At 44.8% G+C, this 144179-nt stretch overlaps 1 protein-coding gene across 2 annotated transcripts; it reads right to left on the reverse strand.

The window, feature by feature from the left end:
* Positions 1–14421: 14421 nt before the first annotated feature.
* On the reverse strand, positions 14422–119020 carry EPC2 (enhancer of polycomb homolog 2). Of its 2 annotated transcripts, none has more exons than XM_068245851.1 (14): positions 118599–119020; positions 60582–60741; positions 54243–54388; positions 51290–51496; positions 49568–49716; positions 43700–43832; positions 39520–39711; positions 39335–39424; positions 36139–36284; positions 33718–34046; positions 26418–26554; positions 23612–23774; positions 19984–20317; positions 14422–14691 (listed from the first exon to the last, which is right to left on the reverse strand). In XM_068245851.1, the coding sequence occupies exons 1-14, from the start codon at positions 118749–118751 to the stop codon at positions 14619–14621; spliced, it is 2412 nt and encodes an 803-aa protein (XP_068101952.1). In that variant the 5' UTR covers positions 118752–119020; the 3' UTR covers positions 14422–14618. The 2 variants fall into 2 exon arrangements, with proteins under 2 accessions (XP_068101952.1, XP_068101953.1); XM_068245852.1 differs by lacking the exon at positions 118599–119020 and adding an exon at positions 69810–69898.
* Positions 119021–144179: the final 25159 nt, after the last annotated feature.

A 144179-nucleotide genomic window follows, 5' to 3' on the forward strand; every position in this document is an offset into this window, starting at 1 on the left:
CCATAGAACATGGAGCAAGTTTGTGGAATTTTGGAAACAAGGAGGAACCTCGTTGGAGCAGGTTACTGTTACAACCATACTCGATTTCCTGCAGAGAGGCGTCAAGATAGGATTGAGTCTTCTTAGTACAATTAAGATGCAGATATCTGCAATATCAGCAATAACACACAAGAGGTGGGCAATTGAACCACTAGTTATGCAGTTCATTCAAGCAGTGACCAAGATCCGACCACCAAAAAGAAACTGGTATCCCCAGTGGGACTTACCTTTAGTCCTTAAAGCAATTTCAAGGGGGCCATTTGAACCTACTGCAAGCTGTACGTTAACTAATCTAACTCTAAAGGTAGTTTTCCTCACTGCGATAACATCGGCTAGAAGAATATCTGAGTTACAGGCTCTGGGATGCGACCCTCCGTATAGTCAATTCTTTCCAGATAGAGTATCCCTCAGACTAATAGATCAATTTATCCCTAAGGTCGCAACGAGCTACCATTTCAATCAGGAGTGGAGCCTTCCGTCTTTTCATGACCCATCAGCAGAGACTCCTAATTCTTGGAATTTACCACAATTACTCAAGATATACATAGAGAGAACCAGTGACATTCGCAAGTCCAGGAGACTATTTCTTATCCCAGAGGGATACAGAAAGGAAGAGTCGGCCACGACCAAAACAATAGGATCATGGTTGGTGAGAACTATAAAGATGGCATACACCGTTATGGGCAAGGAGCCACCGAGTGAAGTTTCGGCACATTCAACCAGATCGATTTCAGCATCTTGGGCGGCTTTCAATAAAGTTTTCCCTGAGACGATATGTAGAGCGGCTAATTGGGCCTCGGTTAATACGTTTATCACGCACTACAAAGTGGACCCAGGAGCGCTGTCCACTCTGCAGTTTGGGAAGGAAGTGTTGTCTACAGTGAAGTCAACTGTGACATACAGTATAGCTTGTGATGACTTATAAAGATATACATTAAAACTCAGTAATAATCATATGCTGTGTCCCTCCCTTTTTTTACTGTTTGAGTATATTTAAAATCCCCGTAGTGTGCTGACATGGATATTGGAAGGAAAACGGAAAATTGTATACTTACCTGACGGTAATTTTCTTTTCCTTTCGATGTCCATGTCAGCATACGGAGTTCCCACCCAGCATGTCAGTCTGTATGTTGGGACTATCAAAAAAAGCACCAGCTAAGGGAGGGCTCAAGATTTATATAGACACGTCCTGGAGGTGTTAGAGGGCGGGATTAACCCCGTAGTGTGCTGACATGGACATCGAAAGGAAAGGAAAATTATCGTCAGGTAAGTATACAATTTTCCGTTATCCAATGTCAGCAGGTTCTCTAGCCACAGTAATGCTCAAATCATCGTGTCCTCCTCAGTGCCTTGCTAGTGATTTAATTGTTTATTCCATAATCCGTTCCGGCTTAGTACAAATATTTTGCAGCGTGCTGCTGTTAGATAGCAGCATGTCACTTATCCTTAAAGTGCATTATGATCTGACTTAGATTAATTTCCTAAAATAAAACAGCAGCACAGAGGCAAGCTGAGTCCTGGTCAATAATCAGCAGCCTGCAGAGTTAAAGGGGCCGCTTATGTTGCATTTATGCTGAAAATGGACGTCATTATATAACCCGTTTATTGTAGGGAAATTCCAGTTTTGTTGTGAGCCCTTTGACATGACAGTAAGAGGGTGAACTGCACACTTGTCTGGGGTGGAGTCACACGACATGACAGTGAGAGGGTGAACTGCACACTTGTCGGGGGTGGAGTCACACGACATGACAGTGAGAGGGTGAACTGCATACTTGCTGGGGTTGGAGTCACACGACATGACAGTGAGAGGCTGAACTGCACACCTGCTAGGGGTGGAGTCACACAACGTGACAGTGAGAGGCTGAACTGCACACTTGTCTGGGGTGGAGTCACATAGCATGACAGTGAGAGGCTGAACCGCACACTTGTGTAGGGCGGAGTCACACGACATGACAGTAAGAGGTTGAACTGCACATTTGCTGGGGGTGAAGTCACACGAGTAAGATGCTGAACTGCACACTTGTCTGGGGTGGAGTCACATGATGACATGACAGTGAGAGGCTGAACTGCACACTTGCTGGGGGTGGAGTCACACGAGTGAGATGCTGAACTGCACACTTGTCTGGGGTGGAGTCACATGATGACATGACAGTGAGAGGCTGAACTGCACACTTGCTGGGGGTGGAGTCACACGAGTGAGATGCTGAACTGCACACTTGTCTGGGGTGGAGTCACATGATGACATGACAGTGAGAGGCTGAACTGCACACTTGCTGGGGGTGGAGTCACACGAGTGAGATGCTGAACTGCACACTTGTCTGGGGTGGAGTCACATGATGACATGACAGTGAGAGGCTGAACTGCACACTTGCTGGGGGTGCAGTCACACGAGTGAGATGCTGAACTGCACACTTGTCTGGGGTGGAGTCACATGACATGACAGTGAGAGGCTGAACTGCACACTTGCTGGGGGTGAAGTCACACGAGTGAGATGCTGAACTGCACACTTGTCTGGGGTGGAGTCACATGACATGACAGTGAGAGGCTGAACTGCACACTTGCTGGGGATGGAGTCACACGACATTGATTTATTTTTTAAACTACCATGTTTTACCACTGCCATTGGCCTGCATTAAATTTCATCCATAGACCACACTGATGGGCACACTGAACAGCTCTCACAATGCATTGCTAATTGCATTTTGAGCGCAACGCAGAGCTGTCTGTTTCAGCATTAGGGGTGATCGGAAAGAGCAAATTCCGTTCCGCCGGAATTCAACGGATTCCGTCAGCGTTAAATTCCATCACTATGAAAATTTCGCCGGATTTTTACGAAATTCCGCGGAATTCTGAATTCCGCCGGAAAAATTTAAGTAATCGCAAAAGTAACCTTGTTTATCCTACATGCTAGCCCATAGACCCTATTACCTGTTCCCTTAGTCCTTTTCTCTCTCCTCTTCCAGGGAATTGTAGTATTTCAAAAGCCAGCTTACATACCGTGGCTGGGAATTGAACCCAGGTCTGAGTGCGTGGTAGGTAGCTCTCTTCACCACTATACCACCACTACATGCTGAAGCCAGCCTAGCATGTACCATTATGATATAGCCAAGAGAAAAATTAGCTTGCTTAAGGATTTGTAGCATGTCAAAAGCTAACTCACATTGGCTGGGAATAGAACCCAGGCCTACCGCACAGTAGGCTGCTATCCTAACCATTATACCACCAACACAACACACTACAATGCTACATGCTGAAGCCAGCCTAGCATGTACCATTATGATATATCCAAGAGAAAAATTAGCTTGCTTAAGGATTTGTAGCATGTCAAAAGCTAACTCACATTGGCTGGGAATAGAACCCAGGCCTACCGCTCTGTAGGCTGCTATCCTAACCATTATACCACCAACACTACATGCTGAAACTTCTTGGAGCAGACTTACTTCCTCCCTCCAAAAGACACACATACATCCCCATAAAATCATTCAACAGCAACTGCGTGCACAGTCTTTGTGGTCTCAGTCTCTGTGGCACAATTGGTTAGCGCGTTTGGCTGTTAATTGCAAGGTTGGTGGTTCAAGCCCACCCAGGCATGGCCTTGCCTTTTGTGTTCAACAGTTGTCTGAAGAGAACCCCAAATAGCCAGGTAGATTCATATTTCTCTATCTTTTAGGTGGATATTGGTCGTTCCGTTCGGTCGGAACGGAATTACTTTTTCAATCTGGTGGCATTCCGAAGCTGCCTGTGAAATTCTGCCGGTATCCGTTGCTCGTTTTAAGCTGAAAATTCAGTTCAATGGCATCAAGTCCTAGAGAGAGAGAGAGCTCATTTTTCTCTTGGATATATCACAATAGTACATGCTAGGCTGGCTTCAGCATGTAGCATTGTAGTGTAGTGTGTTGTGTTGGTGGCATAATAGTTAGGATAGCTGCCTACCGAGCACTAGACCTGGGTTCAATTCCCGGCCAATGTGAGTTGGCTTTTGACATGCTACAATTCCTTAAACAAGCTCATTTTTCTCTTGGATATATCACAATGGTACATGCTAGGCTGGCTTCAGCATGTAGCATTGTAGTGTGTTGTGTTGGTGGTATAATGGTTAGGATAGCAGCCTACAGAGCGGTAGGCCTGGGTTCTATTCCCAGCCAATGTGAGTTGGCTTTTGACATGCTACAAATCCTTAAAGGGAACCAGAGAGGAATAAAATGTAAAAATACAAAAAGGCTTTTATACATACCTGGGGTTTCTTCCAGCCCCATAAGCCTGGATCGCTCCCACGCCACCATTCTCCACTTCCTCTATCGCCGCTACCGGGTCCCATCACTTCCGGCGGATGCCGCCAATTGTCCGCATCACAGGGGCTTCCTCCATACCCTTACGCATGCCGCTGCGCAGTAGGCAGCCGCAAGCATAAGTGTATGGAGGGAGCCCCTGTAATGCGGAGAATTGACCACGTCCGCCAGCCGACTGGCGGTAATGACTGGACCCGGTACCAGCGGATCCAGGCAGCGGAGGATGGCGGCGTGGGAGCGATCCGTGCGTATGGAGGAAGTCCCAGGTATGTATTAAAGCTTTTTTTTTAATCCTCTCTGGTTCTCTTTAAGCAAGCTCATTTTTCTCTTGGATATATCCTAATGGTACATGCTAGGCTGGCTTCAGCATGTAGTGTTGGTGGTGGTATAGTGGTGAAGTGAGCTACCTACCAAGCACTCAGACCTGGGTTCAATTCCCAGCTAAGGTATGTAAGCTGGCTTTTGAAATACTACAATTCCCTGGAAGACGAGACCCTCCTCCCTCCGGGAGGAAGGAAAAATACAGGGTATCAGGTAGAAATCAGTTAGGTGGGGAAATAAATTTGAATTCCGTAAAATTCCGCAGAATTTTAAAGTTTTCAGCGGAATTCCGTTCTAGAGCTATAGAAATTCTGTTCCGTCATATCGGAACCGGAATCACCAAATTCCGTTCGGAATTGTATCCAGCGCCCATCCCTATTCAGCATAGTTACATGGGGTCAGATGTGCAACAGATAGCAAAGCAGAGGCGTAACTACAACTCATGGGGCACCCCCAAGAAAACTTTGATAGCCCCCCCCAATGTTCACACTACTTCCCTGCAAGGGGAATTTGGTGCGCTTCATAGCCTTGAGTCCCATCTTACAAGGGTCATAAAATGAGTGGCCATCATGAGCTTCATGCTTGCAAGGGAAAAACCAAAAACAACTGATCTGGAGGATGGGCCCAGGGGCGTTACTAAAAAATAATTGATCTTACCTGGGGCTTCCTCCAGCCCCCATAGCAAGGTCCCTCGGCGTCCTCTGAATCCCCTCCGTTCTCCCACTCGCAGTTGCTCAAGACTCCAAACAAAGTCGAGCACTACCGGAGCTGCCAGTGGGAGAACGTAGGGGACCCAGAGGACGTCGCAGTACCTCGCAGGCTACAGAGGCTGGAGGAAGCCCCAGGTAAGTTAAAATTCTATTTTTAGCCTTTGCTCAGGGCCAGGGATGATCTCAGAGCTTAATCACGCACGAGTAATTATTTGTGATTCAAATTAGGATTAATTACAGCAGTTGAGCGTCGGAGAATGAAAGAGTTATTTACCCATAAATCCACATCCTCCCCGTGCTGCATATAGGTCCATGCGTCCTCATAGTAGCGTTCCAAGCCTCCCTGCCGTCACTTCCTCTTCCCGGCTTGAAGGAGGAAGTGACAGCAGCGAGGCTTGGATCACTACTATGAGGACGCATGAACCGATATGGAGTGCAGGGAGGCGGATTTATGGGTAAATAACCCTTTCATTCCCTGCTGCTCAACTGCTGTGATTAATCCTCATTTGAATCACGAGTAATCATTCATGATTAAAGGGAACCTAAACTGAGAATGATGTGAATTTTTCCTTTTAAAATAATACCAGTTGTCTGACTCTCCTGTTGATCCTGTGTCTCTAACACTTTTAGCCACAGCCCCTGAACAAGCATGCAGATCAGGTGCTCTGACTGAAGTCAGACTGGATTAGCTGCATGCTTGTTTCAGCTGTGTGATTCAGCCACTACTCCAGCCAAAGAGATCAGCAGGACTGCCAGGCAGCTGGTATTGTTTAAAAGGAAACAGCCATAGGTTCCCTTTAAGCTAGATCATACCTGCTCAGGGTCCCTTCAAAGGACATCCGAAGTGAAAAGAATATGGAGGCTGCCATATTTATTTCATATTAAACCAGTTGCCGGGCAGACCTGTTGATCTATTTAGCTGCGCAGTGAGATACTGCTTGCTTGGCAGTTTTAAACAGCTATCATTTCCCACAATGCAACAAGGTTTCCAGAGAGGAAACTGTCAGGACCATGGTCATGACATCACACCGTGGGAGGGTTTTCACCACAATATCAGCCACACAGACTCCCCGATTATTTATTAGAGAATGTAGAGGGGAAAAAATTATATCGGCTACTGATTGGGATGAAGTTCAATCCTGGGTTAAAGTTCCTCTTTAATATGAAAATTTGGTTAATTGTTCAGCAGTTAAATGTTACCTCAGGGAGAACACACAACTAGATTCTCATTCAGAATTAGGTAAATTCCTGCATTTTATTGCTCACATCAAAGTAAAAGCAATAGTCCACAGTCAAATGATTCGAAAATTGCCATCACATCTGAGATGGATTTGAAATTTTCCATCAACACCCACTGAGTCAATCAGAAGTGATTGATTGAAACATTAAAATTATGCTTCTGAATCAATCTACTGAATCTGCCTAAAAAACAGACAGTTTTCCCCCCAGGCCTATGATGGTACTCAGTGGCACAGCCTGTTTTTAAGTGTAAGCTGGTTGAAAATTTCAGTCACAAATTAATTTTTAAAAATCCAGGAAGCCTTCCACCAGCTACTTCCACTCCCCAGACACTCTGGCTGCACTCTTCTGGCGGCTGTCTAAGCTCCACCCCCCCTGCAATGTGAACAAAATAATGACACCAATTTCTAGCAAACCAAGAGGCTAAGGTTGGTATTAGCCAATTGGAGCTTCTAGCAGCTGATCCAGTTACCAGCAACTCTGAATTCCTCAGCAATTTTCTGGCACCAGCTCAGGTGAAGTTTATTTCTGTTCATGCTCATCATACTCAGTGTATGGGTCTGGTCATCAAGTGACTGATATGAATCAAGCATGGGACCAACAGAGACAAATGCCTTACCTGCAGGTCAATAAATAATGAAGCAAGGATAAAGGGGATTGGTGTAGGCCCCTTTAATTTGCACCTTTCCAAAAATCCTGCAATGGCAGCTTCTATGTGTCAATCTTTCCAGGTTCCTTTTAAAGGGAAGGTCCAAGCAAAATTAAAAAATGAGTTTCACTTACCTGGGGCTTCTACCAGCCCCATGCAGCCATCCTGTGCCCTCGTAGTCACTCACTGCTGCTCCAGTCCCCCGCTGGCAGCTTGCCGACCTCGGAGGTTGGCGGGCCGCATTGCGTCCATTTTTACGCATTGCCGCTAGTGCAGGAACATCAACACATACATTTTTACGCGTTAGTGGTTCAATGCGTAAATTTTTACGCGTTGCACCACTAACGCGTAAAAATGTATGTGTTGATGTTCCTGCACTAGCGGGAATGCGTAAAAATGGACGCAATGCGGCCCGCCGACCTCCGAGGTCGGCAAGCTGCCAGCGGGGGACTGGAGTAGCAGTGAGTGACTACAAGGGCACAGGGTGGCTGCATGGGGCTGGTAGAAGCCACAGGTAAGTGAAACTCATTTTTTTATTTTGCTTGGACCTTCCCTTTAATGCAGTCTGGATGGTTTATTTGCGGTCCAGAAGAGGACAGCAGCAATGTGCTGAGGAGGCGTAGCCCCACAGCAGCAAGGTGCTGAGGCGTGGCCCCACAGCAGCCGGGTGCTGAGGAGGCGTGGCCCCACAGCAGCAAGGTGCCGAGGAGGCGTGGCCCCACAGCAGCAAGGTGCCGAGGAGGCGTAGCCCCACAGCAGCAGGGTGCCGAGGAGGCGTAGCCCCACAGCAGCAGGGTGCCGAGGAGGCGCAGTCCCACAGCAGCAGGGTGCCGAGGAGGCGCGTAGCCCCACAGCAGCAGGGTGCCGAGGAGGCGCGTAGCCCCACAGCAGCAGGGTGCCGAGGAGGCGTGGCCACACAGCAGCAGGGTGCCGAGGAGGCGTGGCCACACAGCAGCAAGATGCTGAGGAGGCGTGGCCACACAGCAGCAAGATGCTGAGGAGGCATGGCCACACAGCAGCAAGAAATCAAGTCACTGGAAAAATAAATGGGAGTTACAGACATTGGAATCCCAGAAATTTGCTTTACTAATACAACAGCTATTATTGGATGGTGCCACTCTAGACACATTGCCAACTAGAACTCTTTAATAGGAGAACTCCATTAAGTATCATTGGATTTGGGCAATAAATAGGGATATAATGTGTTAGCAGAAAAAACAAAACAACCCCTCCTCCCCATAGTTAACCAACCAACCCCAGTTACCTGAATAAGGGCTGGTGCACATCAGAGTGGTTCTGAAGCGTTTTTTAAATGCTTGCAGGGGGAAAACCGCTTGGATAATGAAAGTGAATGGGATGGTGCACACCAGAGCGGCTCGTTTTTTCCACAAAAGCAAACTCAGGGGCTGCAGTACTCTTGAAATTTCTGAGGCGTTTCTGCCTCAATGTTAAAGTATAGGAAAGTGGAAAACGGCTCTGAAAAACATTAGGGCCCTTTCACACCAGAGGGATTTTTCGGGTGTTTTAACGCCACGGCCGAAGTTGGCGTTTTGCTAGGTAAAAGAAAGTCCATAGACTTTCATTTTACCTTCCACATCTAACTCGGCGTTTTGGAGCGTTGCGTTTCAACGCTCCCAGGAGCTTTTTCAGGGCTGTTTACAGCCGAAGTTGGCTGTTGGCGTTTCAATGATAGTCAATAGAAAACGCCAACTTCAGCGTTTTCAAAGCGTTTTACAGCTAACTTGTTCACTTATTTTTATAGAAGAAAAAAAAAGGACGTTTTCATATGAGCTGCAAAACTCTTTGAAAACGCTATGTATTGGCGTTAGGCAAAAGGCTGACTTTCAGCCTTTTCTACCGCAGCCTCTAGTGTGAAAGAGCCCTTAGATCAGAGCGTTTTTTGTTACAGAAGCTGTTCAGTTACAGCTTTACTGTAACAATATTTGTAATCTGCTACACAGAAACGCTGCAAAACCACTAGGATCGCTTTGTAATCTGCTTCAAAAACCTCTAGCGTTTTGCAGATCTGCTAGAGGTTTTTGGTGTGCACTGACCCCTAGTCTGAGATAAGTAGAAGACGAATTGCTTGGCTGAAAGCAGACACAGACCGGTCTACAGTGGCTCAATCATGCAATTCTGTCTTCCCACTGAAAGTTACCATGGCTACCAATGATCTCTTTGAACATAAAACTGTCCGAGATTGATTGGAAGCTTATAAACTGGGGTTAATAGATTACTAGCAGATGTGAGCAAGGTGACAAGCTCTGCCCTAAACACTAAAAAGCAAGTATGGGTGTATTTGGAGGACCTATAGGCACGGTTTATGGTGGACCTATGGGTGCTAAGTGATGTGTCTGACACAGCTGAGGCAATGTGTATGTCCCCCCAAAAAAACAACAACTCTTATGCTGGGAATACACGTTTCGTTTTTGCCTTCGTTTAAACCTTCGTTTCGATTGTGCCTTTTGTCCTTTTCGATCCCGAAATAATCGACCGTACGGTTAATATCACCACCCACGGTTTCGTTTTTTTTTCGATTCTGATGGTTTCGTTTTTCCAATGATCGAAGGCTGCAAAGAAACGAAACGTAGTACAGGGACGGACGGCATAAACGAATATATAATCGATCTGAACAGCCATCAAGCCTACCAATGGCTCGATTAGATGGATAAAGAGAGATAATATCAAACATGTTCGATCACTAGTCGTTCGTTTTTGGGGTCTATTAATCAAAACTATAATGAGATTATGACTATTTTCACATACGTTTTCAACACTCGATTCGTTTACCGCACGAATCGAAGGCTAAAACGAAACGTGTATTCCCAGCATTATGTACCTGGTCAAAGTGACATTTCCTCCAGGATCTGCCCTATTATCTTATGGCCATATACATGTAATTTAGGCGCCAGGAAATATGGGAGCAGGGCAACATCAAGAAACGGCTCGCCCTGCTCCTGAAAAAGTCCTTGCAGCGTTAATTACTATTCCCCCTCCAGACCGCCATGGATTCGGGGTAAGGTGCAATTCAGCTGCCAGCTAGCCATTACTGGCGGACATATTAGGCTGATTTTATAATAAATTGGGCTCTGTCTTTTGACATCGCCCAAATTACTCTCTGAGCACCGCTATAGTCCTAATTCACCTTACAGCCTATGGCGGCACATGGTGCGCCCAAGTTCCCATGCCTTGTCACCTTACGTGTGCTCACAGATCACAGGAGACCTGATGGGACTTAGCCATGGAGCCACCCTCCCAGAAGCCTACTTTAGAGTTGCTATAGACTTGTTCTTCAGTCTACATATAGACTAGTAAGCAACAACCATCTGTAGACTTGCTCATGGACACAAAAGCAATTAGGGGAGATTTATCAAGACGTGTAAAGAAAATAGTTGTAAGTGAGGCTGTTGCCCTTGGAAGAGACTGAGCTTTTACAATGTGAAATGAAACAATGGTCTGATAGGCTACTTTCGATAAATGCTCCGTTACTGCTCTAGAATTCTTTGCACTGGTTTCCATCAGGTCTCCAGAAATTCAGCAATGTCTGCTGTTGCGTAGGGAGGAATGTGGGAATGTATGAAAACATGAAATCCTGGCTTATAGTTTTTCGACAAGAAGAATCTTTCATTTGAAGATACAAGTTGCGCGATCTTTTGTTCAGATACCTAAATATCTTTCATGCAGCACAAGCATGTCTAGAGGTTCCTTCTATTTTGCCTAAGCTCTGTCTATAGAAACTATCATGGTGTTGAAAGCAGGATTCATAAAAATGCAACTTGTGAGGAGGAAGTGGGCGGGGTATGACATCACACTGTGGGTGGAAATGATCGGAGGCGGGCTCTGCATCTACGTTAAAGTCTAAGCAACTACTCCAACAGTTGGATTTACTGAAGCTTACCAATGGAGATTTGTAGGAGGAAAAAAGGGATGTGATCACTGCGAAGTATACACACCCCAGTGCATGTGCTCAGTGTAAGAACTTGTTGCCCACTTCAGGTATGCTTTAAGGGCCCTTTTCCACCAGCGCGTTTGCGCTGGCTGAATCGCAAAACCGCAAACCGCTAGCAATTTTACAATCGCTACGGTTTGCTTTTTAACATAGGAATCGCGGTAGGTCATTTCCACTACCGCGATTCGCTTTTGTCGGGAACGCGAAGCGGAGCGATAATTGCCGCGATTTTGCTATGCAGTGCATAGCAAAATCGCGGCGGCGAACGTCGGGGAATCGCCGGTAATTGCGATTCAGCAATCGCTAGCGTTCAGCGTGAACGCTAGCGATTGCAAGTGGAAAAGGGCCCTAAAGCAGTGTTCCCCAACCCTGTCCTCAAGGCCCACCAACAGTGCATGTTTTGTAGAAATCCACACAGGTAGTTAATCAGCTCTGCTGAGACACTAATTACCCCATCTGTGCATGTTTGTGGTTTTCTGCAAAACATGCACTGTTGGTGGGCCTTGAGGACAGGGTTGGGGAGCTCTGCTTTAAAGAACATCTGAAAAGGATATGGAGGCTGCCATATTTATTTCCTTTTAAGTAATAGCAGTTGCCTGGCAGCCCTGCTGATCCTCTGCCTCTAATACTTGTAGCCATAGACCCTGAACAAGCATGCAGCAAGATCTGGGGTTTCCATGGGCGGCGCCAGGGAGGTGCTGAAGCACCCCTGTGTCACCGCTTTCCACGCCACTCTGTAATTAGAGCAGTGCTACAAGAAAATTGCTGCCGATGTCCACAAATGCAGACATCAGTGGCCATTTTGTTGTAGCGAACTACAGAGGGAGAGGAGGCGGGGAGTGCCTGTGACGCAGGAGAGGAGGTGGCAGCAGCGGGAACATTCATAAATGTAGTGGCCGCCAGCTCAGAAGGATAGACGAGTGGTGGCTGCGGGAACGGAGGGGGGAGCTTGGGGCAGCTCTACTACCTATACTGAGGCAGCTCTACTACCCACACTGGGGCAGCTCTACTACCCACACTGGGGCAGCTCTACTACCCACACTGGGGCAGCTCTACTACCCACACTGGGGCAGCTCTACTACCCACACTGGGGCAGCTCTACTACCCACACTGGGGCAGCTCTACTACCCACACTGGGGCAGCTCTACTACCCACACTGGGGCAGCTCTACTACCCACACTGGGGCAGCTCTACTACCCACACTGGGGCAGCTCTACTACCCACACTGGGGCAGCTCTACTACCCATACTGGGGCAGCTCTACTACCCATACTGGGGCAGCTCTACTACCCATACTGGGGCAGCTATACTCAGTGGCGTAGCTAAGGAGCTATGAGCTTCGGTGCAAGTTTTACATGGGCCCCCCAAAGCACTCCATACGTAACAACTGATATGGTGCGTTTGTTAATGAATACTACTATTTTAAGCATCTATAGAAATGATTATTACCAACACAGGACCAATAAAGAGCTAATATTGTGCTTGAGGGAAGGTCCTTCAGGGCCCCTATGACTCAAGGGCCCGATGTGGTCGCTACCTCTGCAACCCCTATTGATACGTCACTGGCTATACTACCCATGCTGGGGCAGCTATACTACCCATGCTGGGGCAGCTATACTACCCATGCTGGGGCAGCTATACTACCCATGCTGGGGCAGCTATACTACCCATGCTGGGGCAGCTATACTACCCATACTGGGGCAGCTATACTACCCATACTGGGGCAGCTATACTACCCATACACGCCCACTTTCCAGTGCATAGACAAGCCCTTTTTGGTCACGCTCCCTGGGTTTGACCATGCCCCTGCGCCACAAGTTTGCAGCTACCCCTAGAAGAGATCCAGCACCTGCATAGCACCCTCTAAAAAAATAAAAATAAAAAAAAATTCCTGGAGCCGCCCCTGGGTGTTTCTGACATTGTCAGATCTGACAAGATTAGCTTCACCTATAGGCGGTCACAGAGTGGTTAAAAATGAATTTTTTTTTTTGGTTTTCGCAAAAACTGCAAGGCCTTTTTGAAAAAAATTGTTCTCTGACTTATGGCCTCTATTCTCCTTAACATATCTAGCAATTGGTGACAATAGCATGTATGGGGGCGTAAATAAAGATTGCAGCCTGCGAGTGCTGATCACTGTGCCCCCACTGTGTTGTCTGATGGGAGAGCGCGCTCTTGCGAGCTCCCGTCTAATCTCGTTCCTTGCGAGATCGATCGAGGAATGAGAGCCACTCTGCAGCCGCCATCCTTCTCAATTCAGTTGCCCTTTAGAGCAAAGAATAAGCAAAGGGAGGGGGGGGGGGGAGAGCATTAAATACATAGCTGAAATAACTTATATAAACCACAAGGATACTTTTATTTGACTCATCTGGAGTTCTCCTTTAAAGATATGAAACCTGATTACAACTGATTCTTTTTTTTTCAGGATAAAAATGGGAATATCTGAACAGCTCAGGTGCCAAATGCATCTCAACTCTTTTCTCTCATAGACTTTATGTTACTCTTATAAACTGGAATCATAAATAGAAATATACATTCAAAATATATGGAAAAAAAAGTGAGTTTCTACATTAAATTTTGTATGTATTTTTATCCATCCCTCCCCCCCTTGCATGGTCATAGAAAATATTTTCGCCTCAATCTCTGTAGGTGACAATGAAATGCCACTATGACCTAATACAAAAAAAAGTTCAGAGATTCAGACAGCGAACCAAATAAAAAAAAGGAAGAGTACAAAAAAAAAAAAAAGTTACATTTCCTTTTTTGAGGGAAAAAAAACCAAAACAAGTTTTACTTCCTAGCTCTCATGAAGGTTTAAGCTGGGCCGGTTAGCTATACACAGTGAATAAGTGGCCATCTTGTGGGCTGAGTCAGCAAGTAGCCAATCCGTTCACTTGGGAGTGGTGACATCACCAGCGCATGACTTCCTTACCCAACCAACAACATGGCTGCACTTCTGCATACAGGAAATTGGCCCACTTGAACTTTTTGCTTCAGACACAAAGTCGGATTTATTTGTACAAGATACAAAATGTAAACATGGCAAAAATAAATAGTTAAAACAAGTGATGAAGGACCCCATTTCATGCTCATGATCCCATTTAAAGATTTGTTTTTCTTTGTTTTGTTTTTTTTTTATATCCATTCAGTTGCAAATTCAAGTGCAAAAGCATGATGATGAATATCAACTATTCAAGTAACAGAAATAATATGGATGATACAAATAAACTATTTTACAAGGTAGTGATTTTATCCAATTTTACAAAATGTACACAGAGTGGAATGGGAGGGTGTCCCATACGCCTACAGTCCGTGGTTAGGTCCATGTGAGCGCGCTCTGATCCGCAGAGCTCTGCGCTTTGCATTTTTCAGGGTGGAAAAAAAAAGGTAACGCCTGAAGCGCCAGGCAGAGTCCGTGCTTTGAAGTTATGTCACCTCCATGGCTACTGTCGTGTCTGCGATTCCATTCAAGCCCAACCTTTCTGGCTCATGATTCTCTCTGGAAAGTGGAAGGGAAAAAAGATGGATGTTAGTTACCATGGTGATATCTCTAGAACACTCCCGGCCAGACAACCTGTTGTGTTGCTCTGACAGAGATGAGCAATTTCACTCCCTCCTTCTGCTTCGGCGAGCATCAAAGCAGGAGGAGAGAAGTGCACTGATCAGCCAAGCAATTTTTTTTAAAGAGAAACAAAACATCACATTTCAGCTTTTAATTCACACAACCCTAAAGCAGTACGGAAGTAAGCAAAATACATTAATCTGCAGCAGTGAGGTGTCTCCTCCCCCTAAACCTCCAGCACAGCCCAGGACCTGGGGAAATGCAGACTGCACCGTCCCACTAGATACCTGCAAAACGAGCCTCTGGACAATCTGGAGGCTTCTCATGTCATCCTGGACCCTCTTCTAATTCCTGGCAATGTCCCCATCTGTGTGCTAGTGTAGCCGTGCAAGACCTGTCTGCAGTGCAGTAGCATGAGGCTGCTCGTGCGCAGAGGAAGAACGCTCTTGTCGAATTTGCTTACATGGTCCCAGCGCTGGATCTGTGAGATCAAGAATGATTGGAGAAGGCTCTGGACTATAGAGAGGCTTCCCTCTACTAAGACAAACAAAAGTTTGCAATAATTATCGCAAATACTTTGTTTTAAGAAAGCAAACTTTTGTTTTCCATGGATTTTAGTAAGAGGGCTTTTAGGTCCATTGTAGCCCCTTACACACTCCTAGAAGTTCTGGTTCACTATGAGCTTGCTGGGTACTCTAACGCCGGGCCTTTCAAGTCCTACCCAATAGAGCCACATTAACCCATGCCATGCACTGAAGAGGATCAATCAAGCTGAAACAGTGTGTATGCATGTTGGATTATTGGTACAATTCACAAGCTGACACATCATTGCATTCCAGCGGCCCTGGTGGTGTGGCTATTTTACAGGGACAACCATGGATAATCTGCATATTCAGCAGTGATGCATTGTGGGAGACATCATATGCTCACTCCAACTAGAATTATTGCAAATACTTTCTGTTTTAAAGCGGAATATAACCCTGCATTTCAACTTTGCTCTAAAACATTATTTACAGCATATTATATGCAACCAGCATTTTTTTTTTACTAGACCAGCATTGGAAGGGTTACACAGAGCTTTAACCTGCCTGGCGTTCTATTAAGATCGCTAGGCTGGCGACCGGACGTTTGAGCGGTGATGAGCGGCCCTTCTTGTTTTGCTTGAGCAGAGTGACGTCATGGACGTCAGCCGACGTCCTGACGTCAGCCGCCTCCGATCCAGCCCTTAGCGCTGGCCGGAACTGTTTGGTCCGGCTGAGCTGGGCTCGGGCGGCTGGGGGGACCATCTTTCGCCGCTGCACGCGGCGCATCGCCGCGTTGCGGCGGCGATCAGGTAGCACACGCGGCTGGCAAAGTGCCGGCTGCGTGTGCTCCTTTTTATTTCGTTTAAATCGGCCCAGCAGGGCCTGAGCGGCACCCTCCAGCGTCTCTGGACGAGCTCAGCTCGTCCAGAACGCTCAGTAGGTTAAAATTCCTGGAGATTTCTGCAGACTCATCAGAAGCGGACATAGATACATTTTGTTTACATAAATGTATCTAAAGTGTTGAATGTGACTCACTCTCTCTCACTGAGAAGGAGCTGGAGGACAGCCAAAGAGTGTGTAACATTTCTCAATAGATACATTTGACTAAATAGAATGTATCTATCTGAACTTCTGCATATCTCTCCACGGAACTTTAAACCTCCGTGTTTAACCCTTCCAATGCTGGTCTAGTAAAAAAAATGCTTTTTGCATATAATATGCTGTAAAAATAATGTTTTAGAGCAAAGTTGAAATGCAGGGTTATATTCCGCTTTTACTAAAATGCATGGAAAACAAAAGCTTCCTTTTCTTTAGAGGGCTTTTAGGTCCATTGTAGTCCCTTACACACTCCTAAAAGCTCTAGTTCACTATGAGCTTGGTAGGTACTTTGTACTACTAAGACAAGTGCAACTTTCCTTCAAAATTTCACTTAAGGTTCACCTTAAAAAGAACCTGTAAGGGAAATAAAGAAAAAAAAGGGAGGGGCTGTGGGGGGCTTCCACCTTTTTTCTGTGGTGCAGCACAGATCCAGCTCTGGGACCCCCAGACAGCAGCAGATGGCGCTATTTTCCCTTACTATCCAGCGCAGGCACAGTACCACCCCCCCACCCCCCCAGGCTCTGGCGGAAATAGTGGAGACCCTTCAGGTCCACTCTACTGCACAGGCATCTCTCTGTCCTGCGCGGTTGAGCGCACGTGATCGGGCTTGGCCATTTCCACTGTAGCCCGAGGGGGAGAACCGGTACTGTGCCTGCCCTGGATTGCAAAGGTACTGCGGGCGATATCCCCCAAGTGCTACGGGAGATACTGCGGTAGCGCATCAGCTGACAAGCTTGTCGGAAGTTTTTCCAGGGGAGCCAATGCTGGATCGGGGTAGCAGAAGAGGACAGGGGAAGCCTCTTTAAGATTAGGAGGCTTCCCCCTCCCAAGGAGAGTACCCCATAGGGGTATTTTATTCCTTACAGATTCTCTTTAAAGAGACTCTGTAACATCAAAAAGATCCCCTGGGGGGTACTTACCTCGGGTGGGGGAAGCCTCCGGATCCTAATGAGGCTTCCCACGCCGTCCTCTGTCCCACGGGGGTCTCGCTGCAGCCCTCCGAACAGCCGGGCGACAGACCCGACTGTCAGTTCAATATTTACCTTTGCAGGCTCCAGTGGGGGCGCTGTGGCTGCACTCGGCTCCGAACTACACAGAAATACCAGATCTCAGTCGGGTCCGCTCTACTGCGCAGGCGCCGGAAACTAAACTAAAAAAAAGCAAGCAGCATCTCCTTCCACTGACATCACCTGCCAGCAGTAAAAATGTCACCAAGTGATAAATGTCAGAATGTAAATCAGGGAGATTTAACAATTGGCAAACACTGACTAAATCATTTATACATAATTATTGTAAAAATGAAGCACTTTTTTATTACATTTTCACTGGAGTTCCTCTTTAAGTTGAATTTGTATATAGAACAGGTGCATTTACTTATTACAGTGCCTCCTTTTGCGCCTTCTGTGCCTCAGAGGTTTGCAACGTTGGGACTCCCTGTACACTATCCCAAGTGTATTTGAACACTAGTCACCTTAGCCCGTTTAAAAAAACGGGCTAGGTTTATCATTACTTCGCCGCGCGCATGTGTGCATACGAAGCCCCGCCGCGCGCGCACACACACACAGCCGCGCCCCCGTGACGCCCGCCGTGCCCTTCTGGTCTCGTCCTCTGGCTTTCGGCACCGTCGGCAGTGTCTCTGCGTCTTGTCCCTGCACATGCGCAGTGCTAAAAAGCACTGACACAGGGACAAAAAAAAAAAAAAAAAAGACGCAAACACACTTGCCAATTATATATAGAGATTAAAGGGAATATTTTCCAATTCTCTGGTTCTGGCTCCCATTCACTTATATTTGGAGCTGGAACACCCTGCAGCCGAGCGGAAGTAATCTAGGCGGAGTAATCAGCTGTGAAGTGACCTCCCCTTTAACCTTTTGGGGATCGCCTCTATTAGATCCTTGGCCGCACTAGTTGCTGTTCTAGCCTGATGCCGCGTAGGATCTACACCACCTGCCGTTTCCGCTCCCAACGCGATCATGCGCACCAGAGAGAGGAGATTAAGCTGTCATAAGACAGCTGACATCTCCCCTCAGTGATCAGAAGCCATCGCGTATGACTTCTGATCACCGGTGGATTTTAGTGACCACTGCAACAGCCGCGGGGGAGTGAGGAGGGAGCGATCACACGCCTTCCTGCCGTTCCCCCGACGATCGGCACTCCCCCCTCCGCTCTGGCCGGCATCTGCGCTCGTTCTGACGTCAGTGCCGGGTCCCAGCTTGATGACGTCATCAAGCCGCGACCCGAAACTGAGAGGCAGTACGAGCGGGGATGCTGGCGAGAGTGGAGGGGGATACTGCGGCTCATCACTGGAGCCTGGGAGGTGAGTAAAGGCTTCTGGCAAAAGGGGTGACATCTGGCTGCCTGACTCCCCCAAACGCAAGTTAGGCAGCCGGTCCCGAATAGGTTAATGCAAGTGCCTCTGTTGTAGTGGTGGCAATAAAATGCCACTTTTTTTTCCTTTATAGCATGTCTTCTATGGCTGGATTCAACACTGGGAGCCAAAACAACCCATGAAAGTGTACCCGAGGCGATATGTGACATGATGAGATAAACTTGTATCTACAGTACAAAACATAATAACCAGGCTGTTTTAATTGCTTTATTTTGCTTCCTTAAATAGTTAATTTCTAGGCATGGTAGTGACAGCTTCTGTCTTGTCAGTACCTTGTCAGGAATATAGTAAGCATCACTGATAAGCAAATTACAGCTATAAAAAGTTTTCCTGGCAGAATACGCCTGAGTTCAGGGAGAGATAAAATACATGAACTACTGACCTTTTTCTAACTCTGGGACACTTAATAGGTTGCCACTGATAAGAGACCTTATAACATTCAACATTCTTTGTACATATTTAGATATAAAATAAAACTGTGGAATACTTAAAACACGTCAGATAGTGTCTTAAAGTGGATCTGAACTCAAATCTCCTCTCTGCTCTAAAGGCCTCGTTCAGATCATTCAGCGTAGATGGCTGTGCAATCGGAACGCAACGCGTACGATCGCACGCCATCCGCGCTACTATGCGCTGCAGATCACATTCACTGCACTACTTGTGCCCTGCGAGTCCCGAAAATGCATGCAGCATGCGATAGCGCATCGTACTGCTGCGCAGCGCGTATGATGGGAACGCTAGAAGGGCTGTCTATGCTCTTCTACCGTTCTTGCGCATCGCACACTATGCGCGCTGCCAAAATGCGCACGGCAGGGTGCATAGTCTGAACGAGCACTTAACCAGAACAGCATAATATTTAAACAAAAAAACATTTCTTTGTTACAGCGGATACAAATCCTAAAATAAATCTGCACAGTTTCTACTTCTTGATTCATGGAAGCAAATATTTTTTACAGCCTGTGCTTTCAAATGAGCTTATCTGCCTTAGGTAGTCATGTGACAAAGGGGGGGGGGGTCAAATTACAACTAGTGATTAGACACAAATGAGGGGGAATTAAACAGGCTAAACTCTTTAAATACATTCAGGGTGCATTTCTGTTATATTTTCCATGTGACCTGTGCAAAGAGCTCACTTTAATGTGGAGCTTACAATCTACCCCCAGAACATACACAGAAAGGCATAGAACTCTAATAACAGGTGTAATAGTGTGTTCTCACCTGGCTATGCTGCTGATGGCACTGCTTGGAGTCACCTTTGGCACTCTGTCCATGCTAGCAGCGACTGTGGCGAGTTTTAAGGCTGTGGGAGATGGAGCAGAAGTCCGTGTATTGATATGCACATTGACAGGTGACACAACACTGACGTTGTTGAGGTGAACTGTGTTCGGTAGGCAGGAATTGCTCATAGGAAGGGTCTGGGGTGTACTTGTGCACAAGGTTGGGATTAAGTGGTTAGTGGTTGGGTGTCCGACTGTCCGTACAAGCTGAACGGTGGAGATGCCGGGGCCGGAGGACAGCGCCACGTTGGTAGAGTACAGCGTTTTCGTGTTAACTGGGGAGAAAACACACAAAGGTTTCACATCTCTGAGATAGACAGGAATGCAGAGTGCTTACATTGGCTACACACAAACACAAATATTTTATTCTAATCATTGGAAATACACATATATAAGTAGATAAATACTACTTCTACTTACATAACAGATGTATTGTGCTATCCACGTAATAATTCCTGTGAATTTTATAAAGTAAAAGCAAAAAATCCTATTCTAGGCAGTAGCCATCTTGCCAAGCTAATGCTGACATCATATCCTCCCTGACTCTTGTTCCCCCTCCCTTTTCTTGCTCATTGTGTATTCATTAGCTGCCCTCCTTCCAGAGTCTTCAGACACTCCCACTGAGATGTATACTAGGAACTGCACTGTCTTATCCACCTATCACTGAGTCATCTCAACCTTGCTTGTAAACACAAGTGAGAAGAGGGTGTTTCAGATAAGCAGCTAGGCAGGGAAATAAATGGAAGAGGAGGAATATAGTATGGATAAAAAGAACTCCCAGCATTCAACTCTTTGGCACTGTTTGGCACTAGGGCCAGTGCTCCTAAAGTATGTGATAACTCCAAACCATAACAGCAGAAAAAGTTTTGCAAGTTTTGAATGCAGGATTAGCATCTTTATCACTTAATACACTCAGACCAGTTGCTGTTGAAATTTGATTTTTATGGTGACAATACCGCTTTAAAGGACACCTGAAGTGAGGGGGATATGGAGGATGCCATATTCATTTCTTTTTAGTCAATGCAGAAAGCCTAGCTGTTCTGCTGATTCACTTTTAGCCATAGCCCTGAAACAAGCATGCAGATCAGAGGTTTCTGAATGAAGTCTGACTAGATTACCCGCATAGGCTTGTGTCAGGTGTGTGATTTAGACACCACTGCAGCCAAAGAGATCAGTAGGACTGCCAGGCAACTGGTTTTGTTTAAAAGGTTATAAATATGGCAGCCTCCATATACCTCTCACTTCAGGTTCCCTTTACAACTAAATACAGTTATCTGTCTGCAGAGATGGAATGTTTAGGCTCTTTTCTGTCAGGCAGCGAATCTTCCTGGAGGATCTCATTTTGCACAAGGATATGCCAGATCGGCCATTTGGTTTAAATGGTTAAAGAGTGAGAGGAATATGGAGACTGCCATTTTTATTTCCTTTTAAGCAATACCAGTTGCCTGGCAGTCCTGCTCATCCTCTGCCTCTAATACTGTTAGCCATAGACCCAGAACAAGCATGCAGCAGATCAGGTGTTTCTGACATAGTCAGATCCGAGAGGATTAGCTGCATGCTTGTTTCTACTGCTGCCAAATACATCAGCAGGGCTGCCAGGCAACTGGTATTTTTAAGAGGAAATAAATAAGGCGGCCTCCATATTCTCACTTCCGTTGTCCTTTAAAGTAACACAAGCTGGGCGGGTGTACTGTATGCAGCTGGACTGTGGCAAGAAGCAACAATGCACAAGTTATGGAGGTGGTTTCTCATTAATCTATGGAGATTCAGCCACATTTGTGATGCTACAGAGATCCAACCAAGCGTTTCTTTATATTGTAAGCATTTTTTGCAGACCGCTTTCAAGTTGTGGTCTTGCAAGCTGTTCGCAAGCCTGCGTACAATATAAATACATTTTTTTAAAAACACGAAATAAAAATAAATAAATATATATATATTACATTTTAGGATGGAGGGAAGTCCATTTCCTTCACACAAAGGTCTGCACTGCATACTACAGATGGGCTTCTGTTAGTAGCACCAATCCACGCTCAGATATCTGAAAGCAAATGTACTCTTAACCTGCCTGGCGTTCTATTAAGATCGCCAGGGAGGCTGCGGGAGGGTTTTTTTTTAATAAAAAAAAACAAAACTATTTCATGCAGCCAACTGAAAGTTGGCTGCATGAAAGCCCACTAGAGGGCGCTCCGGAGGCGTTCTTCCGATCGCCTCCGGCGGCCAGAAGTAACACGGAAGGCCGCAATGAGCGGCCTTCCGTGTTTCGCTTACCTCGTCGCCATGGCGACGAGCGGAGTGACGTCATGGACGTCAGCCGACGTCCTGACGTCAGCCGCCTCCGATCCAGCCCTTAGCGCTGGCCGGAACTTTTTGTTCCAGCTACGCTGGGCTCAGGCGGCTGGGGGGACCCTCTTTCGCCGCTGCATGCGGCGGATCGCCGCGCTGCAGCGGTGTTCAGGCAGCACACGCGGCTGGCAAAGTGCCGGCTGCGTGTGCTGCTTTTTATATGAGCCAAATCGGCCCAGCAGGGCCTGAGCGGCAGGCTCCGGCGGTACTGGACGAGCTGAGCTCGTCCAGACCGCCCAGCAGGTTAAGCTAAGAGATCCCTTCCCTTCACTCGTTCTGGTCACGCCTACTCGGCCCCAAGACTCTCCTCCAGGCAAGTGGATCCTTAAAGTGATCTTTTACTGATCAGAAAATATAGATACCTCAGTAGAAGGAAGCCTCTGTATAATCCAGAGGCTCTCTGGATCCTCCTGGCGCCCACCATTTCCATGCAGGGTCCCTCTGAACATATCCTCCAACACGCTCCTGTAGCTGGGAGCTTTGCACACAGTAATCAAAAATTGCTACTCCGCAGAACCCTCCAGGCCTCAGAAAGCGATAGAGGCTGTGCATGCAAGCCAACTCCTCAGGGGGATAGTTCAGGAATGGCTGAGGGTGGAGTCACAACAAGGAAGCAGGAGGACTTCAGGAGGCTGGAAGAAGCCCCAAGTAAGTGGATGGGCATTTTTTTTTTTTACACTTTAGGTTCACTTTAAGTCCTGCTTTAACCTCCTGAACGTTCCGCCGCTCAGGAGGTTTTGCAGCCTCTGAGTCCCCCAGTATAATTTCAACAGATCGCACATTTGTAAAACCTTTAGCTGGCACTAGCCTAGCTAGTACATGTGGCCGGCATCCCCCCCGCTAACACATTACCCAGCCTGAATTCAGCGATCAGTGCAGCCTCCCCAGACAGCTCCGCTCTTCTCTATGGGGAGGATCGTACATGACGTCACAGACGTCATGCGCAGAACCGATCCTCCCCATAGAGAGGACCGGAGATGTGCCGGGAGGCTGCACTGATCACTAAATCCAGGCTGGGTAATGTTTTAGCAGGGGATCAGCAGCAGTCGGGGGGATGCCGGCCACATGTACTAGCTAGTCTAGTGCTAGCTAAAGGTTTTACAAGCACACAATCTGTTAAAATTATATTGGGAGACTCCTGGGGCAAGCGAGCGGCATGCCCAACAGAGTGTCGCACATACCGCTAAGGAGGTTAACTGAACAGGTTGGTGTGAATGAACACTCACCTCCTGAAGGTTGTACAACTCCGTTCAGGTTGCTGTGGCCCGTACTCTGATCCTTGGTTGCTTCGCTGCGGCCTGGTGCGGGTGAATGGACCACTGCAGATGCAGCAAACTGGGCACTAGCTGAGTCCAGTGTCTTGGACATGCAGTCAGAATTTACAGAGCCCTAGAAAAAGAAAATACACTGTTAAAAGACAACTCCACTTTAGTATACACACAAAAAAAGTGAAAGGTCCTATGACAGCCCATCAGCCTGATGGGAGTCGATTGAAGAAGCTGTGGTCTGGGTGTGGGGAGTATTTGGCAATCCTCAACGCTCTGGAGTACTGTCTACAGTTGTAATATCTCATATCCAGCAATTACTTCAATAGTAATTGGCAGCAGCACCAGGAGGTTATTGCAGTAGAGCACATGCATTGTTTTAGAACAGTCTCCAGCGAAAAAACACAGGTAAAGGTGTGCAATTAAGGGATACGCAAGTACATTTTGTTTATTAACCACTTCCCAACTGAGGGGTTTTACCCCTTGACCACCAGAGCAATTTTCACCTTTCAGCGCTCCTTCCATTCATTTGTCTATAACTTTATCATTACTTATCGCAATGAAATGAACTATATCTTGTTTTTTCCGCCACCAATTAGGCTTTCTTTAGGTGGGACATTATGCCAAGAATTATTTTATTCTAGATGTGTTTTAATAGGAAAAAGTGTGGGAAATTTTTTTTTCAGTTTTCGGCCTTTACAGTAGCATGCATTATTTAAAAACTATAATTAAAACCCATTAAATGTATTTGCCTATTTGTCCCGGTTATAAAACCGTTTAGATTATGTCCCTATCACAATGTTTGGCGCCAATATTTTATTTGGAAATAAAAGGTGCATTTTTTTCAGTTTTGCGTCCATCCCTAATTACAAGCCCATAGTTTATAAAGTAACAGTGTTATACCCTTTTGACATAAATATTTAAAAAAGTTCAGTCCCTAAGGTAACTATTTATGTATTTTTTTTAATTGTAAATTTTTTTATTTTTTTTTAATGTGTGGGAGGTAAGGAGTTAATTTTTTGTGTAACACTAATTTATTTGTATGTAAAAAATGTTTAGGGTGTAGTTTTACTATTTGGCCACAAGATGGCAAAAGTAACTTTTTGTTTAATACAACCTGCAAGCGTCCTTCCGGACCCTTGCAGGAAGTACTAGGAGGCTGAGAGGTTTTTTTTTTTTTCACAATGATCGCGCTGCTCAGCGGAGAAGCAGCGTATCATTGCGGGGCCTAGATCAACGAACGGGAATGGATTTTCCCGTTCATTGATCTCCGGGCGAGCGGCGGGCGGCGTTTACCGGCGGGAGTGCGCGCTAGAGCGAGCGGGAGCGCGGGCAGCGGCGGGAGCGCGGAAAGTACGGATTTCTCTGTCCCTGGGGGTTAAAGGATGGAAAAAGGGACGGTGAACTTCGTATGGGCGGGGGTAAAGTGGTTAAGGAATTGATAAACAGACCTCATGACAAGGGAAACTCACTGGTCTCAAATAACCCAAGCTTGGGTGCAATGCCACAGACGACCAGCAGAAGGTGCTATGGTAGAATGGACAGAGTGCTATATTTGTAATTGCTATTACAAGCCAGTATTAGGGCTGGTGTACACCAAGAGCGCTTTTTAAAACGTTTGCGCTTCAAAAAGCGATCGGCTAATGTATTAGAATAGGATGGAGCATACCAGAGCGATGTGATTTTCTCCCAAACGCAAATGTGGGTCCTGCAGCATTTTAGCTGATTTCTGAGGTGATTCAGCCTCTATGTTAAGTATAGGAAAGTGGAAAATGGCTCTGAAAAGCGCAAGATCAGAGCGTTCTCCAAGCGTTTTTGTTACAGAAGCTGCTCAGTTACAGCCCTACTGTAACAAAAAATAAACGCTACACCAAAACGCTCCAAAAATCATCAGGCATGATTAGAAAATTGCTAGACTCATGCCTAGAATCGCCTTAAAAAAAAACAACCATTTGCTTTTACGCTAGAGCTTTTTGGTGTGCACTGGCCCTTACTGACAAAAGGGAATCAGACATGAGGAATGCACAGGCTGCCAGTTGCCTGGCAGGTGCTCTGCCTCAGTCAATGGCCCAGAAAGAGCTCCAGATAAGATGCGGTGGACTCCACTGGCTGCATGCTTGTTGCAGGCGTGTGACTCAAATACAGCTAAAGCCAAAAGCCCAGCATGACAGCCAGGCAACTGGCATTGTTTACAGGGAATAAAGATGGCAGCCCCTATATGCTTCAAGACTGAGTGCATACATTTCTCATCTCTTACTACAGTAACTGGTGGGGTAACAAGAGCCCCAGATTATGATAATGTAATTATAGTGTACAATCAGCGAAAACTGTATGACAAATAGCGGTCTTGGAGTATATTGGAGAGAAAAATGTGCAAATTAGTACAGTTACTAAGACCGTCTGGAGAAAATCTCTCCCTTTAAATCAAAAAAACGGAGGAAAAAAAACCGCCTTGGGGCTATAAATCAAGAAATCTTACATCATTACATTTTTCTGAAAAATAGATCCGAACTTTCCATCACTCTCAATTGACTTATTTTAAGGGGGCAATATTTCCCGAATCCTGAATGGCTCGACAATTACAAACCACTGAGCTGCTAAGACAGATCACACATCCTGCATTTCTGTTCTGGATTCACCAGCTTACCTTGAGTTTAGCTTTCAGCAGAAACAGAGCTGTAATAGACAGTAGCTCTTGAATGCTGCCTCTACTCTACCTTACTATCATCCACACGGTTATCAGACCAGCAAGGTCTCTGGCACGTACCTGTGCTTTAGGATGTGTCTGTTGCGACGTCTGCTGGGACTGCTGCTTCTGCTGTAGCTGAGCCAACTGCTGTCTCTGCATTTGCACCAACTGCTGCTGATGAGTCTGGAATTGTTCCTCAGTGATGCCTCCTGTGACTGCAGGGGGGATGGAGAGACGTGTGACCGAGGGGTACAGACAACAGCACATGGCTAAATGATGGAGCACAGAATGGTTCATACCCTCTATGGGGTAACGGGTCCATAATCTGTAATGGGGCTTCAGCAAGGCTGCATACTGTGCCCATAACAAGAGTCTGCAGCCCAGTATACTCAAGATAAAACATCAAACAACCTGCATGAATCTGGGCTCTTGACGTTTGTAAAGCTAGACACAATGATCTGTTTCCATCATCATTTGACCAATCAATAGGAGACATACAATGTACAGAAAAGTGCCGTCCAATAGGCATCAACAGCCAGATTTGAACTGTAATAAGCAGCACAAAGCTGACAAGTAGAGCAGAAATGTAATCAGTATTTGAGAGATGTAGCAATCGCTACACCCCCCCCCCCCTAATTTATCAGGGGACAGATGATCATTTGCATAATCAGGCACCAATCAATCATTGATGGGATGGCTTAACGGGCCACTACGGCGTAAAACGTAAAATATAGGTGTATGCATACCTGTAAGATGTATGTGTCCTTGAGTAAAATGCATATTCCCCCCCAAGTCACTGTTATTTACAGTAGGTAGTAAAAGCTGATGGACTATTCCATCTCCTCATGGGGGTTCTCAGTTTTTTTTTTCTGCAAAAGCACTTACTGGATAGCAATTACTCAGTCCTATTGCCAATAGTATGCAAATGGGTACAGAAACTGGCTGACATCTATGTACAGTACAGATCATTTACAGGGAGTGCTTTAGCAAAGAATTATGAAAATACTGAGAATTCGCCATGAGGAGATGGACTAATCCAAAACGTCAGATTTTTAGTACCTAGTGTAAGTGACTGAGACTTAGGAAAAATGTCATTTGTGGCGCATTTCACTCTGGGACAAAACTACATCTAATTTGTATGCGTATACATGTATTTTAAAAGATATAATTTTTTACGATGGTTGTTATTTAAACCCCTAGATAAAAGGACACCTGAAATGAGAAGAATATGCAGGCTGACATATTGAATTACTTTTAAACAATGCACATAGCCTGGCTGTCCAGATGATCCCCTAAGGGCCTGTTACCACTAGCTACAGATTTACCGTGTTTCCCCGCGTGTGAGATACAGGGGGAAACTATGCCGATCTGTAACATGACTTGCCGTCCAGGTAGCACTTCAGTGTGAATCTGGACGGCATGATGCAGATTTCTAAGGCCCGCGCCAATATCCCTATAGCTGTGCATGGCTTAGCCATCCGGGCTGTGCTGCAGCAGAATAGGAGCCACAGGCAAATCAGAAACAGCCATGGCTACCAGTGGAAATAAGCCCGAATACTTATAGCCATAGACCTTGAACAAGCATGCAGAGCAGGTGTATCTGACTGAAGTTTGAATGGATTAGCTGCATTCTAGTTTCAGAAGTGTGATTCAGAAACTACTGCAGCCAAAAAGATCAGCAGCACTGCCAGGCAACTGGTTGGTATTGCTTAAAAGGACATAAATATGGCAGCCTCCATATGCCTCTAACTTCAAGTTCTGCGTTGTTTTTTTTTTGTTTTTTTACCCATAATTAGCAATGCACATAATCAATTTCCCTTTTTTGCATTATTTTCTTCTTACCTGGCTGGCTGAGTTTGCAAAGCTGTCTTCCTATGCCAATGTTTCTGTCTGCCATCCAAACTCCTCAACCTATCCAATGATCACCCACATGAGGAAGTCTGAGAGGAACTTCCTTCTCTGAGCAGTGACCTGACCCCGCCCACCTCTTCTCTCTGCTGCTAAGAAATTAACTCTGGGGCAGCACCTCAGCTAAAGTTTACAAGTCTATACCTTCCTATTCCTCCCTGCTCTGAGTGTTACAGGAAACCAGAGATGGAGATACCTAAAGATTTGATAATTGCTCAGAGCTTCCTCCAGCCCCATAAGCACATCTCTCGCCGTCCTCCCGCGGTCTGCCGTTCAGCCGCAATAAGCCCCGGTAACTGGCTCAGTTGCGTCAGTCTGGGTTTTCTGCCCACTGACACAACTGAGCCGGTTACCAGGGATGATTGCGGCTGAACGGCAGACTGTGGGAGGATGGGGAGGGACCCTAAGACAGGCTTATAGGGCTGGAGAAAGCCCCGGGTAAGTATTACATATTTAAGTATCGCCGTCTCTGATACACTTTAAATAACAGCAGTTGTTACTGAGAGTGGGATGTTAATAATTTAGACTTGATGCAGATTGTATGCAAATGGACCAGTCAAAGTAGCAGTGATGTAGTGGTTAGCGCTCTTGCCTTGCAGTGCTGGGTCCCCGGATAGAATCCCAGCCAGGTCAACATCTGCAAGGAGTTTGTATGTTCTCCCCGTGTCAGTGTGGGTTTCCTCCAGGCACTCCGGTTTCCTCCCATATCCCTCCCAAAAAACCATACAGATAAGTTAATTGGCTTCCCCCTAAAATCAGCCCTAGGCTATGATACATGCACTACACAATACATACATAGACATATGACTATGGTGGGGACTAGATTATGAGCCCCCCTGAGGGACAGCTAGTGACAAAACAATATACTCTGTACAGCGCTGCATAATAATATATCGGCACTATATAAATACTTACATAAATAAATGAAATAAAAAGAAGATTCTGACTGGGCCAATTCCAAGCTGTGTAAGTTAACATTTAATCTGCATCAACTCAAAATTGTTAGCATCTTATTAGGCAACTATATTAGAAACGGTTCTCATTGCAGGCATGGCAGGGGGGTTGTAGGAAGGCTCATATCTGTATTACATAATGAGTGTTGCGGAGCTCTGCAGCATAGCAGATGACAGAGTTCACTTCTGAGCAGCAGAGGAAGGAGGTGGGTGGAGTCAGATGACGGCTCTGTGCTGGGGAAACTACACCGACTGCTGGCAGCTCCATGCTTTGTGCACAGATCTCTAAGTCCCGACTGACTTTTCCAAAGGAAATTTGTCTGGAATAGCTGCATCAAATACAAAAAATAAAAATGGTGTAATTAATGGCAGAGTCCCCTGTTCAAACTATGAAGATTCCGGGAGTGTCAACTAGGGCTTTCTAACAGGGGGCAGAAATAAAGACTTCTATATCACTTGTGAAAAAGGAACTTCTAAAATATTTCTCCAATCACAGAGCTGTTCAAGCTGTTACGCTTTCAGCATGCCCAATCTAAAAGCCACTAACCTTTAATTCCATGTAATTGTAATTAAAAGAATGTAATTGTTTTAAAAAAAGACAATGTAATTATAGTCTGAGTAATCCTGCAGACAGATCCTGTATTGTGCTCTCTGATGCCAAATGGGACAGGAACCCCCTTCACCCTCCTCTTCTCTAGGCTTAACCCAGCAGAGGGAGGAGCCAGAGTTGGCTGCCCCTCCCCTCACAGACAGCAGCAGACAATACTTTGGAGGAGATCATAAAAAGGACACCCCCAGTGACCTGACCTGAAGAATACGGGAAACTGGCACAAACATTTTGAGGTCTGTAAATATGTACTTGAATATTATGTACTGTAGTTCTGAAAATGTGGCAACTTGACTTGTGGAAGAGGTGGGGAAGCAATACCCTGGAAACTGTCCATACATGTATACTATCATGAAATCTTGTACAATGTAAAATACGCACACAAGAAGTACGTTTGCGCCAGGGTAATATGCATTCCTAGGTCTTTGTCACTTGCTGTAGGTAGTAAAAACCTGACAGGTTTTGGACTAATCCATCTTCTCACGGGAGTGTGCAAGAGTAAGGAGGCTGGTTGGCATCTTTATGTAGATCCTTTGCAGGGAGTGCTTTTGTAAAGAATAAAAAGGAAATATTGAGAATCCCCCATGAGATAGACTAGTGCGGTGATCTGCAAACTTGGCTTCCCAGCTGTTAAAGAACTTCAAAGTCCCACAATGCATTTGCCTTTATGAATCATGACTGTGGCTGTCAGACTCATGCAATGCATTGTGGGACTTGTAGTTCCTGGAGAGCCAAGTTTGCAGATCACTGGACTAGTGCAATATCCAAAGAGAGGGAGGAAGCACGTAAAAAAAAAAAGGTCCTGTGGTGTGCCACTGCCTAAACCACAGTGCCATGTGTCCTATCAGCAACAGAGTCCACGGAGGCCATGACCACCTGGTGGTACGCCTGCTTCCGTAGACTTTGTTATAGACTAGTCCAAAACAGACTACCAACTATAAATTACAGTGAGACAGGGAAAATGTAGTTTATAGTGCATTTTAGTCCGGGAGGAAGCCATGTCTTATGCTGGATACACACAGTGCGTTCCCGCAGTCGATGTGCCGCTCGATTCCCAGCCACTCGATTATTTCCGACATGTCCGATTCGCGTTTCGATGGATCGTTAGGTCGATTTGGCATACTTTACATGTGAATCGACCTAACAATCATCGAAATGCGCTCTGAAATGCTCGGAAATAATAGAGCGGCCGGAAATAGAGCGGCACATCGAGTGCGGGAACGCACCGTGTGTACCAAGCATCATACAGTACGTATGTGTTTACAAATATTTTACACTTTTTCACAACAGCGGTCCTAAGCAAACTTGCCACTCTCCTCCCCAAGAGAAATGAAAGTCTGCACTGGACAGAATACACTTATGCTGTACACACACCATGCAATGTATCTACCAGATCCACAGATCTATCAATTTCCAGCATATCCGATCTGCTTCAGATCAAGAAAGGGACAGATTTTGAATTCAGCACAAAATTGATCCCTTTCTTGAACGAAAGCAAATCGGACTTCCTGAAAATTATTAATTGATCAAACAATCTCACAGGAAAATTGCATGTGTGTATACAGCATTAAAGATAGCACAGATGTGCATTTTCTGCAAGGATAAGATTGGGCAATTTCTATAAATGCCCAACCAATCAGTTTCTGCTTTCACATCAAAAAAGGCCTTTTTTCTTTCCCAGCTACCTGCTTCCAATGAGTAGATCAGATTAAAATTTTCCTCAGAGCTTAAAGGGGAACTGAAGTAAGAGGTATACGGAGGCTGCCATATTTATTTCCTTTTAATCAATACCAGTTGCCTGGCAGCCCTGCTGATTCTCTGCCTCTAATACTATTAACCATAGCCCCTGAACAAGCATGCAGCAGATCAGGTGTTTCAGACTTTAAAGTCAGATCTGACAAGACTAGCTGCATGCTTGTTTCTGGTGTTATTCAGATACTACTACAGAGAAAGGACCAGCGGGGCTGCCAGGCAACTGGTACTGATTAAAAGGAAATAAGGCAGCCTCCGTATACCTCTTACTTCAGTTCCCCTTTAAAGAGAACCCGAGGTGGGGTTCTGACAATGCAATCCATGTACAGAGGCTGGGTCTGCCTATACAGCCCAGCCTCAGTTGCTATTTCAATCCCCCCTAAGTTCCCCCTGCGCTCTGCAATCCCCCATAAATCACAGCCGCACTGCCAACACGCAGTGTGTCACAGCGGGCTGTGTTTATCTCTGTACTGTCAGTCTGCCGCTCCCTCCGCCTCCTGCATAGCTCCGGTCCCCGCCCGCGTCCCTTCCCTCCCCGCTGATTGGAGGGAAGGGACACGGGAGGGACCGGAGCTATGCAGGAGGCGGGGGAGCACGCAGTGTGACAGTACAAATGTAAACACAGCCCGCACAGCGCGGCTGATGATTTATGGGGGATTGTAGAGCGCAAGGGGAACTTAGGGGGGATTGAAATAGCAACAGAGGCTGGGCTGTATAGGCAGACCCAGCCTCTGTACATGGATTGCATTGTCACAACCCCGCCTCGGGTTCTCTTTAAAATGTCAACAAGATTCCCTCACTGTACAGACCTACTATAAGGGCTTGTTCACACTAGGAGCGCTTTTATTTATTTTTTTAAAAGCGCTTGAGCAATGTTTCTTATTGCAAGTATTCTCACATGAGCGATGAGCTTTCTTTCCAAACGCAAACGCGGCTCATGCACTATTTCCTGAGCGTTCGTGCTTCAATACAAAGTATAGGGAAATCACAAAGCGCTTAAAAAAGCACTTTTAAAAAAAAATACATTGTATTTGTTTTCCAGGTCAAAAATTTCACTTCCTGATTGTTCCTGATTTAATTGCTCTCGTTTTGAGCCCTAGCACACACAGTTATTTGGTTGACGTGTTGCAGACACTGCCCAGAAACTATCCACTTCCTGATGGTCGTCAGGAAAAAAAATAAAATAAAAGTGAATAAAAGCGCCAAACAAAAGCACAAATCGCTCTGAAAGCACAGGGAAAAGCGCTTAGAAAAGCGCTCAGAGATTTCTAATGTGAGCTAGGCCTAAAGTATGGATTTGTTTCCAGTTTAAGATACTGTAGAATGTCACTCCCATTCTTTACCAGGAAGTACAAACCTGCTCTTGAAAGGCTTGTACTCCATATGCAGTGTTTATTGAATGAGCTGCACAGGAAAGATTAGAAATAGAATGACAATATACAGCCAGGGAAGCATGCCCCCCCCCCCCCCCCAGATAGGGCTCAGCAAATGTTGTATGCAAATTTATGAAGCCTGCAAATGGACCAATCAAATTTTACCACAGCAGGATTTGATTGGTTCATGTCCAAGCTGCAGGAATTAGCATACCACATTTGCATAATCCTGCAGCAATTCGAAATTATTTGCATCTCATCGACAATCCCTATTCAGCACTCCTAGTAACTAGTTTACTAGCATAAAGAAAGAAAAATCTTACTGAACACAGTGGAGGTAACATTCCAGTATTTCATCAATACTGCAATTAAACTGAATTGATTATTTACCTGCTGCCTCACAATTGGTCGAGCTGCATATATTTAAATACAATTATTAACTCAGAATGATTTGTGCCTGACTGACCAACCATAACAGCTATCATAACAGAGGATGACAAGCTTTTGTATGTTGCCCAATCCTTTGTAGATCCTGTGTGTTCATCTCCTGCTCACTGGTGGCTGGAGGGGGGACCACTAAAGCAGGCCACAGGTGTGACCTCCATGACCCAACCCTGTCACTGGCCTGTTCTAGGTTGAAAGTCAAAATTAAACATAAACCGTGTTAAACCAATAAAAAAAAATGCAATTATGAAGGAAGTGCAGTGTCCTGCGCTCATAAGCGCCCCCCCATTTCATATTATGGGCTTCTCAGGCGCTGATAAACATGAGGGAGAGTGCTGTACCTGTCAGTCCGTTCTTGCTGGTGTTCAGTAAAGTGGCTCGTTTAATGCTCACAGCCGGCCCTAATATCCTTGAGGTACATTCTTCGCTATCGTTGTCTGGAGAAGGTATTCGCCTTGGCTGGAAACACTGCAGTCGACACGACCTAATATTGCTTAGGATCTCTGATAGAGACAGTCTGTTTTCACAATGTCTATCGGAAGCATTGGTCCGTGAGTTATCGGGAGGGGGGTGTGCAATGTGGGAAGAGCTTGAGGAACTAGACAACAGTTCAGGGTCCAGCTGCCTGAGCAGGGGGTCGTGGGGTGTGGATAGTCGGTCCATTATAACCCTAGAAGCAAGGAAACAAAACAGAGATTACCACACGTATCATTAAGCAAAAATGTATATAGGAATTAGTCCACAAGGGCAGTGGCAACACGTGACCCTCTCTACAGCATGTGTAACATATGTGAACTCTGGAATTCTAATACGAAGATTCTATAAACATGGCAGCTAACCCCATGGGATACTTTAGTTGCACTCAGGGCATACATGACATTGTCACAGTACATTATAGTAAAAATATGCTACATACACTCTTGAATAAGTATTATTAGTTAAAAGTATCAAGGGATATTTGAAAAGCATTTATGCAGTTACGGAAGTTATGGAGTACTGCTAGCAAATATAGGAGTCCAGGGGTACTTGAGAGGATGTTACTTATTGTAAGTGGTAATTGGCCACAACAGCCATTAATAAAGGGGTACAGGCTATTAAAATGTGGATAAACAACACGGTTCTAAAAACAAACCAAAACCAAACACAAATGATTGTAAGTGCAGTGAAATATCCCTATAGTAAACTTCAAGGGATGCGGCCAAGCAGTTTGCTATATCAGAAGTTCACTTTATCAGAATTGGTCATACATTGTATACAGGCAAATGGTCAGGACCATGGACAGAGTTTACTAAATACAGATGTTTACTATATCAGAATTGGTTATACATTGTATATTTATACAAGTGCATGGTCGGCCCAGAGGACTAAATTTACTATAGCCATAGCTTTTACTTTATCAGAGATTACTATAACAAGATTAATGTAGTGATGAAAGAGTCCGGCTGACCGATGAGCTGTCAGGATACTGAAAATAGACATTAGCAAAGTACATTTTATTCTGCTGCTATTAGATAACTTTTTTTTCCCCAATAAAATTTGTGTAAGGCTCCCAGCACACTGCAAATCCAATATCAAAACAGAAAGAAAAATGCAGAAGAAACGTAGCATGCAGTACAGATTCAAAACTGCAATCGCATGTAAAATCACGTAACAAAAAAAAGAAAACGCAAATCGGAATCGCATGCAGTGTGCAAGAGGCCAAATGCCATCTGAAACACACAGTCTGTGGTTGATAGGATGGCTGGATCTAGGCAACAGCTATTCAGTACAAGATCTGAGTGGGATAGCGGTGATGACCACACCCCCACTACCTTTGGAAACAGTGGGGAGCAATAAAGGGCAGTGCTGAACTACTTCTTCAAAAGGGCAATTTTCAACTTTTTTTCCTTTAGATTAATCTTTTCTTCTGGCTGATTTGGATTCTTAAAAAAAATAAAGAAAGAAATGATATAGAGCTGATGCTCAGACTACTACTAGCTACATGCCTCTTCCAGTTGTGTGACTCAAAACATTCTGAAGTCAAACAACTGGCATTTATAAAGCACACCTGAGAGGGATATGGAGGCTGCCATATTTATTTCCTTTTAAACAATGCAAATTGCCTGGCTGTGCTGCTGATCCTCTGCCTCTAATTCTTTAAGCCATAGATTCTGAACAAGCATGCAGATGTTTCTGATTGAAAGTCAGACTCCATTTTTGCCACATGCATTTTTCAGGTGAGCGGGTCAGACACTACCGCAGCCAAAGAGATCAGCAGGACTTTGTATGGTTTACAAGGAAAGAAATATGGCAGCCTCCATATCCCTCTCACTTCATGCATCCTTTAACGAGAACCTTAACTGTAAAAAGAAAAAAAAAAGTTTTACTTACCTGGGGCATCTACCAGCCCCCTGCAGCCATCCTGTGCCCTCGCTGTCACTCATGGCTCCTCTGGTCCCCCAGCTGCAAGCAAGTTTCATTTTTGCCGACTGGAAGTTGGCCGGCCGCCATGTGTACGTTTTTATGGGAAAAATTTTACGCATTACACCCATAACGTGTAAAAAAGTTACTTGTTCATGTCTGCAATAGCTTCCTGCACCAGCGGGGATGCGTAAAAATGTACGCATGGCGGCCGGCTGGTAAATGCCCCAGGTAGGTAAAACTTTTTTTTTTTTTTTTTTTTTTACAGTTAAGGTTCCCTTCAAGAGAAAAAGAAAACTGCCTCAATATACCTTACAATTCAGCATCTTTATAATAAAAACATAACAATATTTTTTCTTTACCTTCCGCCTCGGCCAAGCCGCCTCCTTGCAAAGCCTATGCACTGCCGGGGCACCGTGAGAGTGGTGAGGCAATGCTTATACCGGAGTCTAGCCACTGCCGACAAATCTGTGTTTTCTGAAGAATCCTCCATTTGGTCCAAACGTGGCTACAAATACAAATACGGAACGGTTATTGCACTTTCTAGAAGTAATGAGCCTGTGCTGCAATGATAAAAATAAAAAAGTATTTTTACCCTTCCTCCAGCATAATTTTTTGACAAAATAACCATCTAGATGAAAGTGGGTGGTTAATGAGTGAAACACCACCAGGATTATCTTATTTTAACAGACTAATGATGGTGATGCAGCCAGAATGGGAAAGAGGCATATTGCGGCCCCTTTACACTCGGGACATGAATACTTTGAAAAAAAAATATATATATATATATATAAAGTCATAAATAGTAAAAATACTAAGCAAGTAATTCACCACTGACAGTCCTGCACACTGGTATCCCTGGGCCTGTACTTTCGAGTGTCTAAACCCTGTGCCTGAAACGTGCTTTAATGTATTTAACAGGACACTTTCTGTTGCTCCGATCATTTGTGATCAGTGTGAGGTAACAGGTTAGGGACAATCGCTTTTTAGAAAAGCTGCTCAGCTGCTAAACACCCTCTTCTGCCGCAGGAACTTAAAGAGAAACCGTGACCAAGAATTGAACTGCATCCCATCATCAGTAGCCGATACCCCCTTTTACATGAGAAATCTGTTCCTTTTCACAAATGGACCATCAGGGGGCTCTGTATGGCTGATATTGTGGTGAAACCCCTCCCACAAGAAACTGAGTACGTACTCCTGGCAGTTTCCTGTCTGTGAACCTTGTTGCATTGTAGGAAATAGCTGTTTACAGCGGTTTCTAACTGCCAAAAAAGCAAGCAGCAGCTACATCACCTACCAGCAGTAAAAATGTCACCATGTGATAAATGTCAGGATGTAAATCAGGGATTTAAAAGATTTTACAATGAGCAAACACTGACAACCATTTATACATAATTATTGTAAAAATTAAGCACTTTATTACATTATTTTCACTGGAGTTCCTCTTTAACCTCCTTAGCAGTATGCCTGACACTGTGTCGGGCATACCGCTCTGTGGCCCCAGGAGACCCCCATAAATAATGTGCCTAATAGCTGTAAATCCTTTAGCTAGCACTAGGCTAGTTATTAAGAGCCTCCGGCACCCCTGGATCCCTGCCGATCCCCCGCTTTATACGTTACCCCCCCCCCGGATCCAGCGATCGGGCAGCCTCCCAGCACAGCTCCGGTCTCTCTATGGGGAGGATCAGGTTTGCGCATGACGTCATCTGCGATCCTCTCCATAGTGAAGAGCGGAGCTGTCCGGGGAGGCTGCGCCGATCGCTGGATCCAGGCTGGGTAATGTATAAACGGGGGAGCAGCGGCGGGTGGAGGCAGAGACTTCTTCTAGCTAGCCTAGTGCTAGCTAGAGGGTTTATAGCCATTTAGCACAAATATAAAAAAACACGGGCAAAAAATAACAAAACCTCCTGAGCGCGTAACACTCAGGAGGTTAAGTAAAAGTTACCATAAAAATAATGCGCCCTAATCTGTGATTTCTAATCGTCACTTCTTCCATTGCTTGAAGCATGGCTGAACGTATAACAGCCTTGTTGTATCCGTTTGTGTGGAATCACGCATTTCTAAGGAGAGCCAAGCCTACTTTCACCTGCGCAACCCGCAACACCCAGACAAATGGAATGAAAATGATATATTACACAGAAGGAAGAAATTAGATTCATTCTATCGCCGTTTTCAGCACTGTTTTAGAAAAAAAAAACACCATTAGCGGTATATAGTAAAATAAATACTTTGGCTTCATTTAAGTTGGCAAATATGAACACATCATAATTTGTACATGTAGTAAAGGCCCGTACACACGCTCGCTCACTGTCGTAATAAAAAGAGAGATCCGACAGTGATGAGAGAATGACGTCAAAGCGCATTTGAATTAAAGGACAGCATGACTACAGCCTGAAGAATGGTCATTAGCAGAAACGCAAAAACGAGGACCTTGAAGTGTGAAAATCGCCACAGAAGTACCCTGAATGGACTAATTGTTCAAATGGATTCGCCAGTAGGACACACGTCTTTTACCATTGTTTACTTTTTTATTTACTGATTCTTGCCCTGACAGCGGTGGAAAGTGTGCATGGAGCTTAAAGGACCTCTGTCGCGAAAATCTTAAAATTTAAAATACATGTAAACATATACAAATAAAAAGCATGTTTCTTCCACAGTAAAATGAGCCATAAATTACTTTTCTCCTGTCACAGCAAGTAGTAGAAATATGACAGACAGTGTACCAGTGACAGGAAATAGTAAAAATGTATACATACCTGGGGCTTCCTCCAGCCTGCTCACTCCCATGCCGCCAACCTCCGTCTTCTGGGTCCTTGGTAACGGGTCCCATAAGTTCGGCCAGTCGGCACATACGCAGTGCGGCTGTGCGCTCCCCCGTGCGCAGTAGTACTGCGCAGGAACAGAACGCTCCAGTCGCAGGAGCGCACACGCGGCCGGGCCACGCATGTGCAGTAAGCCCCGACTGGCAAAACTTACAGTACCCGTTACTGAGGATCCAGAAGGCGGAGGACAGCCGCGTGGGAGTGATCAGGCCAGAGGAAGCCCCAGGTATGTGTAAGTTTCTTCTATCCCACCATCTCTGGTACACTTTAAAGAGAAGAGATGTGCAAACAATCTTGGAAATGGTTCCGGACCAATAACACATTAAGGCTAGATAAAATTTTTTTAAAAAAAGCATAAGGGTTAGTAACAGCGTGAGGACTAGTTCAAGGATTAAGGCTTGTGTAGATACTTTTCTCTTTCTTGTGTTCTCTCTGGTGCTGAAAGCCCCAAGCTTGAGATATGAAGGTCTGGGCTGCTGGGACAGAAAATCAAAGTACCACAAGCTGGCAACTAGGTGTACCACATAAATAGGCTAAATGTAGGCTGTTCCATTTATAGACATAATGCTGCAGCTCTCAGAAACCCAACCGTACCATAGGATGACGGCACAAAGATGTCGGCGCCACAGAGGTTAAACGCTAAAGATCTATTTGATGTCTCCCTTTATCTGTAACTGACATATCTGTTACATTGTTCCAGACAGAAAGGAATGAGACCCAGCAAAATATATCTTACGGCATAATACTGGCATCCAGTTCTTCTCCTGAAGGCAAAGGGGCCGTCAGGATCATTGTCTTCCTCCAGCTCAGACAGCGGAGAGGGTACCTGTATAGAATGGAGAATGTGAGTTAGAAGGATGCTGGTCTCCTGATCCCGTTCTCTCAACCCCACAAGGGTAACACCACAGCCAGGAGACCAACCTGTGGGAACTCTTCATCGTCCGAGCTGTGGAAGTCGTATTGTTTGATATCACTCTTGTTAATTACTGGCAATGGCTCTAAGGAGGGGAGGGGCTGAGGGGTAACAACAGGTTCCGCTTTTGGCTTCTTTGGGTACTTCTTCTTTAGCCGGATATCCAACGTGTCTTCTTTAACCAATGCGTGGTGAATAGTCTGCAAAGAATGGCAGAACAAAAATTATAAGACAGGATTTTTTTATTTTGTAAGGGTTAGGAATTCACTTCCTGTCCTGCTAGTCTGAAGCTGCACTTTATGGATGTCACTTAAATATTGACAACTGTTTTTCTGCCTTCACAGTTATCTTCAGCAGTTATGGGTTTAGGAACCTGTCCCACTCCTACACGTCTAAAGGGGGCCATGCACGTTCAGATTTTTGCTGCAATTGATCGACATTACGATCAATGTGGCTCATTGCATCATAGATAGCTGGCAGATTCAACCAGGGTAATCAAATAAAATCAATGCGTGTATGGCCAGCTTAAAGAGAACCAGAGATTAACCACTTAAGGACTAGGGCTTTCTGCAGTGATCGGTGCTGCGTGGGCTCTCCAGCCCACAGCACCGATCAGGATTGAGCCTTGGCGATCAGACTTTCCCCCCCCCCCCCTTTTTTCCCACTAGGGGGATGTCCTGCTGGGGGGTTCTGATCGCCGCCGGCTGTTTGTGATCAGCAGGGGGGGGGGGCTCTTCAAAGCCCCCTTCCGCAGCGTTTTCGGCGCTCCCTCCTTCCCATTACCTTCCTCTCCCTTCATGGGCTGCGCAGGACCTATTTCCATCCTGCGCATTGAAGGATAGGCTTCAGCCTATCATATGCTGCGCAGCAGCGCCGTGTGATGTAAACAGCGGGGATTTCTTCCCCGCCTGTTTACAGTTCGCTGGCGAGCCGCGATCGGCGGCTCTCCGGCTGTTCACGGAGACAGCCTCCGTGAACTGGCATGGAAAGGCCGCTCGATCGAGCGGCCGATTTCATGCTATACCACTAACGACCCACCGACGCCTATCGGCGTTAGGCGGTCGTTAAGTGGTTAAGCACCCTCTTGTATTTTACCTTATAAATCAGTGGGAACATGACAGTAAATACCTAATCTGCTCTTTGTTTCATTGTTCTCTGTTTAATCTGACTGTTATCACCTCTGATAAGAATCCGGGACTGAGCATTCAGTCTGACTTTGCTACGGAATGATTATAGCTAAGTCTGTCTTCTCTGGTGTCTTTTTAAGCCCAAGCCTGCCTCCTTGTGGCTCTGCTATAATGACTCAGCTATAATTATCCCCTGCAAAGCCAGACTGAATGCTCAGTCCAGGATTCTTATCACAGCTGATAACAGACACTTTTAGCAGTGTGGATGAAACAGAGAGCATGGTAAGTGTTTTCTCTAATGTTCTTACTGATATATATGGTAAAATACACAAGGGTGCTTCATCTCTGGTTCCCTTTAAGGCTCCCAGTATCTTGATCATCATCTAAATAGCATATAAATAAAGCCATTAAAGTAAAAAAAAAAGAGCACATCTATTTATCTGGTTCGAGAAACGGTGCCTCATGTTTTCTGGCAGCACAATTTGGGGAACATTGCAGCAAGGAGATCATGAGAGACTGCACTCCCCTCTTATTTGTATTGCTCATAATCCTCTGATCAGAGAGCTGACATTACTGAGTCAGGGCCTACTCACACTGGGGCACTTTGTACAGGTTTTCCAGTGCCCTGCTGATCACCAGCTTGACATTAAAGATCAGCAAATGTATGCTTTATATTATCTTCATACTGTGTTCTGAAGAATCTTGGTTTGTACTTTGGATTACACTTTAAATTGACAATTTAGCTAAAATAAGCATAATAAAAAATAAAAATTATTTGTGGCCTTCTGGCTAGTGAATTAACAAAATTACTGGATTTGTGTGGTTGCAAGAGTCTCGGTATGGTTTCCTTAGTGAACCTGTTTCGGACCTGTGATTTCTTTTCACTGCTCGCATTAATTAAAAAAAAAAATATTTATCTCTCCCAAAGGACGAGAGTGTTCTCTCCTCCCCGCCACAAATGGGAGCAGGGATCACTGTGGTTGGCTCACAGTGATCACTGGTCAGGAGCCAATGAAATTGGCATGACAGCAGAGCAAGCGAGTTACAGGCGATGATGCGGATGGCGGGAGTGTACACGCGCAAATGCGGAAATTGAATTCTGCGCCCTGGCATGGATAAACGGAGATACACAGTATAGATTTCAAATAGCCCGGTCTGGGAGTGGTTAAACTGTAGGTTCCCCTGAAATGTTCACCTTTCTTCCAGCTATCCTTTTACAGTGCAGGCTTAAAATACAGTAAGTAATACAGTATGTCTGGTTGCCAAGGGCAACGATCCCAAAATACTTTTCACACAGGAAGTTCTGGTTTACAGTTTCTTTCCCTTGCAAGTCTATAACAAGAATGACACAAGAACAAAGTTCCGCAGCACCACGTCAGTGTATTTAATAGCTCATTATTGAGATAAAAACAGAGGGGTTGCCAAACAGCGACAGAGAGAGAGTCTACACAGCTTGAGAAAGGACAGAGTGCGAAACAGTGTGTCGCTGTATGGCAACCTCTGTTTTTATCCCAATAAAGAGCCATTATATACAATGACGTGGTGCTGCAGAGCTTTGTTCTTGCTATATTAGACCCTGGTGGGCTACAGGGTTCCTCTGCTTTAGCACACATCTCTTCCCATTGGGTGCTGATCCACTTCACTGCTATAACTAGAATGACTAGGCTCACTGCAGATCTGATTGAAGCTGTAGAAAGATCTTTAAATTCAATGTGCCACTCTACCCAATCATGGAAGACTAGCTGTGACCAATGGAAACACAAAGGGGTGGGGCAGCAGGCATGTGCATGAAGCCACAGATTCAAATAGTTACTGTACTGATGAAGGAACACTGATGGGAGGCCAGGAAGAGAAGTCCATCAAGAACTTAAGAAAATGTGATTATGTCCATTAGTACTGAAGGTGCCCACTAATTCAGTCACCAATATCACACCCAGAGATAATGACAGCTGACCAATGGGAGGAGTTTACACAATGAGTCAAAGTAAAGAAACTGCCTGACTCAACCAACTGAAGTGGAGTATCACTATGTGCAAAAAAAAAAAAAGGCATGGAAGATAAAAAATAAATAAATAAAAAATAGAGTAGTACATTGAAACCAAACTTGGAAGCATCATCATGCCTGTTGCTCTTGTTCATTTGTTTTAAATTTGAATTTTGATTAAGAGAACCCTTTGGCCTAATTCAGTGAAAGAACAAAAAGACATTTAGGGAGGGTTCACACTTATTGCGTGAAACTAAACTGTTTTTGCATGTGTTCTTTCAAAAGGGCTAATGAGGCTCCTTTTCCACACGCTAATGCATTTGCAAAAGCTTCTTTTTCCACTCTACGCGATTGCGACGTGAACAGTCAGGAGCGAAAAGCAATCACGGCATTGATCGTGCAGCACTAAGATTGCGCTTGGGGAAAACCCAAACGCGCTAATGGAAAAAGTGCACCGCGATTTCCATGTAAATCACTGTGCACTAGCAAACCGCTGGCGATGCGCTTGTTTAAGCGGATCGTGGCTAGTGAAAAAGGGCCCTGAAAGTCAATGGGAAATTGCATGCAATTTGTGAATTTATGCTTCAAGAAGTAATGTTTTTTTTACGCATGCGAAAACGCGAACGTAAATTTTAGCAAAAGTGGGATTTTCCATTGACTTATTAGATGTGTGGCAAATGTGTTTTTCAAACATTTGGAAAATGCACATAATTTATAGTAAGTGTACACTTACTAACTTAATAGAACTTCGAGTTCTATCTGCAAAGGAGAGAACTGAACCGATGTTGCCCGTGGCAACAAATCAGAAATACTTTCTTCCTGAAAGGAAATATAACTGATTGCAAATGGGATGCTAGGTCTGTTTCTCAGGTTGGCATGGCAACCCCTCAACCCTTTAGCTCTTTGACATCATTATAAATAGACCATTCCACTTCCTCTGTGATCCCCTGACAAAGCTTAATAATCTGACAGCTAATTTTGCTGTCTGCCAAATTACAGGGAAATGAAGGTCCCAGAAGAAATAATTGCTGCAGATGGAATTGTCAGCCAGACGTGAGTCATCAGTCGGCGCCGTACCTTTGTTTTGCATTCGGGGACCTTGTGATGGTTGCCGTTGTGTAAGGATGTCGGGATGGGATGAACTTCCTTCTCGATTTTCGGAATTTTAATTTCATTCAATATCTCCCCGCCAAAGTCGCCCAAATTATACCTACATGTAAAAGAGATGGACAAATACAACAAAAGTGATCACAATAAGCTAGAGAATTCATAGAATTATAATATACTTTTCCAAGTTTTCCAAAAGAAACGATCCATTATCCAGAAAAACTAAATGATTTTTCCCCCCCAAGCAAGAGATGTGATTGAATTAACAGGTTTGTTTTTTTTCTATAAGTTGATTCGGAGTGGTGGAAACTTCTGATCAATTTTTCAGAACACTGAACAGCTTAGGAAAGATTGTCAATTTCTTGTTTTAGAGACCCAATCCATTTTCAAGGAATTTCCAATCATTTTTGTCACAATTAGGGAAAAGTCTAAACACACATACGATACGTTTGTCAGGTGTTCAAAAGTTCCAACTACGGTAATCAGAAAAATCCAAAGAGGAACTGTAGTGGAAATAATGAGTACAATTGCTTATTTTTACAATTTAATTTATTGATTATTTAGTCAGTGTTTGTCCATTGTAAAATCTTTCCACTCCCTGATTTACATTCTGAAATGCATCACTGGCGGCAACATCTTTAGTTCTGCCAGGTGAGCTGTAAAGAAAGTTCGTTACTGAGAGCTCTATGCACAGAGGGAGATATTACTTGCTTGGCAGTTGGAAAAATCCATAATTTCCCACAATTCAACAAGGTTCAAAACAAAGGTGTACAGCAAAGTGTTAGGACCATGGTCATGACATCACACTGTGGGAGGAGTTTCCCCACAACATCAGATATACAGACCCCCTGATGATCTGTTCGAGATAAGGTAAAGATTTCTCATGGAAAGGGGGTATCAGTTACGGATTGGAACGAAGTTCAATCCTTGGTTAAAGTTCCTCTTCAAGAGTAGGTTCACACTTGTTTTAAAAAACGGATCCATGGCTCAGTTTTTTGGCATGGATCAAAAACGGAGCCACGGAATCCAATGCTAAAAATAGCAGCAGTCTTCACATAATAAAAACAAAACAAAAAACTGATCCATCTGCGTTCAGGGGATCCGTGCTAAAAAACTGAACGGAGGGTCCGGATTTGTCAGGACTTCACAGAGCCCGGATACACGGCGGGGTAGTGGCAGCAGGCACTGTAAACAACAGATCTCCCTTTACACAGACACAGAAATGAATGGAGATCCGGATTGCCTACTGCCTGCTCCGCCCCGCAGCATAGGTGTCCCCAGGTATAGGCTAAAGGGGGAAGCAGCCAGGATGGAGGGCGACAGAGGGCAGCGGTGGGGGGTGTTGCCTCCACCCTCTACCCCCTCCAGCTATTTGCGCGAACAATGTGTACAGCAAGCGAAAAAGCTTACCTTCCTTCCTCCGCTCACCGTGTGACTTCCTGCAATGCCACCCACCGAAGTATAGAGGGCGTCATTGCAGGAAATCAAGCGGTGAGCGGTGGAATGCAAGGAAGAAAGGTAAGCTTCCCCACTCACTGCATACATTTAACATTTGCGCAAATAGCTAGAGGGGAATCGGGGACGGGGGGGGGGGGGGGGGGTTTGCAACACCCCTCCCCACCACTGCCCCTGGTCCTGACTGCTACCCACTCCAGTTTGGCGGCTCCCCCACCCACGGCCAAGGCATACGTTTCCACGGGATGGAAACATGCTGTAAAAATGACAAAAACGGGGAATGTTTTGGGTTTATTTGGTGGGGGAGGGGGGGGGGGGGGGGGGTCAGAAACGGATTCGTTTGACACAGCTCCAATCTGCAAACGGACAAGTGTGGACCTAGCCTAACTCTCGATTTAAAAAAAAAAAAAAAAATTGTTTAATGTGTGACCACCTTTATTTGTGGTTAAAGCGGATCTTACAGGCTTCAGCAACAGCACTATGGCTGCCTATGTGATATGGTCGTAAGGGCCACAGGTACACAAGTAAAGGACTGAGGTTTGGATAAGTTTGGCAAAACAATTAGGGTTCCCCGCTTGCTCTGATCATGATCTGAAGGCAGCCATTTTCTCTCCAGCAATCAGGATCACACAAGGGCCTCAATTCACCAGTGGTTACCGACCTATTTATCTCATGGGAGGTAATTTACCTCCTGTGATATCTCCAAATAGCAATTCTCCAGAAGTATAGGGTGAAATATCGACAGAGAGAAATCCATGCAATAAATGTGCGATAAATGTGCGATAAATAGGCGATAGTTAGTCGTTATTTTTTCTCAAAATCACAATTCACCAGGGAAAAAAGGGTGTGTGGCCATTCGTTATTTTTTCATCTATTTATCCCCTGAATGTACCTGGAGATATGTGGTTTTTCTCACAGCTGCTGCAGCTCACTCTGCAGCTAGTTTACTAGCAGCACACAGTAACAGCCTATACTGTACATATTTCAGGCAGCAGAGAGCAGCTCACTCTGCAGCTAGTTTACTAGCAGCACACAGTACAGCCTATACTGTACATATTTCAGGCAGCAGCTCACTCTGCAGCTAGTTTACTAGCAGCACACAGTAACAGCCTATACTGTACATATTTCAGGCAGCAGAGAGCAGCTCACTCTGAAGCTAGTTTACTAGCAGCACACAGTAACAGCCTATACTGTACATATTTCAGGCAGCAGAGAGCAGCTCACTCTGAAGCTAGTTTACTAGCAGCACACAGTACAGCCTATACTGTACATATTTCAGGCAGCAGAGAGCAGCTCACTCTGAAGCTAGTTTACTAGCAGCACACAGTAACAGCGTATACTGTACATATTTCAGGCACCAGAGAGCAGCTCACTCTGCAGCTAGTTTACTAGCAGCACACAGTACAGCCTATACTGTACATATTTCAGGCACAGGAGAGCAGCTCACTCTGCAGCTAGTTTACTAGCAGCACACAGTACAGCCTATACTGTACATATTTCAGGCACAGGAGAGCAGCTCACTCTGAAGCTAGTTTACTAGCAGCACACAGTAACAGCCTATACTGTACATATTTCAGGCAGCAGAGAGCAGCTCACTCTGAAGCTAGTTTACTAGCAGCACACAGTAACAGCCTATACTGTACATATTTCAGGCACCAGAGAGCAGCCCATTTACAATATTAAGCATATTAAGCAATATTAAGTATTTACAATATTAAGTGGATGGGCGAAAGGAAGGAGGAATCTGGATACATTTTTCATCGGGAGGGAGTGTGAAAATGTATCCAAATACCTCCTCCGTTTCACCCATCCACTTAATATTGTAAATGCTTAATATACTTAATATGCAGAACGAAGGGAGGAATTTGTAATGGAAGGAGAGGGTCAAAAACAGGGAGGGAAACCCTCTGCGGTCACATGCTGGTAATAACCTCCTCCTCCTACCCACAATCCTTTACTTCCAGCATCCAGAGAGGCAAAGTATCACATGCAAATCACGAACACCGCATAACTAACGACCATTTATCGCACGGTTTTCGCATACATATCGCTCCATTATCGCATCATTATCGCCTGCTATCGAACACTACTCTCTCTATCCTCTCACAGTGGTGAATTGCAAACAAAGTGTTAAAATACCGCATGAGATAAAATACCGACCTTTTATCTCTTACTAACTTTTCTCTGGTGAATAGCATCTGCGCCTCAGTGAAAGGCGCTACACCTGCTATTGCTGAAATTCTGTCTTGTCCCCATGTTTATTGCCTGATGAAGCGGGCTGGGCCTGCGAAACGCGTTGCACTGTTTTGAGGTACTAGTTAATAAATGTGATTGCAACTATTGAGACAGTCTTTCGTGTCTGCTTTATGGAGGTAAGTCCACCGCTTCCTCCCAGCAAATTTTAAAGTTTTTATCCGCTTTTATCCTGCTGGCGCCTCTGTTCTCCTACTGCTATGGTCTTACTGATGGTCTCCCAATAAACATACATTTCTGACATCTATAGACATTTACTATAAGAAAACCACACATAGGCCCATATGCAATTCACTTTTTCTCCTGAGGTTTCTCCCAAGTGATATTTTCAAACTTGTCAATAAAATGCCCTTTAATTACTTGATCACTGAGGGTTTTTTACCCCTTTAGGACCAGAGCAATTTTCGCCTGTCAGCGCTCCTCCCATTCTTTCGCCAATAACAATCACAACGACTTGATCTATATCTTGTTTCATTTCGCCACCAATTAAGTTTTCTTTGAGGTACATTGTGCTAAAAATTATTTTATTCTAAACACATTTTAATTGGCATAAAAGAAAAAAAATTGAAAAAAATTCATCATTTCTCAGTTTTCGGCCATTATAGTGTTAAAATGAAACATTCTACTGTGGATAAAAACTACACATTTTATTTGCCCATTTGTCCTGGGTTAGTGCAACGTTTAAAATATTTCCCCAGTACAATGTACGGCCCCAATATTTTATTTGGAAATAAAGGTTCATTTTTTCAGCTTTGCATCCATCACTAATTATAAACCCGCAAATTAAAAAAAAATAAGCCATATACCCCTTCACATACCTATGAAAAGAAGTTCAGGCCCTAAGGCAACTATGTATTTTTTTTAAAAGTAATTTTATGTATCTGTAAAAAAATAAATATATATACACTATATATAGATATATATATATATATATATATATATATATATATAGATATATATATAGATAGATATATATAGATAGATATATATAGATATAGAGATATAGATATATATATATATATATATATATATATATATACACATACACATACATATACACATATACACATATACACACACACATATACATGTACACACATACACTATGGGGGAGTGTGGGAGGGAAATGCGTATTTATATTGAATAAAATGTTTTTTGATGTAGTTTTACCATTTGGCCACAAGATGCCCTCAGTCATTTCCGATTCACATACCTAAGGTGTTAAAGGGACACTTAAGTCAAACAAAAAAAAAATGAGTTTTACTCACCTGGGGCTTCCAATAGCCCCCTGCAGCTGTCCGGTGCCCTCGCCGTCTCCCTCCGATCCTCCTGGCCCCGCCGGCAGCCACTTCCTGTTTCGGTGACAGGAGCTGACAGGCTGGGGACGCGAGTGATTCTTCGCGTTCCCAGACACATTAGCACCCTCTATGCTGCTATATGGTATATGATATATGCTATAGTAGCATAGATGGCGCTATTGTGGCCAGGAACGCAAAGAATCACTCAGGGGTAGTGAAAGTAATGAGAAAACGCATCTCCAGCTCCACAGGCAAAAAACGGATGTTAAAACGGATAGCCTGAGCTTTATGATTGGCCCAAAAAAATCCTCCCACTCCTTCCTAATGATGGAGACGTTTTCTGTCAGGGAAAAACCTGAACGGAAACTGATGCAAAACTGATGCACTTTCATCAGTTTGCAGTACGGTGGGTACTTCCCCTGATCCGGACTGCAGGGTCCGTCCTGCAACTGTGTCTAGTGTGGACCTAGCCTAACAACAGGAAGATACAATGAATGCAGGCATCTCATAGACGGTGGCGGTCATTGAACCGGGGACACGGTTAATGTCCCTGCTAACCGGCGGTAACGATAGCACGCCCATTGACTAATTTTCATGGCCCGAAGTTTCCCAGGGCGTGGTTATATTGCGCATGGTGAATTAAGTAGTTAAACCAGCAGAAAGCAAGAAAATGCTTAAAATAATTTTGATAGCACTTTTTAACCTATTTTTGGGTACTTTTTCAATTGCAAAATGCAGAAAAATTAGTCTAAATAAAAAAAGATTAAAAATTATCTCCTAGGAGAAAATTCAGGCGAAAAAAATGTATTGTATACGGGTCTTAGTATCTCACCTCTTCTCCACCACTTCCAGCGTTAAATGCAGCAATTCCCGTTTCGTCTTCTCTCTCCGTTTGATCATTTCTAGAATGGTTATGGCTCGGCTAAACTCCCTTCGCAGCTTCAACATTTTCTCGTAAGACGCCTCGTCGTTCTTGCGATTCTGTATAACGGAACAAAACAGCGGGTTTACATTTAAGAACCATAAGATGTTTCTTAGCACTTTGACCAGTCAGTTTAGAGGGAAGTGAGAGTGAATGTATAGGAGAATCTGGCAGCCGACAAACAGAAAAAAAATAGAGCACACTCAGAAGAGGTAAGTGGCCAGCCGTCCAAGGAATAACCTCACTAGCTCTACTGGTGGAACATCCATATAGGCATACCAGGAACTTCTCAAGGTGAGGCGACTCCTCGGCCGGCTGGCTGCATACCTCTTCTGTACATTCTGTACGGGGAGGGGGGGGGGGGGGGTGAAAGAAAATAAAAAATAGCCTTTTTTATAATAAAAAACAAAACAAAACACAAAATTAACATTAATTGACATTGCAGCAGCAATCAGATACTACCAATAGAAGGCTCTGTTGGTGGGAAGGAAAGGATTTATTTGGCTGCTAAGTTGTATGGCTGAGCAATAAACTGTTAAAGCTGCAGAGTGCGGAATTGCAAAAAGAAAACAAACAAAAAAAAAACAACACCCAGTCACTAGGGGAGTGTAAACCTGTGATCCTCAAGAGGTTAAGTCAATAGACATTTGGCAGCCAGTATATAAAGTCAGGTGACCATGGCCGGATTTGCGGCAAGGCCACAAAGGCCATGGCTTAGGTCACCAGGAAGCAAGGGGCAGGCAGCCACTGGTACACTCAGGCAGTTACATTGCCAAAAATGTAAATGGCAGCGGTTACAGACCCGGTCCACAGCAGTAAAGGACATTACAGGAACAGGGCGGGTTGGCAGTGGGGTTGGTGACAGTGGGCCTTGGGCCCTGCAGAGAACGCCTGGTTTGAGCACATACTTTTTCAGCTGTAAAAAATGTTCTCCCTGTAGTAAATTGCTTAGAATTACATGAATATGTAATAATAATGTAGGACATGACATTTTCTTTGAATTACATGAGCTGTTTTGCAGGAAAACCCCACAAGTGCCCAAGTAGGCAATTAGCATCTTGTGGATTAAGAATCTACCTGCATATTCAGAAAACATGCACTGTTGGCAAGGCCCAAAGACTAATTCAAACTGCTAATCTAGACAGATTCACCTCGCTAGGGGGCCCAGCAGAGATTCACTGTGGTCAAAATTATACATGGATCACAAGAAGAACAAGTCAGACTGTTTTCATTGGGGACCGACTTAAAGCACAACTGTAGCAAGAGGTATATGGAGGCTGCCAGATTTATTTCCTCTTAAATACCAGTTGCCTGGCTGTCCTGCTGATCCTCTTTCTCTAGTACTTTCAGCCATAGCCCCTGAACAAGCATGCAGCAGATCAGGTGTTTCTGACATTATTGTTAGATCTGACAAGATTAGCTGCATGCTTGTTTCTGGTGTTATTCAGACACTACAGCAGCCAAATAGATTAGCAGGGCTGCCAGGCAACTGGTATTGCTTAAAAGGAAATAAGCATGGCAGCCTCCATATTCTTCTCACCACAGTTGTCCTTTAAATTCTGAAAAACACACAATCCTGGTGTAAATGGAGAAAGCCATACACACTTTAGACTCCGAGCGCGAGACATTTACCTTTCGCGTTTGCATCTTCTCCGTCCTCCGCCGGAATGCGACATACGGATCGCTGTTAGTGGAGCCGTCCCGTTTCTCCTGTTTGATTTGGGGGATGAGGGAGGGCCCCCTGCAGTTTTTCCGCTTTCTCACCCAGTAGTCATACACAGATTTGATAAGGTAATCATCCTCGTTTAGCAGCAACTTGGCTTCCTGAAGAGTGACAAGCTGTAATATGCAAATCATTCCGTTACTCCGAGCAAAAATTCCATCCGTGTGCAGAAAAGATACAAATCCTGCTCTCCTCGTACTCACTGTCTACACGGCAAGGATTTCACCAAACAGGATTTCAATGTCTTACCTTATTTTCATGCGCATCTACAAATAGCCACCAAAATACTAAAGCTGGCCATACACTTACAGATTTTCACCCAATGTAATCAAATCATTTTAAAAAGGATAGATCCAGGCTCCAAAAAAACAACAACAAAATCCACTTAACTGGGGCTTCAGCGTCTTCTGCGTTACACGGTGCGAGTCACGTGGTCCAGCCAACTTCATCAAGACTGTACTGCGCAGTACCGTCCTGACAACATCGGCCGGACCAGTGGAGCGCAGAAGTAGCCGACCCGGAACTCGACCCGGCGAGGTCAGCTTTTGCAGTGGAGAAGACCGGGAGCCACCAGAGCTGTAGCGAGGGCACAGGACAGCTGCTGGAGGAAGCCCCAGGTAAGTGGATTTTGTTTATTTTTGGAGCCTGGACCTTCCCTTTAAAGAGAAACCTTAAGCAAGAATTGAACTTCATCCCAATCAGTAGCTGATACCCCCTTTCCCATGAGAAATATTTTCCTTTTCTGAAACAGATCATCAGGGGGCTCTATATAGCTGATATTGTGCTGAAACCCCTCCCACAGTGTGATGTCAGTACCTCACAGCTCTGAGGTCCTGCATCACACTGTGGGAGGCTTGTTGCATTGTGGAAAATAACAGCTGGGTCCAAGCGCCAAAAAACAGTTTTGAACACTGAAGTCTGTTTAATAAAGTTTATTGACTTTAGTACCTATAGGGCATGTCTTTTCAGGCTTCAGTGTGCAGAAAAAAAGAAGTAGCATCTCCTTCCAGTGACATCACCAGCCTGCAGTAAAAATGTCACCATGTGATAAATGTCTGAATGTAAATAAGGGAGAGGAAAGATTCTACAAGGGGCAAACACTGACTAAAATCATTTATACATAATTATTGCAAAAAGTAAGTATTATTACATTAGTCTCACTGGAGTTCCTCTCATTTTAAAGTGTACCCGAGAGCAGGAATAAGAAAGATTTTATACTTACCCGGGGCTTCCTCCAGCCCCATGAGCACTACTGAGTTCCTCACCGTCCTCCAGAGTGCCTCCGCTGGGCCACAATCAGCCCGGACAGTCGCACATGCGCAAAAGAGCCCGACTGGCAGGACTGAGCCAGATTTAACGAGGCTGATTGCGGCCAAACGGAGGCACCTGGGAGGACCGCGAGGGACGCAACGTTGCTCATGGGGCTGGAGGAAGGCAAGTATAAAATCTTTCTTATTCGTGCTCTGAGGTTTCCTTTAAATAGGTTTTTTTTAAAGAGGCTTCTAAGCCACTTATTACACTACCCACCATAACTAAACCTAGTTTTTTCTGGCCACCTAAATAGAACAATATTGCTAATGGCTAGGCTGAGATCTAGTTGCCCATGTTTTCAACACATCCTGAAACCCTGATGCAAATAGTACAAATGCCCTCTCTCCCTGCCTGACCTGCTTTCTTCCTTATGTGACCTCTTTGTGGAGTAAATCACAACAAAGGCCTAGTTCATACTGGGGCGATTTTCAGGAGCGGTTCAGCACTTTGCCGATAGCCTGCGAAGCCCTGTAACAACGTATCCCTATGGGACGCTTCTCACTGCAGTGTTTGCGATTTATATAAATCGCAAACATGCTGCATGCAGCATTTCAGCTGCGATCGAGTTGTGAATCTCATTACCTCAAATGAGAATTGCAAAATGCAATCACCGCACACAAATTGCCAAGAATTTGCATTTCAAAATCATAAGACAATTGCAGTTGGCGATCAAAGTGTGAACCAGCCTGTAATGTTTTATCTGGCCTGAATGCTTCTCTTTTCTTCTTGTCACCTGTGTTTGATAAAGACACGTTTTTATTGTGGCCATATATTGCACAGCATAGCACGGTCACACAAGCTGCTGTCTCGCTGCACAGAGACTGGAGTCAAAGGTCGCATTGCACTGAGAACATCAGACGCTCTTACATAGTGGACAATAAAGGTGCCCATACACTCGTCAGATTGGCAGCAGATAGATAAGAAATGCATCTGATGATCTATCTGATGCGTTTTTAGAACATTTTTTACCAGGATAGAATTCCAATTGATTTCAGTTTGAAATCTATTGAAATTCGATCTGATGGCATTTTTTTGCCATCAGATTTCCATTAAGGCCAATGCAAACTGATAAGCAATCTCATCAGATCGACCTAAATTTTCCACCCTGCAAGTTCGATGGAAATCCATCGAAATCGATCGAAATCGGCCGTCGATCGGTCGACTGGCCAACCGATTTGCAATCGATTGATCGATCGATCGGGATCGATCGGTCGGCCAGAAAATCGGCTGAGTGTATGGGCTGCTTTACTGCAGTCTATTGTGCTACACATGCATAAAGATACACATGTATCTTTACATGTAATGAAATACATGAACAGTGTTATAAACCACAAAAGGGGAGGAGAACTGTGGTTGCTCCTGCTTTCAGTTTAGCAGAGCCTGGATTTTGGGGGCCAGAAACTTATTGGTCATAGATGAACTCTTCCTAGGCAGAGTAGCAGTAGTAGCAGAGTAGAGAGAGGTCTATCCCTTATACACGCACACACTAAATGAGAGGAGAAGATGCCATATTGTCCACATGGAGGGTGCCACCAAGAGACACAAACGCACCTGATTGGAGCTCGCCTTTTCCAGCCGGTCCAGCATAATCTCAAACTGCAGTGGTTTCAGCTCCATCTTCCTGTTGAGCCGATTAAGCAGCGTCTCATCTTCCGAATCCATATCGTAATCTGGCTGCTCGTTGTCCAGATTAAATGCTAAGAAATGAAATAGCTAATTCAGTAAACAGACACTAAACACAACATGGCACAACGTCAGCGAGGGCAGCCAATGTGGGGTGAGGTCATCAGGCATCTATGTTCTGCGGCTGCCATGAACAACCCATATCAGGCTAATGATGTACTTTTAAAGTGTTTATTCATAAAAATGTTATACATAATGTTTATAAACACTGCAAAACGTCAGTTCAGCTACAGAGGGAATAAGGTGCATTTTTTTTTATATTCATGATGCACAATACATTGGAATGGGAATGTTATTTGAAGGACCACTAAAAAGAAAAAAAAAAACTGTAAAATTTAAAATACATGTGTAAACATGTAAGATGTAACTGTGCAAAATGCACTGTAAATGTAAATTTCCTGTGTAACTGTCACTTCTGTTAGGGCTTAACCACTGAAAGGATTTTTCTTTTAAAAAAAGAGCCAGGGGTGTGAGACCTATGGAGGCTGCCATATTTATTTCCTTTTAAACAATACCAGTTGCCTTCAGTCCTGCTGATCTTTCTGGCTGCAGTAATGTCTAAATCACACACCTGAAACAAGCATGCAGCTAATATCAGATTTGTCATATATATCTGATCTGCATGCTTGTTCAAGGTCTATGACTTATGCTAGGTATATACAATGAGATTTTTCAGCCGATTTAAATTTTTCTATTAAATTTCCGATTGATTTTCTTATTAATTTCCATTCACCTCTATGAGAAATCGATCAGAAAAACTATCCAAAATAAGATCGGACATGACGGAAATTATCTATCGAACCATCTATCTGCTGAACTATCTTATGGTGTGCACCTAGCATTACAGTATCAACAGGCAGAGGATAAGCAAGACAGCCAGGCAATGTGCATTGTTTAAAACAAAATAAACATGTCAGCCTCCATATGCCTCTCACCTCGGGTTCCCTTTACTATTTTTAGAAGTCCTCCTTGAAAGGATCTATATAAAAATGGCTACTGGCCTGAAGCCTTGAGAATCCCCCATGAGGAAATGGACGAGTCCAAAACCAGTCAGAAAGAGATTCAGAGTAGTTAGATTATTAATAATAATAATAATAATTACATAGAAAAAGCCCTTTACAGTGTACTTTAGAAAACCTACAAGGGGAGGAGTGTTCCAATAGACAATTACTTTTAAATAGTGAAACTCCTATAAAACAATTGCACTTACAAAAAAAAAATGCTTTCCAATCTCACTTTGAGATGGGCTACGTCTCATCAAGAAATGCAGGGCTGTGGAGTCCGTACAAAAATCAGACTCCGACTGCTCAGTTTGTGAAACCACCGACTCCAACTCAGACTCCAACTCCGACTCCAGGTACCCAAAATTGCTCCGACTGGCTAGTCTAAGTTTTACAAAGGCTATGGATTTGATTCAAAAATTGCTCCAACTCCTCAACTCCGACTCCACAGCCCTGAAGAAATGTCCGGTATATCAGCACTCACAGGTACTGTGACCCCCAGAGTCCGAAGTATAGGGGCAGCAGAAAAAGCAGCCGCCGGAATAATCATGTGCCAGTAATGTCACAGCACGTTTTGGAGTGCTAGCGCTTTCGTCAGGTGACTTACTGGCATGCACAGTCATTAACCACCTTAGCGGTATGGACGAGCTCAGCTCGTCCATTACTGCCAGAGGGTGCCGCTCAGGCCCTGCTGGGCAGATTTGGATCAAATTAAAAGCAGCACACGCAGCCGGCACTTTGCCAGCCGCGTGTGCTGCCTGATCGCCGCCGCTCTGCGGCGATCCGCCGCGAACAGCGGCGAAAGAGGGTCCCCCCAGCCCTGCGCAGCCGGAAAAAATAGTTCCGGCCAGCGCTAAGGGCTGGATCGGAGGCGGCTGACGTCCATGACGTCACTCTGCGCGTCGCCATGGCGACGAGGTAAGCGAAACACGGAAGGCCGCTCATTGCGGCCTTCCGTGTTACTTCTGGCCGCCGGAGGCGATCAGAAGAACGCATCCGGAGCGCCCTCTAGTGGGCTTTCATGCAGCCAACTTTCAGTTGGCTGCATGAAATAGTTTTTTTTTTATAAAAAAAAAAACCCTCCCGCAGCCGCCCTGGCGATCTTAATAGAACGCCAGGGTGGTTAAATTCATTATCTTTATGCATTAGCATGGTACTTGCTCCCTCCATGGTCCCACGACACTGGACACTGGAGGCCAAAGCAGAGATGCCCAACTCAAATACATTTTTAAAGCCGCTCTCGTAAGTGCAACTGTTATATAAAAATGTCATACAAAAAAAAAAAAAATAATTCTGTATTATAGCACTCCTCCACTTGTACAGATGAACCTCGAAAAGTTAGTATATTGTGCAAAAGTCCATTTATTTCAGTGATTCAACTTAAAAAGGTGAAGCTAATATATGAAATAGACTCATTACACGCAAAGCGAGATATTTCAAGCCTTCATTTGTTACAATTTTGGCGATTGTGGGTTACAGCTTATGGGAACCCCAAAATCAAAAATTCAGGCCATTAGAATATTGTGAAAATGTTCAGTATTCTAGGCTCAACGTGTCAGACCCTAATCAGCTAATTCATCCAGAACACCTGCAAAGGGTTATGGTTTGTGCAAAAATATATTGGATTCTGTATTTTGTACCAACCCTGCATTTTGCAAGGCTGTGGAGTCAGAGTAATTTTTTGGTATTTTGCATGCTGGTGTATACCATTGTATTATTATTATTATGTACCCCATGTTTGTTTCTTACTTTGTACAGCGCCACGGAATAGGTTTGCGCTTTATCAATAAGTTGAATTACTGGAATAAATAGACTTTTGCGAAATATCCTAATTTTTCGAGTTTCACCGGTATGCTTTCCAAAGTCCACCGTACATTAAAGAGAACCCGAGGTGGGTTTGAAGAATGTTATCTGCATACAGAGGCTGGATCTGCCTATACAGCCCAGCCTCTGTTGCTATCCCAAACCCCCCTAAGGTCCCCCTGCACTCTGAAATCCCTCATAAATCACAGCCACTCTGCTGACAAACAGCTTGTCAGAGCTGGCTGTGTTTATCTCTATAGTGTCAGTCTGCTGCTCTCCCCGCCTCCTGCAGAATTCCAGTCCCCGCCTGCATCCCTTCCCTCCCTGCTGATTGGAGGGAAGGGACGGGGGCAGGGACCAGAGCTATGCAGGAGGCGGGGGAGCAGCTGAGACTGACACTACAGATGTAAACACAACCTCACAGCACGGCTGTGATTTATGAGGGATTGCAGAGTGCAGGGGGACCTTAGTGGGGTTTGGGATAGCAACAGAGGCTGGGCTGTATAGGCAGATCCAGCCTCTGTATGCAGATAACATTCTTTAAACACACCTCGGGTTCTCTTTAAGGGCCCTTTTCCACTAGCTGTGATCTGCATGAACAAGCAGATCGCTGTTATTTTGCTGATCGCTAGTGCACCGTAATTTACAAGTAAATCACAGTGCACTTTTTCCATTAGTGTGTTGGGCTTTTTTCCTGAGCGCAATTGTAGTCCTGCTCGATTATTGCCGTGATTGCATTTCACTCCCGACGGTTAACTTCGCAAATACATCGAATGGAAAAAGAAGCTTTTGCAAGCACGCATTCGCGATTGCAAGTGTAAAAGGGCCCCAAGTGTATCAGCAGCCGTATTACTATCCATAGCATGATCTAGTGGTTTAGCTCTGTGTACAGTTTACTCTGAGGCACATACCGGTATATAATTTGTGTGTGTTTGTACATTGTAGATCTTTTGTAGATACAGTTTAAGCAGCACCAAAGGCTGGTAGAGAAGTCCTGCAGCGAGTTGTAAAAATAGATGTCATTATCGGCATTGTACTGCCATCACTTGAAGTCTTGTATAAGGCCCAGTTTACATTAGCGTTCGCTGTCCGGATTCGCCGGGCCGGATCCGGACCGTATACTGTACAAACGGAACGGACGTTCGGCATAGCAATGCAAAGTCTATGCGACCGTACACACGTGTCCATTCCGTACGGACCGGATACAGACACTTTTCCAACATGCGCTATTTTTAAAGGTCCGGACGCACCCGGACCGGAGCCTGACTGCACCGTCCGGCAATAGAAACCAGTGGGAAACGGAAAGCACAGAACACACTGGCTATAAAAACCTGACGTTCTATCCCACTTCCTATGCGTTTTCTAGCGGCCATTTTGGATGGGGACACATGGGCCCAGCATTCCTGGAGTGGAGCAGCAGTGACTTTGTGCTGGAGCTGTTTGGAGGTATGTCGGACGTGGAGGTGAGGCCCTACACAGCGGAGAACCTGATTCTACAGGTGCAGCTTCTGCTGAACTCCCAGACCCCAGGAATTTATATAGTGTGTTATCTCTTTAAAAAACGAATCCGGATCGCAGCCGTATTCATACCCGATTGAAAACGTATGCAAACGGACCGGATCCGGATAGGAACCGTATGGGTACGGTCCGGACATCCGGTCAGTTTTTCCCAAAAACGCAAGTGTGAACGGGGCCTAAGAAGGGCCAATAACATTATCAAGGATAACTCTTAACCTGGAAATGCCTTGTTTGAGCCATCAGGCAGGCAATTCATATCAATCCATACACACACACACACACACAGACTGAAAAACTGCTTTTTATCATCTGCCATAAACTTGTTAAACTCTGAATCTTCTCTGAAATAATTAGCACTGTGTACAACACCCGAACTCAGAACTTCCACTCTCCTCTAAAAGATAAGCAACAGCATAATAGCCTTTAAAGAAAAACACTTGTTACAGCCCACAGAACTCCTGCAATAAATATGCAGTCTTCTTCCTGCTTTCATGGAAGCAGACATGGGGTTAACATCCCGTGTTGACAAATTAACTAAGGCTGCCGAAATTCCTGTGCTGACAAAGCAAATTACAATTGTGATTACTTGCAGCTAAGAAGGTATTAAGACAGGCTCATCACTCTAAACACAAACAGGGTGGATGAATCTGCGTTTTCCTTGTGTCCCGTGCATGAGCTCAGGTCCACTTTAAAAATCTGAAATCGTTAGCATGCATGTGTAATGCCTCTATTTGTACCTTTGTTACTACAACTATGTTTCTTATATGCACTGTGAGGCTGCCATGAAAAGTAATTTTGTTGCAATACACAAGGACAATACGGTGCTTGAATCCTAGTGTCCTCCTTGCCCTTAAAAGTGGACCTGAACTCTTGCACAGGACAGACGGAAAACAGAGAAATGTACCCAGTATGTATTTAGAGAGTTTAGCCTGCCTAAGGCCGGATCCTCACTAAAAGCGCTTTGCGAGTTATTAGCGCTTTTTTAAAATTTCTCCCATTCACTTTCATTAAAATCGTAGTATAAATCGCAGATTTTCCACTTACGCAAACATGGCGATTTTTTACTGAAAGTGAATGGGAGAAATTTTTAAAAAGCGCTCAGAAAGCACTAATCAATCACAAAGCGCTCAGAAAAGCGCATATAGCGTGGATCTGGCCTAATCACAAGCTGATCTCTCTCCTGTGTCAAATGACTGCCACAGCAGATAAAAAAACTTTTTGACAGCACAGGAGGTTGACAATATCTCTGCTTCCATGAAAGCAGGAAGTAGACACCCTGCAGATTTATTGCAGGATTTGCAGCAGCTGTAACAAAGAAATGTTTTTCTGTAAAGGTTATTGTGCTGTTGCGTATATTTTTAGCAGAAAAAAAAGTTCTGAGTTTAGGTCTGCTTTAATACAGGACGGTAATATATTGCTGCGTTTTGTAGGAGGTATATAATAGGTTTTCTCTCAATGAATCGCGTTGTGCATTTTCAAAGTGAAACCAGGAAGTCGCTTATTGATCTGTGTTGGCGCAATATCCTACTTAACACACAGCGCATGAAGCAATATAGAGGAAAGTCTGCTGCAATAATACAAACCATTATCTAGGCTTAGAAACGTGTTTATTTTAATGAAAGTGTTCTGAGTCTTACAAGCCTGCTGTATCCTTGTGACGGCCTGCCTGGCTCTGTATTAGAAGGAGCACAGAGAGGGATCGAGGAAAAGTAACTGCACTGTCAGGGCAGTCTGAATACAGAGCCATGCTTATAGACAGCACAGAGACTTGGCTTCCTGTCACATAGAGCAGGTGCTCTCTCCAGTGGAAGTAACAGATGCAGCCTGTGTGATAACTGGAAGCCTGACAAGGGTGACACAGCGGCGATCTCATGCATGAACTTACGTTGAATGTGAATGAACTGCTTGGGCTGCTTGAATTCTCCCTTATACAGGCGACTGTAGTAGTGGACATTGCTCTCGGCCTCGGGAACCGGAATGACCATGCTCTCTTTCTTTTCTCTAAAAACTTGCTGTGCCGAGATCGCTCGTTGTAAATGGTGTTCCTGCAGGAAGAAGAAAGGCATGAGCTGTGTAATATCAACAAGAGGCAGCATACCGGTCAAACCAAACTGTAGGTCAGCTGCATGCGACAAGCAAACTTTTACAACTGCATGTAAATTTAGCAGCTATCCGTATGCAGCTTTGGGCCAATCCCAAATGGCAGATTATTTTGGGTCCATTTTAAACCACTTCAGTACCAGCAGTCTCTGCCCCCTTAAAGTGTTAGGGCCGTTTTTCACTAGCAATCGCTAGTGTTCACGCTGAACGCTAGCGATTGCGATTTAGCAAAAGTTAAAAATTACCCATCGATTTCCCGACAATTGCGATCGCGATTTTGCTATGCTATGCACTGCATAGCAAAATCGTGGCAAAAATAGTTCCGCGGCGCGATCACGATTTAGTAAAAAAACGAATCGCGGTAGTGGAAATTACCTACCGCGATTCCTATGTTGTTTAGCAAAGCGTAGAGATTTTAAAATCGCAAACGCTGTAGTGGAAAAGGGTCCTAACTGTCGGGCATAAAATCAAAAATCAATTCTTTATTTTTATCTGGTAAACAAGTAATAAGGATGCTAACCAGGCAATCCAAAAGTTACAATCACTATTACTTTTCTTGTTGATAAATGATCATTCCCCAGTTTACCTAACTTATTTGGTACACACAAAATTTGGCACACAAAAAGGAAGATGCAGGGCATGCTGGGTTGTCCTTTGTTTCTCTGCTTCCCCTCAGACTTAATGCAGCCTGATTGGCTGAAGCTCCTGTTTCCCCCTCCCACACCTCTGTTCCTCTCTGATTGGCCAATATTTCTCATGCTGAGACAACGCACTTTCTATAGTGAAGGGCGGGCAATTCATACACAATCAGGCAGAGGAGAGTAAGGGAGGAAATGACATCAGTAATGGCTTCAGAATAGCCACAGTTAACGGCGCCGCCCGACGAATCGCCGCACATACCCACCATCGCTATGAGGGCAAAGCTGTGTGAGCCGGGTCAGGAGCAGTTTTCATTGGCTCCTGACGCAATCCATCAATGTAAGCCAATAGGAGTTGGTTACAGTGATGACAGGATGAGGAGCCAATGAAATCAGCTTCTGACCAGCTCACACAAGGGCTGTGGAGTTGGAGTCGGAGCAATTTTGGGCGCCTGGAGTCGGGAAAAAATGCTCCGACTCCTAATGAATTTAAACTGTAATTAAAATAGAAAATATGATAAAATGTTCTATTTCTCAGATAATAATCATAAATAATTTATACATACAGTAATAGCTTTGCTTAGTCCACAAAAATGAAATAAACCAATCAAAATTAGTTACTTGTGCTGCTTCAATAAAGCAGTCCCCGTATTGATTGTGACTGTACAGTATATATGATGTGTACTCAGGAATCTCTTATATACAGTATACACTAAACATCTTAACATCTATGCTGTAAGTATAAAGCCTGATGTGTAGCTGTGTCACTAATAGAGACAGTAAATGAGATGGAAATAATTCTGCGTTGATGCCGAATTATGCAAATGTATGCACTCCCTTTGCTCATGAAATCAAATCATTTGATATGTTGTTAAAATTTGGTTTGGTGACTACGAATTAATGGGTACCTGAGACGGATGAAAAGGAAAGTTTTATACATACCTGGGGCTTCCTCCAGCCCCCTTCAGGCCAATCAGTCCCTTGCTGTTCTCCTCCACCACCTGGATCTTCTGCTATGAGTCCTGGTAATTCAGCCAATCAGCACAGTCCGGCCGCATGCAGCTCCCACAGCCAGGAACATTCTGCACCTGCGCAATAGTGCTGCACAGGTGTAGTATGCACCTGGCGGCAGAGTGTGTGCATGCGCACTACGCCCGACTGGCTCAAGTACCTGGACTCATAGCAGAAGATCCAGGTGGTGGAGGACAGCGAGGCACTGATTAGCCTGAAGGGGTCTAGAGGAAGCCCCAGGTATGTATAAAACTTTAATTTCATCTGTCTCAGGTTTACTTTGTTACACAGTAGTACTATACTCTACATACAGTATGCACTCCCCACAGAGCTGCAGGGAATCCACTGAGAATGCTGTGCACATTGAACACAGAGTTGTTGTCTATCACCCATAAACCTGGTTCAGATTGTGCATGAAGAATGTGTAATAGAGGAAGAATCTCCTCATTCCCCTGCAACCGTGCCTGCTTGTCCACCCGACCCCATGCGCATAACGGCCAATGAAAACAATAGCAGCCAGACGGATGTAGACTGAATACCAGCCACACACACACCGTCAGGCTAAAAACCTAAAACAGATAATTAAATAAAGCAATGGCCGATGTGTCTGGGGGTAGGCGAGCAAAGAAGGCAACCACTCATTCATCATATCTAGAAAACCTAAGTATGAATACCCCATACTAGATACTCATAGGGATATAATCATAAATGCTTCACTTCAAAGAAAAACAAGAAACGTGGCTAATGTAGGGCAAAACATTGGCAAGAACGCCAAAAAGCGGAAAGACCATAAAGCTGGGATAAGTAACCCCAAAAAAGGAACTCCAACATCTCGGCTTACCGAGACTAAAGAGACTAATCGTTATAATAACATTACACATTCACATTAATGACAGACACAGAACATTTATATCTTACTTTTCTAAGTGCCACTAGGGCACACTCTATAGGCAGTAGCTGTGTTAGGGAGTCTTGCCCAAGGACTCCTACTGAATAGGTGTTGGCTTACTGAACAGGAATGAGCTGAGATTCTAACCCTGGTCTCCCATATCAGAGGCAGAGCCCTTACCCAACACTATCCATCCACTGCACCGCTAAGCAGGAAGCAGAGCCTGCATATATAATCACCTCACCACGCTCACACAAGGAGCCAAACTACATACTGATTAAAAACTACATGCTGATTAAAAAACATGATTACAGCTATACTGTTCACTGATTTTAGATATACATGCAACTAACACAGCGGGTATACGCCCCACTATCTACAGTGAAAGGTATGGCTCGTTTTACTTGCAGTGAAAGGCTACATACACACTCTAGATAAATGTCACCTGAAATGATCTCTTGTAATCTCTTGGACTGCCAGTTTACTCACAATCTGCATACCAATGTGCTCTCTCTGCGGAGCACCATATTTTGTCTTGTGGGGATGGGAGATGAGTGGGAGGAGCCCCGTTGCAGTTGGCAGCAGGAACTACAGTAGCAGTTGGTTGGGGACTTTCCAACTTGGCAGATCGCTGAAGAGGAGGTCATTAATGTTGGGGACATCTGCACTCATGCCAGGCTGTTATCCTTTATAGGATTTTTGCAGTGTAAAACTTGAGGATAAAAGGCAGCCTTATTCTTTCCAGGTTACATTTTAAGAGGGCTGGGGGAGGGGCAAAGTCTGTTTTAAGCACAGCTGCAACAAGCGCACAGCCAGCAGGGGGGGTGGTCACACCTGCAACAAGCGCACAGCCAGCATGGGGTCACACCCACACGTTTTATTTGCCCATTTGTCCCGGTTATTATACCGTTTAACCACACTGCCACTGCCTAACTCAAAATTGCAACCGCAGAATGGCTCCCCCATGACTGCCTAACGTGGAATTGCATCATCTCGCGTGAGATTTGCAGGGAACGAGCGATCGCTCAAGCTCCATTCCCTGCAGGGGGCGGGGGGTGGGCTGTAGAAGTGACAGCTTTGTCACTTAACTGTCCCTCAGATGCGCGCACAATCTAATCCCTGCCGTAGTCCTATGCCTTGCAGGATAGTAAATGGATACTTCTATATAAATAAAAAAAAAAAAAAAAAAAAAGGAAGCCCTACTAGTGACAAGAAGAGGAGGTAAGATTGATTTGTGTGCTAAATTCTATAGCCGTGCAGCAAGCTGTTAACCACTTTACCCCCACGCGTACGGATTTCTCCGCCCCTTTTTTCCCTCCTAAAAAACCAGGGACGGAGAAATCCGTACCTTCCGCGCTACCGCCGCTGTCCGCGCTCCCGCCGCTCGTGCGCGCGCACCCGCCGCTCGTGCACGCTGCCGCCCGCTCGCCCGGAGATCAATGAACGGGAAAATCCATTCCCGTTCATTGATCTAAGCCCCCGCAATGATCTGCTGCTTCTTTCAGAAACAGCGAGATCATTGTGAGTCTCCCAGCCTCCTACTGCTTCCTGTAAGCGTCCTTCCGCACGCTTACAGGTCGCATGTAAACAAACACTTTGTGGCCATCTTGTGGCCAAATAGTAAACTACACCCTAAAAGCATTTTACATATACAAACATTACATTTACACAATAAATTAACTCATTACCTCCCACACTCCCCAATTTTTATTTTATTTTTGTAATTAAAAAAAAAAAAAAAAATACAATAAAAAAAAAAAACCATAAATAGTTACTTTAGGGACAGAACTTTTTAAATATTTATGTCAAGAGGGTATAACACTGTTACTTTATAAACTGGGGGCTTGTAATTAGGGATGGATGCAAAACTGAAAAAAATGCACCTTTATTTCCAAATAAAATATTGTCGCCAAACATTGTGATAGGGACATAATTTAAATGGTTTTATAACCGGGACAAATGGGTTAATACATTTCATGGGTTTTAATTACAGTAGCATGCTTTATTTAAAAACTATAATGGCCGAAAAATGAATAATAATAATTTTTTCCCACATTTTTTCCTATTTCCCCATTAAAACACATTTAGAATAAAATAATTCTTGGCATAATGTCCCACCTAAAGAAAGCCTAATTGGTGGCGAAAAAAACAAGATATAGTTCATTTCATTGGGATAAGTAATAATAAAGTTATAGACGAATGAATGGAAGGAGCGCTGAAAGGTGAAAATTGCTCTGGTGGTCAGGGGGTAAAACCCCTCAGTGGTGAAGTGGTTAAAGCTGCGCAGTGCTTAATTGTAAATCATCACCTGGTCACTGGGGGGGGGGGGGGGGGGGTGTAAGCCTCTGGTCCTGAAGTGGTTAAATGGTGTCCCTAGCACAATGTGGCGTTAATATTTTATCTTAGCATAAAAAGGTGTGTTTTTTTCGGTTTTGTGATTTTTAATACTGTAACAAGAATTACGAGCCTTTATTTGCTAAATTGACAGTAATATACCCTCATGACATACATATTAAAAAGTCCATAAGGTAATTATGGGTTGTTTTTTTTTCTTAAATGGTTTATTTTTTTAACAAGTGTTATTTTGGTAACTATAGTGTAGGGGTGTAAGGGGTTAAAATGTGTTTCAAATGTATGTATGTAAAATGTAATTTATGTATGTAATAGTGTGTTTTTACTTTTTGGCCACAAGATGGTGCTACACTCCCGTGTTCTGATAGAACATGGAAATACTGTTTAAATTTGGGTTTTGTAAATTTGAGAGGCTGCGTCTCATTGCCACAGCTTCTCATTCATTACAGGCACTGTGATCGGGCTCGAGAACAAGCTGCTCTCATTCCCTGATCTCAGAAAAGCAAGATGGCGACAGAAGGCGGGTCTGCGAAGAGCCGATCGGGAATGGCGAGTTAAACAAACAGGTGCGTATATATACACGTCACCTGGTTGTTATGTGAAGTTTCCTGGGTCGTATATATAGGCACCAGTGGTACGTAAACTGGTTAATGCATTCTTTTCTCACAGGTACATTTGCCGACACGGTTTCTGCCATACGTGTACAGTGACATATTTGATTTAGAGCACCTAAACAGCAAGTAATTGTGCTACCAATATTCATTTTAATTGTGCTACAATGTTAAAGGGAACTAGAGGCGATAATGATATGGATCTTGCCATATTCATTCCCTTTTAAGCAATACTTGTTGCCTGGCCATCCTGCTGATATCTTTGGCTGCAGTAGTGTCTGAATCACACATGTGAAACAAGCATGCAGCTACCCCAGTGAAACTTAAGCCAGAGCACCTGATCTGCATGCTTGTTCAGGGTTTATGGTTAAGGCCAAGTTCTCAGTAGCCATTGAGTTCCCTGTAACAGTAGGATCACAACGTATCCGAATAGCGGAGCTGCAGGTTATGCGCCTGTTGAGTTGGGTACAGTGAAGCATACAGTCAGTGAAAAGTATACTTTACTGTTAACATACGTGTTTAGGAGTATAGTTTAGCTGCATACAGTGGATTAGAATGCTGCAAACTAGGCCTGAAAGATAAATCAAATTTAAACCTAAATGACAATCACCAAGATCACAATTTCGGAATCGTCAAAGTGGCAATTATCGCGATCACATCATTTCCACATGGAGGAAGTTTGTAGAAGTGGCTCCAAACCTCCCCAAAGTCCAGGCGCGTGCGGCCCGCAGTATTGGACATACCTTCCGCACGAGTCCAACACTGTCCGTCCTCTATTGCCATCTGCCGGCTCTTGCGCTTGGCAAAACTGTGTCACATGACACACAGGATGTATTCCGTGCATTAGAGCCGGCAGGAGGTGAAATGGATAGACGGGCACCACTGGACTCATGCTTGAAGCGATGTCCAGAACTGATGCAGCTTGGGGGACAGAGGAGGCACAGAGAGAGACACAGAGGGGGCACAGAGAGAGACACAGAGGGGGCACAGAGAGAGACACAGAGGGGGCACACAGACAGACACAGAGGGGGCACACAGACAGACACAGAGGGGGCACACAGACAGACACAGAGGGGGCACACAGACAGACACAGAGGGGGCACACAGACAGACACAGAGGGGGCACACAGACAGACACAGAGGGGGCACACAGACAGACACAGAGGGGGCACACAGACAGACACAGAGGGGGCACACAGACAGACACAGAGGGGGCACACAGACAGACACAGAGGGGGCACACAGACAGACACAGAGGGGGCACAGAGGGGGCACAGAGAGACAGAGGGGGCACAGAAAGACACAGAGGGGGCACAGAGAGAGACAGCGGGCACAGAGACACAAAGGGGGCAAGAGAGACCCAGAGGAGGCATAAAGAGGCAAAGGGGGCACAAAGTGGGACAGAGGGGGAACAAAGCTTGATTTGAAGGAAATCGTGAATTGAATCGGAATTGCAATTTCAGACAGATTGCTCAATTCAATTTTTTCCTAAAATCGTTTAGGCCTACTGCAAACAGTTATAGTACAATGCTCCCGCCTCAGCCCCCAGCAATCATCCAAGGGATGGAGTTCCGCCTTGGCCCCCAAAATCTTCCAAGGGATCCCGATCCTTGCCAGGCACTGTACATGTGCAAGGCTTAACAGACTCTGCTCCATACTGAACTCTGCTGATAGCATTATGCACCATTCATCCTGCTCAAATGCCGCCAATTTCCCAGGGGGTCCAGTTCAAACCCCTAATTCTAAAGCTGCATACGCACATTCGTTATTGACCAAAAATGTCTTTGATGGCTTTGGGTTAACCATTCCCAACAATGACTGTACAAACAACCTTAATCAAATCCCTGCTGCAGAATAAAATCTGCCTTTTCGCTTTCACACGAGAGAATAACCACCACAATGACTCATTGCAGGACAGTGAGTCAAAGCGCAAATCATTACTTTATGTCCCCGAAAAGCCTAACAGACATCCAGGACTAGTATGTGACTGCACACATGTAGCTTATTACAGAGCCATACAAAGCTCTTGCTAATGTAATTGTGTGCGTGTGAGATCCCACTTGAGGAACGCCATTTTTAAAAAGTGTTGCGGAAGTGACATCATGAAGAGCGGGTGGGGTAAGTGGGAACAACAATGCTCTCCGCCTGATTTGCCAGGAAGGATAGCTGGTGGAGAAGTGCTGGGGGCTGCCATAACACAGGCTGGATTCTCAGCAGAGTTGAGTTTCGGCAGAGTTTTATCTAGTGTTAAAGCAGCCATACACTGGTCGATTGCCACCAGATCGACCAGCAGATAGATCCCTCTGTGATCGAATCTGATCAAAGAGGGATCTATTGGCTGCCTGCACTGCAAACAGATTTTGAATCGATTTCACTATGAAATCGATTCACAATCTGTGGAGCTGCCTTCGCCCCCAGCATACATTACCTGATCCGGCCGGCGCGAGTCCGGTCTCCACTGTCTCTTCTCCGCTCTGGGCTTCAGTTTCACTTTACTTCCTGTCGGGGGAAGTTTAAACAGTAGAGGGCGCTCTAACTTCCCCCGACAGGAAGTAAGTGAAGCCAGCCAGAGCCCAGCGCAGAGAAGGGACCGCGGGGACAGGTAATGTATTGCCGCTAGCGTGGTCGGACATTTGAACGCCGCTATCGCCGCACTTCCGACCCAGCAACGATCGTCAGGATCGATCGATTTTGGAAGGAAATCGGTTGAACGGTCAGCGTTTGCACATCGATTTCACAGCAGATTTGATCACAGTGAACGAATCTGCTGTCTATCGGCGGGAAATCGAGTAAGTGTATGGGCACTGTTAGGGTTGATCTCTACAAAGAGCAAACATTCAAAAGTTAATTATGTAATTACATGTAGATAACCCAGAAGTGAATCCAGGAAGGGCTCTCCTGACTGGTTCTACATTAGAGGTATTCATAAAGGAATGGGGGTCAGACAGCACAGGATGCCACACAGCAGGCATAGACCTATTAATATGGAATACAGGAAGCTGGGGCATGTCCAGTCCAGAAGCCAGCAGGAAACATTTCTGAAACAGCTAGATTTACAACTGGATAAAAAAGGTAAAACAGAATTGGGACTCTAGTGTGCCAGTTCATTGCTGGTGAGCTCCTTACTGTGCTGTGATTAACTGCGATTTGCAAAAAAACTTTATAAAAAAAAAAAGGGAGGGGGGGGGGTTGGGTGTTGAAGCTACATCCAATGTAAAAAGGCTCTTTGGGCTCTTATTGACTCCTGGAATGGACAGACTGACTTCTGGCTACCTAATCATTAATGGGAATATGAAGTGAAGATATGATTTGTATGTGTAGTACTATAGTACTAAGAAACAGAACATTAGTAGCACAGATATGAGTCTCATATTGTTTCCAGTACAGGAAGAGTTAAAGGGGCACTATGGCGAAAATTTTTTAAAATTTTACATGTGCAATCATATACAAATTAGTACATTTTTTCCAGAGTAAAATGAGCCATAAATGACTTCTATGTTGCTGTCACTTACAGTAGGTAGTAGAAATCTGACATTACCGACAGGTTTTGGACTAGTCCATCTTTTCATAGGGGATTCTCAGCGATTTATTTATTTTGAAAAGCACTTAGTGAATGGCAGTTGCTCTGTCCAACTGCCAAAAAAACTGTGTAGGGAGCAGGGAAGCTGGGCAGTATCAATGTTTAAATCCCTTTTTAGGGAATATCTTTATAAAGAATAAAAGCCTTGCTGAGAACCCCCTATGTAGGGATGGACTAGTCCAAAACCTGTTGCTTCTGCCAGATTTCTACTACCTACTGTAAGTGAGAGCAACATAGGAGAAAAGTAATTTATGGCTCATTTTACTCTGGGAAAAAAAACGTACTTCTAATTTGTCTGTTTGCACATATTTTAAATTTTAAAATTTTTCTCCATAGTGCCCCTTTAAGAAACTTCACTTGTTATCTATGCAAAAGAGCTTCTCTGAGCTTTCTGATCCTGGTTTGGCTTCAGTGCTGTTTTCTGAAGCATTTATCGCAACCTGTCTCGCACGGTTTCTTGTTTAAGGGCTCGTTCTCACTTGAGCAGGAAAACGCGATTCACACTCACCGCAAACCACTAGCGGTTTTTAAAAACCGCTAGTCCATGTAACACTATGGTAGTGTTCTCACTGCCGCCATTGCGGTTAGCGTTAACCGCAAACGTGTTACATGCAGCAGTTTGCCAGCGATTCCGTCGCGATCGCGATTAGCATGTACAGAACTGCCAATTGTGACAGCTCCCAAAACGCTACGGTGTCCAGTGATTTTTCCGCGTTAATCGCGGAAAAAAAAATCACTCTTAGGTGTGAACAGAGCCTAAAGGTTTCACAGCCTGGAAGTTCAAAGGGTCATTAGCTCTGCTTCATCATTTAAAATACAGAGTGTAATTTGTAAAGTGCAAATATTAGAGAATGAGGCAAGGTTATAAGAAATATCTATATAATGGAAAATAAAAATATGAGCCTCTTTTCTTTGCTACTAATGTTCTATTCATCCTCCGTACTACACATACAACTCATTATATATGAGGTCCTGTTCACAGTGGTTAGTTGCATTACAGAAAAATTCTGCACGTCAACTCACTGCCCATACAATTCTATGGGGCTGTTTCCAGTAACGAATCAAGTTATTCTAACTCACAGCATGCAGACTATGCCCAGTATCTATTGCAGTTCACAGTCATAATGCGAGTTATGTAGCTGACCACTGCGATTCCAACCTCATACGTTTTTTTTTTTTCCGCTTCGGTGTCATTTTAAAGTGGACCTGAACTCAAACCTCCTCTCTGCTCTATAAGATACACACATTTGTTACAGCCGATACAAATCCAAAAATAAATCTGCACAGTTTCTACTGCCTGATTCATGGTAGCAGACAAATTGTTTATAGCCTGTGCTTTCAAATGGGCTTATCTGCCATAGGCAGTCATGTGACACAGGGAAAGGATTAAATCACAACTTGAGATTAGACACAAATGAGGGGGAATTAGACAGCCTAAACTCTCTGAATAAATACAGGGTACATTTCTCTAGGTTTCCCTTCTGTCCTGTGCAAGAGTTCAGGTCCACGTTAAAAGCATTACTAATTACCATTTAGGCCAGGCTTCCACAACAGATCGCTAATCGCAATGGCTTAGCATTTTGCTAGCGTTTAGTACACAGATTTTAGAGCGATTATCAGCGATTCCAGGCAAAGCGCTAGGATACTGACAAACAATGGGGGCAAATGCACAGGAGCGATTGTGATTAGCGAAATCATAATGACAAGTCCGGAATCATTTTGGAGCAATCGTGCTCCAATATAAAATATCGTAATGCCACAAAATCCCTTTCAATCACTGTACAAACGCTATTTTGCAGCGATTTTACTACCTGGAAAAAAAAGAGATATCGCTAATTGCAATCGCCAAACACAAGCACTAAAAAAATCGCTTCAAAAATCGCCATAGCACAAGCGCTAAGCAATTGCCAATATGCAGTGAGTGCCTGACCTTAAAGAATACGTAAAGAACACTAAAAGCCAATACACTAGAAAATCTGTTCTCAAAATACAAATGAAAGTGTATCATACAATAAACCTATAAAAAAAAAATAATAATAATAATAATAATAATATGTGAAAATATAATGGCAAATGTCCAGATAGGAAGCGATGGGAAGATGAGAGAGATGCTGTGACGTGAGATTGTTCTCTGGATGCAGAGTAATAGCAGGCAGCATCGCACAGGTCTGGCAGTCAGTTAAATAACCTTTTCTTAAGGCACAGCACGTACCCCGTCCATCCCCCACCCTCACATGACAGCCCTGGTAGCCTTGCACAGCAGCCTCAGCACCACATCACCCAGCAATGGCAGAAGCACCGCTTATTACCGTTTCACCATTCCTGTGGGAAGTACCGGTATGCACTCATTAATCCTGCACTATAGCTGCCTGTAGTATATTTACAATCCATCCGCAAGTTTATTTCCAAACTGCACAAGAGAGATCATATATTCATATACTGCCCTATGAGAGATCATATACTCCTCATATACTGTCCTATGAGAGATCATATACTGCCCTATGAGAGATCATATACTCCTCATATACTGCCCAATGAGAGATCATATACTCCTCATATACTGCCCTATGAGAGATCATATACACCTCATATACTGCCCTATGAGAGATCATATACACCTCATATACTGCCCTATGAGAGATCATATACACCTCATATACTGCCCTATGAGAGATCATATACACCTCATATATTGCGGTATGAGAGATCTTATACTCCTCATATACTGCCCTATGAGAGATCATATACACCTCATATACTGCCCTATGAGAGATCATATACACCTCATATACTGCCCTATGAGAGATCATATACACCTCATATACTGCCCTATGAGAGATCATATACTCCTCATATACTGCCCTATGAGAGATCATATACACCTCATATACTGCCCTATGAGAGATCATATACCCCTCCTATACTGTCCTATGAGAGATCATATACTCCTCATATACTGCCCTATGAGAGATCATATACACCTCATATACTGCCCTATGAGAGATCATATACTCCTCATATACTGCCCTATGAGAGATCATATACTCCTCATATACTGCCCTATGAGAGATCATATACTCCTCATATACTGCCCTATGAGAGATCATATACTCCTCATATGCTGCCCTATGAGAGATCATATGCTGCCCTATGAGAGATCATATACTCCTCATATACTGCCCTATGAGAGATCATATACTCCTCATATACTGCCCTATGAGAGATCATATACTCCTCCTATACTGCCCTATGAGATATCATATACTCCTCATATACTGCTCTATGAGAGATCATATACTCCTCATATACTGCCCTATGAGAGATCATATACTCCTCCTATACTGCCCTATGAGATATCATATACTCCTCATATACTGCTCTATGAGATATCATATACTCCTCATATACTGCCCTATGAGAGATCATATACCCCTCATATACTGCCCTATGAGAGATCATATACTCCTCATATACTGCCCTATGAGAGATCATATACTCCTCATATACTGCCCTATGAGAGATCATATACTCCTCATATACTGCCCTATGAGAGATCATATACTCCTCATATACTGCCCTATGAGAGATCATATACTCCTCATATACTGCCCTATGAGAGATCATATACTCCTCATATACTGCCCTATGAGAGATCATATACTTTTCATATATTGCCCTATGAGAGTTCATATACTGCCCTATGAGAGATCATATACACCTCATATACTGCCCTATGAGAGATCATATACTCCTCATATACTGCCCTATGAGAGATCATATACACCTCATATACTGCCCTATGAGAGATCATATACCCCTCCTATACTGTCCTATGAGAGATCATATACTCCTCATATACTGCCCTATGAGAGATCATATACACCTCATATACTGCCCTATGAGAGATCATATACTCCTCATATACTGCCCTATGAGAGATCATATACTCCTCATATACTGCCCTATGAGAGATCATATACTCCTCATATACTGCCCTATGAGAGATCATATACTCCTCATATGCTGCCCTATGAGAGATCATATGCTGCCCTATGAGAGATCATATACTCCTCATATACTGCCCTATGAGAGATCATATACTCCTCATATACTGCCCTATGAGAGATCATATACTCCTCCTATACTGCCCTATGAGAGATCATATACTCCTCATATACTGCTCTATGAGAGATCATATACTCCTCATATACTGCCCTATGAGAGATCATATACTCCTCATATACTGCCCTATGAGAGATCATATACTCCTCATATACTGCCCTATGAGAGATCATATACTCCTCATATACTGCCCTATGAGAGATCATATACTCCTCATATACTGCCCTATGAGAGATCATATACTCCTCATATACTGCCCTATGAGAGATCATATACTCCTCATATGCTGCCCTATGAGAGATCATATACTCCTCATATACTGCCCTATGAGAGATCATATACTCCTCATATGCTGCCCTATGAGAGATCATATGCTGCCCTATGAGAGATCATATACTCCTCATATACTGCCCTATGAGAGATCATATACTCCTCATATACTGCCCTATGAGAGATCATATACTCCTCCTATACTGCCCTATGAGATATCATATACTCCTCATATACTGCCCTATGAGAGATCATATACTCTTCATATGCTGCCCTATGAGAGATCATATACTCCTCCTATACTGCCCTATGAGATATCATATACCCCTCCTATACTGTCCTATGAGAGATCATATACTCCTCATATACTGCCCTATGAGAGTTCATATACTGCCCTATGAGAGATCATATACACCTCATATACTGCCCTATGAGAGATCATATACTCCTCATATACTGCCCTATGAGAGATCATATACTGCCCTATGAGAGATCATATACTCCTCCTATACTGCCCTATGAGAGATCATATACTCCTCCTATACTGCCCTATTAGAGATCATATACTCCGCTATAATAGATCATATACACCTCATATATTGCCCTATGAGAGATCATATACACCTCATATACTGCCCTATGAGAGATCGTATACTCCGCTATGAGAGATCATATACTCCTCATATACTGCCCTATGAGAGATCATATACACCTCATATACTGCCCTATGAGAGATCATATACACCTCATATACTGCCCTATGAGAGATCATATACTCCGCTATGAGAGATCATATACACCTCATATACTGCCCTATGAGAGATCGTATACTCCGCTATGAGAGATCATATACACCTCATATACTGCCCTATGAGAGATCGTATACTCCGCTATGAGAGATCATATACTCATATACAGCACTGCGCTCTGCACAAGAGCAACACTTGTTAGAACTGTGCTGAATTATGACAATTGGGGCCAAGGATATTTGTCACTAAGGCCACTCTACTGAGAAACCAAAATTGAAAAGCAATTGCAGGCAACCAGTGATATCAATCACAAAACTGTTATAACTATTATCCAAGAGATGTAAAGGGAAAAAAAAAAAAAAAAAACAGCCCTGGACATTTACTAGGATAAGAACCCCCACAGTTCAAATACATTTTGTTTTGTTATTTTAACTGATTTATAAAGAAAAAAAAACAACAACAATATATACATACATACACACGTACATACATATATTTATATCTATATCCCGGGTTATCCCGTCGTATTCCGCGCATGTACACTGCAGCCAACATTTTTAAAATGTATGCATTGCCCATTGACTATCATTACTTCCGCTGCCGCGTTGCAGAAGTTGGCCAGTAACGTACTGTCGACTTTGCACTTAGGCCCCATAGCCATTGCGTTATCCTGCGGTAAAATAGGGTACTGCAACACAGGATTTCAATGCAAGTGTAAAAAGCAGGGCTGTGGAGTCGGTACAAAAATCCACCGACTCCGACTCCTCAGTTTAGGATTCCACCTACTCCGACTCCTCTAATTTGCATATTACAATCTTGTTGATTGAAAGTATGGAACATGAAATTCGTCTCTTAACTGCCAACGCTTAGGAATTTTAAAAGACAACTGAAGTGAGAAGGATATGGAGACTGACATATTTATTCCCTTTAGTCATAGACTAAGGCTACTTTCCCACCAAGACGTTGCGTTTTAGGGGACGTTAAGGTCGCATAACGTGCACCTAACGCAACCCATGGTGGTGTTGAAGTTGGACGTCAGATTGAGCTGCTGTTATGCAGCTCTCAAAGCAGCAGCTCCAGGTTAGTGATAGGAAGTCCGGATCTTTTTAAGGATTCGGATCATTTGAATCGATCATTGAAAAGATCCAGATCTTTGAACCAAACTATTTGAATCATTTTACTAGGGAAGCAGACTGGGTGAAATGACTAGCAGGACAGGACTTTCCCTGCACTGTACATTCTGTATGTTCCGGTTTCTTCCAGACAGACATCCACTGTGAACCGAATCTTTCATTGTGATGATCTGGATGATTCGACTCACAAAAAAGATCCGGATCAAATGAACGATTCGTTCATGATCCGGACAACACTACAGTCCTACCACGAGTCTCTGCAGTGCAGTGAATATTAGCCGTGTGGCTGGCTGCGGAGGAGGAGGGGAGACCTCCTACTCCAACATTGCTGAGCATGTGCAAGCAGTCTAACGTGGCTTAGCCCAGTATAAACGTACAGCATGCAGCACTTTGTTTACACGTGCTGCGTTACAATGTAACGCAAGGTGTGCACTGTGAACAAGCCCATTGATTTTACAGTGCTGTGAGTTAGGCTGCGTTACTGGCTGCTGTAACGTGGGACTTTAACGTCCCACTGTGAAACCAGCCTAAAACTAGTCCTTGGTAAAAGTACTTGTAGAAGGTACAGACCGGAACAAACAACATCTATGGCAATGTGACTGTGGGTACATGTAAGAATGATGTGCAGGTACTCTGCACGGGAATAAGGAGATTCTTCCTCTATTACCCATTCTTCATGCACAATCTGAACCAGGTGTATGGGTGATGACAACACCTCTGTGTTCAATGTGCACAACATTCTTAGTGGATTCCCTGCAGCTCTGTGGGGAGTGCATATGTAGAGTATAGTACTACTACTGTGTAACAAAGTAAACCTGAGACAGATGAAATTAAAGTTTTATACATACTTGGGGCTTCCTCTAGCCCCCTTCAGGCTAATCAGTCCCTCGCTGCTGTCCTCCTCCGCCACCTGGATCTTCTGCTATGAGTCCAGGTACTTGAGCCAGTCTGGCATAGTGCGCATGCACACACTCCGACGCCGGGAGAGTACTACACCTGCGCAGCACTATTGCGCAGGTGCAGAACGCTGCTGGCTGTGGAAGCGGCATGTGGCCGGACTGCGCTGACTGGCTGAATTGCCAGGACTCCTAGCAGAAGATCCAGGTGGTGGAGGTGGACAGCGAGGGACTGATTAGCCTGAAGGGGGCTGGAGGAAACCCCAGGTATGTACGAAGCTTTTCTTTTCATCCTTCTCAGGTACCATTTAATTCGTAGTCCCCAAACCAAATTTTAACAACATATCAAATGATTTGATTTCATGAGCAAAGGGAGTGCATACATTTGCATGAATCAGAATTAACGCAGAATTATTTCCATCTCATTGACCATCTCTATTAGTGACACAGCTACACATCAGGCTTTATTCTTACAGCATAGATGTTATTTAGTATGTATAAGAGATTCCTGTGTACACATCATATATACTGTACAGTCACAATCAGATATGTATATCTGACTTTAAAAATATGAGGACTGCTTTATTGAAGCAGCACAAGTAACTAATTTTGATTGGTTTATTTCATTTTTGTGGACCAAGCACAGCTATTACTGTATATATAATTTATGATGACTATTATCTGAGAAATAGAACATTTTATCATATTTTCTATTTTAATTACAGTTTAAATTTATTAGGAGTCGGAGTCGGTGCATTTTTTCCCGACTCCGACTCCAGGCACCCAAAATTGCCCTGACTCCAAAGCCCTGGTAAAAAGGGCCTTAACCACCCTGGCGTTCTATTAAGATCGCCAGGGTGGCTGCGGGGGGGTTTTTTTTAAATAAAAAAAAAAACTATTTCATGCAGCCAACTGAAAGTTGGCTGCATGAAAGCCCACTAGAGGGCGCTCCGGAGGCGTTCTTCCGATCGCCTCCGGCAGCCAGAAGTAACACGGAAGGCCGCAATGAGCGGCCTTCCGTGTTTTGCTTACTTCGTCGCCATGGCGACGAGCGGAGTGACGTCACCTGACGTCAGCCGCCTCCGATCCAGCCCTTAGCGCTGGCCGGAACTATTTGTTCCGGCTGCGCAGGGCTCAGGCGGCTGGGGGACCCTCTTGCGCCGCTGCTCGCGGCGGATCGCCGCAGAGTGGCGGCGATCGGGCAGCACACGCGGCTGGCAAAGTGCCGGCTGCGTGTGCTGCTTTTTATTTGAACAAAATCGGCCCAGCAGGGCCTGAGCGGCAGCCATCGGCGGTGATGGACGAGCTGAGCTCGTCCATACCGCTAAGGTGGTTAAAGTAAAACCTGAGCTGGAGGAATATTTTGTAATTTAATGTGATTAAAATTACTCTTAAATTCCAAATTTTCGGTGAAGCTAACAATTTCTAAACATGAGCCGAAACTGAACTATTTACCCACCTGCAATCACTAGCCTGTGTTTCAGAGCAGGTAGCACAGGTATTTCCTCTTTCTGCAGGAGTAAACCAGCTGCACAAAGCACCACACTTTGTTAGTTTCCACACTAGCAGTTATCGACCCCAGCGTTATCAAACCACAAATGGCAATGTGTGTATTATGAGGTCACTCAGTGTGCTGCAGCCTACAGATAAACCACAACCCGAGTACAACCATCACCAATGACTTGAGATGGGGCAAAAACACCTCCAAACGCTAAAACAAAGCTCAGTAAAGGTTCTATTTCCTGACACAACTAAGGACGTTTGGCACGCTGCAGGAGCTGCAGACACGCTTCTGCACTGCCACCATTGAGTCTATCATTTGCTCCTCTATTACCTATTATTACCGTATGGTATGTAGGTGCAACCGCTAGCAGGAAGTACAAACTCCAAAGGGTGATCAACGCTGCAGAAAGGATCATGGGGGCACCCCTACCACTGGACCTCCTCCATACATCTAGGCTGAGGACCAGGGCCAACAGCATCATGTATGCTTTCTACCACCCTGGCAGTCGTTTCTTCAACCGTGTTCCCGAGCCAAAGTTTGGGTACAAAATCATATACTTGCCTAAAGAGAGGGAAGTCTCAGGAGCCTACTTTGGCTTCTTTCACTGGTCTGCTGCCCCCCATCCCTGAGCATATGAGCCCTCCCCCCCAGATTTTTGACAAGGCATTGTCTCTAATCCTATCGGTGCTGTGCGGCTCCTCTTCCGCACAACCCTGCCCGCACAGGGCTACTGCACATGCGGGCTGAAGCTTCTAATGTGTGGCCATGAATGCAGAAGTGGAGCCGCACAGCCACAATATGGATGAGGACCACGCTCAGCAACAGGGGGACTGTGGACCACAGAGGCTTCCCTCTTATGACAATAACAGCGCATTTTGAACCTAAGCTCCGGCTCTGGTTCGCTTTCAGGCTGCTGCTTCAGAATCATCCCCACAAAACCTCCAGGCACAGGAACACTTTTTTTCCACCAAGCTGTCTTCGTTCTGAACACCAGCTCCTTTCACAGCTAAACCTCCCAGCATGGTACCCGGGCATCCCTGATTACTACCTTTGCCTGTAGTCTATGTTCGTTATTCACTGTATGTAAACTTACACTGTGTCCAATGCTGAGGTGTACCACAAACAATTCTGAGTGCTGCAAATCTGATTTCTAGTGGGCGGAATGGCAAAAGGTGCCTGATCCTGTCCGAATTTAGATTGAATTTTCATCGGGAGCCAACTGCTCAGGTGCAGTACAAAGTTTTCTTGTACTGAGCAGTAAGCTCCCGATGACGCACGCTACCACGGCCGCACAGCCGCAGTCTCATTAGATGGCATTAGACCGGGACCGGCGGTGGGGGAACGGAGCATCGTTGGAGGACGGCGTGGGACATTAGAGCTGCAGGGGGCCGAAAGAAGCCCCAGATAAGTGTCCATTTATATTGTCTTAGGAGAGCAGAACTGACATGGGGTGATAATACATATAACACTAGTCCATACATCAAGGAAAGCAATCTGAAATAACGCTTGCCAAGATGCTGCTGATATCTAGATGTAAACGGAGACAATTGCACAAAAATGGCTTTTCACTTAAAGCTCGTTCTTGTCGTATCTATTTCTAGTGCCAACGTTATCATATTTTACTTTGCGTAGTAAGCAAAATCATTCAAAATAGGAACCTTTTAAAAAAAAAAAAAAAAAAGTGGCAATCATTTGTTGTTGCTACAAAACCATTAACAACAAAAGCAGCAATCAATTCGCCATGCGTGAGCGACCTTTTATGCAGCCAAGAGACTAATTTAGAGCAAACATTAAAATTAGCATTTTTTTTTTACTAATGATGGTTGAAGGTTGATCCCCACTGTAAAGAAGGAGGCCTTGTAAGCCCAGATGGACAAAGGTTACAGAAGAGTCATTACAGAAGTGTAGAGGGGAGGAGCGCAGCAAGAATGGTAAGGAAGGCAATTATTTTTCCAGCAGGTTCCAGAACCACCAGCGTATGAACACTCTCACACTATTCACTAATGGCTGCATCTTCCACTGGTCTTCACAGTCTGGCTTTTACAGCTCTGACAAACATCAAAGCAGTAATCCAGGATCAAACGTAATGGCACCACTGTGTATCCCAATGCTAGATCAGTTATAGCCAGGTGTAATGTCTGATTACGCTACCCGGAAACTCCCTTCCACACTGAATAGCGTGCATGCTCAGTGTGAAGTGAATGATGCTGCTGGAGGTAAAATACTAAATATCTCCGCTCCCCCACCTCTTACACTCCCTAAATTTTCAGGGTAGGGAGGGGACCCCCCGAACGACCTCTATGCCAAATTGCAGCCCCCGAGACCCGCTGGTTCAGGAGATAGATTACAGTAACCTATCTCGAGAACCAGCGGGTCTCGGGGGCTGCAATTTGGCATAGAGGTCGTTCGGGCGGTCCCCTCCCTACCCTGAAAATATGGGTAGTGTAAGAGGTGTGGGAGCGGAGATATTTCGTATTTTATCTCCAGCAGCATCGTTCTATAGGAAATGTGGCCGCACAGTCTCCTACTGCGCATGCGGGGCAGCACAAATCCACAGGCAGCGCAATCAGACATTACACCAGGTCCCTTTATACAAAGGCACTTTTAAAGAACACTTGATGTGAGAGGAATATGGAGGCTGCCATATTTATTTCCTTTCAAACAATGCATATTGACTAGCTGCCCCATTGATCCACTGCCTCTAATGCTACGTACACACATGCGACAACGATCGTTCGTTGAGAACGACGAACAAACTTTTAATTGATGAAAGAACGACCTAAGTAAAGTTAGTTTTAAAAAGGTGTGTAACGATCTGATCGTTAGAACGAACGTTACATCACGTAAAGCAACTATTGCACCTGTGCATAAAAATGAGAAGTTTCACGGAGAAATTGTGAAATGCGCATGTCAAGCCTAGTACGAACGACCGTTTCCAACGATGTACTACTTTTGCAAACGATCGTCGTTGGTTAAAATCCGCCGAGACAGAACTTTCTTTTGTAGCGATTTGGCTCGTTCGTCGTTTGCCTTAATAGTCGGTGGTTTGTTTTTTGTAACGATCGTCGTTGGTAAAGATCGGGGAATGATCGTTACAAACAACTATAGTCGCATGTGTGTACGCACCTTAATACTTTTATCCAAAGACTCTAAATAGACATGTGGATGAGGTGTCCCTGACAAAAATCTGACAAGATGAACTGCATGCTTGTTTCAGGTGTGTGGTGCAGACACTGCCAACAAGATCAACAGGACTCCCAGGCAATTGGTATTGTTTAAAAGGAAATATGGTAGCTTCCAAATACCTCTCACCTTGGGTTCCTTTTAAGTGTGACTGCTTTTGCCGCACACGTTTCAGCTGTGCAATTCAGACCCTACTAGTGCATGAAAGATCAGCACGACGGCCAGGCAACTGGTATTGTAAAGGGCATAAATATGGAAGTCACCATGTACTACTCGCTTCATTTGTCCAACAGGACATCTCACTGCCCAGAGAGTTCTGTGGGCCTGTTCACAGTACTGTGTTGCAACAGATCGCGTTATTCTAACTCGCTGCATGCAGGCTTTCTATTAAAGTGGACCCAAATTAAAAATACAAGATTTCAGAAATAAAATCTATTTTCTAAATTATCATAAATAGCAGCTTTTTTTCAGCTGCATGATGACAAATTGAAATATTTTACATTTATTGGAGGAACCCCTCCCTTCCTTTCATATTGCCGGGACAGAATCCGGCAGACTGGTGGAGTAAGAGGTGTCTGGCAAAGAAGGAATTGCTAATGGCTGCCACCTGTATAACCCTAGTTATGCAAAGAGAAGGGTAAAAAGCATGCACTGAAATGCTCATAGGCTTGAAGGAGTGTTTATTTATCATTGTACGTGTCAGAGTGGTGCAACTAAATATTTTGAATTAAAAAAAATGTTTGGTTTGGGTCCGCTTTAATGTCTATGTCCAGTCTCCATTGCAGGTCACACATTAGAATGTGTGCAGTATGCAACTGAGCACTGTGAATACAGCCTAAATACCAGTCGTGCTTTCATTGCTGTCTGCAAAAAAGCTAGTGCAGAGTGTGTATGAAATGTTAATATGAATATGTACTATATTTGAGCGAGTCGCACTCCTCTATCACATCCTCAGTCCAGCCTATTTAAAGGGACTCCGAGCACCACTCATGGACATGCCTTTAAAGCGGACCCAAACCAAACATTTTTTTAATTCAAAATATTTAGTTGCACCACTCTGACACATACAAATATAAATAAACACTCCTTCAAGCCTATGAGCATTTCAGTGCATGCTTTTCACCCTTCTCTTTGCATAACTAGGGTTATACAGGTGGCAGCCATTAGCAATTCCTCCTTTGCTGGACACCACCTACTCCACCAGTTTGCCGGATTATTTGCCGGCAATTTGAAAAGAAGGGAGGGGTTCCTCCAATAAATGTAAAATATTTTATATTTGTCATCATACAGCTGAAAAAAGGCTGCTATTTATTATTATAATTTAGAAAATAGATTTTATTTCTGAAATCTTGTATTTTTAACTTGGGTCCAACAAAGTCGTGCTATGACCCATCTGGAGGAGCTTCTTGCAATGGCCATGCGTGTCACTTCATCTTCCTGCTTCATTAAGTGATTCACTTCTATAACAGAGAAGACAGGGGTGACCCGGAAGTTATAACATAGCCAAGATGGCAGCTGTGATTTTAAATTGAAATAGAAGGAAAACTATTTGGTGTAGAACGGCGATTCAGGCATGAAATGAAAGTGGAGAGCACAAGCTACAGAAAGGTATGCATCTTTAAGTACTTTGCAGTACTGGTCAGAGTCTTAGGCCCGGTTCACATTAGCGTTCGCTATCCGGATTTTCCAGGTTTGATCCGGACCGCATACTGTACAAACGGAACGTACGTTCCGCATAGCAATGTAAAGTCTATGCGGACGTTCACAAGCGTCCATTCCGTACGTACCGGATCGGATCCGGACTCTTTTCCAACATGCGCTATTTTTTGGGTCCGGATCTCCGGCCCACGCACCCGGACCGGAGCCGGACCTGAGCCTGACAGCACCATCCGGAACACAGAAACCAATGGGAAACGGAAGGCACAGAACACACTGCCTACAAAAACCTGACGTTCTACCCCACTTCCTATGCGTATCCAAGCGGCCATTTCGGATGGGGACACATGGGCCAAGCATGTCTGGAGTGGAGCATTAGTGACAGACGTGCTGGAGCTGTTTGGCAGAATGTTGGAGGTGGAGGTGAGGCCTACAGCGGAGGAACCTGATTCTACACGTGCACCAGGTGCACCTTCTTCTGACCCCAACATTTTTTTCTTAAAATTTCGCTATTTTTTGCCCACGAATCCAGATGGCAGCCTGATGCATGCCTGATGCAAACGGACCGGATCGGAACCGTACAGTTCCCATCCGGATCAGGTCCTGATCCGATCAGGATCTGGTCCGTTTGCATGGCAAAACGCAAATGTGAACTGGGCCTACAAGGCATGCCCATGAGAGGTGCTCGGAGTACCTTTAAAGCACCTGGAAGAATAAGCAAGGTTCTGACTATTTCCACAGCTTCCTGAACAAATCAATATAAATATGGATGTGCATTAGAAAACAAACACACTTGCTCCACGTTTCACTACCAGACATATCTTAAAGGACTTGTAGCGCTTAGTCACCGAGGAAGTTGAACTACACACGTTTACGTCCGAATATAAAGCTGAAATCGTGCCCCTACATATAGAACACCCTAAACACAGCTGTAATTTATCCTGTGCGGACCACTTCAGCTGATGTACTGCTTCAATTCCAACACAAACTCACCCCGCTGAACGTTAATATGAGATCAAGTCGCCCAGCCTAGAAAAATAAGTCACTTTCAGCACTGTAACAAACTGCCAAACGCTACCAGCAAAGAGTCGGAGCTAGAAAATAGAGAATACGCTGCAATTAAAGTGAGAAAGTTGGCAGTCTCGTAAGACTGTACTCCTACACAAACGCTGGCTGCAAAAAAAAAAAGCTTTCTAAATAAGGTGTACCGAAGAAAAACATCTTCGGTCAAACCTGGGACCCGGGAACAGTATAGAAGACATCTGGATAGTGTCAAATCTTTTCAGAATGTTCCAGATAAAAGCATGGTATATAGAAAGGGGGGATGCAAAGATTATGGGAGAAAGAACTTTCATGTACAATTTGCTAATTTTAAATACTTGGGGTGGATTAGGGTTAAACAAAGTGCCACAAGGATCACCACTAGGACCACTTCTTAAAATAAGAGTTACTCCAAACAACACTGGAGTTACCCATCCAGGAATATTATTAATTTTAGAATAGGATTAGAGCTAAAGTCATTAAGTCATTAGGATTAGAGCTAAAGTCTTATCTGAGGCAGCACTCAATCAGGAAAATATCTGCTATGCATACATGGAGAAAAAAAAAAATGAATAATATCGTAAAAGTCTTTGTAAAAAAAAACATTAATGCTCCTTTCACACTATATGTATTTATGCACAGTGTAGACCCGTTATTCTGAAGTACCACTATCATGAAAAATTGTAAAATTTTAAATTCATTCACATAAAAACGTAAATCTGACAGATCTGACAGGTTTTGGACTAGGCCATCTCCTTATAGGGAATTCTGTGGGTTTTCTTTATTTTGAAATGCACTTACTGAATGCCAGTTGCTCAGTCCAACTGCCAAATTATAGTGTGCAAAGAAGTAGGGAGGCTGACCAACATTCATGTATAGAACCCTTACAGGGAGTGCTTTTGTAAAGAATAAAGGGAATGCCGAGAACCCCCATGAGGAGATGGAACAATCCAAAAACTGTCATATTTTTACAGTTTACTGTTAGCGACAGCAAGATAGGAAAAAAAAATAATTTACAGTGCATTTTACTCTGGGAGAAATTTACATAATTTGTGTATTTTTACAAATTTTAAAGGACATTGGTCCCTTAAATGGGTCCTTTCACGCTTTCTCCAGTGTGGCGCACAATGCACTGTTGCACACAGCTTTCCAAACAGTGCTTACATTTGCCATTCACTACTATGAACGGCAGCTGCGCTGTACCAGAAATACTGCATTGCGTTATATAGTGTGAAAGAGGCCGATGTGTAAAGCAGCAGTAAGTCAGCAACATGCATATAGTACTGCAGTAACCAACTTTTGCTGGCTTTGCCTTGTTAGTAGCAGTAGAGTATTGTACCGTGTCAGCCATGAATCAGGATGATACAGTTTACTAAAACAGTAAGCTTTCAGCTGATAAACCTTCCTCACACTACTCCTGTATGTTCAGATTCACACTTCCAGCTTTTGCCTAGTTATAAAGCAATCATAGCTAAAATGAGGGGGACAGTTATCTGTCTCCCCGATCTTCACTGCTTCAGCAGTCTGAACAGCTGGGAGCCAACAGCTCCACTAGCCAGGAGGGACTGTGAGAGAAGCGTCACTAACTTTAGCCACAAAATAGCAATACTACTGGTATGTGTTGATATCCATTTGCATTTTCTGTCATACTAAAATCATCATCTAAAAAAGGTGCACATACATTAGAACGAATATGGGCAGATTCGACCAAGAGACAAATTTATCTCTAATCGAAGCTGCCCATACACTACAGGCCGATTCCCGTCCGATTTTAGCATGAAACCATCGGCTGAGCCGCCGCGTCCGCCCCGCTGTTGCCCTCCAAAATATATAAAATGTATGTAGTGTGTAGTGCATTTATACATTACCTATCCTGTAGCAGTTCGTCGGGTCCATCCATCCTTCTCGCCAGGTAACAGCCACATACACGCTAGCGGCACGTAGCCTCTGACGTCAGCCACTATGCGCCTTCGTGACGTCAGACATAGCGCCGCTGGCCTGCATGCGGAACCCGGCAAGATGGACGGTAACCGCGTGGAGGCTGACACCGGACAGGTAATGTATAAATGCACTACACACATATATAGATTGCGGCGGGGCTTTCATCCCGTCGCTCGTTTGCAATTTGGCAGCCGTATCTCCGCGCATCCAACGAATCAACTTCGGCCCGAAATTTTCCAGCATGCGCGATCGACTGTGCGGCCAATTTCTGTCCCGATATTGGTCGCTTTGTCGGGCATGCACTTGGCAGCACCAATTTTCATCCAATTCAATTATAATAATCGAATTGGATCGATTGGTTGGTTGGCCGGCTAGCGTATGACCCCTCAAGAAAATTCAGGACCAATGCTCAACACCTCAGCATTCAGGGCTCATTCAAACTAAAGGCTGGTATACATCAGGGCTGTGGAGTCGGTACAAAACTCTTCCGACTCCAACTCCTCAGTTTGTGAAACCTCCGACTCCGGGTACCCAAAATGGTTCCGACTCCACAGCCCTGGTATACATCATGCAATTTTACTTCAGATTACATGTCTGATCGAGAAAAAGGTCAGCCAAAATAAGTATAAGCCTACTACTGACCGCCATCTACCAATCCGGAGCCCACAATAGATGCCTCTCTCAATCAGATCGGACATGCTGGAAATCATCAATTAAAATACAGGCTATTGCTCCATGTGTATGTCCTTTCAATCTATTCTCAATTGTTATGCCTGGTACACACCATGTAATTTCCCATCACATAGACAAGTTGAAATGATAATTTCCGTCAGATCCAATCTGATTTCCGATTGATTTTGTATAGAAGGGAGCAAAAAAAAAAAAAATTGATCAGAAAAACTATCGGAGATCAAATTCGACAGAAATTATCGATTCAACCCGCCTGACTGGAAATTGCATGGTGTGTAGCAGGCATTATCCATTTGGAAACCTGTTCAGAAATCGGACAGGAATTAAATTGCATGGTGTGTGCCATTAGGGTGCATAAAAAATAGTATCTCTGTGCACAGTGCATGCGTTTGGTGTAGCATGGACCCCATGCATTGTGCCTCCAGCGGAAAAGGTAAGCTGTTAAACTGACAGTATTTGGACTAGACCATCTCCTCATGGGGGTTTCTGATGGTTTTCTTTGTTTTCAAAAGCATTTCCTGGACAGCAGATTAACTGCCAAAATAGATAGAAGAGATAAAAGAGAAAGATGCCAGCCTCCCTACTCCCTTGCACACTATTTTGGCAGTTATACTGAGCAACTGCTGTTCAGGAAATACTTTTGAAAACAAAGAGAGCCCTAAGAATCCCCCATGAGTAAAATTGACTAGTCTAAACCTGTCAGATTTTAACTGCTTTCTTTGCCGGAGTGGTCCTTTAAGACAGCAAATGGGCCCTTCTAAACAGAACCCCAAATATTTTCATGCTGCCTGAATAGATTAAACATCCAATCATTCACTTCGCACAATGACATGCCGCTTTCAAATAGCCGACCCTAAAGAAATGAAATTGCGCAACGACGACATCATCCAGTAAGACACAAGCTATAGATATAACGCTATATAAGCGGAGTATGTTTGTTCCGCTTCCAAGCCCTGGAGTCATATGACTGCACAGGCAATGGTTAGCATAACCCAGCACAATGCAATGGTGTGACTCATTCAATAAATACAAAACGTGCCAGGAATCCTCATCTGGTCACAAAAGTCATTAACACGGGAAGCAAAACAAGCTCTGGAAATCAGGTTTTCACTTTCTAGCTTACACACACTTGTTATGTGTACCAATAATGTCTCTCTCATAAATAGTGTCATAAAGCAAACGAGAATCATTCAAATAGGTTATTAAGCGCTGTTTACATTTCAGCAGCTTTCTCAGCATACCTGGTCAATGTATTGTTAAAGCGGACTTAAACCAAATTTTATAGTGAATTCATTCATTGCCCCCAAGATAAAAAGGCAAATAAAAGTTTTCTCCGTGGTTTATTCCTACAAATGTGGTTCTGTCATATTTCTCCCTGTTGTCCCAGTTTAGGATACCTCCATATCATGTTGATGAAACAGGGCTGAACTGGTATGTATTTCCCCTCTCTATGATTGGTTAAGAGTGGCAAAAAGCAACCCTCCGACTGGCTACATTCAAGTCCGAATATGTCATAGAACACCCACCGGACCTTTTACATGACGAACTGCAGACTAGTGATGGTCAAGCAGATGCAAATAACTTCGAGTTGCTGCCAATTTATGCAAATTTATGCAGCTTGAAAATGAACCAATCAAATTTTGCCTCGGCAGGATTTGATTGGTTCGTTTCCAAGCTGCATAAATGTGCATAACAATTTGCATACATTTGCATCAACTCAAAGTTATTTGGATCTACTTGACAATCACTACTGCAGACCCCCAGCCCTTCTGGTTCCCGAGATAACACAAGACACAGATTATTTTACGCTTTTCTCCCGGCAGAGCTGCAGTCACTAGAGCGCGCTAGCAGTGTTAGGGAATCTTGCAGTGGCTGGATGGTGTACTGGTTAAGGGCACTGCCTCTGACACAGGAGACCAGGGTTCGAATCTCGGCTCTTTCTGTTCAGTAAGCCAGCACCTATTCAGTAGGAAACCATGGGCAAGTCTCCCTAACACTGCCTATAGAGCGCGTCCCAGTGGCTGCAGCTCTGGCACTTTGAGTCTGCCAGGAGAAAAGCGCAATATAAATGTTCTGTGCTTGTGTTTGCCCAAGGTCTCCTCACTGAATAGGTGTTGGCTTACTGAACAGGAAGAGCCGAGTCTCAAACCCAGGTCACCCGTGTCAGAGGGAGAGCCCTTAAAGTGTACCCGAGATGACATGTGACGTGATGAGATAGACATACAGTGGCAAGAACACAGACCCCTATGCTTTGCTCCTTTTCATTTTTTTCTCCTGCCTGAAAGAGTTAATATCCAGCTATGCAACTAACTGTTTTCCTCCAGTCTGGACCCAGTCAGGGTATAGTCTCTCACTTAAATCACAACTATAAAACACTTTCCTAAGCAGATAACTGGGCTTCTGGATGCAAGGGATAATAGATAATGTATTCTCGCTCTGGAATGCTTGAGGCACTGCAATTGAGCAGAGACAATAAAACATTAAATCTACTTCGTAAAGGTTTATGTATAAAATAAAACCATGAGATGCCTAAAAAAGACAAAAAGTAATTTTTATGAAGAGATCATCTCCAATGGTTTATCTCACCAGCAAGGCTAGGGGTCTGCAATGAAGCACAGAAGCAGTTTGGGGGTCCCCTGCTTACCCTCCAAATGGTCACAGAGGTTTTCAAGACAAAGACAAGACAAAACAGTTATAATTGCACTTTTCTCCAGGCAGACTCAAAGTGCCAGTGCTGCAGCCACTAGGGCGCGCTCTATAGGCAGTAGCAGTGTAAGGGAGTCTTGCCCAAGGATTCCAGACTTGGATGTAACCAATCCAGTGTGATAGAGATTGCCCCTACTGGCAAAAAGCTTATAAAAGACTTTTATAAGTTCACACAGTACCTGACCCAAACCGTATCCGTCAGAAATGGATCCGTTTTCCATCCCATCTGATCCATTGACACGTTTTACAACAGTTTTACATATGTTCCGTACCGCTATAATATGTGAAGGAAATCAATGATCTTTTTGTACGATACAGGTACGTTTTCAAGTAAGTCTGCTCAGTATTGTCCGGTTTCCATTAAGATACATTGCATACGCCAATCATTCAGGTCCGTGTCAGTTCCGTAAAAAAATGGTACAGGTCGGGAACGTCTGATCAGTTTAGCGGAATGTAGGAAGCGGATTAGTTTTAAAATACCCATGTGAACTTTACCATTTGAATTGCACTACATCCATTTACAGATACGCTCTTACGCGCCGCTTAACGGTACATTTTTAGCCCAAGGTGAACCACCCCTGAAACATGCCCACCAATGTTGTATGCAGGAGGCGGCAGGCACTGCTGAAGTCCAATGCCTAGCACACATTATGTAATTTCCTGTCAGACTAACGAATCGATCTGGTGGGAAGTTGCACCATGTGTAGCCAACCAAACTGCTCCCGATCATTTTCTCGTGAATAACTCCCCAAAAGTGATCGTGTTATCGATCGGGATCTGACGGAAAATTGCATCGTGTGTAATGCTGCCGAGGCTTTTGGGAAACACTTCAGTGCAGGTAATTGCATTGCATTTCCAGAAGGCATGTTCAGGATACTCTACACCAATAATACAGGTTCTTATATTATCACCACACTGAATGCGGGTTTCTGGTTTAGGTCTGCTTTAGGTAAATAAGGAACTTTATATTGCAGAGTAGAATTGGTTGTTTTGCTTCTCATGCTCTCTGGCAGGTGACCATTTTATTTACTAGATCCCCACAAATTGTCTCATTATCACAGCAGAAATGCAGCCTGAGCTCCTAATCCTACCTCCAGTGTGACATTTGTTCCCATGAGAAGATCTTCCATCCCCCAATGTGCCTTTATTATTCAGCTGCTGATTGCCTCCTGCTCATGCGCAGTCTGTGCCTTGTTCCCGGCATCTTTCCTAGGCTACTGATTAATGCAGAATGCCAGCATGACGTAGCCTGCCAGGGCACTGACATTCAGCACTCCTGCAAGAGGTATCTTCTGCTCATCTGCTGTGTGTGGACCATGCCAGAGCTGTACATGTGTCTGCAGGCACAATCATCCTCCCCTACAAGAACCATAGAAATGCCAGTACCGGGATCTCACCCAACCATCCTCACACTGGGCTGACAAATGCTGAACACTAACACTACGCAACAAACCACTTCAATAGCATTCTGCACTCCTGGAGGACGTGGGAGGTGGCTTTCCGCTTGTTTGGAGTTTGTGGACCGTACCACAGCAGGAGATGTTTGCAGGCATGCCAGAGCTGTACATGTGTCTGTAGGCACAATCATCCTCCCCTACGTGAACCACAGAAATGCCAGGACCGAGATCTCACCCAACCATCCTCACACAGGGCTGACAAATGCCAAACACTAGCACTACGGAGCAGACCATCTCAATAGCATTCTGCACTCCTGGAGGAGGTAGCTTCCCAATTGTTTGGGGTTTGTGGACCGTACCACAGCAGGAGATGTTTGTAGGCATGCCAGCACTGAGATCTCATCCAACCATCCTCACACTGGGCTGACAAATGCTGAACACCAACACTATGTAATAAACCACCTCAATGGCATTCTGCTCACCTGAAAGAGGTCACTTCCCACGTCTGGGATATGTGGGCCATACCAGCCATAAAGAGGGCAGGGGGAGGATTGGGGTGGGCACACGGTATTTAACGAACACAAAATCCAACAGATTGTCTACTGCTCTCTGATTCAATCTGGTTATCGCTGGAATCATGTAATTTTCCCTTCACCACGGGCAGCATGGTGGGATAGCACACTTGCCTTGCAGAACTGGGCACTATATGCACAGAGTTTGTATGTTCTCCCCGTGTCTGCGTGGGTTTCCTCTGGGCACTCCGGTTTCCTTCCACATACCAAAAACATATAGAGAAGTTAATTGGCTTCCCCTAAAATAAATTGGCTTGAGACTACGATACATACATGGACATATGACTATAGTAGGGATTAGAGTGTGAGCCCCTCTGAGGGACAGTTAAGTGACAAGACAATATACTCTGTACAGCGTTGCGGAAGATGTCTGCGCTATATAAATATCACACATACAGCCTTCTCACTTGTCAGCGACCTATCCAAGCTCAAAATCAAACTGCTGAAAAATATTCATTCCAAAATTTCTATCAATATCAATTTGGAAAAATTATCAGTCTTTGATATCCACGCACAATAGATAAATATAACCGCCTACCCCAATAAACTCTTCATCAATAACACTATCAAAATCAACCAACTGCGGTCCAAATACTTAATTTTTGCTTCATATAATATGTATTGAATGGACATTCTAATAAAAAACCCACCACATACAGTTTGGCCAACTGAAGGTTCAGGTATAATCACACTTGGTAGAGCTGTCTATATAGGACATGGGACAAAGAGCCTGCTTCTGACCTGGTCCCTGGTCTGAGAGGGACAAAAGCCTGCAAGCTGATAATACCCATAAGGGCATATCAGCCACCACATCAGGTGAGATCTCTACGACCGGCTGGTCTCCCTTTTATCATCAGTCTTCTGAGTGCGCTCTCTTTGTGTTTTTTTCCCCTACCACATGTCCTTTATAGATTTCTCTGCCACTGCAAGTGGACCACACAGAGCAGCACAGACTTCCATCACCCAACACATCCTCTTCATATAGAAGACTAATTTTATCCAGCTCGCTCCCCCGTTCTCATTTCAGCACGGGGGTTATTTAAGTTTACCTGTCTACTTGGTAGAGCTGGACACGAATATGATCTAATCATGGTATCCTGAGCCCAGCTGAGCTCTTCCAGTACATACTAAGGAGGTAGGGAGGGCAGTGATGGGCTGACACTGGGTGATATAGCAGCCAGGCATGGTTTACTGAGCTGGTCCTTCATGCTTGTTCAGGATCCATGGCTTACAGTATTAGAGGCAATGGATCAGCAGGACAGCCAGGCAATGTGCATTATTAACAGGAAACCAACATGTCAGCCTCCATATTTCTCTCACCTCAGGTTCCCTTTAAACAACTTTCTCTGCTCATAATGTGCTGCGCCTGTGATAAGCCCTTTGAGCTTACTGAAACCAGAAAAACACGACCACTAGAGCAAAGACCAGAACACACATGGAGAACGAGTGGTTTGCAGACACACAGTAGCTGAGCAGCATGTGCTGCATAATGGAGAGGTGAGGAGGGATGACTGCAACACAGGAGTAAGCGGCACCCAAAGTAGAAGGCAAGGATAAGCTCCTTCATCGTTGATTGTTTAGCCATCTGCCACAGCAGGTCGAAAAACAATGCTGTGAGACACTTGTACACATGCTAGATTGTGGTTTCAGACCATTCAGAAGCTGTATGAGGCTTAAGGTAGCCATACACTGTACACATTTTCTTGCCTAATTAGACGTTCCTATTAGACAAAACAGTCTAATCAATCATAAATGAAGTTTAGGTATTTATGATTATGTTGAAAAGACTCAACCACGATAGCGGTTTTTGGTCAGTTGATTGTAATGTTGACCATAACTGTATAACTAGTTGTATAGTCTATGCGCAGCCTTAGAGAGTAGCGAAGCAAGCACTGACACAAAGAGCTTTTCTGAACTCTGCCAGATCACTCCTGTTTTTAAAACCTAAACTACTTCTGCTGAAATCTTGTTCAATATCTAATGGCACAAGATGCCAGATCAGGAGGAGAACGGAGATCAGGAAGACACTGTATATTTACTCGTTATACCACAATCTGTAAAAGTCTATGGTCTGCAAAACAGGGATTTATCTAGCATGGCATTACAAGTATAAAATGCCTATTGATGTTTAATGGTTATTAAAAATTGTGACAACTGTATATGATGATATTCATTGCAATATTTGTCATGTTTGTTATGCTGCATTTACAATATTGCTGTAACAAAACAAAATAAAAACAATTTGGCACAAGTATAAAACGCCAACCCAAGTGCAAGTTTCCCAACCAGGGCAGCACTGCTGGACATATTACAGCAAACTACAGTACCCCATGGCTACCATTCTAAACTGAACAGTCAGCAGCAGAATGTACTGTTGTGGTTGGTCATACAACATGCGTGGCATGTGTATACACACAAAGATCTGTTCCCAGCAGCTGCGACAACAAACAGATGAGAACTGAATTAGCTGCTAGGCACTGGCACACACATGCTCTCAGCTCCATGCTCTCATGCTGACACAGAGTAAAATGATCTCCAGCTAGTCTGGATAAAGAGGAAACAATGACCTCAGCCAATCAGGGCAGATTATGTCACATAACAAGGTGGGATCGCCAGGGACAAAAACAACTGCTTCCAGCCAATCACGGTGTGGCAGGGCGGAGCTCGGAATTCATTGAGGAAATCTATCTGGGTTTACTCACTCCTCCTGTTCCATTACACAGGAGAGATAAACATACACAGCATGACAGCTTGCAGTCACAGCACTGCACATGCAGGGGAAATACACAGCACTAGCTCCAGTGGAAGCCTGCTTACCCCACATCACATAAAAAAGGGACAAGACTCATGTATAAGACACAAGCAGCACAAGGATAGAACTGGAGTAATTTATCAAGGAACAAATACAGTGAATGGCTTGTGTCAGCTTTAAAATAACTGTTAAAAGGACAACTAAACTGAAAAGAATATCTAGGTCTATTTGGCTGTAGTAATTGAATAACACCAGAAACAAGCATGAAGATAATCTTGTCAGATCTGACAATGTCAGAAACACCTGATCTGCTGCATGCTTGTTTATGGCTAAAAGTATTAGAGGCAGAGGATCAGCAGGACTGCCAGGCACCTGATATTGATTAAAAAGAAATAAATAGCCTCCTAATCCCCCTCACTTCAGTTGTCCTTTAAGCAGAGAAATTACTACTAACCTCCTTCCACAGTTACATTTTCTGCTCAGCCCCCACCCCAAACAGACTACTGTCCTGTATGAACATACCTGGTGCAAGTGCGGTGGGTGCGTTGCAGTATATCGGCATCATAAACACTGCAGGCAGTGTTACCGCAAAGCAGTGAAGCATACTTTTCACTGACTGTAGGCTTCATTGTGTGTGGCGCAAAGTGCAGATAATGTGCGACGCCTGCTGTCGCAAAGAACGCAACTGTGACCCTACAATGAAATAAAGAGACTGATGAATCTATCTTTCAAGATATCTAAGCAATGTGAACGTTTTTAAAAGACTACAAACAATACCCTAAACGATCAGATCGCTAAACGATGGTGGATCCAGGCCACAGACTTCAGACACAGCGTGTAATAATTCATAGCTCTGTACACACTGCTGACTATGAATTATTATCTGTTTTCTGTCATAACACTTGTTCAAAATACAAGACTATCCAGGATAGTTTGTTTAACCCTACGGTTGATTATTTACTGCACGGTATCACGGTAGCAATAAGCCGTTCATTTCAGGCGATATTTGCCACAGTGTGTACAACCGAGGTGACATGATGAGATAGACATGTGTATGTCCAGTGCTAAGCACACAAATTACTAGGCTGTATTCTTTTTCTCTGTTCTGCCTGAAAGAGTGGAATATCAGGTACGCAAGTGACAGTTTCTATCCGCGTCGGACTGGGTCAGACTACAGCATAACCCTCATTGATAAGCAATTACAGCCATATAATACTTTCCTGTCAGTAAATGGCTTCCTGGAGCAGGAGCAACTAAATAAAAGGGATCAATAATGCATAGATTTGAGCTCAAATCTAGTTTTTAAGTAAAAACTTAACTAGAGTTAAATACAAAATTGAACTGTGAGATATGAAAAAAAAGTCATTTTTAGGAGAAGGAGGATAGATACAATTGTTTATCATCAGTTTTTTTTCCCCCTCGGATGTCCTTTAAGCACTGCAGCAATGTGGCAGCAGCTGAACTGTGTTGTGTCTCCTGTGACCCCATGGCCAGCTATAGCTTTTAAGCCCAATGTACACGATACGATTCTTTGTGTAATTCGATTACGATTCTATTTACGACCCGATTAAATCCAACATGTCCGATCGGGATTCAATTCGATTTGCCATTTTTTGCAATGGCAAATCGAATTGAAGCAAAGCGAATCCCGAACGGACATGTCTGATTTAATCGGATCGTAAATAGAACCGTAATCAAATTGCACAAAGAATCGTATCGTGTAGATTGGGCTTTACAGTTTGTCCCGACTATCAAATAGGAGACCTGCTTTAAGAGACATGTGGGGCAGGCAGCTGGAATCTGCTGGGGATCTATGGGTACAGTGAAACTTTTCCATATTAATAGGGGCAAACCCAGAAAGAAATACACTAACTCACTGGCCAAAAGGAGCCTAGACAAACAAAAATATCAACACACCCCTTTCTAAACCTTCTACTCTGCAAAAAGGAAAGCTATGTAAATCTATGTAGAGATGCTGGATTTTCCTCAGTTGAGACATCAATAAGCAAGAAACAAATTGCACACCACGCACAGAAATGCAGGGCTGTGGAGTCGGAGTCGAAGCAATTTTGGGTACCTGGAGTCGAAGTTAAGGTACACTGGTCGATTTGCCATTAGATCGACCAACTGACAGATCCCTATCTGATCGAATCTGATCAGAGAGGGATCGTATGGCTGCCTTTACTGCAAACAGATTGTGAATCGATTTCAGCATTAAACCGATCACAATCTGTTGAGCTGCTCCTGCCGCCTGTACCGTCCCCCCCCCCCCCCCCTCCTGTATACATTACCTGAAGCTGGCTCTGGGTCCTCTTCTCTGCGCTGCACCGCATCCCAGCATCCCGCACCGCATCCCAGCATACACTGTGTCACTCCGTGACCAGGAAGTTCAAATAGAGCGCCCTCTATCTGAACTTCCTGGTCACTGGAGTGACACAGGAAGTTAATGTACGCTGGGATGGAAGCAGGAACAGAGCGGTGCAGCGGGGAGAAGATGCCTGGGAGCCAGCGTCAGGTAATGTATACCTGTATCGGATCGGCCGCCGCTAGCAACGCGCTCCCTACCCGCGGGCGACAACGGTAATTTCCCGCACGGCGCAAACGACGGACCGATCCGATTTCGGGAGGAAATCGGATCGGCGGGTACGTTTAGCGCGAACGATTGGCAGCAGATTCGATCCCAGTGATCGAATCTGCTGTCGAACGCCGGCAAATCGTGCCTGTGTATGGCCACCTTTAGAGTCAGTGGTTTCATAAACGGAGGAGTCAAAGTCAGATGATTTTTGTACCAAATCCACAGGCAAGTATCCAATCCTGGCAAGTATCAACCACTTCACCCCAAAGCGGTTTTTACCCTAACGGACTAGAGCGATTTTCACCTTTCAGTGCTCATCCCTTTCATTTGCCAATTAATCACTACTAATCACAATGAAATGATCTATATCTTGTTTTTTTCACCACCAATTGGGCTTTTTGGGGTTGATATTTGTTTTCAGTAATTACTTTTATTTTCGGTGCATTTTAAAGGGAAAAACAAGAAAAAAAAACACTATTTCTCCGATTTCATCCCCTATAGTTTTAATATAAACACAGCTACTGCGCATAAAACCCACACATTTTATCTGCCCATTTGTTTTGGTTATCACAAGATTTTAATTATGCCCCTGGTACAAAGTATGGTGACAATATAGTATTTGGAAATAAAGGCGTATTTTTTGGGGGGGGTGGGTTTTTTTCTCTCACTACTTTAACGTGCACGGGAATGCACGCCCAGGCACACAGCGGCAGGAGCACTGTCTGACTTATAAAAACATCCTGGAGCGATTAAGAGGCTCTAGCACAGGCAAACTTGGCCCTCCAGCTGTTAAGGAACTACAAGTCCCACAATGCATTGCAGGAGTCTTACAGCCACAGTCGTGACTCAAAGGCAAATGCATAGTGGGACTTATAGTTCCTTAACAGCTGGAGGGCCAAGATTACCCATGCCTGCTCTAGCAGGATGTTTTTATAAGTCAGCTTGTCATTAAGTGGTTAAACTAAGGAGTCGGAGTCGAGGAGTCAGAGCCATTTTGGGTACCTGGAGTTGGAGTCGGTGGTTTCATAAACTGTACAAAAATCATCCGACTCCTCAGTTTATGAAACCACTGACTCCGGGTACCCAAAATGGTTCCGACTCCTTAGTCTAATACTTACCAGGGCTGTGGATTTTGTACAAAAATCAGACTCCAACTTCTTAGTTTATGAAACCACCGACTCAAACTGACTCCAGGTATCCAAAATTGCTCCGACTTCACAGCTCTGCTTTGATTCATCCTGTACAGTTGTGAAAGGGACTAGAACAGTGATGGCTAACCTTGGCATTGCAGCTGTAGTGGAACTACAATTCCCATGAGGCATTGCAATACTCTGACAGCTCTAAGCACAACACCGGGAGGCAGAGGCATGATGGGATTTGTAGTTTTCTCACAGCTGGAGTGCCAAGGCTAGCCATCACTGGACTAGAACATTTCTGCCTGGCTGTGGATTCTGTACAAAAATCATCCAACTCAGACTCCTCAGACTCCACAGCCCTGCAGAAATGTTATAGTCCCTTTCGCAACTGCACAGAATGAATCATAAACTGAGAAGTTGGAGTCGGATGATTTTTGTACAAAATCCGCAGCCCTGGTAAGTATTAGACTAAGGAGTCGAGGAGTCAGAGTCATTTTGGGTACCTGGAGTCAGGCGTTGGAGTAGGTGGATTCATAAATTGAGGAATCTGAGTTGGAGTCAGAGTCTGATAACTTTTGTACAGACTCCACAGCCCTGAATATAATGTGCAGTGTTCACAATAAGGGCCCGGTTTCCACCGGATGCTAATTTGTATGCATTTTCTGCACACAGATTCACATAGCAATGTAAGCTAACGTTTCCATTTTATGCAGAATTCGCATGTAGAAAACAATTTTGGTGTGCCTTCGGGGGTTTTTTTTGCACGGTTTCCTGTATGTCAAGAGATGAAAAACGGAATTAAAAAAAAATAAAAAAAAAATACGCATACGTACGTGAATTTGCATAGACATGCGATAACGCATCTGAAAAATAGCACACAAATTTGCATGCTTCTAGTGGAATCGTACCCAAACCTGTTACAGATATCACAGACCATCCTGCTTACCTCCAAACACTACTGCTTACATTACAACATAAAGGCTGGTGTCACAATGCAAACGCTTATACGAGCTATAAAGTAAGATCCTGCAACCATTACTGCTGATGTATAAACCACGCCAGTCAAACATACAAAGTCTGGCTTCACAAAGCAGCACAAAAAGTCAGGGATAAATACAAAACTGCAAAACATTAGCCAGCAACTTCCTATCTGCATTATATGCATTAATTAGCATCATCTCTCAAATTACTGTATTATTCAGGGTAAATCATTCACACAGGAACTGCTGTAACAGTATGCGTCTGAATGTATCAGTGCATTTTCCAGACACTGCAAGTCCATGTTGTGAATAAGCAACATTATTCTATATGTGCCAATACTGTACCCACTCTTACCAGTGGAATATTAGTCCCAGCACGTGTCAGTATTTGGGCATGCTTCCTACTAATTGCATTGACCGGACTCTTGGCTCAAGTACAAACTCTACTATAAAATCATTTAACCACTTGAGGACCCACCCTTTACCCCCCCTTAAAGACCAGCGCTGGTTTGATTGATCTGTGCTGGGTGGGCTCTGCAGCCCCCAGCACAGATCAGGGTGCAGGCAGGGAGATCAGATTGCCCCCCTTTTTTCCCCCCTATGGGGATGATGTGCTGGGGGGGTCTGATCTCTCCTGCCTGCTGTGGGTGGCGGGGGGGGGGGGCACCTCAAAGCCCCCCTCCGCGGCGAAATTCCCCCCTCCCTCTCCTACCTGCTGCCTCCCCTGGAGATCCGGGCTGCACAGGACGCTATCCGTCCTGTGCAGCCAGTGACAGGACGTCCCCTGTCACATGGCGGCGATCCCCGGCCGCTGATTGGCCGGGGATCGCCGATCTGCCTTACGGCGCTGCTGCGCAGCAGCGCCGTACAAATGTAAACAAAGCGGATTATTTCCGCTTGTGTTTACATCTAGCCTGCGAGCCGCCATCGGCGGCCCGCAGGCTATTCACGGAGCCCCCCGCCGTGATTTGACAGGAAGCAGCCGCTCGTACGAGCGGCTGCTTCCTGATTAATTAGGCTGCAGCTGGCGACGCAGTACTGCGTCGCTGGTCCTGCAGCTGCCACTTTGCCGACGCACGTTATGAGTGTGCGGTCGGCAAGTGGTTAAAGGGGAACTGAAGTAAGAAGTATACAGAGGCTGCCATGTTTATTTTCTTTTAATCAATACCAGTTGACTGGCAGCCCTGCTGGTCTATTTCTCTGCAGTAGTATCTGAATAACACCAGAAACAAGCATGCAGCTAGTCTTGTCAGATCTGACTTTAAAGTCTGAAACACCTGATCTGCTGCATGCTTGTTCAGGGGCTATGGCTAATAGTATTAGAGGCAGAGGATCAGCAGGGCTGCCAGGCAACTGGTATTGCTTAAAAGAAAATAAACTTGACAGCCTCCATATACCTCTCTCTTCAGTTCCCCTTTAAAGCAGACTTGAACTCAGAGCTTCCCCTGTGCTCTAAAAGATAAGCAACAGCCTAATCACCTTTAAAGAGAACTCGAGTAGGGTTCTAAGAACGCTAATTGCACACAGAGGTATAGGCATTAGCCTATGAGAGGCCACACAGTATGAGCCGCTCTGAGGGACAGCACAGTGTCCCTCGTACAGTGCTGCAGGAGATAGCAGCGCTGTACAAATGTAAACAAAGGGGAATTCTTTCCCCTTTCGGCTCTGAACAGTCGGCTAGCGGCGATCGTGGCTAGTAGGCTGCTCAGAGCGGAGCTCCATGAACCGGCAGGGAACGATCGCGCATTCCCTGCCAAACTGCAGCTCCAGGACTTGACACCAATCAGCGTTTGGCGGTGCTGGGGCTGCCTCCACGGTCATTCTCACTGGCGTGCCACAGTGGTTAGGCAGTTGAAGAAAAACATTTTTGTGTTACAGCTGATACAATTCCTGCAATAAAACTGCAGTGTGTCTACCTCCTGCTTTCATGGAAGGAGACATTGTTAACAATCCTGCGTTTACAAATTATCTGCTCCAACGCAGCCAGCTGACACAGCCGAGAGATCAAACTACAGTTGTGCTAAGTCACAGATGAGGGGAAATTAGACTGGCCAAACACATGCAGGGTACATTTCTCTGTGTTTCCCTTCTGTCCTGTGCAAGAGTTCAGGTCCACTCTGCTCTAAAAGATAAGCAACAGCAAAATACCTTTTAAAGAAAAACATATTTGTTACAGATGCTACAAATCCTGCAATAAATCTGCAGTGCGTTTAGTTCCTGCTTTCATGAAAGGAGACATTGTTAACATCCTGCGTTTAAAAATTAGCTGCTCTGCCATGGCAGAGTAGATTCCTGAGCTGACACAGCTGAGATCAAATTACACTGGTGCTTAGTCACAGATGAGGGGGGATTAGACTAAATACATACAGGGTGCATTTCTCTATGTTTCCCTTCTGCCCTGTGCAAGAGTTCCGGTCCACTTTAGTATGTGACCTCATGCACAGGAAATGCAAGACAGCAATGGATTTTTATTTTTTTTTAAATCTCACAGATAATCCCTAAAAGTTTATGCAAACTTTAATGACAGTTTATTAAGACGGGATTGAGACAAAGCGCAGGACGAGGTGCTGTGCAGCATGCCTGATTTCTGTGCAGTTTACAAGTGTCAGGGTAGGAGATGTATTACCCAGTCAGCACTGTAATGTTAAATACATAGCACTGCGTGATGCTGATGTGTGCGACACTTCACACCATGCTGGAAGAATAGAATGCAAACACCATTCAGCATTCACAGTGCAATGTGGACTCAGGAGATGCAGTCAGTCACACTGCTTCAGTGAAATGCACTCACCCTACAAGAAGCCACAGGCATGCTCATATGTACATGTAGTGCATAAACTGGACCTGAACTCAGAACTTCCTTTCTGCTCTGAAAGATAAGCAGCAGAGTAAGAACCTGAAAGTATAAGAGGCAGAGATCAGCAGGATAGCCAGGCAACTGGTATTTCTTAAATGGAAGCAAATATGGCAGCCTCCATATACCTCTCACTACAGTTCTCCTTTAACAAGCCTCTGGTGGCTACCATTAAGGCTGGTTCTAGGCCCAACGGGACCCCCAGCAACAATGACATGGGGGTCCCCCCTACAGTGATAGGTGAACTTATTTGAATCTAATTGATTAGCACTATTCCTCATACACACTAATGGTGCATACACATCCAATTTTGACTGGCCAATCACTTGTAGTATGTGGACTAAAGGTGGCCATACACTGGTCGATTTGCCATCAGATTCGACCAACAAATAGATCCCTCTCTGATCGAATCTGATCAGAGGGATCGTATGGCTGCCTTTACTGCAAACAGGTTGTGAATCGATTTTAGCCTGAAACAGATCACAATCTGTGGAGCTGCTGCCCCCCCCCCCCCCCCCCGCATACATTACCTGCTCCAGCCGGCGCGAGTCCCCTGGTCTTCTCCGCTCCGGCTCCTGAACTTCCTGTCCTGGGGACGTTTAAACAGTAGAGGGCGCTCTACTGTTTAAACTTCCTGCCGGGACAGGAAGTTCTGTGTAGCTCTGGAGCCCGAAGCGGAGAAGGCGGCCAGGGGACTCGCGCCGGCGGAGCAGGTAATGTATCTCCGCTGTATTGCGTCGGTCGTCGGGCATTCGAACACCGCTATCGACGCATTCCAGACCCGCCGGCGACCGAGGAAAATCTTCCGCACGGATGGATTGACGGGAGTCGACGGGAACTATGGATTACGGATGGAAATTACGGTGTGCGCTGCGATTTCAAAGCAGTTTCGATCACTTGATCGAAACGGCCGTATTTCGGCGGGAAAATCGTTAAGTGTATGGGCCCCTTAACAGACTTTAAATATTATGAACAGATTGTGTAGGCAAGCACATGGAAGCGGTAAACTTGGCCAATCAAAACTGGATATATGTACCAGGCTTAACACAAATACTATGAGCCAAGAGCTGCAAATCAAGGTTTTTTTTTTTTTGTTTTGTTTTTTTTTAACTCATACTAAGTAAACTTTCACACTTCCTGCCGTGTAAAATAGTGTCAGGCATTAGCTTGACTTGAAAGACAACAATACAGTTCTTAAAGCCGACAGACAAATAGCCTGTGAGATTTAATTAGTGTAGTCCATCAAAAATTAGTTTCCTACAGCAGGGGATGAGCGCTGTACAGACATGCTACTTGACAATACCCAAGTTACATGTACTGTCTGTACAGAGGTGGGGCAATGACACGGCAGGAGGGGGAACAATGCACTTGGTCATTTAAAGTCAATGGGAACTTGGGTATGATTAAAAAAAAGCCAGATTATTATTATGATTTGTATTTATAAAGCGCCAACATATTACGCAGCGCTGCACAATAGATAAATATGGGTTAACATACAAAGTAGGACATACGGAAACTCACAACAAAACAAGATAAAGGGAGGGGGGGAAACCAAGAGCCCAATAGTGTGATATTGTATAGATGATAATTAATAATGAGTAATATAACAATATAATACTCACAAACCAGGGTTACCATTAGGCAACCACTGTGAAGGCAGGTGGGGAGATTAACCTGACCCCACTCAGGATTAAAAGTCGCTCTCTGTAGATGGGAAGAAGATGGGTACAACCCTCCACCAAGGGTGGACTTAGCAACACAGAGGCACTCAGTGTGGTTTTGATGCTGTTAAGCTGTATGCGCCTTTTTGATTGGCCTGATGAAGCGGGATTGAGCCCGTGAAACACGTTGCCTATTTTTACTGTGGAGTATAAATAAAATTGTTGTTTGACTGTTGATGCCACAGTCCTTCCTTTGTTTGCTTTGTCTGCATGGATGGGATAGGCCCACCACTGCCCCATCGGTTTTAAGCTCGTTTAAGTGACTTTTATTCTATTGGCGCCTCTGGAAAGCTTCTACATATCACAACAAAACAAGATCATGCAAATGATTTGATAACAATACAGTGTCATAGGTCAAAATAGAGACTGTTCGAGTCTACAAGAGGGGTGGTTGTGAGTAAGATTGCATAATCAAGCTGGAAACACTAGGGAGGAGGGCCCTGCCAGAGGCTTACAATCTAAAGGGTGGGGTGGAGACAATAGGTGCATCTTTTGAGAGTGTGTCTAAGGCCTAGTGCATACCAGAGCGGTTCTGCTGCGGTTTGCGATCCGCTTGCGGGTGCGGATCCGCTAGGGTAATGAATTTCAATGGGCTGGTGCACACCAGAGCGGGAGGAGTTTTGCAGAAACGCATACTCCCGGGCTGCTGCAGATTTTGGATTGCGGATGCGTTTCTGCCTCAATGTTAAGTATAGGAAAAACGCAAAACCGCTCTGAAAAACGGCACTTCAGAGCGGTTTGCCAGGCGTTTGTTACAGTGGCTGTTCAGTAACAGCTTTACTGTAACAATACATGAAATCTACTACACCAAAAAAAGTTTCACAAAACCGCAAAAAGCTAGCTGAAACGCTACAGAAAAAGAAGAAAAAGAGTTTCAAAATCTGCTAGCGGTTTTTGGTGTGCACTAGGCCTAACAGAACATATTATGGTGCTGGTGTAGGGGGGTATGCGAGCGTGAAGAGGAGAGTCTTGAGAGCTTGTTTGAAGGTATTAAAGGTGGGGGCGAGTCTGACGGCAGATACTTACCTATGGAGAGGGAAGGCTCTGGGTCCTATAGAGCCTTTGCTCTCCTGGTGCCCTCGGTGCAGCGCTGTCCCCAGAAGCAGTAGGACTAATTTAGTCAAAATACTACTCACTCCGCTGCCGAAGGAGACTTTGGAAAGTCTTCGGGAGCTTGAGTGCTCCCGAAGACGGGCAGCTCCATATTGCGCACGTGCAAGCACCCTCTCTCACCCATTTGCGCGTGCACAGCATGGAGCCACCCGTCTTATGCTGGATACACACCATGCGTTTCCGCGTCAAATGCATCCGTCGATACGTGTCGATTCGATTATTTCCGAGCGCATGTCGATGATTTTTAGGTCGATTGCCATGTAAAGTATGGCAAATTGACCTAACGATCCATCGAAACGTGAATCGGACATGTCGAAAATAATCGAATCGATGCGTATCGACGGACGCAACGAACGCGGAAACGCATGGCGTGTATCCAGCATTAGGTTGGACTCAGCTCTCGAAGACTTCTAAGGTCCCCCACGGCGAGGGATTCAAACACAGGAGCCAGCGCTGCACAGAGTCTTCCCTCGCCTTAGGTAAGTATCTGCCTTTTTTTTTTTTTTTTTTTTATAGAGACGGTTCCCATTACCTTTGATGATCCATCATGCCAGGTCTAAAAACGAGGCGCTTGTACACATGCTACAATGTAGCTTGAAATGCCCAAGCATGAATATGAGGATTTATTTATTTTTGTTTTTATAAAAGGACAACTGAAGTGAGAAGAATATGGAGGCTGCCATATTTATTTCCTTTTAAACAATACCAGTTGCCTGGCAGCCCTGCTCATCTATTTGGCTGCAGTAGTGTCTGAATCACATCAGAAACAAGCATGCAGCTGATCTTGTCAGATCTGACAATAAACACCTGACCTGCTGTATGCTTGTTCAGGGTCTATTGCCAAAAGCAGGATGGAATTGCCAGCTTAAAGTGTATCTAAGATGATCTTACTAAAAGATTTGATACATACCTGGGGCTTCCTCCAGCCCCATGAGCACCGATGCATCCCTCCCCATCCTCCCAAGTGCCTCCATTTACCTGGTATCGTTCCCTGTAATCTGGAGCCAGTTACCGGGACCAATACCAGGCAAATGGAGGCACTTGGGAGGGCGGTGAGGGACACATTGGTGCTCATGAGGCTGGAGAAAGCTCCAGATATCAAATCTCTTAGTAAGACCATCTTAGGTTTACTTTAACTGAGATGTACATGAGATGCAAATACTTTAGAACTCTAGAGCAAATTTCACACAATTTACCCAGTCAAGTGCACCTCCTGCTGGTTTCGGACAGCCCAATTTCAAGCTAAATAAATGTGCATGCAAACCAAGACAAGATACCATTTACATAGCGCTTTTCTCCTGGCGTACTCAAAGCCCCAGAGCTGCAGCCACTAAGGTGTGCTCAGTACGCAGTGTTAGGAAGTCTTGCACAAGGACTCCTTACTGAATAGGTGCTGACCTACTGAACAGGATGAACCAAGATACAAACCGTGGTAGTCTGTGTCAGAAGCAGAACCCTTAAAGGGGAACTTCAGCCTACAAACATACTGTCATTAAGTTACATTAGTTATGTTAATTATAATCTCTTACCCACCCCATTTTAAAAGAACAGGCAAAAGTTTGTGATTTCATGGGGACAGCCATCTTTTTAATTTAAAGGAGGTGACAGGGAGCATGAGATACATTTCCAACTGTCCTGTGTCCTGATCACCCCTCCCAGCTGCGCCTGCTAGGCTTTAAATCTCAAATTCACAATTTAGAAAAACAAATTTGCGCCAAAACAGCAGAGGGAGAACAACAACATCAGAAATCCCAACATGCTTTGCACAGCATCAGGGGAAAAATGCCAGGGCAGTTTTCTTCTGTGTAGCTAAAAATTAGGCTTGGGTAAGAAAAACAAAGTTCTGATGTTGTGAAATGGTTAAAGAAACACCAAGCCATTTCAGTGCTGCTGAGTAGAGGTTTAGTCTGGAGGTTCACTTTAACTAGTACACTATCCAGCCAACCAGAAACAGAAGCATCTCTAATGTCTAGTAAAGTTGTCAGAAACATTCAACTTCAAAAGGAACACGGCACTGAAAAGGCTTCAGCAAACAAGCTTTGAATCAGAAGCAACAGAGTTACAAGCAGGCCATTGTTTTGGGCGGGTGCCCTTGTGCAGGCTTGGTGTACCTGCAGAGAGGTACAGTGTACTGATCGCCAATCCTGGTGACAACTGGTGTCTACTCAGAAATATCCAGTACTGTGCACTGTACATACTTACCAAACAGGACCTGACTGAGTATAGCGAGTGTCAGGGCTCCCTATGAGTCACAGCACTTTCACTCTGAATCATCCTTGTGCATTAGTCTACTTCATAAATTAGCCAGGACAAAACTGTACTGCTAACTTTAGAACCGTTATTAATGGAATTCCATCCCATTGTAAAGAGCACTAAGACAGCTAATACTACGAATACGCCTGAGATAAAGGTCACCCAAAAGGCTCTATCAGGATCTTCCGCCGTACAATATTGGTCAGCTAAAGGTTCTCATAACATCTAGCTATGATGGGCAGATTCGACCAAGAGACAAATCACCCTCTGATCAAGATCGGATTAGAGGGAGAAATCTGTTGCCTACCCATACACCGCAGGCCGATTCCCGATCGATTTCATGCTGAAATTAATCGGAAATTGGTCTGCAGTGTATGGGTTAAGCAACAGATCCCTCTCTGATCTGAGAGAGATCAGTTTCATGGTCAATCTGACACTGGGCAACTTTAGTATCTATAGCACAGTGGTTGCTAATGAGTGGCCGTTACTGCTGCTGGCACAGTGGTTGCTAATGAGTGGCCGTTACTGCTGCTGGCACAGTGGTTGCTAGCGAGTGGCTGTTACTGCTGTTGGCACAGTGGTTGCTAGCGAGTGGCTGTTACTGCTGCTGGCACAGTGGTTGCTAGCGAGTGGCCGTTACTGCTGCTGGCACAGTGGTTGCTAGCGAGTGGCCGTTTCTGCTGCTGGCACAGTGGTTGCTAGCGAGTGGCCGTTTCTGCTGCTGGCACAGTGGTTGCTAGCGAGTGGCCGTTACTGCTGCTGGCACAGTGGTTGCTAGCGAGTGGCCGTTACTGCTGCTGGCACAGTGGTTGCTAGCGAGTGGCCGTTACTGCTGCTGGCACAGTGGTTGCTAGCGAGTGGCCGTTACTGCTGCTGGCACAGTGGTTGCTAGCGAGTGGCCGTTACTGCTGCTGGCACAGTGGTTGCTAGCGAGTGGCCGTTACTGCTGCTGGCACAGTGGTTGCTAGCGAGTGGCCGTTACTGCTGCTGGCACAGTGGTTGCTAGCGAGTGGCCGTTACTGCTGCTGGCACAGTGGTTGCTAGCGAGTGGCCGTTACTGCTGCTGGCACAGTGGTTGCTAGCGAGTGGCCGTTACTGCTGCTGGCACAGTGGTTGCTAGCGAGTGGCCGTTACTGCTGCTGGCACAGTGGTTGCTAGCGAGTGGCCGTTACTGCTGCTGGCACAGTGGTTGCTAGCGAGTGGCCGTTACTGCTGCTGGCACAGTGGTTGCTAGCGAGTGGCCGTTACTGCTGCTGGCACAGTGGTTGCTAGCGAGTGGCCGTTACTGCTGCTGGCACAGTGGTTGCTAGCGAGTGGCTGTTACTGCTGTTGGCGCAGTGGTTGCTAGCGAGTGGCTGTTACTTCTGCTGGTGTAGTGGTTGCTAATAAGTGGCTGTTACTGCTGCTGGCGCAGTGGTTGGTAGCGAGTGGCTGTTACTGCTGCTGGCACAGTGGTTGCTAGCGAGTGGCTGTTACTGCTGTTGGCACAGTGGTTGCTAGCGAGTGGCTGTTACTGCTGCTGGCACAGTGGTTGCTAGCGAGTGGCTGTTACTGCTGCTGGCACAGTGGTTGCTAGCGAGTGGCTGTTACTGCTGCTGGCACAGTGGTTGCTAGCGGGTGGCTGTTACTGCTGCCGGCACAGTGGTTGCTAGCGGGTGGCTGTTACTGCTGCCAGCACAGTGGTTGCTAGCGGGTGGCTGTTACTGCTGCCGGCACAGTGGTTGCTAGCGGGTGGCTGCTACTGCTGCTGGCACAGTGGTTGCTAGCGAGTGGCTGTTACTGCTGCTGGCACAGTGGTTGCTAATGAGTGGCTGTTACTGCTGATGGCGCAGTGGTTGCTAATGAGTGGCTGTTACTGCTGCTGGCACAGTGGTTGCTAATGAGTGGCTGTTACTGCTGCTGGCGCAGTGGTTGCTAATGAGTGGCTGTTACTGCTGCTGGCACAGTGTCACAATGTTACTGCTGCTGGCACAGTGGTTGCTAGTGAGTGGCTGTTACTGCTATATCAACAATATCCTTAGGGGTGTGCCACAACACCCACGCAAACTTTGTACCAGTACAAGTAGAATTGTAAGCCTCTGGCAGGGTCCTCCATTTCCTAGTGTAATCTACAGGATCATGTGCTCCTGTCCTATGACAGCCTTTACTTGTATTACTGGACCCACCTAACCAGCCCATATCGCATGATCATGTATTTTGTACAATTTGCATGTATAGCTTTGCTCTATGTTGTATAACCTTGTTACGTCTGTCATCCTTGTATCAGTGTATATGTTACGGCCAGAACCCGAAGTTTGGCCACTGTGCGAAGTGGCCGCTGCTGCGCTGCGGCCAATGTTAGAAATGTATTGATTCCTGTGACATGAATGTATCTTCTGGCCGCAGCGCAGCGGCCAAACGTATAACAACTTAGTTAATTTAATGCAATTAAGCCGGCGGCAATGTAACAATTCAAGCCGCCGGCTTTTTCTCTGCCTCTCTCCTCCCCCCGCCTCTCTCGCTCTCCTATGGGCAGCTGGCGGGGACACGAGTGTCTCCCCCCCCCCAGAGTCGTTCGCCGCGGAAGGGGAATCCTGCCGTTCTTGCAGAGCGGGTGCTGGCAGAAGCAATGTCTGCAGCCTCCCCGCTCTGCTTTCCCTGCAGCCACGAACGACTCTCCGGCTGCGTGTCCCCGCCGGCTGCCCATAAGAGGAGAGAGAGGCAGATGAAAAAGCCGGCGGCTTTAATTGTTACATTGCCGCCGGCTTAATTGCAATAAATTAACTAAGTTGTTATACGTTTGGCCGCTGCGCTGCGGCCAGAAGATACATTCATGTCACAGGAATCAATCCATTTCTAACATTGGCCGCAGCGCAGCGGCCACTTCGCACATTGGCCGGCCAGAACCCGAAGTGGCCGGCCAGAACTATAAGTGGCCAAACTTCGGGTTCTGGCCGTAACATATATATTTATTGTCCAGCACTGCGTAATATGTTGGTGCTTTATAAATAAAACAAATAATAATAAATAATAAAAACATATTGAAGAAACTCAGAAAGTGTATATGCAAAAAAACAAAAAGTCTTCATTGAAGACAAAAATCGTGCAAAGTATTAATAAAAGGCATCCTTCATGGAGCATATTCCATAGCAGAGAATGGCTAAAATTCAGCTGTGATTAACATCAAGATTAGTGCAGTTGTAAATATTGAGGAGACAATGGCCTCAATTCACTAAGCTTAACTCCTGCCTTTAATAACTCTTCTGAGCTGTTTTACAGTTATCACAATTATATCACCATGGTGATAACTGTAAAACAGCTCAGAAGAGTTATTAAAGGCAGGAGTTAAGGTTAGTGAATTGAGGCCATTGTCCACTTGTTTCGGGAAAGACCCTTCATTAGGCCTCCACATATAAAGAAATCTGTATACTTAAAGAGTAACTGTCAGGCTGCAGAAGCTAATTTAAACCTCTATTCTCCTGTGTTAAACAGTTTAGAAGGAAGCCCAAAAGCAATTAGTGAAGATAAAAATCTCAGTTACCTTTGATGTGTGCTTATCAGCAAGGCTGTTATTCTTAAGAAGACTCAAGCCGCATACCATACTGCAAAGCATTCTGGGGCTCTCCCCTCGGCTGCTAATGAGACGTTACAGCAGCTTGTAATCGCGTAGCACTGATAAATCTCGGGCAGAGTACACTGCAGGAGTCAGCTATTGTTCCAAGCCACATGGCTCATTAATATTCACTGCACACTGTGTTATTTAGTACCAGCTTATCTGTGATCAGGAAGCAGGCAGGACATGACGACACATTTGACAGAAAAACATGGAGCCTGCCATGAGCTGTCAGGAGCATCTATCTCTGCATATACTATATACAAATTCTGTGAAATCCAAACGTGGACAGTGAAATGCATATGTAATGTAAGTACAGCCAATCTTTAGCTACTGACATATGTGTTTATTTTCTCTGAGACCTTATACCTAACAGCTCCTCTTTAACGCATGATCATAAGAAACATCTGGACAACATGAAGCCAGGTAAGACCACTCATCCAATTTTAACACACAGAGGCCCATATGCAATTCATTTTTCACCTGAGTTTTCTCCTATGTGAAATTTTCAAACTTGTCAATAAAATGCCTTTCTAAACCACTGACAAGCAAACAAATACTCAAAATAAAAACAGGGAACACCAAGAGCCCCAATAGTGTAATTCGTACTGGACAAGGTGGCAATAAGTTTGTGTTGCTAGATATTCACAAGTCAGGGTCACCAGCAGGCAACCACTGTAAAGGCAGGTGGGGAGATTGTCCTGACCCCACTCAGGATTAAGAAGTCTCTCTCTGTAGACAGGAAAAAAGGGTAGCAACCCTCCACCAAGGGTGGACTCAAAATTGTATACAATGAACAGAGGCGCCAAAAGTATAAGATTAGATTAAATGAGCTTAAAAACCAACTTAAATGGCAAAATTGAAGGAGGAAGTGGTGGTCTTACCTCCCTCAAGCAGACACGACAACGACTGCGATTCAGACAGTCAAACACATTTATTAGGAACTCCAAAAAGAAATGCAACGCGTTTCGCAGGTTCAACCCCGCTTCATCAGGCAATATAGGGAGGAGTATCAAACAATCTGCACAAGGATTCAAACTAAGCGCCTCTGTCAAATACTCAAAATAATTTTTATAGTACTTTTTCACATACTTTTTGGTACTTTTCCATTGCAAAATACTAAAAAAGTTGTTATAAATCGAAGATGAAAAATTATCTCCTAGGAGAAAACTCAGGTGAAAAAGTGAATTGCATATGGCCCAGAGAGCGCACGTAGCAAGGGCTGGAGGAGAATGGTGCTGCTGCTGTTGGCACAGTGGCTGCTAATGAGTGGCTGTTACTGCTGCTGGTAGAGTGGCAGCTGCTAATCAGTGGCGGATGCTAATACAGTGGTATCTGATAACCTTCAGGTGAGCAAAGAGGAAGAGCAGCAACACAAAGTGGTCCCTGCGTGTGGCACCGCAGCTACAGCCTGTGGGCTGCACTGAATTATCAAGTGTAGAGAGCTTAGGGGGCCATTAGGAAAGGCTCAGCAGGCGGCATTTGGCCCCTGTGCCACATTTTGGGCATCAAGAGGTAAATTTTAGGTTTTTTTCTCATGCACTTTGCAGAGCAGATTGTGAAATTAAACAGAAAAATTGCTATATATACATATCATTGCTGCAGAAGTAGTTACATAATTTAATGAGTTTGCAGCCAGCTGTGAGATTCCTTAAAGAGGAATGGTCGCAAAAATCTTAAAAATGTAAAACACATACAAATAAGTAGTATGTTTCTTCCAGAGTAAAATGAGCCATAAATTACGTTTCTCCTGTGTTGCTGTCACTTACAGTAAGTAGTAGAAATATGACATTACCAACAGGTTTTGGGCTAGTCCATCTCTTCATGGGGGATTCTCAGCATGGCCTTTATTCTTTATAAAGACATTCTCTGAAAAAGATTTATACAATGATGCTGGCCAGCCTCCCTGCTCACCGTACACTATTTTGGCAGTTGGATGGAGCAACTGCCATTCACTAAGAGCTTTTTAAAAAAAAAAAAAAAAAAAAAAAAAAAAAACCTTGGAGAACCCCACTATGAAAAGATGGGCTAGTCCCAAATCTATTGGTAAGGTCAGATTTCTACTACTTACTGTAAGTGAGGGCAACGTAGGAGAAAAGTGATTTATGGCTCATTTTACTCTGGGAAAAATGCACTTATTTGTATGCGGTTTAAATTTTAAGATTTTTGCGACAGTTCCTCTTTAAGCATGGAACCAGTTTTCACTCCAAGTCCATGCTGCCAGAACTCAGCTTCCTGCAAGAGTAGTCCGCTACACAACTCAGGTGTCACCCTGTCACTCATTTTCATAGTCAGAGGTTTCATAAATTGAGGAGTCGGATGATTTTTGTACCGACTCCACACAGCCCTGTTTTTTATGACCAATTTTTATACGGAAACCAACGTAGAGGAGTTTGGATGATGTCCTGGTGATGATACATAACGCACATATTGCTGGTCTGTAGCTTGGTCAGCGCATAGTGTTTCTGATATAAGTCTGGTAGAAGGTGTGACATGCATTTGTCACTCACATGTCCTTGCCCACAGATATCCGCACATCAGTGGCAATCTGAAACCATCAAATCTTATACTGCTAAATTAATCTCAGGAAAGAAAGCAATATACAATAGTGCAGTATTGTTGGGGCTTTCAAACATAAGTCCCCCCCCCCCCCCCCCCATGTGAGTGACAAATGCATGTCACACCTTCTACCAGACTTATATCAGAAACACTATGCGCTGACCAAGCTACAGACCAGCAATATGTGCGTTATGTATCATCACCAGGACATCATCCAAACTCCTCTACGTTGGTTTCCGTATAAAAATTGGTCATAAAAAACAGGGCTGTGTGGAGTCGGTACAAAAATCATCCGACTCCTCAATTTATGAAACCTCTGACTATGAAAATGAGTGACAGGGTGACACCTGAGTTGTGTAGCGGACTACTCTTGCAGGAAGCTGAGTTCTGGCAGCATGGACTTGGAGTGAAAACTGGTTCCATGCTTAAAGAGGAACTGTCGCAAAAATCTTAAAATTTAAACCGCATACAAATAAGTGCATTTTTCCCAGAGTAAAATGAGCCATAAATCACTTTTCTCCTACGTTGCCCTCACTTACAGTAAGTAGTAGAAATCTGACCTTACCAATAGATTTGGGACTAGCCCATCTTTTCATAGTGGGGTTCTCCAAGGTTTTTTTTTTTTTTTTGTTTTTTTTTAAAAAGCTCTTAGTGAATGGCAGTTGCTCCATCCAACTGCCAAAATAGTGTACGGTGAGCAGGGAGGCTGGCCAGCATCATTGTAGGAATACGGAGGCTGGAGTATTTATTTCCTTTTAAACAATACTAGCTGCTTACCGTATTTTTTGGACTATAAGACACTCCTGACCATAAGATGCACCTAATGCTGGGGATACATGGTACGTTTCTGTACCGTGTATCGACCAGCTGATCATATTCAGCTGGCCCGACCAAGCCGCTTGACCCCCGCCCGCTCGATTCCCGCCTGCGGACAATGGCAGGGAATCGAGCGCTGATAAGGAAGTGTCGGCGGGGGCGAGCGGTAGTCGATCCGCGTGGACGGGCGGGGACGCGGCTGGGGTCTAGCCGGCGGTTAATCGAGCTGCCAGTCGACCTGTCTATGCCCGGCATTACACGAAAAAAACCGGGGCGAAAATAAATGCATGTGTTGCATAGCAAATTTTCATGCTATGAATGTAACGTGCACGTTATAATGAGTGTGTGTTGCATAATGCTTGTGTTATAGCACAGGCGTTACACAAAATACATGGGCCCTTATGCAATTATCTTTCCTCCAAGGAGTTCATTTTTCATCTCCTCTAAAAAAAATAAACTTTTCGGCAACTATCAATGGAAAAAAAATGGCCCGATAATGGTTCGGAAGGCAGCGGATCAATGAGCATCCATTCGGCGGATCAGTCAAAAAACAGTCTTTATCAGTCTGCCGACAGCTTGTACTCACGTATAACTATCAGCAGTACGACCGCCCCGCGAGAGGGTCTGACAAACCCGTCATTTGAAAAAGTACGGCGTGTGTACGTGCCTTTAGCAGATCCGATACCAAGCACAGGATCCTTTCAAAGAGGTCTCATAAAGCGGTGCATGATAATTCCAGACAGCGGACATGCCGTATATAGTACGCCATGTATTACGCATCTGAAGTGATTGCAGCTCCGTAGGAAGCATTGTATGCAAATCACATACAATATAGGGGAAGAACCAACATGTTATGAGATTTTAAAACTGTACATTGCAAATTGCAGAGAGCCGCTATTTGCAATGTTACCAACAGGCTAAATGCATATTTTACATGAGTTTTCCATTCTACGGCAAAACACACAATTTAAACAAAGTGTTCCGTCAGCATAACTACCGACTGCAGTCAGCCCAAATACCCAATATAGGGGTATGTGCCATGTGTTCACAGCCTGGGCACAACAACACTGCTGAGGATGCTTTGGTATTATGTAATATACAAAGTAACAGTGGGCTCTGTCAAGTACTGTAGAAGTTGTCTGAGGTTGCAAATGAGGAACAACACATGGAAATAGGGAGCTGCTTCACAAGGGGACCTGTATACAACTAAATGGACCTGCTGTACATGAATAGACAGTAGAGAGGGCACAGTAGAGAGGGCAGCACAAGTAATAAGAGGAGGGTGCTGCACATGGAAAGGAAGCTGCAAGAAAGTCGGCCTATGCAGTGTTCTCCCCAGGCTCTTTTAGCCGGGTGCTCCACCCGGCTAGATTTGGTGACCACCCGGCTGTCATCGGCTCACCTCCTCCTATACTGTAAGCACAGTTGCCATGCATTTTCAACTTGCCCCACCCGGCTACTTTTTCATGCCACCCGGCTAATATTTCATGCCACCCGGCTGGAAAAAAATTCTGGGGAGAACACTGCTATGGGCTGAAAAAGTATAAATCCGGCCTCGTGGATGTTTCTACTAGACAAAAATTTGTATCATGATTTTTTGCAATGACTCTGCAACCAATGCATATCAATGGAGTAATTACCATAGAATGTGAATGTGCATCTTGCGACACGGCCTGGTTTAATGGACACGCAGTCGTTAAGGACGGGCATGTACTGGCCCCGGTAGACGGACAGTGGAGGGCGGAAAAGGGGCGGGGTTCCATTACACCTATGACGCGTAAGGGAACACAGGCATCCCCGAAGACTTCTGGGTAAGATAACTCCTCACTGCCTGTGGTCACAGCTGAAGTCAGACTTTATTTAAATACTGAATTAGAGTCCTTCTGGACGCAAAAGCCCATTGCTGTGGGGATCCCAAGTAGTGTAGTGTATAGCAGTATCAAGACTTCCACATTGTCCCAGAAGCCAGCCACAGGGAGGCGCGATGCAGAAAGCATCCAGCTAGTGGAAATGTGCCCTTACTTCTGGACAACTCTGTTTCTACCTTAACTACTTATGTCAATGACAGTATATCTACGCTCCTTGAGACTTCGTCTTAGCTCCAAGGGCATAGATATGCGCACCTCGCCATGATCGCCCGACACACAATAGTACATTGATCAGTGAATGGGAGCACATATTCCCATTCACACATCAAAGTGCCTGTGATCAATGATGATTGCCAGCATCAGTGAGATGCCGGTGGTCATTGACAAAGTGCAAGTAAAAACAAACAGCACAAAATGGGGTACCATCTAGTGGACAAAATAAAAAGACTTAAATTAATTAACCCTTTTCCATAGTTACCAAAAGAAAAAAAAAGTGGCATACAAAAGCATAAATAATTACCTTACGAACTCAAATTTTTTTTTTTTTTATTATTATGTATGTCATATTACTATTATTTTTGCAAATAAGGGTTTGTAATTAGTTTTACAGTGTAAACAAACAACGAAACTGAAAAAAAATACACTTTTCCAAATAAAACATTGTCACCATACATTGTTATAGGGACATCATTTAACCACTTCAGCCCTCAGTCGTTTTCACTTTATGCATCCGAGCAATGTTCACCTCCCATTCATTAGCCTATAACTTTATCTCAATGAACTGATCTATATCTTGTTTTTCCCGCCACCAATTAGGCTTTCTTTGGGAGGTACATTTTGCTAAGAGCCACTTTACTGTAAATGCATTTTAACAGGAAGAATAAGAAGAAAAAAAAACGGAAAAAATTCATTATTTCTCAGTTTTCGGCCACTATAGTTTTTAATACATGCCTCCATAAATAAAACCCACGTATTGTATTTGCCCATTTGTCCCGGTTATTACACCGTTTACATTATGTCCCTATCACAATGTATGGTGACAATATTTTATTTGGATATAAAAGTGCATTTTTTCTGTTTTGCATCCATCACTATTTACAAGCTTATCATTTAAAAAAAATTGAAATATTTCATCTTTACATTGATATTTAAAAAGTTTAGACCCTTATGTAAATATTTATGTGGTTTTTTTTAATTGTAATATTTTTTTTTTATTAAGCATTTTGTGTGGGTATTTTTGGGAGGGTGGGAAGTAAATAGTATTTTTTTTTTTTTTTATGTAAATATCTGTGTATATTTTTTTTTTTTTTACATTTAGATGCAGTTTTACTTTGTGGCCACAAGTGAGTGAGCCATGAGTTTGTTTACATAACATCACTAAGCGTAACATGTACGCTTAGAGGGACGTAGGGGGACGCAAGAGGCAGAAAAAGCGAAACTTCCGAGAGAAGCAGTCGCTTTTTCTGTAGGGGAGAGGAAGCAATCATCGGGCACCATGTCCCGATTGATACCTGGGCTAACAATCCACGGCCGGGAGCGCACGTGCGTTCAGTCACGGGAGTGCACATGGCCTCCTGGACGTAGTAATAGCCGAAACAAAAAGGGCAAACCAAAAGTGTTACTTATATCCATAGTTGCACATTTTATTTCTAAACTATATTGACTGAAACCTGAGAAATAATGAATGTTTTCCATGTTTTCTTATAATTCCCTTTAAAATGCATATAGAATAAAATAATTCTTAGAAAAAAGTTCCACTAAAAGAAAGCCTAAGTGGTGTAAATTACAAAAAAAAAAAAAAAAAAAAAAAAAAAAAAAAAAAAAAAAAAGGAAGGATATAAATCACTGGGTGTGTTAAATAGTGATAAAGTTATCTGCGAATGAATAGGAGGAGCGCAGGAATGTGAAAACTGCTCTGGTCCATAAGGGGAACACCACCTATAATGGTCAAGTGGTTTAAGCTACCTATAATAGTTTATACACTACTGTAACATTTAACAACAGAAACATGAAAAAAGTATTGTATATTTTATACATGAAGACAACTACAGTATGCTTGTGTCTGAAACAAGTAACAACTCATCAGTAAGTAGAGGACAACCTGAGATAAATAAATAATAAAAAAAAAATTAAATATTCACAAAAACAATCATGCAGGAGTCCTGCTGAGGAACAGTAAGCAATAAGAACATGTGTGCATACTAATAATATTGCACAGACACAACGTAAACACTGGGAAGAAGCCATCCAAGTGAAACTCTGCAACTCTCAGGTGACACAAGCCTTGCACAAGTGTCAGTCCAGCTGGTCCCCAAGCATCCCCTGCACACAACACAGCTGCACAAAGTGCAATGCACTGACTGCCCATCATCTCCACAGCACAGCCACATTCCCAGCACAGCTGTCCAGCTGTTACCAAGCGTGCGCACACTTCCTATTCACAGCGCAGCTTACGCTCACGCCGAGCCTCTCCGCACACAGTGACGTAAGCCTCGCACGCCACAGCATGGCGGCTCCCGCCAACTACGCCGTCCACCTCCCCTGCGTGACGTAGGCTCAGCAGCGCAACAGCGCACCCTACGCCACCAACCCGGCGTAAGCGCCTTCGTGAATAGCCCATGTCTGACAAAGGGATTACCTACCGATTCCTCCTCCTTCTCCATCCCCGTGGGCATCTGCGGCACGGCCCGGTTAATGGACACGCAGTCGTTGAGGTCGGGCATGTCCTGGCCCCGGTAGACGGGCAGCGGCTTGGTGGCGTCCAGGGCCCGCGCGCGGAAGGACAGTTTACTCATGGTGGCGGGCGGGGGGGGGGGGGGGGGGATAAAAAAATAATAAAAAAAAAATCTAAAAATGGTCGGTCAGTGAGACCCCCCCAAACCGCTGCGTGCGTCCCCCCGCCGGCTCATGGGGCCCCCGGCGCGCGATGGGGGGCGGACAGCGGCGGCTTTTTGTGCCTAGATCCGGCTTTTGTTGGCTCGATCCGCTCCCTGCGCCATGGCAAACATGGCGGACATTACCAAGGCGGCGAGCGATCCCAGCAGCCCCCGCGAGCGGCGGCACAGGGGAGGGTGCGCGCGCAGCAGCAGGAGAGCGGGGGCGAGCCGGGGAGGGAAGCGCGTGCGCGGTGGATGGGGCGGGAGCGCGCGTCTGTAGATATATGGCTGGCGGGAGCGCGCAGCTTTCCTCAGAAAGTTATTACAGCAGGAGACGCATCTGAGTTTCCTATGGAAGCTGTATGAAGTCATGTCCATTGAATATAACCCACTTTTCCGTGTGTAATCTATATTATTATACATTAATAAGGTATTGCCCCTTTTTTTTTTTTTTTTGCGATTCTGCATTTTGCAGGATATTAATTTTTTCCCCTCCTCTTTATGCTAATTTTCTGATTGCAGTTTTTTTCTGTGCATACCAATGAAGTTAATTGACAAGAAATTGTATGTCATTAAAGAGAATCTGTATTGTTAAAATCGCACAAAAGTAAACATACCAGTGCGTTAGGGGACATCTCCTATTATCCTCTGTCACAATTTCGCCACTCCTCGCCGCATTAAAAGTGGTTAAAAACAGTTTTAAAAAGTTTGTTTATAAACAAACAAAATGGCCACCAAAACAGGAAGTAGGTTGATGTACAGTATGTCCACACATAGAAAATACATTCATACACAAGCAGGCTGTATACACCCTTCCTTTTGAATCTCAAGAGATCATTTGTGTGTTTCTTTCCCCCTGCAGCTATCTTCCACTGAAGTGTCAGGCTGTTTCTTCCTGCAGAGTGCAGACAGCTCTGCCTGTATGTAATTCCTCAGTATGTGAAAGCCCAGCCAGCTCAGACGAGGATTTATCCAGCTTGTAAAAGATAAGAGAGAAGCTTTCCTAATCTAAATAATACACAGGCAGTGTGCAGAGAGGGGCCTGGAGGGGGGAGATGCATCACAGAACCACAACACTGAAGAACTTGGCAGCCTTCCAGACACAGGCTGACAAGTCTGACAAGAGAGAGATAAGTTGATTTATTACAGAGATGGTGATAGTAGAACGTGCTGCAGTAAGCCAGAACACATTAGAATAGCTTTTGGAACTTGTAGGATGATAAAAAACAGGATGCAATTTTTGTTACGGAGTCTCTTTAAAGAGGAACTGTAACCAAGGATTGAACTTCATCCCAATCAGTAGCAGATACCCCCTTTCCAACGAGAAATCTTTATCTTTTCTCAAATAGATCATCAGGGGGTCTGTATGGCTGATTATTGTGGTGAAACCCCTCCCACAGTGTGATGTCATGACCATGGTCCTCCTGTGGCATACAGCAAGCAGTATCTCCATAGAACTCTCAGTAACAAACAGATTATCTGGTAGAACTAAAGATATCGTCACCAGTGATACATTTCAGAAAGTAAATCAGGGAGAGAAAAGATTGTACAATGGGCGAACACTGACTACATAATATAGAAATGAATATAAAAAATAAGCAATTTTATTCATTATGTTATTTTCACCACGGTTCTTCTTTAAAGAGAACCTGAACTGAAAATTAAAACTCAAAATTACAACACACGCGTCATACTTACCTCCTGTGTAGTCTACTCATCAATCTCTTTCTTTTCTCTTGCATCCTGTTTGTCCACTGTGATCAATGGAATTCTCCGTCCTCCATTTTGAAAATGGCCATTACCCCATAACAGCTTCCTGGTCACTACACTGTTAAACTGTAACATCGCCCACTTGAGCCATAGGGAAACATGGACATTACCTTGCACATTCAGTTGTAACTTACAGCTGCTGATATATAACTGACAGCAACTGGTATATTTCAGTTCTGACAAGATATTGGAAGGGATCACTGTAAGAATAAAATGGTGGAACTGACGGTGAGGTAAGTATATAATATTAATTTGCAGCTACATCATGTGTTTATTTTAAATAATTTTACTCAGTTCAGGTTCCCTTTAACCCCCTTGGCGGTATGAAAAATACCGCCAGGGGGAAGCGCAACAGTTTTTTTAAAAAAATTTTTTTTTATCATGTAGCGAGCCGAGGGCTCGCTACATGATAGCCGCTGCTCAGCGGCATCCCCCCGCCCGCTTCGATCGCCTTCGGCGATCACCGATCAGGAAATCCCGTTCAAAGAACGGGATTTCCTGGAGGGCTCTCCCGTCGCCATGGCGACGGGGCGGGATGACGTCACCGACGTCAGCGACGTCGGGACGTCATTGGGAGACCCGATCCACCACTCGGCGCTGCCTGGCACTGATTGGCCAGGCAGCGCTCGGGGTCTGGGGGGGGGGGGCCGCGCGCCGCACCGGATAGCGGCGATCGGGCGCGCGGCGGCGGCGATCGGGGTGCTGGCGCAGCTAGCAAAGTGCTAGCTGCGTCCAGCAAAAAAAAAATTAAGTAAATCGGCCCAGCAGGGCCTGAGCGGCACCCTCCGGCGGCTTACCCCATGTCACACACGGGGTTACCGCCAAGGAGGTTAAGGGGAATCTTAAAGTGAACTTGAGACAAGAAGCATCTCAGGTTCCATACTTACTTGGGGCTTCCTTAAAGGGAAGGTCCAAGCAAAAAAAAAAAATGAGTTTCACTTACCTGGGGCTTCTACCAGCCCCATGCAGCCATCCTGTGCCCTCGTAGTCACTCACTGCTGCTCCAGTCCCCCGCTGGGAGCTTTCTGACCTCGGAGGTCAGGGCCGAATTGCGTACATTTTTACACATTCCCGCTAGTGCAGGAACATTAACGCATACATTTTTACGTGTTAGTGGTGCAACGCGTAAATTTTTGTTCCTGCACTAGCTGGAATGCGTAAAAATGTATGCAATGTGTCCCTGACCTCCGAGGTCAGAAAGCTGCCAGCGGGGGACTGGAGCAGCAGTGAGTGACTACAAGGGCACAGGATGGCTACATGAGGCTGGTAGAAGCCCCAGGTAAGTAAAACTCATTTTTTTTTTTTTTGCTTGAACCTTCCCTTTAAAACCACCTTAGCGGTATGGACGAGCTCAGCTTGTCCATTACCGCCAGAGGGTGCCGCTCAGGCCCTGCTGGGCCAATTTTGATGAAATAAAAAGCAGCACACGCAGCCGGCACTTTGCCAGCCGCGTGTGCTACCTGATCGCCGCTGCTCTGCGGCGATCCGCCGCGAGCAGCGGCGAAAGAGGGTCCCCCCAGCCGCCTGAGCCCTGCGCAGCCGGAACAAATAGTTCCGGCCAGCGCTAAGGACTGGATCGGAGGCGGCTGACGTCAGGACGTCGGCTGACGTCCATGACGTCACTCCGCTCGTCGCCATGGCGACGAAGTAAGCAAAACACGGAAGGCCGCTCATTGCGGCCTTCCGTGTTACTTCTGGCCGCCGGAGGCGATCAGAAGAACGCCTCCGGAGCGCCCTCTAGTGGGCTTTCATGCAGCCAACTTTCAGTTGGCTGCATGAAATAGTTTTTTTTTTATTAAAAAAAAACCCCTCCCGCAGCCGCCCTGGCGATCTTAATAGAACGCCAGGGTGGTTAAAGGGAGTCTGAAGCATTTTTAAAAATAAAAAACAGATACCTAAGGAGAAAGAAGACCCTAGGTCATATAGGTCAGTGTTTCTCAACATTTTATTGATATGTACCCCTTTTAAAACTCTGTATTCACCAAGTACCCCCTAGCATAGTAAACATTATCACAAGTACCCCTTGACAAATATATATTTTATTGTAGTACATGATAATTGGTTCTAAACAATTTCCAAGCATTTACTATTGCTTTGAATTAGCTGAAATACTCATTCGGTGTTGTTTAAATAAGAGTTATAATTTTCTAAAACCCTAAATTTGTTTTCTTGGTTAAGTATATCAAGCCTGAGAACCCCCTGGAACCATCAGAAGTACCCCCTGTGGTACGCGTACCACACGTTGAGAACCTAGGATATAGAGCCTCCGGTACTCCTCCCGGTGTCCATGTTCCCCCGCAGACTACCCCGTTAGCAGTCCACGACCAGTTTGGTTGTGGACTGCTCTCTTACAGGTAAGGGAGACTCAGACAGTCTTATGAAGCACTCAGGCTTCCATAGACGCGCTGCTCCATACTGCGCATGCGCTAGCGCAATCTCTCACGCGTGCACAGTACAGAGCCTCCGGTCTTCAGAAGCCCGAGTGCTCCCGAAGACTGCCAAAGTCTCCTGCAGCAGGAGATTCAAACGGACCAGCCTGCGGGGGAACGAGGAGACCAACAGGAGAACAGGAAAGCTCTGTAGGCATCCTTAGGTGACTATCTGTTTTTTATTTTTAATAATGCTACAGATTCACTTTAAAGGAAAACTGTAGTGAGAGGTATGTGGAGGCTGCCATATTTATTTACTTTTAACTATACCAGTTGCATGGCAGTCCTACTGGTCTATGTAGCTGTGGTAGTGTCTGAATCACACCAGAAACAAGCATGCAGCTAATCTTGTCAGATCTGACAATAATGTCAGAAACACCTGATCTGCTGCATGCTTGTTCAGGGTCTATGGCCAAAAGTATTAGATCCAATGGATCAACAGGATAGTCAGGCAACTGGTATTGAAGCTGTAATGTCCCACGCCGTCCTCCTACGATCCTCGGTTCCCCGCCGCCGGTCCCGGTAATATATTCACCTAACGACGAATAATGCTCGCTCCCGCGCTCCATCGGGAGCTTACTGCGCAGGCGCAGTACAAAGTTTTCTTGTACTGCGCAGTAAGCTCCCGATGACGCGCGCGGCAGCCGGAGTGGACCTCAGATGCCGATGGGACCGGCGGTGGAGAATGGCGGATCGTTGGAGGACGGCACGGGACATTACAGCTTCAGGGGGCTGGTAGAAGCCCCAGGTAAGTGTCCGTTTTTATTTTAAAAACTCCCCAAGAGAACCCCTTTAACAGGGCTTAAAGAGACACTGAAGCGGAAAAAAAAAATTATGATATAATGAAGTGGTTGTGTAGTACGGATACTTACTACAACATTAGTAGCAAAGAAAATATTCTCATATTTTTATTTTCAGTTATATAGTGTTTTTTATAACATTGCATCATTGTCTAATATTTACAATTTACACACTACTCAGCATTCCAAATGATTTTACACAGCAGGCTAGTGAACTATTGACCTGTCGTCTGCAGAGAAAAAGAAAATACAGTGACTGACAGTTGAGATAATAAGCTTCAGAAGACTGAGCTCTCTGCGACTTTGAAAGTCGTGGAGCTCAGTGGCTCTTTTGTATACATAACAACTGGAGTTTCTTAACTCTTCCTGTTATGGCCGCTCTAGCGTGGGGCGAGTGGGGGCAGGGCCCCCTTAAACAAATGTCTTGCCCCCTCAAATAGAGTTGCCGCACAGTGTGGTCGGGGGGGGGGGGGGGGGGAACGGGCGCTAGAGCACTGTGTGCAGGAGGGGTGGCAGCGCAGAGAAGAGGGAGCAGTGAGCAAGGGCGGATGCCTCCCTCACCTGGGGCTCCCCCTCTCTCGCTCCCCCCTCCAGAACTAAGTTTTGTGGCAGCGGTGGGCGGGACTTACCTCTGCCTCGTTTCAAGCGCCGGAGGAAGTTCTACGTGCCGCTGCTCTGGTCTAGACCAGACTAGCGGCAATGCAGAGCTTCTTCTCGCGCCGGAACGAGAAGGAGGTAAGTGCCAGCCGCTGATACAATGCTTAGTTCTGGAGTGGGGAGCAAGGGAGCCCCAGGTGAGGGAAGGGGCTGTGCCCACCGCTCCCTCTTCTCTGCGCTGCCACCCCCCCTAGGGACACCTAAAGTCCTGGCTAGCTATTCTGGGGACATATATAGACCTGGCTACATATACTGGGGACACCTATACACCTGGCTACATATACTGGGGACATACAGTGGGTTGCAAAAGTATTCGGCCTCCTTGAAGTTTTCCACATTTTGTCACATTACTGCCACAAAGATGAATCAATATGATTGGAATTCCACATGAAAGACCAATACAAAGTGGTGTACACGTGAGAAGTGGAATGAACATCATACATGATTCCAAACAGTTTTTACAAATAAATAACTGCAAAGTGGTGTGTGCATAATTATTCGGCCCCCTTTGATCTGAGTGCAGTCAGTTGCCTATAGACATTGCCTGATGAGTGCTAATGACTAAATAGAGTGCACCTGTGTGTAATCTAATGTCTGTACAAATACAGCTGCTCTGTGAGGGCCTCAGAGGTTGTCTAAGAGAATATTGGGAGCAACAACACCGTGAAGTCCAAAGAACACACAAGACAGGTCAGGGATAAGGTTATTGAGAAATTTAAAGCAGGTTTAGCCTGCAAAAAGATTTCCAAATCCTTGAACATCCCACGGAGCACTGTTCAAGCGATCATTCAGAAATGGAAGGAGTATGGCACAACTGTAAACCTACCAAGACAAGGCCATCCACCTAAACTCACAGGCCGAACAAGGAGAGCACGGATCAGAAATGCAGTCAAGAGGCCCATGGTAACTCTGGACGAGCTGCAGAGATCTACAGCTCAGGTGGGAGACTCTGTCCATAGGACAACTATTAGTCATGCACTGTACAAAGTTGGCCTTTATGGAAGAGTGGCAAGAAGAAAGGCATTGTTAACAGAAAGCATAAGAAGTCCCATTTGCAGTTTGCCACAAGCCATGTGGGGGGGACAGCAACCATGTGGAAGAAGGTGCTCTGTTCGGATGAGACCAAAATGAAACTTTTTGGCCAAAATGCAAAACGCTATGTGTGGCGGAAAACTAACACTGCACATCACTCTGAACACACCATCCCCACTGTCAAATATGGTAATGGCAGCATCATGCTCGGGGGGGGTGCATCTCTTCAGCAGGGACAGGGAAGCTGGTCAGAGTTGATGGGAAGATGGATGGAGCCAAATACAGGGCAAACTTAGAAGAAAACCTCTTGGAGACTGCAAAAGACATGAGACTAGGGCGGAGGTTCACCTTCCAGCAGGACAATGACCCTAAACATAAAGCCAGGGCAACAATGGAATGGCTTAAAACAACATATCTATGTGTTAGAATGGCCAAGTCAAAGTCCAGATCTAAATCCAATCGAGAATCTGTGGCAAGATCTAAAAACTGCTGTTCACAAATGCTGTCCATCTAATCTGACTGAGCTGGAGCTGTTTTGCAAAGAAGAATGGGCAAGGATTTCAGTCTCTGGATGTGCAAAGCTGGTAGAGACATACCCTAAAAGACTGGCAGCTGTAATTGCAGCAAAAGGTGGTTCTACAAAGTATTGACTCGGGGCCGAATAATTACACACACCCCACTTTGCAGTTATTTATTTGTAAAGAATGTTTGGAATGATGTACGATTTTCGTTCCACTTCTCACATGTACACCACTTTGTATTGGTCTTTCACGTGGAATTCCAATAAAATTGATGCATGTTTGTGGCAGTAATGTGACAATATGTGGAAAACTTCAAGGGGGCCGAATACTTTTGCAACCCACTGTATATACACCTGGCTACCTATTCTGGGGACACCTATAGACCTAAGTACACGGTCAGACTGGGACACTAAGGGCCCACCATGAAAGTTTCAGCCTGAGGCAAGTGTCATATGAAGGGCCTAGAGCCTGAGTATAGTTGTCCCCAGTATAGGTAGTTAGATATAGGTGCTCCCAGTATAGGTAACACATTATAGGTGTCCCCATTATAGATAGTTAGTTATAGGCATCCCCAATATAGGTAGCAAGTTATAGGTGTCCCCAGTATAGGTAGCTAGCTATAGGTGTCACCAGTATAGGTGTCCCCAGTATAAGTAGCAAGTTATAGGTGTCCCCAGTATAGGTAGCTAGCTATAGGTGTCCCCAGTATAAGTAGCCAGGTCTACAAGTGTCCTCAGTTTAGTTAGTCAGGTCTATAGGTGTCCCCAGTTTAGTTAGCCAGGTCTATAGGTGTCCCCAGTATAGGAAGCCAGGTAGGTGTCCCCAGTTTAGGTAGCCAGGTCTATAGGTGTCTTCAGTATAGGTAGCCAGGTCGATAGGTGTCCCCAGTTTAGTTAGCCACATTTATCGGTGTCCCCAGTTTACATAGCCAGGTGTATAGATGCCCCCAGGTCTATAGGAGTCCCCAGTTTAGTTAGTAAGGTTTATAGGTGTCCCCAGTTTATTTATCAAGGTCTATAGGTGTCCCCAGTTAAGTAAGCCAGATCTATAGGTGTCCCCAGTTTACATAGCCAGGTGTATAAGTGTCCCCAGTTTAGTTAGCAAGGTCTATAGGTGTCCCCAGTTTAGTTAGCAAGGTCTATAGGTGTCACCAGACTGGGAAGCCAGGTCTAAATGTGTCCCCTGTAGGCAGCCTGGAAGGGGGAGCAGTGGGCACAGAGCAGCAGGGAGGGGGGGCAGTCTCCCCCCTTACCTGAGGGCCCCCCTTCCACACTCCTCCCTCCAGAATGTATTGCAGCGGCAGCGAGCGGGGAACAACTTACTACTTCCTGCATCCAGCTCTGCCTGCTAGTGATGGGTCGTTCGCGAACGAGCCGGCTCCAAGAGCCGGCTCTTTGCTGCGAACGACAAGAGCCGGCTCTCAGTTTCAAAAGAGCCGATGCCTCAGCAGCCCCACACAGCCCTACTTTGGTCTGTAATAAAGGGCGCTGGGGCATGCTGGGAGATGTAGTCCTCCTCTCGCAGCTTGTAGGAGTGTATTGGGCGGAGTAGAGCAGTAGCAGGAGGGATTGCACCAGTCAGAGAAGCAGTCTGGAGTTGTCATGGAGACGGGGGCGGGGCTTTTACTCCGATTCTGAATGGTGTCTAGTGATATTTCATGAAGAGCCGATTGAGAGCCGTAAGAGCCGGCTCTTTAATGGCAGCCGATTCAGAAGAGCCGATTCTCTGAGAAGAGCCGGAATTCCCATCACTACTGCCTGCCGCTGCTCTGGTCTGGTCTTCTCGCTTGTCCAATCACGCTTTCACAGGAAGCACAGTGAGAGCGTGATTGGTAGGCTGAGCTAGATGCAGGAAGTAGTACGTTGTTCCCCGCTCGCTGCCGTTGCACATTCTAGCCTGGAAGGGGAAGCGTGGAAGGGAAGGCCCCCAGGTGAGGGGGGGGGAGGAGACTGCCCCCCCTGCTGCTCTGTGCCCGCCGTGGCTCCTCCTTCCTTTGCTGTGCGCCCCCCTGCAGTGCTCGGGGGCCACTGACATCATGTGACGTCAGTGTAATCGAAAGGCCCACTGGGGAAAATCCCGCTCTCGCGTCGGCTCTGTCTGGCTCTGTAAGTACATATACTAGGGACACCTATAGACCTGGCTAACTATTCTGGGGACACCTATAGACCTGGCTATCTAAACTGGGGACACCTATAGACCTGGCTACATATACTGGGGAAACCTATAGGCCTGGCTAGATATACTGAGGACACCTATAGACCTGGCTACATATACTGGGGACACCTATAGACCTGGCTACATATACTGAGGACACCTATAGACCTGGCTACATATACTGAGGACACCTATAGACCTGGCTACATATACTGGGGGCACCTATAGGCCTGGCTACATATACTGGGGACACCTATAGGCCTGGCTACATATACTGGGGACACCGGCTTTCTGTCATTATGTGCATTTACTAGTGAAACGCTGTCTGTCATTACATGCATTTACTGGTGAAAGGCTGTCTGTCATTATGTGCATTTACTGGTGAAAGGCTGTCTCTCATTACATGCATTTACTGGTGAAACGCTGTCTGTCATTATGTGCATTTACTGGTGAAATGTTGTCTCTTATTATGTGCCTTTACTGGGGAAACGCTGTCTGTCATTATGTGCATTTACTTCATATTTTTTATGTAACTACATTAGCTGGTATAACTACATTACAATCAGCCCTGCCCACATGACGTCATGACCACGCCCATTTTTTTCAGTACAGCGCTGCCTTAGATCGCAGCGCTGTACATTGTAAATAAATGGCGGTTTTGCTGTCTAACAGTTTCCTAGTGGCGATCGCCTGCAAAACCCCGCCCCAGGACTTGACGCCAATTGGCGTTACATGTTTTTTTTTCCAATTGCAAACAGGTCCTGCACCATTTTCTGGGCAATTGCGCTTCAATGCAAGGTATGGAACAAATCATTTTAAAAGCGCTTTGAACAGTGATATTGTGAGCGGTTTTCAAGTAAATTTGTTTTAAAAGACAATCAGTTTTGGGCCAAACAAAAACAAACACAAAATCTTTTTTAAAATGTCAGGACTCGCTTAACATAGTTGCTCACAAAAGCGCTTGCGATTTGTGGTGTGAAATAGGCAGTAGGCCATTTTTTTTTCCTGCAGAAAAATTCACCCAACAAAACAAATCTAATGTGATGCCGTCCACTTGCATTAGGGCCCGCTTCTACTTGCTTTTTGTGTGTCCTATACTTATGCCCTGTACAGTCCAAGCCCAATTCTGGGCACCACCGAGTCGTGCTTTGCAAAATAAATGATTCTGATTGTGCGTGGTTTGTGTCTCCAAGAAAAATGCTACCAACCATTTATTTATTTATTTATTTATTTATAAAGCGCCAACATATTAGGCAGCGTTGGACATTAGTTAAGGTTACAGACAATATTTTAGAGGTGACATACAGCAATAAGACAATACAGGAATACATGCAAACCAGATCACGCAGCACAGTATGAGTACAAGGTAATGCTTAGTCAGTCACTGGATGGGAGCATAGAGATTAGGCAAGGTAGGTTCACTTGAGAGTTCCTGCAGATCCATCGGATGGGTGTACGGTAATGGAGGTGCATGAACAGGTAGGAGACAAAAGGAGGAGGACCCTGCCCGAAGGCTTACAATCTAGAGGGGAGGTAGGGACACGAAAGGTTGGGGCTATTCATTTTTGTTCACCGTGACAGAATTCTGAAGCAGGTTATTTCAATAGGCTCCAATTCCCCATCCAAATTTGTGTGCAGGAAAGTGTTGCAAATAGTGGAAACAAGTCCTTAGGAGTCATCAGGCTATCCTAAAGAAAATAAGTGCTACTTACCGGGGGCTTCTTCCAGCCCCAAGCTCCCAGAACGTCCCTCGCCGCAGCTCTGCAGTCAGCCGTTCGCCGCAGCTCTATTCCGGTCCCCGGCGATGATGTCAGGGCAACCTCTAGGTCTGTCAACCTCTGTCAATCACCGCCACGGTGGCCGGAACAGACTGCGCAGTCCGCTCCGGTCCATGTGGCGGTGATTGACAGCGCCACTCGCGCAGGCGCAGTACAGGCTGACCTGGAGGTTGCCCTGACGTCATCGCCGGGGACCAGGACGGAGCTGCGGCGAACGGCTGACTGCAGAGCTGCGGCGAGGGACGTTCTGAGAGCTTGGTGTTAGAGGAAGCCCCCGGTAAGTAGCACTTATTTTCTTTAGGATTGCCTGATGACTCCTTTAAAGTGTACCAGAGCTCTCTAAAACAAAAAGATTTATACATACCTGGGGCTTCCTCCAGCCCCATCCGCTTGGATCGCTCCCACGCGGCCGTCCTCCGCTGCCTGCAGCTCCGGTACCGTGTCCCGATACTTCCGTCAGTCGGCTCCAGTCTACACAGAAGTGCGCTCTTTGCGAATCTATGTAGAGGGCGCACTTCCCTTAGGTCAGACTGGCTTCCCAGGTATCTATAAATCATTTTTGTTTTAGTGAGCTATGAATCCCTTTAAAGAAGTTCTGTAGTGGTTATTAAACAAAAAGTGTCACTTACCTGGGGCCTCTACCGGCTCCCTGCAGACATCTTGTCTCGCTCTGGCCTCAGTGATCCTCCGGTCCCCCGCCGCTGGTCACTTCCCAATTATTCGTCTAACTAGACAAATGCCACTGTGCCTGTGTGGCCGTGCGCATCCTAGCTCCCGCTCGCATCTCCGGGAGCTTCCTGCGCAGGCGCAATATGAGAAAACTTCCTACAGGCGCCTGCACAGGAAGCTCCTGGAGACGCGAGCGGGAGCTCAACCGCGCAGTCACAGTGGCATTTGTCTAGTCAGGCTTACTCCACCAGGGTTCCCAGCAACCCCAGGGTTCCCTGACTACTCTGCAGGGGTTCCTTGGCATTTGTTTCCATCATGGGGGTTGGGGGGAAGTATGATAGAGAGCACATTATAATAGGGAGTTCTGTAAAAAGAAGCATTAAATTGGGGGTCAGAATAATAATGAGCACCTTAATAAAAAGCACTAAAATAAGGAGCAGAGCCGGGACAAGGTCCTTCAGCACCCAAGGCTGAGACAGCAAAGTGCACCCCTCCATCCCTCCCACCTCAGCCGTCACACACTAATTGCTATTAGACTAATTGCTATTAGACTAAGAAATCAGAAGGAACCCCATTGGTCTGCTAAGGACCAATGGGGCTCCTTGGAGCCCAAATACAAAGATGCTTTCGAGAGCTCTGAGCTAATATAGCTCAGAGCTCTGTCGGGTGAAGGGACGCTAAGTCCCCGCCGGCTCCGCTGCCCTCCCCGCCTCTCCCACATGTCACCTATATACATGCTGGCACCCATGGGTGCCAGCATGTATATGGGTGACAGGTGTGGGCGGAGTGGACGGCGGGAGCCGGCGGGGACTAGCGTGTATGCGGCGGCCGGCGGGTGAGCGGCGAGTGACGTCGGGTGCGGTGGTGTTACAAAGTAACAAAGTTGTTACATTGTAATAACTTTGTTACATTGTAACTGATTAGTATATTTCCGAGGATATTGCGTGGGAACTGGCTTTTAAAGGGACAGGTAAGTATTAATGGTTAATTAAGACTATTAAAGGACTTTTTTCGTGGTTATGTTTTTTGTTCAACTAAAATACTTTTTCTATGTGTTTGTGTGTTTATTTACTTTTAACTCTTAAAGGAAATGGGTAAGGGGTACAAGTACCTCTATACTCATTTCTCCTGGGAGGGGGGTGGGCATCTGGGGGACCCCTTTTTAAAGGGGACTCCCAGATGCCACCATGAACCCCTCCCCAGGAAATCGCGGCCTCCACCTCCACCGCCCATCGGAGGTGGAGAAGAGCCCCTTGTCCTTGGATTGGACAAGGGCTCGGAGGGGGAGGGGAAAGCTTGGCTGCCCCTCCCCTTCCGAGACCCCCCAATCCATGGACCATGCGGGCTGGTATAGTCAGGGTGCGGAGCCCCACGCGGCCGGTGCTCCGCATTCTGGCTATCCCAGTCTGCATGGGGGACAAGGGGTTAAAGAGGTCTGGGAGGGGGGACCCCACGTCGTTTTTTTTTTATATTTCCCACACTCAGAACGAAGTAAGTAAAACTCTTCCCACTTGGGGGAATCTATGAAAATAAAACACTATTGTTACCTGTGCAAAAAAAACTGACATTTTCCGCATTTAAAAGACATTTTCGCCCTTGAAACTTAAAAATCGATTTTCTCAAAAACTATAAGGTCTTTTTGAAAAAAAAAATTTTCCTCTTATTCCCACTGATCCCCTTAATATACCCTGTGAATTTGGTGTTCCTAAATTTTAAGCAGGCTTTGCTATTAACCGTTAAAGTCGGCGGGTTTTTAAATGTATATATTTTTCCTTTGAAACTTTAACATCGATTTTCTCAAAAACTATAAGGTCTTTTTGAAAAAAAAAAATTTTCCTCTTATTCCTTCTGATCTCCTTAATATATTCTCCAAATTTGAGGCTCTTAGCACTTAAGGGGGCTTTGCTATTAACCCTTAAAGTCAGCGGCTACCTAACATTGATCCATGCGTCAACTTTTCCGCTTGGCAGCATGACCTTACGCATTAATTGCTAGTAAGATTTTATGCGTAAGCCTATAACGTAATAACCTGAATTACGGTATACTTACGCGTAATTGCGTAAGTGCTATGCGTAATTACAGACATGTTCCGAAATTGAATGTCTATGCCGTAAGCGTAATTTCGTAATGCGTAATAGCGTAAAATTACGCGTAATGATCCGTAAGCGTAGCTTTCTCCATTACGACCAGCACTGGATAGAAGCCCCAGGTAAGTGGCGTTTTTTGTTTATTTAAACAGTCCCTTTAACAATAGATTCAGGTTAAGAATGAACCTACAGTCCCTATCACTTTTTCTAACCCTAACACACAATTACTCAATGACCAAGTTTGTGAGCTTTGGCATCAATAATTTGTATATTCCCATAGAAATTAAACAAATCAGATTGGCTGTTTGTGACTTCGCCCCTCTCCAGCATTTGAATCCCAATTACCCAATGACCAACTGTAGCAGGTTTGAGGGATCTGCTATTAGCAGTGTAAAAAGGGCAGCAATTTAAATATTCCCCTTTAAAATCAACATGTGAATTTTGATTGGCTATTATAAGCCCCACCCACTTCCCTGAATATTAATCTCAGTCACCCAGTGACCATCTGGGCAAAGTTTGAGAACCCTGCCATTAACAGTGAAGAAGAGCTGCAGTTTACATTTTCCAAGAGAAATCTGTTTTTGACTCCACTCAGTTTTTGTAACCTTGACACGCAGTAACTCAATGGCTCAATGGTTCCTGCCTGGCATCAAAGTTGTGTGAATGGAAGTAATTTATCCAGCAAAGAAATATGATTGGCTGTTTGTGACTCTGCCCCTTTAGTGAATTTGAACCCCAGTCACTTAATGACCAACTGTAGCACGGTTGAGGCTTTTGCCATTAACAGTGTAAGAATGACAGCAGTTTCAATATTCCTCTTGAAAATCAATAGATGAATTTTGATTGGCTGTTGTATGCTCCACCTGCTTTTCTGAATATTAATCCCAGTCACCCGGTGACCAACTGTGTCAACGTTGAGAACCCTGCCATTAACCGTGTAAGAATGGCAGCAGTTTATATTTTCCCATGTAAAAAGTTAGTTGTTTTTGGCTCCGCCCACTGTTTGTAACCTTGACATACAGTCACTCAATGACCAAGTTTATGAGCTTTGGGGTCCTTGGCATCAATAAGTTGCATTTTTCCATTGAAATTAAACAAATCTGATTGGCTGTTTGTGGCCCACCTCCTTTACAGAATGTAAACCCCAGTCTCCCAGTGACCGACTGTACCAGATTTGAGGCATCTGCCATTAAGAGTGTAAGAATGGCGGCAATGTAAATATTCCCATTGAAAATCAATGGGTGAATTTTGATTGGCTGTTGTAGGCTCCACCCACTTTCCTGAATATTAATCCCTGTCATCCAGTGACCAACTGTGTCAAGTTTGAGAACCCTGCCAATGACAGAATGGCTGAAATCAATCTAACAAATCTGATTGGCTGTTTGTGGCTCCATCCCTTTAGTGAATGTGGACCCCAGTCACCCAATGACTGACTGTATCAGGTTTGAGGCCTCTGCCACTAACAGTGTAAGAATGGTAGCAATGTAAATCTTCCCTTTGAAAAATCAATAGGTGAATTTTGATTGGCTGTTTTAGGCTCCCCCCACCTTCCAAATATTAATCCATGTCACCCAGTGGCCAACTGTGTCAAGTTTAAGAACCCTGCCATTAACAGTGTAAGAATGGTTGCAGTTTATATTTTCCCATGTAAAAAAATGTAGTTGTTGGCACCGCCCACTTTTTCTAACCTTGACATACAGTCACTCAATTATCAAGTTTATGAGCTTTGGCGTCCTTGGTATCAATAATTTGTATGTTCCCATTGAAATTAAGCAAATCTGATTGGCTGTTTGGGGCTCCGCCCCCTTTCTGAATTTAAACCTCAGTCACCCAGTGTCCAACTGTACCTGGTTTGAGGCATCTGCTATTAACAGTGTAAGAAAGGCAGCAATTTAAATATTCCCCATGAAAGTCAATAGGTGAATTTTGATTGACTGTTGTAGGCTCCACCCATTTTCCTGAATATTAATCCCAGTCACCCCGTGACCAACTGTGCAAATTTTGAGAACCCTGCCATTAACAGTGTAAGAATGGCTGCAGTTTATATTTTCCCAGTGAAATGTGTTTTTGGCTCCACCCACTATTTGTAACCTTGACACACAGTCACTCAATGACCAAGTGTGTGAGCTTTCAGGTTCATGGCATCAAAACTGTGTGAACAGAAGCTGTTTATCTAGCAAGGAAATCTGCTGTTTTTGGCTCCGCCCCTTTTGGTGAATTTGAACCCCAGTCACCCAATGACTGAGTGGTACAAGTTTGAAGCCTCTGCCATAAAGAGTGTAAGAATGGCAGCAGTTTCAATATTCCCCTTGAAAATCAATAGGTGAATTTTGATTGCTGTTGTAGGCTTCACCCACTTTCCTTAATCTTAATTTTATTCACCAGGTGACCTAGTGTGCCAAGTTTGAGAACCCTGCGATTAACAGTCTAAGAATGGCTGCAGTTTACATTTTCCCATTCAAAATGAATGGCTGAAATTTGATTGGATGTTTTAGGCTCCGCCCACTTTTCCTGGATTTGTAAGTTGTAACCTTGGTCACCAAGTGACCAACTGTGCCAAGTGTGGGGACTCTGGCTTGATTACTGTGAGAATGGCAGCCTTTTCCATTTTTTCCATTGACATGAATGGGAGGAATCTGATTTGCTGTTTGTAGCTCCGCCCAGGTGTGAGGGGGGGGGGGGCATGAGACCCCCAGAACATATCATCCCAGATAGTAAGGGATCTGCATACGAAGTTCAAGCCGTTTTCGAGCGATCGCAGCACATACATACACATACACACGATTTTATATATATATATATATATATATATATATATATATATATATATATATATATATATATATATATATATATATATATATATATATATATATATATATATATATAAATATATATAGATAGATAGATAGATAGATAGATAGATAGATAGATAGATAGATAGATAGATAGATAGATAGATAGATAGATAGATACATAGATGTTGGAGTATTGCTGCCTGCATTGACACGTCTGAGTGCACACTGCTAACATCCAGTCTGACAATATGGATATCACTATCGGTATCCATTGTACTGTGATACGGATTTACGCCTCCACAAAGTTAGGCTTCGCAGGAATGTTACAGAAATGAAACCAGATTGCGACACCACTACATACCTGGTGTGTGTAAACAGTTTTAAATGGAACTTGTTTTATGAATCAGAGTTAGCAGTTAAATGTATTTTTTTCAATCAGGAAAATATAAAATATTGCAAGTTTGGTATTTGTTTAGAGCTCCATCTACTGGTTGGAGTGGCAAGAACTGAAAGTCCAGGAAGGACCTTATTTTGCTGCAGTGTGGTAAAAATCAGATAGCTCAACTGAGAACAACAGAGCTACACACACCCAATCTAAAGTAAAATAAATAAATAATGCATATACAGTCAAGTTATCAGGCAGCACTGTGCCATATTATTAATTATAATTTTAGTTGTATAAAGTGCCATTATCTAGTTTCTATTTCTGCTGTATTTATATAGCGCTGACATCTTCTTCTTCTAGTCTTGTCACCGGCTGTCCTCCGAGGGGCTCACTTAAAATCCAGCCCCGATCATGTCCAACATAGTCTAGGGCTGATTTTTTTAGGATGTGCCCAGAGGAAACCCATGCAAGCACAGGGAGAACATACAAACTCCATGTAAACAGAAGCATGGGCCAGATCACAACCAGGGAGCCAGTACTGCTAGGCCAGAGAGCTATCCACTACGCCACAGTGCCACCTACTGGGCTGCTCTTTCAAACCTTATAATTGCCGCTGTCGCCGCAATGTGCTGCCCTGCCGCCTCTATGACGGCAGATCACTGTGAGCCGGGCAGGAGCCGTTTTCATTGGCTCCTGGCCCTGTCATTCATGTAAGCCGTTCCCATTGGCTTACATGGAGTGACAGGGTTAGGAGCCAATGAAAGTGGCCCCTGACCGGCGCACAGCGCTCTGCCGTCATAGCAACAGCAGAGAGAGCAGCCTGCGGCGGGGACAGAGCGACGTGACCGGCAGGAGCGGCGGATTATTGCAGCAATTCGTCGGGAAGCTGCGGTTTAAGGACCAGAGGGTGCTGGTCCTGAAGTGGTTAAAGAGGAACTGTAGTGAAGATAGCGTAATGAATTAAATTGCATTTTTTTACAATATTCATTTATAGATAATTTAGTCAGTGTTTGCCCATTGTAAAATCTTTCCTCTCCCTGATTTACATTCTAAAATGTATCACTGGTGGCAGGTAGAAAACACAGTAAGATAAACTATTTTGGCTAACACATTACAGAATTTTTTTTGCTACTATCACAGTTGGCGACGGCTTTAATCCTGTCAGGTGATCTCTGCCGAACGCCAGTGCAAAATAGCTCCAAAGCCAGTACAAAATATACCGGGTTCCCAGAATGCTCTGGGAGAAGAATTCTGCATAGCTAAACAGCCTAGGCTACAAATCACTGGGAGGGAGGGGCTACTTACCAATATACAGCAGTATATAGATATAGGAAGCGTTTCTGGTGCTGAAATCAGGAAAAAATACTGTAAAAGTTAGTATCAAGAATAATTTACTACATTCTACTATATGTCACTACAATGCCTTTTTAACCACTTCAACATTCAGTGTTTGCATCTGAGCAGTTTTCAGATTTCAGCACTCCTCTCATTTTTTCTCCAATCACTTTATTACTACTGGTACTTAGCACACCTAATTGTTCTATATCCTGTTTTTTTTGCCACAAATCCGGTTTTTCGGGGTGAAATATGTAATTTTCTAGGCATTCTAAAGGGAAAAACTACACTATCCATTTCCATTCACTAAAGTTTTAAAATAAGCAAAGCTATTGTAGCTAAAACCCACATATGTCTTTTGCCCAATAGTCCTGGTAACCCCAACATTTAAATGATGTCCCTAGTGCAATGTGTGGGGATAATATATTATTTGGAAATAAAGGTGTATTTTTCTATATTGTGTTTTTCGTTTTCTCATTGTACCCTAGCAATAACTGCAAACCCTTATTTGCAAAAATAACTGTAATATACCCTCATGACATACATATTTAAAAAGGTAACGAGATATGCATTCTATTTTCAATTATGTCACCTTTTATTTCTTTTAACAAGCTTTCTATTGTGGTACAAAATATGTGAATATTTTTTTTTTATTCCTTTTGATTCAGTTTTGTCACTAGAAAGAATTTACAAAAAATTATATTCTACAACTTATCACGGTTAAAATAACACCACATATCTTTCAATTGATAGTTAGTTGGGCATCTAGCAGGCCCTTGACTCCGAAGTGCCCATGTGGCTTTGTACAATCCAATTTTTTCCAGTAAGTATTTTAGCGCTAAACTTTGCACAGCCCCAGAAGAGTCTGGACAGCAGTAAAAAGGCCACACATTTCACCATTATGGAAAGCTAACAACCAGGGCTATTCAAACCTGAGTGATTTTTAAGCTACCTTCGACTCGTGTAGTTTTGCTGAAACTTTCTCACATTTGAGCATAGCTTAAAAAATGACATTTTTTCGCCTTGATGGGTAAAGTTTTTTCCTACCTATTTTTTATGTGAATGGGTCTATGCTATGAGACACATCAAAATGTATTCTACAACTCATTATATCTAAAATGAGGCCACATATACATCATTTGATAAATTAATGCACAGCAGTGGCTTTTTTGCAGGCCATTTTTTTTTGTACTCATTGTTACAGTACCATTCTTTGTTTGTTTGATTCAATATATCAGAAAATGGCCACGCACAGGGGCGTAGCAATAGGGGGTGCAGAGGTTGCGACCGCATCGGGGCCCTTGGGCCAGAGGGGCCCCAAAGAGTCCTCCCTCAACTACAGTATTAGCTCTCTATTGGTCCTGTGCTCATAATAATCACTTCTATAGATACTTTGAATAGTGGTAATCATTAACAAACTGTTCCCCATCCCCTTCTTGCACCTCTGACACTGTAGTTGCCATTGGCAGGTTTTGGTGCACCGTATCAATTGTTATGTAGAGAGTGCTTAGGGGGCCCCATTGTAAAACTTGCATCGGGGCCCACAGCTCCATAGCTACGCCACTGGCCACGCATGTCACTATTATGGAAGGCTAACAACTAGGGCTATACAAAAGTGTATTGTAATTTACAGATTCGCGTAGTTATGCTGAAACTTTCCCAAGTTTGATCATAATTTTAAATTATTTTTTTTTATATTTTTGAATGATGGATCAAGTTTGTCCCTACCTAATTTTGATGTGACATTGGCCCAAGCTATGAGACATCAACATTTATTCTAAATTGATGATTAAAGTGAGATCACCTAAATGTCATTTAATAACAAACTGGATGCACAGCATTCCATTATTCTCAAGGTGCGCCTTCGGCTTTTTTTTTTTTTTTTTTTTGCAGTTAATTCAGATGGGACTGGTTAGTGTTAGGAGTAAGTGGTGTGTTATTAGGGTTAGGCGTAGTTAGTGGAGCATTCAGGTGAGAGGGTACAGTGGGTGATAGTATCAGTTTAATTACCCATATTTTACTATAGTGGATAATAGTATATCAGTGAACTTACCAATATTATATTTTTGTTATTTCGTGCCTATTACTGTTACTTTTGTGTCCATTTTGCGTCCATTTTTCCTTGCACCTCTATAATAGATATGCTTTTTCTACTCTATGCCTAACATTAACTCTCCCATATTTATGCCTAACCCTAGCTAACCCACACAGACTCCTAACACTAATCCTTCCCAAATTATGCATAACACTTATGGGCACCGCCATAGGCACCTATGTTAAACGCAGCTAATAGCGGCTATAACAGTAAATTTGGGCGCCGAGTCACCCGATAAAATAACTGGTGCCAGGACCGCCCACTATAGAAACTGCAGCTATAAATAGCGCATGCCGTGGTATCCGCTATTTTTATATTTATAGCCGCTATAGACACAGTTTCTATAGTGGGCGGTCCCATCTCCGGCACCAAAATTAACTGTTATAGCCAATAGTAGCAGTGTTTTAAATGGGTGCCTATGACAGCACCCACATTTTATCAGCACACCCTACGCCCAAATCACACTTCACAGCAGCTCCTGTCACTTTCAGAACACAGATCTGAGGCAACACAGAACAGAACAAAGGCACAGTTAGGGAGAGGCCACACTTGTGTCCACAGAAAACACCAGCATTTTCCTGCAGACAATTTTCCTTATCCTTTGCACTCTTTCGGACGCGCGTGAACCACCATAGACCACCGGCACCTGCTAGCAGTCTACGGTAATCCTATTTGCGTTGAGATTTCATGCGGTGGGGAACCTGTGAACAGGTAGAGGAACCACACAATCCTTTGTGCTGTGGGTACTCACGCGAGAGCGTGTGCGCGATCACCTATGGCCGGAGGGGGGGGGGGGGGGGGGGGGGGAGGGGTGTTTCTCTGAGACATGAGCGACCTCCTTTTTGGAGGTAGGAGCTACAGTATGCTGTCTTATGAAGGGCGCACCCATGTTTTTGTGTTCAGCTATTATTTTTTAGAGCCAAATGTGCAAATGAAGAAATCAAGTTTGCTTACTGTTTACTGTGCCAGTCCTATGATCTATCATTTATTGCATCTTGTTCTATTAGCGTTATATGTTAGCACTCTTTGCTTAGGTTTGCTTTACATTATGTTCAAAGACTAGTCTGTAAGGGCTGGTGCACACCAGAGCGGTTCTGAAGCATTTTTTAAAACGCTTGCAGGGGGAAAACCGCTTGGCTAATGAAAGTGAATGGGATGATGCACACCAGAGCGAGACGTTTTTTCCACCAACACAAACTCGGGGGCTGCAGCATTTTTTTAGATTTCTTATCCGTTTCTGCCTCAATGTTAAAGTGTAGGAAAGTGGAAAACAGCTCTGAAAAACGCTAGATCAGAGCGGTTTTCCAGGTGTTTTTGTTACAGAAGCTGTTCAGTAACAGCTTTACTGTAAGGGCCCATTCACACCTGAGCGGGAATCGCACGATTCCCGCTCACGGCAAACCGCTAGCGGTTCTGCAAGAACCGCTACACAATGTAGCGAGTGGCAGTGTTCTCACTGCCGCGGTTGCGGTTAGCGATAACCGCAACCGCGCTGCATGCAGCGGTTTGCCGGCGACGAGCGTTCCGCGATTTGCATAGCATGCTAATTGCGATCGCTCCAAACCTGCCGCAGTGTCCAGTGATTTTTCCGCGCAGATCTCGGGAAAATCACTCCCGCAGAACGCCGGCGGTAATCGCCGGCGTTCTGCGGTTTTAAGTGTGAACGGGCCCTAACAATATTTGTAATCTGCTACACAAAAACGCTCCAAAAACACTAGGCATGTTTAGAAAATGTCTCTAAACATGCCTAGAATCGCTCTGAAATCTGCTTCAAAAACCTTTAGCGTTTTGCAGACCTGCTAGTGGTTTTTGGTGTGCACTGGGCCTAATAGTGTTTTGGTAGTGACATAATGATGCAGCAACCGAACAAAATAATGTTTGCTGGGATTTTTTGGGAACTATACCAAGTGTTGGTACAAAAGGCCAGCAGTTCCTTCTTTTGTCTTGTTTGCTGAGTTTTGTGGGTGCGGTATTGACACTTGCTCTATCCCGTCTTTGTGTGCACAAGGGAGGCAGCAAGTTACTACTGGACAGATTTAATGTAATCGATCTTAGCTTAACTATTCATGTCTGCACAAAATCTTGACTAATGTTATTCGGGACACAGATTATTCAGTACCCTGTCTTATTTTACTGGAGCAAGGTGTACTTTATGGAGAGTCAGCTGGGTTAGTTTGTAATTAACTCAACTCCAAAATGGTTTTAATTTTAAATATAGTGGAAAAAGACTAGATCTGATGTCTGCATCCCCATATGTTCTTAAATAAGACGAAGCAAAGAAAAACAACGCCTGATATTTTGGCGCAGACGGCGCCACCATAGGCCATAATAGGAATTGCGGCTATAGCAGTGTTCAGACAGCAATTTGTGCGCTGTCAAAAGATGGAACCCATATTACTTTAAAATAAAAACAGCATAATTCGGCTGCCAGGTATTACATCTTACCCCCTGAGTATGTGGGAGGAATAGTAATTAACTGCTGGGACTTTACAGGAGAAGGGTGAGACATTTTTGGCTTTACCCTGCTCCCAAGTTTCCCAGCAGCTTAATTATATGTACACAGATAAGAGGAATGGAAGATGGGTAGTAGCCCTGCACTATCATGGGGCTACTATCAGGGACGAAACTAGAAGTCCCCGGGCCCCCTGCAAGAATTTGAGCCCCACCCTGGGGCCCACTCATGGCCGTTTGGGGGGGGAGGGGGTAGGAGGGGTTGCAACATGTGGGGAGAGCTTGGTAGCACGTCGGTGGGGAGGGGGCGGCGGCAGCAGCTGTAAGCGTGAGCAGCGGCGGCGGCAGCAGCTATAATTACCTCCATCCACCACCGGAGGTCGCCGATCTGCAAGGGCTTAATTACTTTCACATTACTTCCAGTTTTAACAGGAAGTAATGTGAAGCTCTTTGCAGATCGGCAACCTCCGGTGGTGGATGGAGGTAATTATAGCTGCTGCCGCCGCCGCTGCTAACGCTTACATAGAGGCAGAAGGGGAGCCCAGAGGGGAGAGCCCGAGGTGAGGGAGAGGGGGGGCGCACCCCCTCCCCATTGACGTGCTACCAAACTCTCATGCTGCAACCCCTCTTCCCCCCCCCCCAAAACGACCATGAGCGGGCCCCAGGGGGGCAGGGGCTGCTTCCCCTATTGTTACGCCAGTGGCTACTATGACTGGTGATACTAGCCAGCCTATGGTGGGATCTATCTGATGATTGAATCTGCTGCCCCATCGCCCAATGTATGGGCGCCTTAGAATATATCAGGCCTGGATTTTCCTCACAGGGGCCTATAGGCACAGATGTCCTGGCACCTTACACTTCACCCTCCATGAATCTACAGACCCTCACCGAACTGCATCGCAAATGTGCTGTCCCAGCTGTCACTCCTCCATTACTTCCCTTGCCCGTCATAGGCAGCTGCAGGTGCCCCCAAGTATTAGGTAGCTAGAAGAACCTCAATATTAAGTAGCTAGAGGTGCCCCCTGACTGAAGGGAGATCTCATCAGTGGAATGCCGAGAGCTGGGTGAGTAACCTCTCATTTACACTCTCATCAGAACTCTGCATAGGGAAGGAGGGAGGGAGGCGCTCAGGGAGGAGAGTGAGCTGCCTTTCCATTAACAGCGTGTTTCGTCTGCTTTCCATTCACAAAAGCGCTGCATTTACCATTTTGGGGGCGATTTTGCTATAATGGAAGGTATAGGAAAAATGCAAAACGCTCACAATTTTTTTTTTCATCTAGCGATTGCGTTCCCGTTTTTAAGAATAAATACATTGTATTTATTATTTTCGGGGTCAAAGAGTTCACTTCCTGACTGATGTCAGAAAGTGAAAAAATAGAATCGCTCTGCAAAAGTGCCTACAAAAGCAATTTGCACAAAATCATAGCGCACAGTGGTGCGTCAGGAGGAGGGGAAAAAAGCGGTCAAAAAATCGCTGCCGTCAGCGATTTCAATTTTACATGTGAACAAAGCCTAAGTGAGGTTTGTAAACTGAGTGGGCAAGCATTTACTTACCTAGCGGTGCCCCCTCCATGTATATGGAACCCACCATCTTCTCTCCCTCGGACCAAAAAGCCCTCTTAGTAAAATGCTATGCAAAACAGAAATTTACCGTCTTAAAACAGAAGGTATTTGCGATTATTCAGAGTGGAGTGAGCATATGAGGTGTCCCGCTAATACCTCTGGTGGCATTTGGAAAATGGGTTGAATTTTGACCCCAGCAGGCAGAAGGCAATTCTAGGCAATTGCCTAGGGCCTGGAGAGAGTCTAGGGGCACGGTGGATGCTAGCCCCCACCAAATCTTACTAAAAAAGGTTGCGACCATCAGCGCTGGGCAAAAAGTGCTGTCTTGCCTAGGTCCCTACTTCATCTTAATCCTTTTTTGCCCGCAGGAGGACACAGAAATGCAGTGGCTGGCTAGCCAATCATGGACCCGACATGTAGTGTCCAGGATGAAAAGAGATGAAGGGAAACGACTCACTCAAGCACCGTGTTTGCACAAACGATCATGTAGGCAGCTGTCCTTTCACTTGAATGGACATTGTTTAATCGATAAAGGCTGTGGCAGATATTTAACGCCGTTCAGACATCCATGTGAATGTCCCTAAAGCTGCTTAAGTTCAAGAGAAGTTGAAGCCCCCCCAAAAAACCAACCCCCCCCCCACAAAAAAAAAACAGATACTTACCTAAGGAGAGGGAAGGCTCTAAGTTCTAGAGAGCCTTCCTGTTCTTCTCCTCATTCCCCCGCAGGCTTAATCTCCCACCGCGGGAGGCTTCTGCGGTCTTTGACGGGCAAGTGGGCTCTTGCGCGCGCGCAGTATGGAGCGGCCCATCTTCTGGAGCCCGG

The sequence above is a fragment of the Hyperolius riggenbachi genome, chromosome 7 (genome assembly GCF_040937935.1).
Source record: "Hyperolius riggenbachi isolate aHypRig1 chromosome 7, aHypRig1.pri, whole genome shotgun sequence".
In the NCBI taxonomy this organism is placed as follows: domain Eukaryota; kingdom Metazoa; phylum Chordata; class Amphibia; order Anura; family Hyperoliidae; genus Hyperolius; species Hyperolius riggenbachi.

Excerpts from the sequence above, each read along its gene's own strand:
- EPC2 (XM_068245851.1), bottom strand. The coding sequence starts at position 118,751 with ATGAGTAAACTGTCCTTCCGCGCGCGGGCCCTGGACGCCACCAAGCCG. Across the intron at positions 39,712-43,699 it reads TCCCCGAATGCAAAACAAAG|ACTATTCACCACGCATTGGT; the intron begins GTACGGCGCCGA and ends CATTCTTTGCAG. Across the intron at positions 26,555-33,717 it reads CAGCAAGAACGGACTGACAG|TCACAGGAGGCATCACTGAG; the intron begins GTACAGCACTCT and ends TCCCCCCTGCAG.